General features: G+C 36.7%; 1 protein-coding gene across 1 annotated transcript; it reads right to left on the bottom strand.

The window, feature by feature from the left end:
- Window positions 1-76619: 76619 nt before the first annotated feature.
- KIF18A (kinesin family member 18A) lies at window positions 76620-143275 on the bottom strand. The gene is made up of 16 exons (XM_054586245.1): window positions 142951-143275; window positions 140360-140517; window positions 137665-137769; window positions 137109-137219; window positions 135435-135632; window positions 133378-133554; window positions 131897-131971; window positions 131571-131683; window positions 127123-127285; window positions 120326-120490; window positions 114116-114237; window positions 108353-108585; window positions 84985-85426; window positions 84205-84312; window positions 78867-78976; window positions 76620-76743 (listed from the first exon to the last, which is right to left on the bottom strand). Exons 1-16 carry the CDS (start codon window positions 143273-143275, stop codon window positions 76661-76663), a joined length of 2688 nt encoding a protein of 895 aa, XP_054442220.1. The 3' UTR covers window positions 76620-76660.
- Between the last annotated feature and the right edge of the window lie 904 nt (window positions 143276-144179).

Here is a 144179-nt window from a genome sequence, read left to right as displayed (position 1 = left end):
TTTCCCTTTAGTTTGCTAATGTAGAGAATAAAATTGATTTTCAAATGTTAAACCAAACTTGACTTTCTTAGGCAAACCCAGCTCCTATTTGCAGTTCCAGACCAGCCTGTGGTGCCTCAGGAGGGGAATCAACAACAGCTGATTGGAGCGTCTTCAGAAGTCTGGGCATCAGCTCTTGGGGTGGGGGTGGGTGGTAGGGAAGGGTGCATCTGAGACCCTGAAATATATAGGCCCTTCTCAGAGGTCTTTGGACCAACTACTCAGGGTCAATTCTCTGAACAGCTAATTTCTGATAATCCCACCTCCTCTTTTTCTCCTCACAACACTGGGGCTTCTGGTGCCCTCATAAAATCATGATTTCTCATTTGGAGATACATTGAAGATCGTTTAGTACAACCTTCCAGCCAATTCATGAATTCTTGCTACAGTGGTTCTATCAAAAGGTCACCCATCCTAGGTTTGAAATCACTGGGGACAGAAGCAGTATCCCTTGCTTCTTCAAAAAAAAAAAAAAAAAGAAGTTAAGAAAATGAAGCAGGTTAAGAAGAGATGATATATTATTGTTGAGGTTTTAGCTTTCCTGAGAAGTTCTAAAAAGGCCTAAAAAGCCATTATCCAGTTTAATCTATTTCAATGTGGGTTTCTTTCTTTCTTTCTTTTCTTTTCTTTTTTTTAAGCTGTATTCTATAAACTTCCATGGATGTAGTACCAGGATTCTGTAAGGTACTAATGGAAAATTATTTTTAGAATTTATTTTTATAGCACTCTAAAACAAGTAATATAGGTATATTTTGGGTGACTTCAGTGATCTAGTGCTTATAACAGAGCACTGCCATATGCTTTTAATGACTATGTTCACTTTGTGTTTACATTTATAGTCTACTTGAGAGACTATTATGAGTTAAGAACAAGGACATTGGATGTAGGATGCCTGGGTTGGAATTCCAGATCAGCAGCCCACTTTATGTCTGACTTTGGGCAAATTGCATGGCCATTGTGTGCCTCAGTTAATTACTCTTGTACAAAATAGAGATAACTGAAGTACCTCACTCATGGAATTGTTATGAAAATTCAATGAATTAATATATTTGAACAATGCCTGGCACATAGTATGTACTATACAAATGGAAATATCATTAGATGGTGTTAGCTTAGTTCTAGCTATTAACGGAAGAAGGCAGAATTAATATCTATCTTAATCATTATGTACCGAGTGTAGACTAAACAACATCACATCACATGTACAAAGGAATCATAATACTTTTAATAGATAAAATGGTAAGAGAATTGAGTAATCATATAGCACATAGTACTGTAGCATTCTGTAACACAGAGTGGCAACTTAGTTGCAGCAAAATAATATCATTTGTCCTATTAATGTTTATTTAAATCTTACTACATTCATAGTTTGCTTTTATTTAATTTTAAAATTGGTTTTCTATTTATAAGTCACAAGGACTGGAAGCAAATGTTTGGTTTTATGTTGTGCATATTTAAATAACATGCTACTGAAAATAATTTGTCCCTACTGGAGGTGCATGACGTAATTTTTTTCCTTTAGAGTAGGTCCACCCATGATTCATATTTGAGAATTACTGATATAGCAGGGCGACTTATTTCCCTAATAAAACACTATCCTTGTGATCGCTGTTAAAGTTGGCAACGCATAAGGCAAGCCACTTCTGTCCAAGGTCAGCTGCAAGGAAGGCAGAGGTGGCCATTTTGAAGCTCTTGAATCAGAGAGGCTCAGTCACCAGATTTAGGATCCACGATATGAAATTGGGAGATGCATTTAGAAGAGACTAAGTATCATCTATGATAGAAGAAGAGTAAAGAGCCAGAGGTGAATATTGTAACGCAGAATTAACAAATGTTTGAGTTTAGGAGCTGGGTACCACCCTCCTAACAATTCTTGTACACTGATGACTTTATTCTCCATCTTTCTATGAGGAGAATGGGGTTGAGGAAAGTTAATTTGCTTATGGTTACAGAGCAATAAAGTAACTTAGCCAGTGCATCCACCTGGGCTGTCTTGCTCCAAAGCTGATTATTTTGCACTATCACGTTGTCCCTGAAAGCCAAGGGCCAGCTTGAAATGAAGACTTATGACCAGAACTCCTGCCTAAGAATTCCAGAATCCAAGCATTTTTGGGAATGCAAGGCCAGAGGAAGCTCTCTAAATATTTCTAGGTTTCTGATCTGCAGAGGAAAGTAGTCTGCAGACTGGGCTATAGTGATGGTTAATGTTATGTGTCAACTTGACTGAGCTATGGGATATCCTGATAGCTGGTTAAACATGGCTCCTGGATGTGTCTCTGTGGGTATTCATTCCCAGAAGAGATTAGTGTTTGAATCAGTGGGTGGGTCCTCCCCAATGTGGGTGGGCTAAATCCTGCAGTCCATTGAGAATAGAACCAAAAGACAGAGAAAGATTGAATTAGCTGACTTCGCTGGGACATCCATTTTCTCCTTCCTTTAGAGATTCTGGTTCTCAAGCCTTCAGACCCAGACTGGAATCTACACCACCCTTTCTGGCTCTCCAGCCATCAAAGGATATTGCTGGCTTTTGAAGGTCTCCAGCATGCAGATGATGGGTCGTGGGACTTCTCAGCCTCCATAGTTGTGTGAACCAATATCTCATTTTAATAAATCTCTTCCTAGATATATATAGGCTCTATTTCTCTGGAGAACCTTGGCAGAAGCTAGGGAGGGCTGGCTCTCAGCATCCTGACAGTTCTAGCTGCAGCTCAAGCAGGGGCATTTCTACCGGAAGCTTCTTCCTTTCCTTAGCTCAAACATGTTATGGGAGAACCATGGGCCATTTATTTTCACAAGTGGGTTCATGACCTCAAATAGTTTCAGATCCAAATATGCCTGGGAAAAGTAGGCTTTCTCTTCCTCAGTTTACATGTCATCTTCTCTGGAGCTGAGGTGTCCATGTCCTACTGCTGGGAGAATCCTTTTCTCCCAAAACAGAGTGGATGCTGGAAAGAAGGCACACAGACCAGTGCCTCTCTCTCCCTCCATCCAAGGATTTGCATTTTGTTATTGTTGTTCTTCTCTACTAGAAAGCAACAGTTTAGGCTTCATGTCACTTCATTTTAAGTGTTCACTTGGTAAATTGGAGTTGAAACATCCCCAGGCCCTCAATTTTCAGCAAGCCCATCCCCAAGTACAAAGACCACTTTTGTGAAAATGTCGTTGGTTTTCCTCTGCTGCTGCTGCAGGGTCCTCTAGGGGCTTGCAGAGACCCTTGAGAGCCTGCTTCTACAGAGTCTAGGAGCCATGGGCTGCCTCGACTATGTAGGGTAAGGGGCACTTAATGTTTCTCCCACTGGCTTCCTCTGATTGTTAAGGTCAGATGTGGTTTTTGTGGAGCACAGCTAATATAAATGTGTTTAAGTTACTGATGCTTTAGAAAAGTCTCTTTTAGCTTCACAACTCATTTTAGTTAATGTCATGTAAATTATTAAAATTGTCGAGTTTAGCCCTGGCTGGTGTGGCTCAGTGGATTGAGCACCAGCCTGCCAACCAAAGGGCCACTGGTTCGATTCCCAGTCAGGGCACAAGCCTGGGTGTGGCCAGGTCTCCAATAGGAGGGAGTGCAAAATGCAACTGGACATTGATGTTTCTCTCCCTCTCTTTCTCCCTGTCTTCCCCTCTCTAAAAATAAACAAATAAAATCTTTAAAAAAATTGTCGAGTTTGGGAACTTTTTTTTTTAAATCAAGGTTTGGAAGGTTTGGAAGGAGTTTCCACAGACCAGCTTCTGGCAATATACATTCCCAACCTTATTTCTCCTCTACTTTCCACATATGTCTGGTGTTCAACCCCACAGGAAACATTCATAGCACCACGTGGCCTTTGGCCTTGGACCTAAATGTCATGACACTGGGTGAGTAAGTGCAGAAGGCAACAGAATTATTTTTGGAAGCTACTTGTACCCCAGAACGGCTAATCATAACTTTACAGGAAAGTGACCTTGATCCACATGAATACATACCATCAAGCCCAAGTTCATTATGTCCACAATTCAACTTCCCCTTAGGACCTTCAAAATGTCTACAGCCATACCAACACTACTCAACATGCACAGAGTGTGAGAGGCAGGATATTGTGGGGGAAAGAATGGTCTTAACTAGGTGCAACTAGTTAAGTGAAGCATTGCAAATATAAGATATACAACTTGAACAGGTTACTACCATTCTCCCCAGAGATTTAGAAGGGACTGATGCAAATGAGCTATAAAGCTTAAGCTTCATTCACTTCACAATGTGTTTCTACCTTGCATTTTAGGCGTTTAAAAGTCATACTCTTTCTGGACCTTTTTTTGGTGTGTGTTCATAGTGTCTTTAAGGTGCCAAAATATGTTTTGTTTTACTTTATTTCTATATTAGATGGCCTTCCAAGTTTGCTGAGAACGGCCATTAGTCATTTAATTATTATTTAAATAATTAATCCCTGCTGTGCTCTACCCTAATGCATATTACAGATTGTTGCCTGTGGGAGAAACAACCATTTGAAGAGTTCTGCACTTGTGACTTCCAATTTAGGGCTTAAATTTGGAACTAGCTTTGTTATTTCTGACCATGGTGTCTTAATATTTATGGTGCGTCTTTTCTGGTTGGTCAATAATTTAGACCTCACGAACCTTATTGCCAGCTGCTCAGGAGAGTAACTGCTCAAACCTTTAATGGCCTCTTAGGATTCCCCAAAGTGCATTTCATGTACAACACATTGCCTGTTTAGGCCTCCTAATCCCAGAGTCTCCAAATTTGGTGAAAATATGAGCATGTAGTGTCAGGTGATGCATTTACAAATAGACCAAAACACTCTTTTATTTATATGATTATAAGCTCTACATTATTTCCTACAGGATTTGAGGCACTTTATGGTTATAGACCTTTTTTAAAAAATGTTTTCTCTTACAAATAGAAGAAAAGCTAGAACAAAAAATAAAACTCAGAGGAGACAGAAACGTGGTGTAGGATGGTTGAAGGGTAGAATTTATATATAGAAAAGCAGAAATGCAAGCATGATGACCACATCTGGGTTAGTAAATCAACTCTGCGCTTCTTTGTGAAAAAAAGGAAAAGGGAACTCTGATAAGTTAAAAGGTACACACTGTTCAGCAGATCAAACCTTCGGTATGCTTTAGAAGTTCAGCTTTTCCTGGTTTTGAGATGGGGCCCAGGATATAGCTCATTCACTGTTTAAATCCTTTAGTGGTACTTGATACTTAGTAAACACTCATTAAATATTTGTTGGACAATGAATACATAGATGAGAGAAATCAATGCCTGCTTTCTCCGATAAGTTGAAATTATTTAGAGGCCCATTCTGTGCTTCATTCATCTTTATATCCCCCAAAATACTTACTACGGTTCATTCATTCAACAGGCATTGATTAAGGGTCAATTGTGTGCCAGGCAGTGTTCTAAGCTCCAGGAATATTGTAGTGAACAAAAATTCTAATGCAGGTGAACAAATAATAAATGAGATAATTTGTGTATATGTGTATATACATGAATATTTATATAGTATATTAGGTAGGAAGTGATCCTTCAATATAATGAGCACATTTGAATTTCTGTATGAATTCCAAATGAAACCCCACCCCCTCCCACCCCCCCACCCCCCAGAAAACCCTAGAGGGTCTTTAAACCAAGGCCTCACAATTGTGATGTAATGACTAAGAGTATGGAATGGCTTCACTGGAGGCCTTGGAATGGTCCCTGGATTTTGTGTCGTTTAATGATGGCTGGGGATGTGTTTTGAAAATTCTAAATCAGGAGGCTGTGGGGTAAGACGCCTTAGAGCCAGGAGCTCTTCTGGGCAACCCTAGCTGCAGATTGAATAGTGGGAGCCTGAACTGAGGCTATCTTTAGAAACAGGATCTCCTTGGGGCCCGTGTATAGCTTTGAGCCATTCTGCTTCCTACTAAGGGAACTCCCAGGATGGGGCCACCCTACCCAGACAAATGCCCATGGTCAAACACGGTCATTGGCCCCTGAAGAATGTTCTCTGTCCTCTCTTTTGGCTCTTCTTTGGCATACAGGGACTGTTCAGCATCCCCCTTATCTGCGGCGCCAGGAAGGCTACACAGCAGGAGGTGGTCGGGTGTGCACTGGAGCCTGCCTGACAGCCAGGGCCCGTTAACCTCCTCTTCCAGCTCCTTGTTTTACAAGCGGTCATTGCCACCTCGCTGCCCAGTCAGAAGCCAGTAGCAGCTTTATAGCCCTCTTACAGAAAATGGCTCAGCACTCAGGCATTTTCTGGTGTCCCAGGGTTCAAAGTGAAATTAATTTCCATTACCTCCCATAATAAATCACCTCACCCAACACGTGTATGAAATTCCATTCAGGAGACTCAGAAGTCATTCTAGGGCTCCACAGAAGAGTCTCCACACTTCAGCTTGCACTTAGTTAATTTCTCTGTTTGGGATAGAGTTGATGGGGCCCTGCAAACACCCAGGTTCCAAGAGAGCCAATGGGAGGGAAAAATAGCCCTAAAAAGACATAAACAAGAAACCAGCCTAAAGATGCTGGGTTTATGGAGAGAAGGGGGACTTCTCTCTTTCCTGGAACAGTTTTTGGTGGCTCCTTCCCCTCCCTCCATGCCCTTTCCCATCACAGGCACAGCTGCATAGAATCCGGTAACGTGGTAGGTACAACAGTGGACCCCTGTTTGACATCATAATCTCGATCTTTTTGGGAACATTGTGAAGCCTTTGTGGGAGTGTATGTGGCTAGTCATCCTGATTCTCAATCATTTTATAAAAGAAACTGCTGAACGATCCTAAGTGTGGCATACAGCTGGATAATGAAGAAAGAAAATAGCAAGGTACGGCGTCACTGAGACAAATCCCCGGAAGCTGGAAGGATGGTGAGCGTGACTCACACTTAGCAAATCATGTCTGAGGAATTTAAGCCAGGAAGCAAAGGGAGAGGGAAAAAGACAGGTCCAGAATCTTCCAGCTGGAAGGGATCTTACAGAGCGCTGACTCCGATCCCCAAAGTTAGAGATAGGGACAAAGAAAAACAGACAGGAAGTTATAATAGTAACCAGTACTGTTTACTGGGTCCCTATTGATCCTACAAGGTACTAATATGTAACATTTGCATCAGGCAAACTCCATGGAAACCATGTTTTTTTTTTAATTTTTTATTTTTAAGAAGAGGTTTAGATTTGTAGAAAAATTGAGAAGATATTACGGATAGTTCCATACACCCCACATGCAGTTTCTTTTATTTTTAACATTTGATGTTAGTAGGGTACATTTGTTATGATAAACAAATCAATAATGATGTATTGTTGTTAACTAAAATCCATATTCTATCAGGTTTCATTTTTGAGGACTTCTGATAGGGTATTTTTTTGGATGGATTTCTATAGAAATTTACCTCATCTTTTTTCTTATGATTAGACTGGAGTTGTAGTTTTTGTTAAGAAGTGAGATAGGTATTTTTATCCTCAATTGCAAATGAGAAAACATAGACTCTGTGGAATAAGGGGGATTACCCTGACTGATGTCACCAGAAGGTGATGGGGTCAGGTTTGGAACCCAGGGCTTCCTGAATCAAGAAACCAAGTTTTTGACCATCACACGGCTTTCCCTTAACCCAATGAGCTGGAAGCCCAAATGGGAGTTCAAATCTGAAACCAAACTGATGTTCTTTCACAGAGATGGATGGATGGATGGATGGATGGATGGATGGACGGACGGACGGACAGACGGACAGGCAATGGATGGATGGATGGGTGGACGATGGATGGAGTGATGGGGGATAGATAGGTGATAGACACTTTATAGTTACTTTCTTGATGACATAAGGAACACAGTCTCCATTTAAATAGGCACTATAAACAGGTAGGAAGTGACCATGCCTTGTAAAACTTCTAAAATAATTGCTAATGTTAGGTATAAAGCCTTCCATTTTTCTATGCTTATTTCATAAGTTATATTAATATAATTTTTTTGTAAATGCAAGCATCTATCACTCAATTTTTCTATGAACCTAAACCTGTTCCAAAAAAATAAAGTCTATTAAAAATGGAAGCATCTTACACATATTGTTCTGCAATTCTTTAAATACATTATATAACTTTGTGAATTTATACATTTTTAGCTTGATATCAAACTTTTTATACACTATTAATTAATTGGTGGCATAAAATGAACATCAAGTTCTCAATTTATTGCTGAGACTCTTTCAATTAATGTGGTAGATATAAAGCTTTGGCAGGCATGAGCATCTTCTGGACAGATTATTACAATGCATATTGTTAGACACCAAGGCTAGAGATTCTTATTCAAAAGGTCTGAAGTAGAACCCAGAAATTTAGATTTTTAAAATAAGCACAACTTCTTCCTCCATGGGATTATAAATAGGTGCAAGTGATTCTGAGACCACACTTTGTAAAAAAAAAAAAAAAATGTTTAATCTCCCTCTATATCTTGACAGTGTCATTTTTCCTTGGTTTGGAAAAAAATTCATTCTAATGTCCAAACTGCAGAAACTCCAATTGATTGGCTAGATTGAAATAAATCTGACTTTGAAAAATAAATGCTACTTGAGCTCTGAATGGACTTGCCTTAATGACTAGATTTACGCATATGTTGGGGACAGATAGAGATGAGTGCTTCACATATATTATGTCAGTATCCTCATATGTCTTCACATGCTCTGTCACATATCTGTCCCCAATAAACTCAGGGGTAAGAGAACCAGCTGTCTTGTGATATTCTATGGAGGAATCACTTGAGTCTCAGAGGGACTCAGGAGGTCACATAGGTTGCCCATGTAGAAGGACTTCATCCTTGGCTGACTTTGAGTTGTGTATCCACATCTGTTTACTTAAATGACTTGACAGGCTCAAGTAACATGCTTATAAGAGGAGAGGTGACCCAGTTCAGTGTTGCCAAGACTTTCACTGTTTGCAGAAGGCATTTTCCACATGGTGGGAAACCTATCTATTTGTTGCTCCAACCTTGCATCCAGTAGTGTTGTGGTTTGGGTGGAGGGATGCCCTTCCATCCAATTTGAGTATGAAAACAGTCCCAAGGGATTTCTTGGATTCTGACTGGCCCACATTGGATACATACTAATATCTACCTCCTACTTACATACTAAGATCTACCTCCTAGCCAAGGGAATGGGGAACTACAACTGGCCAGACCTGGGCGATGTGCCTAACAATGACACCGCATCAGAATCACAGGTAGAAGAGGAGATGCAGATCTTCAAAGGAAGGAGATGGGTGCTGGACACAGTTATTGAAATAAAGGGAAAGTTTACTCCTGCAATAAAAAAAAAAGTCCAGTTAGCTTATTCACCCAACCACTTTCCAAAGTAATTTTACTCTGGACATTTCTCCCCCTCACCCCTGCCCCCACTGCCATATGTAACTATCAATTCACTTAGAACTAGAGTTCCACAGAACTCACTGAAGGAAATGCTGTACCATTCAACTCATTAGCAAATTTTCCTTTATCAACAATTACTGATAAATGTCAGCCAAGTCATGTGATTACAATTTTTAATAGGCATAGGCTGAAATAGTAGTGTTTTATTGCGGGAAATAAGATTCCACAACTAGCATATCATATCAGAGCACTCTAACTCTATCAAACATCATGGCTCCTTTCTATAAACACTATTTTGTACCATTCTTTTTACTGTCTTAAACTGAAATTTATAGATAAAGTAGTGTATACATAAAATTTCAAAAAAGATCAATATTATGCTAGAAATGCAATAATAGGAATAAAAACATTTTAAAATAAATTAATATCTAAGACAATGTGTAAATGTTTAGCTACAACTATACTAAAACATGTACTAAAGAAATCAGACCTTTGCACTTACACATAGAATCTCTAGGAACGTGACAGCTACAAATGCAGAATGATAAGGAGGTGCAATATTGCTAATTCAATACCCTGAGTGGTGTTGCCATCAGTGATGTGATTTTTTTTCAGAGTGAACCACACAGAATAAAGGACAGTTTTCTCTATTTACATGATAGATGCTTTGCTGGAAAATTCAGTGCATATTTTGTGTTAATATGTAAATTTCAGTTCAATTCTTGAGCTCCAATAATTATAAATAGATTGTTTGATTTGCCTATATTTAAGCCTAGTAGGACATTCCACCATCATTCAGGAAAAGAAACAAATCTTCGCACACAGGACAGCCCACATAACATCCATGACTATTAGAATCCCTGGTTCCAGTCCACTAAAGGCCAATAGAGGTCCCCTCCACCAGGAATTTGACAAACAAAACACTCTCTTAAATTTTTCAAATGTCCCCCATGGCACAGAACTGCCCCCATTAAGAACCACTGAGATACAAGTTATCTTTGGGGTTGTAATCAAAGTTCTCAGATTTCAAAAACAAGACTGGAAATAGAAAATTCAGCATTCCAACAATGTTTCCCAAACTTTCATGAGGAGAGAAATGGATGAGGTATATGCCATTTTTCTTTTTCTATTTGGAAAACCAATTAACATATAGGTAAATCTAGTGCCCCATGGACAACATTAGCGCTCTGTTTTTCTCTACAAAATCCTGTTTTTTCCCCGGTGACATAGGAAAACAGAAAGAACAGGGCAGGAATCACTAAGTGTTGCTAAATTCCCACCCATAAGGCCTGGTACAAAGTATATTGCATTTCTTATCTCTTTAAATGAAGCTTATAAGGAAGACATAATTTTCCCTTTTGTGGTGAGGTTATGTAGGGTACTAGATCTGGTAAGCCAGCCTGATGCCAAACCTTGTACTTTTTTGTCTTGAAGCACAGCAGCAGGGCTAGCAGCATGAAACCAAGGGTGAGCGCAGGGTTCTAATCTTGAATCCATCACTTACTGCTGTGTGAAATTGGGTGGGTTGCTTAATTCCTCTGTGTCTCAGTTTACAAAGAGAGATGATAGTAGTACCGATTTTCAGAGGATCACTATGAGTATTATATGAGTTAAAACACTTACAAATGTGCCTGGTATATAGTAGTTTCATGATTATTGGCTATAATAATAGTCACCACTTCTTTTTCAGCTGCCTAAGGCAGTTTTGAAATTTCTTCCCCTGGGTCTAAGTTTATCTACAAAGGCCCACATTTCCTCCTTCATTTGGTATTATGCCTGTCATTACACTCATGGTATAGCATGAGCTAGGTATTTCATAGTTCTGATGCAGCCTCTGTCTTTCTCATCCCTGGACCCCACTTCAGTCTTTCATTAAAAGTGTGTGTGTGTGTGTGTGTGTGTGTGTGTGTGTGTGTGTGTACTTGCTCTAGAAAGATACATGTGTTTTCAGTTCTTCCTCCAACTTGCCGGGTGACCTTGGGGAAGTTACCTCAATTCCCCAGGCCTCACTGGTGCATTTGTAAGGCAGTGAACCCGAAGATGCCTTCAGGCATCATTCTTTCCTCTACCCCATCCCCACCTGGATGAAGGAGAATTCTGGAACTAGAGAAAAGGAGAATTTCCTTGTTAGAAGTTTTGGTGGGTTTTATTTATTCCACAGTGGGTTTTTTAGATGGCCTCAGCTACTCTCGGAAGTCAGTGTTTATCAGCCTATTAATTTTGAACCCCCGGCCACGAAGGTGACAGCTACAAATATGGAGATGCACCTGCTCCAAGGGGAATGCAGGCACTCTGACAGTCTGTGCGATTAACGCATTCAGTGATTATTGTCTTTTTTATGTGCGTTGCACTCTGCTTGTAACACGCACACATACACAAATGTGTCAGTCATTACAGCTGACATATGAGGAAAAACTCAGAGATCATCATCCCAATTTTGCAGATGAGAAAACTAAACCACAGGGAGGTTACACAGCTGTATGGGATCCCCAGGTCAGATTCAGGTCTGCTATCCCCTAGTCCAGTGATTTGCAACTGATGAGATGCTAGAATTGTAAAAGCATGTAATACCTGACTATTTAGTCAGGGCACTGACCGCTTTTCCCTTAGATTGTCAAATCAAAAAGTGATAACAGCCAATACAACAATAGTCATGCAGTGTGAATGAACCGAAATTATACCTATTTTTATCAGACTTGTAAAAAAATATATTTGTTGGTGTGCCGCAGAACTTTAGTAATTAGTCTGTGTGCCAGGAGATGAAAATGGTTGAAAATCATTGTCCTAGTCTGATGCTCTTTGTACCAGTGATAACAAGCACACGGAGAACTCCGCAATCAAATATATCTCAGATATATTACATCGCTCAGTCTTCACAATAGCCTTAGGAAATGGGTATTATCACCCCATCTTATAAACAAACTCAGAGCCTTACTAGACTTAAAATTCCCCTTGGGCAGAGACTACATCACCGCGTTTGTCGGTGAGCTCACCCGAGGTAACCTCCATTGAAACGGGCAGAGTTGAGGACCCATCCAGATCATTTCTCTGTTCCACACACACTCACAGAATCCCTGTGCTGAGACAGGAAGTCTCTTGCCGTGTGTGAGGTGGGCTCTGGGAAAGGGAGGGGCTGCTTTAGTGAGGAAGCGGAAGAGGAAGACCGGATTCCACTGATCATTAGTTATATGCATCAACTCCCCCAGAAATGATTCCCCTGGAGCTCCTGAAGGAATGGATTTACCTGGTTTTTATATTTTAATGTATGCATTAGTGAGAGGACATATACTCTTCCCTCTTGTTAAGATTTGGGGTTAGGGTGACATGTCAGGGATAACTTTTGGGGAAAAAGCAACACTAACATCGCATCTGAATTTCAAGATCCAGGCTGGATTGAAGATAATTTTTGACACTGGCCAGAGATGGGCCTTAGTTCAGACTGAATGCCATCATAGTGGCACCTCGCTTCTCAAACTTAACTTGTTCCAGAAGGCTGTTCAAGAAGTGATCTGTTCGAAAGCCGAATCATTTTTTTCCCATTAGAAATACACGTATCATCAGCATGAAAAGGTGGTTGGGTCAAGAACCGAAGTTTTGTTTGACATTTTTTTCTGTGAATAATTTGGTCAAGAAATGAATTGTTTGAGAACCAAAGTTTGACTGTAAACTTCAACAAACCCCACTTCAGGCACTGCCTTAAGCACTGAAGGAAGACCATCCCCACCTGCAGTCTATCTAACAGGGGAGATGGGTGGGAAAAATGGGAAGAGGCAGAGGCAGCACACATTGTGGGCTCTGGAGTCAGAGCTGTGGATGGAACCTCTGCTCCAGCCTTTACTGTATGACCTTGGGCAAATTTCTGAACAGTTATTTCACCTGTAAAGGTACGATATTAGCCTTACCATATATATTATTGTTGCAAAGATTAAATGATTTAACATATGTGAAGTATTTAGAACAGTCCATAACACAAGGTAAGTGCTACCATAAAACCACTATAAGACAGAGTGAGAAGTACAGTAACAGATAAATCCAAGGCTTTGAAGAGGAGATGGTGAATTCTTTCCAAGGCAGTGGGGATCAGGAATGGCTTCCTGGACTTGGGAAGATGACTAGGATTCTTTCCAGGAGATGGTAGAAGGAGGGCAGATGGGACACTTAGTAAGTACTTCCGTGATAAACAACTACCAACTATCGAGTACTTACCATATGCCTGCCCCATGCTAGTGCTTGACATGGGTTGTCTCATTTAATACTCTCACTAATTTAGGAAATTGGTGTTATTATTATGACCATTGGACAGATGAGGAAATAGACACCCAGAGAGGTTACACAGTCCACCAAAGCTCACAAGCCTAGTACGGGCAGAAGAAGGGCTTAATTGATGACGACTGATGTCAGAATAAACTTACGAAACAACCAAGTTATGATTTAGTGCTTCTCTGTCCCGCCACCAAGTACTGCAGGCAACTTTCCCCGTTTCAGCACTGGAGGCTTTAGAACCTGAGATCCAGCCATTGGTAGAGCATGCCCATCAGTCTGTCTCTATGTGCCCAGCTTGTTTCATTGGCTGACGACTACCATGCAGAGTGCTGGGGCAGGAGGGGACACCTGTTGAAGGGGGAGCTTTCACAGGCCAAGATGGGAGCCCTCCAGCTTTTCTCCCAGCCCCTGCTACCGGCACCACCCACCTTCCACCCTTCCTCTGAGCGACCCTGTGACGCCTGATGAAATTAAACCTGCCCCAACAGGAGCAAACTCTGGGCGTCTGGTTCTCTGGCACTTTTAGTCTAATTGCTGCCCAAAGAATATAATAGCTGCCTGACTATCTTTTCTGCAACACAGGCTCCTGAAGCCATTCAGCAAGGGCTGAACACCAATACACTCACCCTTCTGTCTGAGGGCTGAAATCCAATATCAGTCGGAGGGTCCTGGTTTACAACTTGGTTTTCATCTCAACAAGGTCCCTCAGTCTCAGGTTTACTGTCCAGTCACTAGACAGGAGCAATCTGTGACATCCCTCTAACCTCTCTCCTGCTTCTCACGTCCCAGGGCTGCTAAACTCAGGATAGGATCCCAGGATTACTTTTCAGGCTGAGAACAGGAGCTGCAAACTTCAGCTGAAACCCATTTTGCCGAGCGGCCACCTATTGACCCTGAAGAGGCAACTGGCTCAAATTGTACAGGGTTCAAGTCAGCAGACCAGGTGGAGGCTTTGGCAAATTAGTCAGACCTGTTGATGCAGTCAGCGGGCGTGGGGCCAACACTGGAACGTGCCCCCACGTGTCGCCTTGTCTTCTTCCAAGGTCAGGCATGGAGCCAAGAGAAACCCCGGCTCCTAATAACTGAATCTTAGGTGCCTCAGTGTTTTAATTATCTATTGCGGGGAAACCAAACAGGCCACTTCAAAACGTAGTGGCTTAAACCAAATGGAGGCTGGGACAGATGTCATCTGCACTATCCAAGATAACTCACTTCCGTGTCTGGCGCCTTGGCAGGCACAACTGGAACACTGAGCTCAGCTGGGACTCTAAGGCTGGTAGGCCCATCTCTCCATATAGCCTCAGGTTCTCACCCTTTCTGCACAGTTTCCATACAATCTCTTCAGCTGGTCGCTCAGCTTCTTAGGCAGTGGCCAGGGCTCCCCAAAGTAGAAACTGTTGGTCCTTCAGGCTTAGATGCAGAAATGGCAAAGTGTCATTTCTCCTGCATTCCACTGGTTAAAGTCATAGGGGGCCAACCTGTATTCAAGAAGGGATTTTACAACAGTGTGAATATTGGAGGAATAGCTTGGTGGAAGCCATCTCTAGAGAGTAGCTTCTACACTCAGCTATACATCTTGTTTACACTACAAACAAGAACAAACCTTGTTTCCGTAAGTAAGCATCCTTTCATCTTACAGAGCTACCATTTGTTTTGTACTTGCCATAGGTGAGGCCCTATGCTAAATGGGTTATATCATTGTCTCTTTTAGATTTACAAAACCAGAGAGAGCTAGGTACTAATACTACCACATTACAACTGAACAAAGGTTCAAAGAGGCTGAGTAAACTTTCCTAAATTAATCATCTGGTAAGCTAGGATTAAATAGAATATCTAAGTGCCTGCAAAAATCTGTTGTGTGTGTGTGTGTGTGTGTGTGTGTGTGTGTGTGTGTGTACACACACAGACAAAAGGCACAGCATTGTAACTTCTTGTCATTCTGCTACAATAAAAAGCCAGCCACACTTGGCCAAGCTGAGCCTGTGGGTATTTTGTCCAAGAGCCCAAGGATGTTGAGGGAAAATGTGGCTATATGCTCAGAAGCTCTGTGCTCCAGGCTGGTTGGCATCCCACCCTGGGGTTCCACCAGCCTCTGCTTGTATGCTTTAGAGGAGCTCGGGCCCTGGGCAGAGGGCCTTTGATTTTACTCCCCTCATTCTTGCTGCAGGGGACCTGGATCTAGGAACTCAGTGACCTGGTTCATTGCTCAGCTTTCTGTCTCAACCTTCAATCCCTTTGCCTGGCTTCCTCCTATTGGCTCTCCTGGAGGCTGAGGATATAATGGTAAACATGTGGATATACTCACACCCTAGTTAGTAAAGATGTAGTAACTGTAAAGAATGGGGAAAGTCCACATGCTATGGAGGGACATAGGATGAGCACATATTTACATTAATCAGCCAGGGTAACCCATGTTATGCTGTGGTCAAAAAATATGCAAATTTCATTGGCTTAAGACAGTAAGGGTTTGTTTCCTCACTCATGCTACAGGTCTACTGCAAGCTGACAAGGGAATTAAGCTAATGGAGCAACCAGCAATGACAGAGAAAATACAGCTCAGAAGGACCTTGAACTACCCATGAAATGCTATAGCTTGAAAGTGACATGTTTTCAGGTCATAATTTAGCCAAATCCATTCACAGCGCCACCTACCCAGAAGGAGGTGCCACATTTAGTGCTCCTATGTGCATGGGAAATGATATCTAAGCTGAGACCTAAAGGATGATTAGGACTGAGGTAGAGAGTAAAGTATGAGTATTCAGGCAGGATAAAGAGCAGGAACAAAAGCTTGGAGGCAAAAGAGAGAATACAATTTTGGAGGACATAACCTTGGAAGACGAAAGGTGGGGCAGGGTAGAAAAAAGGGATCTTTGGTCAACGCTCTAGGATTTAAAACATCATAGACATTTCTCATATGAAAAAGAAACCATACAATAAACTAGTTGATGATTTGTGTATTCATTCATTCACTGGTTCGTGTTGGATGCGTGCTCTTTCCAGTCATGTTTTAGCTCAAGGACTTTTAGTTGCTTTCCAGTATTCCTTTTATCATTTTGTCATGGTCACTGTGTGGGCAGATGGCCATGAATGTACTTTCTTAGCAATGCTTTCAGTGCTAACTCATTCACTTTCTTATGGTGCTTTGTCTAACAAGGAACTTTGGAAAGAAGTTTTAACCTTCATTTGTCATAAGGAATTCTTTGACTTCAAGAAGGTAGGAGAGAAGAATGTTGTTTCTGAGTGAGTGGACACTTCAAATATCTGCAAAACAGGCCTTATGCCATCTCGTATGCAGATGTGAGTAATGGAATCCATCTGAACAGGAACTTAACCAAGTTATACCTTTCTCTTTATCAGTGCGTGGGGCCAACCAAGTAGTTTCCATAGGCTTGCATCAGAAGAACTAAACATTCCAGAAAGCAGTATTTCACTAAAGGAGGTTAATGTATTTACTCACTGTTCTTTCAATTAATTATTAACTGAGCATGTACTATATACCAGAACAGGGAACTGAAGCTATAGGAGTGAACACAACAAAGTCTCTGTCCTCGTGGAGTTGACAGTCTAGTCAGAGAGACAGACAATGAAGAAGTGGATACATAATGCATCAGATAAGTGCTATGGATAAAAATTAAGTAGGGTAAGAAACACAAATGGTTAAGTAAGGTCTTAAGGCTGACGTGTGGGAGAACAGATAAGGAAAGGCAAAGAAAAAGAAAGAACAAAAAGCCTAGAGGCAGAATCACCCTTGGAATGCTCACAGAACCACAGAGAGGAAATGTGTCTAGAGAGATGTTAACAATGAGGAAGGAAGTCAGAAATGTTGTCTAAGCAATGGGAGAAGGAGACATTCTTCTCCTGAGGAGATAACGTCTCTCTCAATTGTAAAAATGTTTGCTTTCAGCCAGAGTGAAGGGGAAAGCATGTGAATGATTTTGAACAAAGGTTGGCATGATCTGATTTAGATTTTAGAAGGAATATAGTTGGGGCACCCAAGAATGAAAGACAAGAAATCTTTTTGGAGGCTCTTCTGGGTGAAAAATAATTGTAATTTGCCCTGGGTAGTAACAGTGGCTGTAATGGTGAGTGGTCAGATTCTGCTTATATTATGAAGGAAAAGCTGAAAGTATTTGACATTGATTAAACATGGGCTGTGAGGGAAGGGGTAGAGTGGAATATGGCCCTGAGGTTTCTACTCTGAACAAATGGAAGACTGGAGCTGTAGTTTACTGATATGGGAAGAGCTAAGAGCCCAATATTTGACATGTTTAAGTGTCCTGTTAGACATTCAAATCAAAATATCAGGTATATAACTAAACATGAGTATAGATGTCAGGGAAATGAACAAGCTGGAAATTTGTATGTAGCTGTGGGGAAAGCGCTGTCTAATCCACGAGGTGAGCTAGTTTCACACTTGGGTCCTTATAATGATCTTCACCAAACACTATAGGGAGAGTTTATGAGAAAGAAGCAGAATGTATAGGGAAAGGGAGTTCTCCAGTAGAGTTAAAAAGTAATTCTCATACTACAGCACTTGGAACTTCATAACAGTTATTTCAGGTAAATGAGTGAGAACTGGTATTCTCATGAGCTCAGAATTAACCCAAATATATTTTTTCTAACCTTAATCAAAGCCAACACAGCCCAGATCACACCATTTTATTCCATTCCACAATGAGTCAGGCACTATCAAGGTCTATACAAAGATGAAGGTTATGAATTTTGCTTCAAGGAACTGAGAACTAAGTAGCTATGCCTGGTCAAATATCCCACCTAGAGGTCATTTCCTGATCAGATCAGTTCCTAAGATGTTGCAAGGAGACTTTTTGAATGGGGTTTGTGGCCACAGATGGGCCCAGCAGTAAGAAAAGCTACAATTCTCCCACTGTATAACTGTAACATTTAAAACATCCAGCTACAAGGGCAAAGTTTAAAAAAGAAAATGTCATTTTTTAAATTCTAGAATGATCTCTATTGAAGTACAAGTGAATATTCCTATGCCAGAGGAAAATGTTTCTCTTTATGCTATTTAAAGAAATGAAGGTAACAGAGATACTATTAAATTAGCAAGAAGGAAACATCAGTGATGACATCTAGGGCCATTGAGGTTGTGGGAGTATTCAACCCATGTGTGTGGCAGAAAAGCAGCTCAGTACAATCCTTTGTAAGTACTACCACATTACATATTTTGGTAGACTGGATGATCTGTCCCAGTTCTTTACTCCTTCCCTTCACCCCTCCCTCTAAATATAGAGTGCATATCTCGTTCCTTGACTTTAGCCTCAGCCGTGTGTATTTGCTTGACTAATGAGGTTAGCAAGCATGATTCAAATGGGGACGTGAAATGCGCTTGTGTAGTTGGGTGTGACCTCTGATGCTTTTACCATCTTCATAAGCACATGCCTGGCTAACCTGTTACTGTTGGGGCCAGAATGAGAGATACATAGAGTCAGCCTAGTTGAACCCAAGTTAGATGTGCCAACTAGCAGATCCATGAGATTAAACGGTCATCGTGTTATGTCACTGGGCTTTGGAGTGTTTTTATACAACACCCTTGAAACACTAGCCAACTAGAACACATACCAAGTATCATTAGCAATGTTAATATTCTTCTATCCTCCAAATATGCTTTCAGAGCTTGTCCAGATAAATTCACATGTGGATCAGTCAGCATAGACTAGGTTATTCTGATGTAACACGTGAGGCTTAACTTGACAACAATGTATTTCTCACTCATTCAAATCAGATATGGGAAAACATTAATAATTTGTATCCAATGGCAGACATTTTGAGCAGGAGTCACATCTACCCCCAGCATACAGATGGAGCAGCAAGGGAGAAACAGGCAACTACCTGGATAGCCAGATGAGCAGAATAGCACTAATGATCAGAGGGCTATCAAATTTCAAATCTTTCTCATTTGGCATAGCAATTTCTCTTCTGTGTATTTAGCCTTTGAAAGTAATTTAACAGACTAATTTTTTAAACTTTGAATGAACAAGCTCTTTCTACTTTTACCTGTCATAGCAGAAGAACCAGAAACAACCTACTTATCTAACAATGGGGAATGCATAAGTAAATTAAGACACACACAGATCATAAAAGACATTTACAGCATAAGATTAGGGAAAAAAGAGAAATAACGTTTATGACAGGATGAATTTTAATTATGTAAAATATTTCTGTAAGTACAAATTTTAGAAGGAAATATGACATAAGAAAAACATAGGGTGGGGATTTATTAGTGTATTATTTTTGCTTTAAAGACCTTTTAAGCTTATTTTTATGTTATTAAAATAAAAATAAAATGACTCTCATTAAATATCCATCTGATGCTGATTATTTGGGAAGTAACTAGTTAGAAAATACATTTGCTATGGAATGCTAACCCCCTGGAGAAATGAGATAGTGTCTATTTAAACATCTTAAGGGTATCAGATGCTAAGGTGTAGTAACTTGCAATGAATACCTGTAATTTGATGAATTGGTAACCAAATCCATCAGCCTGAATCCAATCTTTTTTTTTTTTTTTTTATCATAAACTAGACTGAAAACAAAGAGCAAGATTTTAAGCTTCTAAACTATCAATTCAGGTGAAACAGGATTTAATCTTTGGTAAACCTTAAAACATAATCTTCACAAAAGGAAGATAGTTTGAGCCCAGAGAGAGGAGTGGCCAGGCTATCCAGCCAGGACACAGCCCTGGGGCTGGAGCCGGCAGACACACCGGCATTCTTACACATTGAACAATGCTCGGCTCTCCTCCCGGGCAGTGCGGCCCGGAGCCAAGGCGCGCGTCTCTGCCTCCCAGATGGCATATACACAAGCACATCGTTGATGTGGGTCAGGGTCAGAGTTTTGGAGACAATTTCAGAAAGACTCATTATCTCTGGACATAGCATCTCAAACTCCTAAAAAAAAAAAAAGTATAAAAAATTCAACATTCATTTTTGGAAAAGTAAATGAGAAATTCTCAACTGCTACGGTTCCAAGAGGTGTCTTGATTTCTTAGTACGTTTTTTCAAAATAAGTTTTTCATTCATTCACCATAAAGAAAGACATTGAGTGTCTATTTCTAGCTAGAAGCTGGAAATAAGGTAGAAAATAAGAAAGACCAAAGGTCTTGCCCCTGTGACGATTGCAGTCTCTTGGGGGACATATAGATCAGCTCTGCTTTTCCTTCAGAACCCGTTATGCTAGAACAAGATTGGAGGTAAACATCCAAAGTAAGACTCATATTGCTGTAATGAGTGATAATGAAACAATATACTAACTAACCCAAATGTATTCCCAGGTTCTAGCTCCTAGAAAAACATTTATTGCTTAGTCTCAAATACCCTAAGTACCAATGAATTATACCAACCCACTCTGTCTACGGGAAAGGCCATTCAAATGCTATAACATCAGGATTCTTCTGAACAACTGATCTTGTTTGAACTGAAGGAAGTTTTGAATCTAATATTTCCTCTTCCTAACATTTGTGCCAGAGACTGTAATGAATTCTTTTCCATGCATTATTTGGTTCAATTCTTACAACTATTCTCTCAGGTAACTATTTTTATCTCATTGTACCCAAAACAACTAAGGTTCAATAACAATAACAAAGAAGTTATTAAGGACTAATAACTTCTCCGAGGTGGGAAAATTGATACTGGTGAATTCAAAATTCAGATTCTGCCTCATGCAAAAGGCTGTGCTCTCCTCCACAACTTGCTGCTCATAGACTTTGTGGTCAAAAGAAGTGAGGGAACTTATTGGGTGAAGCGAAGAGCTTATTGGATAAATAATAGAAGGTGATTCTGAAAACAGTCATAACTTATAGGCATCATAGTGCTTATGCAGTTGGGTTGGCTGGGTGATTTCTGATTGTGCAGTGTGATACCGGAAGGAATGAGGCTTTGAAGTCAGGCTGACCTGCATCTGACTCCCGGCTCCTCCAGTTCCCATTGTTACCTGTGACTGTAGAGAAGTTACCTTATGTCACGGAGTACATTCCCCTTTATGCAAGGGTGATAATAATACTTAACCTCACGGGTTTTTTGTTTTTTGTTTTTTGGTGAGGATTAAGTGAAGTCATGGTTGTAAGGCAACTATTGCAGTCCTTGGTTTATAATAAGTTCTCAAATAATTAATTCATTTAGCAAATATCCTCCCTAATTCTCTTTTGCAAATCTGTCATTCAGGTAGGTTAGGTTCGAATAAGATTAACAAAGTGAAGTTTTTCTGTGGGGTCCACAAAGACATTTTCTTATAATAAACATCCCATTAACATGAGATTAACTCTCCAAGATTTTCTGTTTGTTTATTTGGTATTTCTTTTTGTTTACCAGATTGTGATCTGGATCTCAAATGAGGTGTTTATCTGAAATATCCCTTAGCAATATCTTGACATCCTTGTCCTTCCAACCCAAGAGCATGAAGAAGGCCAGCTTGTAAACCAATTCCGTGGGCCAGTTACCATGCCAAGGCCCCTGCACTCAGCCTCTCATCTCATCCTCTAACTAACACTAGAAGACAGGTTCCTTTAAGCAATGTTCACATATGAGAAGACCTCCCATGCTAATAAAGTAATGAAAGGGGAAACAGAAATACAGGCCAACTCCAGACCCGCCCTCTTTTGCATATCAACCACCTCCTCAGCATGTCTGGTATCACCAGCTCATGAGTTCTGTACACGGGATATTCTACATTTGCCCCTCCTGGGTCACCCTGTGCCCTCCACCATCAGCTCTATGCTCAGGGGTGCTGACCCCTGTATCATCAGGATCCCCCACATGCTGGCTTCAGGTTGGGTTTGGCCAGTGGGAGGTACTGCAGGAGGCCATGAGAAGTGGGCTGGAAGAGAAAACTGTGAGGTTGGAGTATTTACTCCCCTAGCCCCCATTCCATTGGACCCCGGATTGACAATAGCCATGTTTCTCTACCAAAGCGGTGGCTTTTATCCCAAGACCCTCCCCTGGGTTGACCTCCCTGTCCAAGTTCCACCCCATTTCCTGCTCCTTTGGACCTAGGGAAGGAAATGGCTTCTGGGGCCCAGGCTGTTACTAGAAGCAAGGCTCTTCCCTGTTCCTTGTTGGTTTCCCTTGTCCTATCCTAGCCTTTGTAATAATCCCTTCATTATAATTTCCTGAATTACCCTACTGGACCATCTGTTTTGTATGGGACTCTGACTGTTACAGCTTAAGTAATGGAACCTAAGAACTAGGTGTGCAAAGTTATTTCCTTTAAGACAATTAATTTATGTTGCGCAGACCAGCTCTAAATGGAGCCCTTCAGATACTCAGAGAAGGAAATCTCTTTAACTCTTCTCTTTATATCTCTCCCTGAAGATAGAATTTATCATCCAGTCTCTTCCAGAATTGCCAAGGAGACATAGTTATTTTATTTGTTCAGGACACTTCCACTCTAGGTTTGACATTTCTTCACTTGAAAGTTTGGAAAGTTCATTAAAGCCTGGGACCAGAACAGATGGTAACATTTTAATTTTAACTTAAATACAGTCCCTTTTGGTATTACTAATGACGCCTGATTGCTTTAAATTCATAGTAAAACAAAACCACTTTGACTTTATTTTAGAATGATGGAACAAATTAAAGTCACATACAGTTATTTCAAAAGATGCTACTAGAAGGAGAGACAAACAGAATTAACATGCAATGTATTACCATTAGTACCCCTAGTCAACCATCTTAATAATTAACATTGGTCTATTAATAAAGCCAATTAAAACCTCTTACATTCTTCTTCACTGACAAGAATAATGGTTTTAAAAGGCAACCCAGTTGGGTAAAGGATACGTTGTCCCCAGAAATAATGTACAAAAATTTCTCCATATTACAGAGGTATAATTCAGATCTCTCATTAGCTTTTGAGATGTTCATCAAGACACCTTCCCTGACTCCACCCCCTCCCCACTGCCAAGGCCCTAGTTCCACTGCATCCTAATTGGTCCCTCTGCCTCTTGTGTAGCTCCTCACCCATCCATCCTCCATGCTCCAACTAGAAAGTTCTTTCTACAAAGTGAGTCTGACCATGTTTCTTCCTGGAGTCAAACCTTTGGATGGCATCCCATGGTCTGCAGAATAAAGCAAACTCCTGAGAACTACAAACTAGCCTTGGCTACCTTTCTGGTTGTTCCTCCTCTCTTCCATTACCTCAGGGTCTAAGCTTCAGATAACCTTGGGTGCCCCATCCTGCTCTTCCCTGGGTGCAGCCTGTTCTGTCTCTCTCCCAAGGTCTCACCCAGGCTGTCCCTCTGCTTAGAAGGTTCATTCCTGTCACACACTGTAAGCTTCTTATGCTCAAGAGACCTAGTTAAATGTCACCCCGCTGGTTAAAGTTTTCCCTCGCTGACTCCTCTCAACGGCCTTCTACCACCTTTCATTTCCTTTTCAGAATTAAAAAAAAACAACTTCTAAACCTCTTGTTCTCAATTTGTTCAACATCACATCTTTGTTAGAATAGGGAAAGTCACCAATTATTATTTCTCTCTTATAATGCTATGCCCTTCTGAGTCAATGAATTCTAATTATATATTTAGAAAGGAAAGAATGTTTATCAAGCACCCACTGATGTACTAGGTGCATTATTCACATACATAGTTTGATTTAATCCTCACAACAGCATGAAACAGAGACACACTATTATCCCATTTTGTTGATAAGGAAACTGAGCCTCAAAACAGAGAAACATTGATCAAAGTTATTCAGCTGGTGGTGAGGAATCCAGAACCTATGTTCTTTCTGATTCACAATCTGTGCTTTTTCCATTACATCACCATTTTCTCATACAAATAATTGATTCACAAATTTTTAAGGCTCCCTCTTGTATGCAGAGCGTGGTACAGATTATAAAGTACTTTCACAAAATTGTCTTATTTGGTCACCAATAAACCTGTGAAGTAGATAAGGCAGGGTGAGGGCCTCACTTTATAGATCAGAAGGTCAGAGAGGGGAATGATTTGCCCAAGATCATTAAACCAAAAATTGGAGACACCAGCACTGGAACTTCTGTCTCCTAAGCCAGAGCTCTTCCTCTGGAACAACACTGTCTCCAGCACAGATATTATATTTTCTCCCTGGAAGGAAAGAAGAGTTAGGTCTGCAAAACAATTTGACTCTCTACAGAGGCTCCAAATGAACCTCCCACACATCTTGCTCTTTTGTTCTTTCTTAGCCACCCAAGGGTGCCACCTCTGCCCTAATGGGTCAGCTTAGCTAAGCTCTAAAACCAAGATTCCAGCATGGCAAGCCAGCAGCCAACTCTGACCTCAAATGTGGGATTTCATTTTTGGTTTCTGTCCTACACTGCATTTTTTAAAAAAATGTAATTAGTTCCTAACTTTTAAAAATCAAGTGTCTAGCATCTGTTGAAAAAAAAAAATGTTGATACTGCTGAAATCTCTGGCTCTGATGACGAGATGAGTCAAGCTCTCTCGATTTCCTCCTTTTATGTACCTGCTGGCCCTACTGGCTCCTGAGTTTCCAGCCCAGGTCTTATCTTTGAATACTCCCTGTTGACCGTTTTATGCTGCAAGAGGGCTTGCAGGGGCACCTACCACACATTTGCCTCCTCTAATTTTTTTCTCAAAGTTTAATTCAAGGCTCTGCTTTCCTGGAATGATTCCCTTCTCTTAAACCTTGAAGAGCATCCTCTATTACGAGAAGAAACGCTTTGCTCCTTCATACAGAAATAAAGATATCTAAGCACCCCCTACTCCTAGTCCCTTTATGAAACCTCATTCCTTCTGTGCTGCTGATTATCTTTCCTAATTCTCCAGAGGAAAGGGCATTAGTGAATGGGAAAGAATGGCTCATTGCAGGGGTTAAGAACTTACTTCAGTCTACCAGGTTTCTGTTCTTTGTCTCACCTTCCCTGGATTCTGAATGACACTGAAGAGACTGTACCTACCATAATGTAAATGACAAAAATATTCCTCATTAATTCCTTTGGGCCTCAGTTTCCTCACCTCTAATACCAGGGTGGTGGATTCTTTGCTCTCCAAAGGCCCTTCAAGATCTAATATTCTCTGATATTATGAGGAAACCATCTTTAATATAAATCCAATTTCTGTCTCAACAGTGTTTTAGTTCTGCGTTTATAATTAAAAATATGTCCCAATTTTCAGGTAGAAGAACAAACTAATGATCTCTCACAGTGTTTGGGCTACTCACAAAGCCAGGATACTTCCTGGCTATATATGAGGCCCCATGGATGAGTAAAAAGAGCCTTAAGCTAACGGCCAAGACAGTTGGCTATGCCACTCACCTGCCCCATTGATCCTGGGAAAGTCCCTTTCTTTCTCTAGGTCTTGATTTCCCCATTGTAGAATGAGAGCAATAGATTAATCAACACATCTGTGACTGTGGGTGTGACAAATACACATCTGTGAGCTCGAGTAGCTGTAGTAATGGAAAAATCACTGGACAGACATCAGGAGACCAGCATGCTATTAATCGGTCTGCTTCTCACTCTCTCGGTGACTCTGGGAAGTCACACACATACTCTGGGCCTTCCTACCTATTATCCTTTGTCACTTTTTGTGCCATGTGTGTTTTGGATCTGGCCAACATCATTTATTTTCATAACTACGTGGACTATAGGCACCTGAGTTGGCTACTTACCCAAGTTTCATTCATTCAACTAATATATACTTGAGTATCTCTTGAAGTGCCAAAATTTTCCTGGGAGTGGTTGTTATCAACAGAAGTATGCCACCCCCATGAAGCTGACTTTCTGGTGAAGCCTACAATGCTATCTTACATATTCAACAATGCGTCTGGTTACTGGTACAACTGATTTGCTGTGTCCCCTTTCTCCCTTCAATGCATTATGCTCATCCCTTTTCCTGGCTTCCACCCAGGGGTCACCAATGCCCTGACGTCCTTTCAGCTGTGTGCCCTGCTCCTACATCAGCCCTTCTTCAATCCTCACCCTACCACTCAAGCAGGCAATGAAAGTAAGCACACTTACAGGCATGGGCAACAGTGTGGTGATTGCTGAGGGAAGGGGCATCAAGGGGCAAAAGGGTGATGGAAAAAAATACAATAAAGATTAACTGAAAAAAAATAAAATTTAAAATTGTGGTAGATGCTAAAAAAAAAAAAAAGGTAAATGTGCACTACTGGATGGACTTTCAACCCAAAAGAATAGTATGAGCAAGGACTCTGAGCTCAAGAGAATGTGGATTGATGTTGCTGGGAAGCTACTCGAAGGCTATTGGACTCAGGCCTCAGCTTCCTCACCTGTATAATATGAATGACAATAGTACCTACCCTTTGGGGAGAGTGTTCAGGTTTGGTAAAACAATGCATGCACAGTACAGAACCGGGCCTGGCAGGTTTAAAATGTTCAGCACATGGTCCCTATTATGACCATGCTGAGGCCTGGAAAATGGCATTTGTGGCCAGGCTGATTGCAGAGATGCTCTGCAAAAGGAGAGGCCTTCCCACAACCCCCAAATTCATGCTAATTAGCCTGTGTTAAGGACAGCGCATACAGGACCTCAGTTCAAAATCACCTTCAGTGAGGCAGTGAGGGAATCAGCCACAAGATTGCAATTCGTCCCTCTGGCTGCTCAGTGTAGGGAGCAAAATCCTTGCCAGTTCCAGAGACAACACAGCATTCCTGCGGCACATGGTTTTGACTTCCAGTGCCAAACACGAGGCTCTTTACAAAGCCCTTGTTTTCCTGCAAGTGTGTTTGTCAGGGGCCTTGTTTTGCAGATAATGGATTTACAAAGAGGCCTGTTCTTCCTTTCTGGCACCTTGAAAGGAAAAAAAGAATCCCTGAATGGGAAGAAGGATCAAGTGGCCGCTTTGCATGCACAGTGTCTCTTGCCTACAGATCGTACCACCGCACTGCATAATTACACAGTGCCGGCACACAATTTCCTACAATTAGGCTAATTATATAAATACACTATGATTATCTGAAAGATAACGTTGAGTAACACACAAAGAGGAATAGATGGCCCTGAGGTAAACCTGGAGGGAATTGATGTGGATCAAGGAAGTTCCGTGGGATCCCCTCACCTTGCACTAGACCAGAGGCGCCAGCTTCAAGCTTCCCTGCTCAACCGCCCCTCCTCCCCACTCAGGAACAAGTCCTTTCACAGACTGCAGGGTAGTCGCCCTTCAGGTGACTCCAGTGTGTTTCCTTTACCACCTCTGTTTGTTAACACAACAAATTATAAAGGAAAATTGGGTTGGAAGCCATATCTAAATTCCAGGCCAACAGCCCAGCCACGCTGCTGACATTTAGAGGCAGGCTGTGGGTGCAGCGTATATTTCCACACATTACTGATGGGCTTGCCATTCTCAGATAGTCAGGCCAGAGCAATTAAGCAAAGGTTTACACTGGCATAAAAATTACCGCTGACTGACAGAGGGCCAACTCCAGAACCTCTGGCCTGCTCTGAATCCTGGCTGCCAACTCACAATTTGACAAATGCTTGTTGAGCTCTGGAGGAAAAAAGACAGCTTCATAAATACACACAAGTGAACATTTTCAGTTAATATTCATGCCGTCTGTCTCCTGGACTCTCCTGGATCAAGATTCTCAGCATTCATTCAACAAATAGTTATTGAATACTTTTTTTCTTTTTCCAAGCTCCAAATCTGATTTTGGAAGTAGAACAAGAAACCAAACAATCATGGTCCTTGGCCACCAAGAGTTTAGAGTCTAGCTTTGGGGAGAGAAGGGACATGTTCTGCTTTCAAGTGGACTTGCCCCTGCCGTGACTATGGAGGACTGCTTTATCATTTCCAATTGTTTGCTTCTCTCTCTCACACGCTGTTTGCCATGTGACTTGTAAGTTCCGCCCTTAGACATGGAGTTGCTTCCTTACTCACTTTTGAGGGGCTTGGCTATGTGATTTGTTTCGGCCCATGGAATTTGGGCCAAAGTAACAGAGAACCTGTAGCAATCTTTGTCCTCAAGAGACATCACATGCAACCACTCATCACTGCAACATCTGTTGTGAAAAGAACAAGTCCCATGTGCCCTTGTGGTCCCAGAAGAATGAGAATCATGCAGCGGATCTGAACTGAACCTACAACCAAACCCTACCCATGGAGCAGAACTGAGCTGGAACTTTCCGCCTGGAGCCAAGCCCAGCAAAGCCAGCTGACATCATCAGAGCCATCCAATTGACTCTCAGATGTCATAAATGAGAAATAAATACCAATGGCTGTATGCCATTGTGATTTTGTGGTGGTTCTGTTACATGGCATTTTTATGGCAATAGTGGATTAATACAAAAACTTCTTGATGTTTCTAATAAGGACTTTAGCACAGGATGTGCTTCACCTGAAAAGATGGTGAATAAAAAATTCTAGGAGGATAGCAAACTAAACTATTAGTAGTGCTTTTCTTTAGAAAGAGGTTTGGGGAAAGGGGTTTATCATGTGGGAGCATAAAAAAAGACAATTTGCTCTTTATTCTATCTTTGACTTTCTTTAAACTTCAGTAACAAGCATTTTGCAATTTTATTTATTTTTAAAAATATTTTATTTATTTATTTTTAAAAAGAGGGGAAGGGAGGGAGAAAGAGAGGGGAGAAATATCAATGTGTTGTTGTTTCTCATGTGACCCCAACTCGGGATCTGGCCTGCAACCCAGGTATGTGCCCTGACTGGGAATCAAACCAGCGACCCTTGGGTTCCCAGGCCGGCACTCAGTCCACTGAGCCACACTAGCCAGGGCACATTTTGCAATTTTAAAAGAAATATATATTTAAATGTTATTTTAAAAATCCAAAAAAAGGGAAAACTGAGGAGAAGAGAAGACAGATATTCATCAAACACTTAATGTTTTTTAGGCACTGTGTTATCATTTTATACACATTAGTTCATTTAATTTTTACAACAGCCCTACAAGGAAGACCATCTCTGTCATTTTTAAATTGACTTTATTGGGGTGACATTGGTTAATAAAATTATATAGGTTTCAGGGGTAGATTTCTATACTATATCAACTGCATTTTATACTGTGTGTTTACCACCCCCCAAAATCAAATCTCCTCCCATCACCATTTATCCTCACTATCTCTGTCCTAAAGATGAGGGAACTGCATTCAGAGTATTATGAATGCTTGCCCAAAGCCAAATATCTAGGACACTGGGAGGAAAACATTTGAATTCAAGTCTGCTAACCTCAAAATCACTCTTCTTTGGTTCATATTATATGGTTACATGCTGTCACAGATGAATCAACATTCACAGCCTCAGTTTCTTCATTTGCCAGAAAGAGAGGTTTAGACTTCATCATTTCCAATGTTCCTGATAGTCTACGATTCTATGAGTAAAAATTCCTATCATGCAATAAAGATTCTTTACTTTCAGGGGAATACAACCAAATTTTCTTTAAGTATAGTGCTCCCCTAGCTCACATAAGAGCTTATTATTTCCAGATCATTAACTGCTTGACATAGAGATTTGGCTGAGAAACTTGAAGCTCAAGTGTTAGAGGCCTCTGCCAATTGAAGATCAGTCAAATGTGGATAATGGCTTCTGTTACTCTAATGCAAGCCTACAGGAAAATGTGATTCAATTTATAAAAAGTCTATCAAATGCAGCTTTTCAGGAATTCATCTGTTGGGTACAACAAGGTACATCTGTGCTATATTATACAAATAAGTTCCACCTGGCAGACAGATGACAGTAAAGCTTAAAAAGGAAAAAAGAAAAGAAAAAACAAAGGCATTTTTAGAAAGTACTTTCATCTCATCTCACTCTATTTTAACTTGTTATGGTCTATCACACCCTCATTTCTAGGTAAAGCAGAGACATTTTTTGGCCAAGCAATGAATGAGGCACTTTTATGAACAGAGAGGAGTGGATGGGTCATAAGAAAATCCTTTCAAATGTCATTCCATAATATGAAAAATTGGGAAGGAGGGCAGAAATGGGAGGAAAAGCAGGAGCCCATTCTTTGTCCAACTGGATTTACTAATGATGAAATTCATAAAATGGTCATGGAAGCTGTGCAGTGTGAACCCCCAGAGGCTTGTTCTAGCTTCTTCTAAAATTGAAGGTCCTAGGAATGCCAAAGGAAAACAGGCCTTCAAAACTTGCAATCATTTGGGGGCATTAAGAAGATCAAGAAAGGTTATTTGGATGTCTGCCGTAGATGAACTTGAAGAATGCTTTCCAGGTCACTGTGCTCTAACACAGAGAATTCTTATAGTCAGACTCCTGCCTTCGGTGACATTTTAACTTTCAGCAGCAGATCGCCTTCCCCTCTCCCCATTGCCTGCTCATTTTTCCTTCGTCTCTGTGGCTTCACCCAAAACAATATCATCATTCTTATTTGGGCCTTTGTAAACCCACACACCTCCAGACTCAAAGGTTAGCTTCAAGAGCAAGGCATCAATTTCATTATGAATATCTGTCTAGACATAAAAGGAATCGCTCAACACTGCCTCCCATGATCCCCTGAGCATCTTGACAATAGCATACCAACACAAGAGAGACAGGCACGCATCCCTCCACCTGCCCTACCTCTGAGCTCTCACTAATCTCAATAGATTCTACTTTCAATAGAAGCAAATAGGAGATAGAGAGGCTTCTTGGTTGGAAGACATGAATAGTGATGTGTGGAGACACTGGTTGATTGGCCAAGCTTATTATTTTTTCTTCTAAAGGTGGGTGGCTTCCTGGTTTGGGGGAAGTACAAAATATTCAGCCTTATTACTCTGTTGGGTTTATTATCAAACTGAAAGGATCAGGAAGAAGATGTTGTTGATTAATTATTTCGTTCGCAAGTGGAAACTTTATGCAGAATTATTGGTCTGTTAGCAACAGGTGAAGTGTGAAATGCAACTTTCTTAGGAATTGTGTTAATTCATGATCGATCCCTTCTGTAAAATGGTGATATTGAACATAGACCACTTAGTGTTGATGAAGTCAGAGTGGAGTTGGTCTAGCATGTCAAGTTCTTTGCCTCAAGATGGAGGCTTGGCTAAGAGAATTGTCTGTTTAGGCTGTTATTTGAAATTTCCAGAGCAACTGATCAGTCTTCTAATACATATGCTATCAGAAACAGCTTCCTTAGAGCATATTCTTCCCATTTTATTTCCAAGAAGACTGAGGCAGCAATATAAGCACTCAAATTAAATTTCACATGCAATTTTAACAAAAGGAGCCTTCGAAAAAATACAAAATAACCAAATTAAATTTGCTCCCCTCAAAATGAGGTTGTTAGAAGGCCACACACATTCTATTCAGGCTTCCTTTGCTCCTTACCTTCCCCTATCACTTCAGAGAAAGCATTCACAATCACTTCAGTCACGTAGGAAAATTAATCTAAATACCTCAGAATTCTTTTCCTTTTTTAACAACAACAAAAAGGCATCTAGGTTGTTCTATAATTTACATAATATTTGATACCAAAAGATTTTTAATATTTTCAAATGTCAAATCCACCATCAAAGGATTAGTCCCAGCTATGAAGGGCATTGCCAAAAATTTTACAGACCTTTCAGGTAATCCCAAAGTTGTAAACAAGGCAATATTTTTGGACTATGCCTTTTTATGGAGGTGGCTACTTTGAGGAAGACTCCGCTCATTTGCACATACATTCAGGTGTTCATTTTGCTCAAAGTACATAGGGTTACAGTCTCAATGTATACTATGTAAATAGCACCCCTTGGGATTTTCTAACATATGGACTCTATGTATATCCTACTCTGTTTGGAAAAAAAAAATAGTACTGTGACTTAATACTGTGACTTGAGTTGCTCTCCTAGTCTTCATAGCAAACATCCTTTATAGGAGCCTTTTCACCAGTCGAAGTCAGAGTATCAGAGTATCAGAGCCTCAAAGGTTACAATATTGTTTAAGTATAGTTTTATCCCTTGGAATCATTGAGTGATATCCCTATTTTATAGCTAACTATTCTTTGTCATATTTATGAGCCTTTCAAAGAAATAGGAACTACCTTCTGGAAATGTTTAGGGATTGTGTATTTTCCTATCACACTGTAATTTTTATAGGACAAAAGTGGCAAGGTTAGAAACATTTGTATCTTGAAGTTGCTGAGATGGTCTGGGTTAATGTTAGTCAAAAGGATTGGAATTTAAGCCTCAGATGTGGTTGAGAACTTTACTGCTGGTATAATTTTCCTTTAATCTTTTTCATAAACCAAAAAAAAAAAAGAAAGTTAAGTGAGAGATTGGAAAAAAATGATAGAAACTCCTAAAAAATCCAAGAATAGGACTTGGTCATTGGCCCCACTTAAACGATTAGGTTTATAGGTCACATTAATCAATATTTGGTTTCATAGCAGATGTGGAGGAAGTGAAAAGTCTGGGTTCCAAAAGAACCCAAGTATACTGAAAGGTATCGTATTTCACACGCATGGAAAAAAATGGAGAGGAAAAAAAGATTTATGTGTATCTGAAAGCAATAAGGATGAAAAAACACAACTCAAGTCACCAAGATCACTGTTGAGAAACTAGATTTAAATGCTGCTCAAGTTTTCTTCATTAAATTTCAACATCAGAAAGCCATGAATAATGAGTATTAATTTTAATGCACCACAATGTGATCTGCTGTCCTGCCTTGTGGGGGACACTTTCAAATCACACATATCAGTATCTATGGACAAAGGCAGGCATTCTTTCACTCCCCTCCCTCTCTTTCTCCCCTTCTCAAAACTTTCAAAGTTTGGCCTCTGTATGTTTTGCAGAAGATCTTTATTATCTTCTGTTCATTCAACAAACATTTACTGAACTTTCTCAGCCCCTCTACTAGGTGTGACCTGAGAGAACATAAAGAAGAGTTTGACCATGGGAGCAAAGAAAACCCAGATGATGAAAAGCACTACACACACACACACACACACACACACACACGTGCGCACGCTGGCGCAGGATGGGTCTTGAACAAAGTTTGTAGCAAAATTGAATTTGGAGAGGGAGAACATTTGCTTCCTCACTGGTATCCACACAATGCAGGCAATTTCTAATGCCTACTCTGTGCTTGGTATGTGCCAGGCTCTGTGGAGAACATGACAAGAGCAAGATAGAGCCTTCAGTTCTTGCTAACTTTAAACACATCTTTTCAAGTTTTATGACACCCTTATGTCTAAGTCTCTTAAACCTATTGACTACACTCACCAAATTGCACAGCTGGATGCTAGGAGCCATGTCTGCCCATTTCCAGTCGGAGTGACTATGCAACACAATTACAGATATCCTACTAATAATTTGAATCAGTTGTTTACCAGTACAGTTATATTTTAAGGCCAGCATGTGACTGTTGCTGGCAGATTGGTGAGCAGAGGCAATCAGGAAATGAATGAAAGAAATCATTTATTAACATTGAAAATAACAAATTGTAAGGTGTTGAGTCCTGGGGTAAATAACATTTGGCTTCTGCAAATGACGGAATGGGAATTTTCCAAAGAAAGGACTTACCTGAAAGAATTTTCCAAAATTTGGTTTTGTTGTCATGGAAAAACACTAATTTTGAAGCAATTTTGTTGATTGCTGGAGGGGCCCTCAAGAAGACACATACTTGCTAAGAACTATAACATGAACTCTGTCACTCAAAATCATATTTTGAGTATATTCTGAAAATAAAAGAGAAAGAAAGAATAAAAAAGGAAAGGAAGTTTTTATCATGCACCCATCAAATGCCAGGTCTAGTAATAGATGTTTTCATAAACATCATGTACTTTTCATGTTACAAGAAACTTGTGAATTGGAATCACCACTTTACAAAGGGGAAAAAAAATCAGAGGCTCAGAGAGGCTGCATAACCCATCTGAGGTCACACAGCTATAAAGAGCAGAGCTTGTACCTGAAACCAGGATGCATGTCTTTCTATCCATCTGCAAGGCCACCATCATTCCCAGTGCTGTCCCTAATAAGGGGATTTATGTTAGGGAGTGAAGGCTTTTTGGGGGAATGCAGCTGTAAAAAATTTTTCAGATTAAACTTTTAAGAGATGCTTTTCATTTCATTCCTGAGGAGACTAAAAAATCACATACTAATTTCATCTGATAAATTATGTATTAATCATATTTTCTTTGAAATACATACAGGTCAAGAATATTGTTGAACATAAAAAAACATTTTGCTTTGATATTCTTCCTGCTTCCCTGTCCTTTCTTTTACCCCAGGACCCAGTACTGCCTTGGGAATGAACAGTGACCCAGGAAGTCAGTGGAGGGAGGAAAGTGGGTCTGGAAGTTGTTATTAACAGGGTCAAAGGATTTTATCACATGGAAATAATTAAATAAGTGACAACTTATGAGAAAGAATGTTATTGCTGTGTGATTTATAATGGCAAAATTTGGCAATATCCAAATGTCCAACAAAAGACATTAGGTAAATAAATGAAGCTCCTTTGAACAATCAAAACTTCAGTAGTTAGAAACAGTGGTGTGTTGAAAGGTGATGGATACCTGGCAGGTGGGGGGTTCATTATACTATCTTGTTCAGCGTGCATTTGAAATTCCCCACAATAAAAGCTCTTTTAGTAGGATTCTTGTGATACTTTATGTGGAAAAAGTCATAATTAAATGTAGTAGAAATTTCCATTGTTTATCTGCATCCAGTTTTCCTCCCCCTTTGAGTACATGTGGAAGGACTATATTTCCTTGCCCCATTGCAGGTGGGCAAGGCCATGTGGATGCTTAGTAGATGTCGGCAGAAGTAATGTGTGTCACTTTCAGGCTAGAGCACTTAATGGCTAACGAGTGACTCTCCAGCCCTGTCTATTCCCTACCTCTGTATCGTGACATTCTAAATGGTAAAACCATTGACCCCGAGTGAGGACAACATCAGGCAACTCCCTGACAAAGTAGAGTGGACATGTAGTACTAGCAGGAAATAAACTTTTGATGTCTAGAGCCACTGGGGTGTCTGCTGCCACAGCATTGCTTAACATATCCAACCTTCAAAACAAAACAATGTAATTTGACAAGAATACTCAGTTCATTTCCTTTCATTCTGTCAGGTTTTTGCGCAAATCTCATTTTCTGGGCAGCTTCTCCACGTAAGCTTATATTTAAAAAAAAAAAGAAAAAGGCAGAGCCCATAGGATTTGGTAGATCACCTAGTCTGGTTATGAATACAGGGTCCACAGAAGTGAAGTGATTGGACACAAAAATTCAGGGCCAGTTCCTAATACAGCTATTCTGCTTATTGTCTCTTTCCCTCGTTAGACTAGAAGCCTCATGAGGACAGGGAATTTTGCCTGCCTTTCCAGCTGTGATTCAGCCCTGTAAGTTGAAAGGCTAGATGGTAAGAGATAATAACAGTGTGTTTCTACACAAACCTGTCATCTTTGTATATTATCACATTTTGCCCTTATTCTAGCTTGGAAAAAGCTAAAGCCATGATTATTTAAAAACTGAAGCCAAGAAGAATGAAATGATTTTCCCTATATTAAAATCACACAGCTGAATCATAATACCTTGCAATTTATGGTGGTCTTTTTTTGTGCTGAGCACCTTCCATGTTTTATTTGCATTAACACTCACAACAACCTCACAAGATCCATTGGATTATTACTGCCCTATTACAGGTGAGAAAAGAGAGACAATGAAAGGCTAAGGAATTTAATTCAGTCATTCAGCTAACATTTGCTGAGTACCAGCTAACACCAGGCACTGCTCTGTGCACAAAGAACAAAGTACTAGAGATTAAGTCTCTTTCTTCCACATCTGAAGGGGACAGAGGAGGGCTGTTGAGATGTGTTAGAAGCGTCTGGTGCCCCCTCACAGCCTCTCAGCCATGCATCTGAGTTGAGCTGCTCCCTGGGGGCCTCTATCACTTGGTACTGATAGTGTGTGGCCTCAAATGTGCACCAACCATCTTTGTTTTCTATCCATGGAGCTATCTTAACCCACAGGAATTTCAGAATTAGGCAAAGAATTAACACCTGTGGGATCAAATGTCAACCAACAGAGGATGGAAGCTGATGGATAAAACTCCCAATACCCCCTAATTTAGGCAGGCAATGCTGGGAGGCAAAGGATCGGAACTTCAATGCACAATTATGTTAAGTGCTATCAAGAAGGCAGAGCAGGGTGAAGGGAGATAGTGATCCTGGGGTGGTGATGGTGAGGCTCTGTTTTTAGATTAGGTGCCCAGCGAGGACCTGTCTGAGGTGGTGGACAGGGAGCTGATGACAAGGAAGCAGTCCTGTGGGCTGGGGCTCAGGCTGAGTCTGGGGAAGAGTGTGTCAGGCAGGTAGAAGAACAGGTGCAAAGGCCCTTATGAGGAAACACACATGGGAGAATAATGTGTGAGGAAGTAGAAGATGAAGTCAGGGGCCAGAGCAAATTGAGTCTTGTTGGCTGGTCAGGAAAATTAGAAATTATTTCCATTGTAATGAGCAGCCATTGGAGAGATTCAAGTAAGAGAATGAAAGGACTTAATCAACTATTCTGGAGTCCAAAGCCAAGCTCCTAACCTTTGTATTAGTTAGAACATGGAATCATCTACTGTAACCACCAAACAGTATCAGACCACCTACAATGATGGAGGCATGCACTGCGTAACAACATTTAGGTCAATGGTGGACCACATATATGACGGTGGTCCTGAAAGATTATAATGGAACTAAATTTCCTATAAGAAATGGAAGGATGATATGTGCTTCAGGAACAACGGACAAACCCTATGTTCCTTTTTCTCTCGATCTTGATTTCTTATTCCTACTAACCCTCAGGCTAACTTTCACTCCCTTCTGACAGTCACTATGACAGTGATCTATGCCTTACCCAGTCAGTTCTCCTCGATATTTCCAATCAGCCCAGCCCACATCTCTGTTCATGGAGCAGCATTGGCAGCTTTGATGTACTATTTCTGACCTTATTGAAAGAACACAGGGAGAAGACTTGCGGGACAGTGTTTATAAAATCTCCAGCAGTGCCCAGTAATATCCTAGGCCTTTTCAGTCACTGACCCCTCACTCTCAACTCACCCAGAGCAACTTCCCGTCCTGAGAGTTCCAGGCACGGGATATACCCTATATAGGTGGATCAGTTTTATCTTTTATATTGTATTTTTACTTTGTTTTTCTATATTTAGAAATGTTTAGATATACAAATATTTATTATTGTGTAACAACGCCTACAGTATTGAGTACAACAACATGTTATAGAGTTTTATAGCCTAGGAACATTTATCAGAATGTATCCCCATTGTTAAGTGATACAGAGCTGTGGGAAAAACAATATTAATAAGACATGATCTATGTCCTCAAAAATAAAGCTGCAGAGGAGGGAGGACCAGACATTTATACAAAGAATTCTAATCAAAAGCAGAAGTAACTTAAAGCAGTAATAAGGTGTAAGTAGTCCATTATAGGGTACAGGGATGCCTGGTGGACCGTAGACCCCAGGGGGAGTATTTGAGTAGGCCTGAAGAATAAGAAAGATTTCTATAGACCAGAAAGCCAAGAGAGGGCATTGTAGCCCAAAACACAGATGTAGAGGGATGAATGAATATAGAATAATGAGCTGTCCAGTGGGCTGCGATATCACCCAGAGTGCACGGAGAGATGTAATATGATAAGAGGTTGGAATGATGGCTTGGGGTCAGATGGCAACAGTCTAAAATCCCTCATGAAAGTGTTTATTCTGCAGGTGTTGAGGAGCCATCTAGGCTTTGTGAGTTAGGAAATGGCTAGATCGGACTTTGGTTTTAGGGCAATTACTCTAGCAGTAAAGTCAACTGGGTAGCAAGATTCAGCTTAGAGGAAAATTATCCCCTTACCTACATTTGGGAAGGTCGGCCCCTGAGCTTGTCAACTGCTCCCTTTTCAAACTGATGGTTTCTTTCCTGAGCTTCCCAGAATGTCCTGGACTTCTTGGAATTTGATGACCTTCACTCCTGCAAACATGAATCATTCTTCATATTTACACTGGGCCTGGAGAAACTGGAGAGAACAAAGCGTCCTGCATAATGTTTGAGGAATTATGAGACCTCATGTATTTGTCACAGCCCTTGGGCCAAGATGTGGCCCTGGGCAACTTCTCCACTTAAGATCACATAAAGCGTAAGAACCTGTAGTATTTGGCAGATCATCTAGTCCAGTTATGAACACCAGGGCCCACGGGGGTCTAGGACACGAAGGTTCAGGGCCAGAGCTTGATATCATGCGCTTTCTCATCTGGTGCTTTACCCATCAGCAATAATCACGAAAAATCCATCTTACTCAGTATAATCTCATATTTATAGTAGTTTGAGCCCAGCTTTTAGGTTAGTGAGGGCCAAGAAATAATTGACAAGTATTGTTTGTAGTAGCTACCCCAAAATGCAATTAAATCTTTCATTTTTTCAGGCCTAATGGCATTTGATATTCATTAGCACATTTCCTGTCAAATTACAGAATTATAGAGTCTCACAGAGATTTTTTAAAGTGATCTGGTTCAATTATACAATCTTCAGAATTCTGTAATTTGACTTTGTGAAAGGCACAAGGCACAAGACAACTGATAGTTGTCTTGGGCTAAAGAATAATAAAATATATTAGTTATCAGTGATTCATTTGATAAAGGGAGTGTGTATGTCTAAACAGACCCAAAACTCAAGATGCAGATAGTCCAGTAAAATACCTGTATATTTTCTTAATTCTTTTCTCTACTGCCCTCAATGCCCTGCTATTGATTTGGCCTGTTTGGCAATTTTAGCACGTTATTCCTAGATGTCTTCAATAGCAGCAATCTGATTTCAGGAGGAAGTAAAAGGAACTCTTTAAGCCAGGCAGAGACACCTTCCAGCTTCCTTTCTTCTGTCCAAGGCTGCAACTCACCCAGCTCAAACATTTGTTGAAACTCGAGTTCTTGCTCAGTTGCTGTGTTTGTTGGAGAGACTGCCCCAGCCAGGGCCAGTAATCACCAACAGACAATACGGAGAGCCGTGACGGAGGCCTGGAAATAAATTGCCTCGGTTAAAAACACACCAAACCTTAGCCATAAATTGCCCTGATAGTAGCAACTAGAGAAAACCTGGTTCAAATAAAGACCTGCTTTCCCTGTACTGGAGTTTCACATTTTTCTGGGGCTAAACCCCTAGAGTGAGCCCATCGCCCTTGTCGCAGGCAGGCTTTTTGCTCTTCAAGTACCTTTTTACTTTTCAAGTACACATTGGCAGGAACAGTGCGTTCATGCCAAAGATAGAGCTAGCACTTGTCATAATAGTAATAAGCTTGGGCAAAAACACTTTCCTGTTTATAAGGCCTTTTCTCATTTACATATGTCCTCAGTGTAGAGAGTAGAAAATAAACTGCAGTTGCGAATGGGGTGTGATGAAGATATTTTCCACCTCCTTTCTCTCACGTAAGACCAAATTCTGATTTTGTAGTCCCAGCTCTACAGATCGTAAGTATTCCATGCACAAAACAGTTATGTACAAAGTGAGTTGGCCTAGAGCATTACAACATCACGGGTTCTGTAGCTCTAGAGACATGTTGTCCTGTACAGTAGCCACTGGCCAGCCACACCCGGCTACTGAGCCCTTGAAGTGGGCCCGTCTGGATTGAGATGTGCTGAAGTGTAAAATACACACTAGATTCTGAAGACTTAGTATAAAAGATTAAAATCTCTTTTTAAGAATTTTATATTAATTTTATATTGAAACAATATATTAGATGTATTGAATAAAAGATATTAACATTACTCTCACCTGTTTCTTTTTGTATTTTAAAATGTGGCTACTAGACTATTTACAGTTACATATGTGGCTGGAATTATATTTCTGTTAGACAGTGTTGATCCAAAGACCCATCTGAGGTTGAGCGTGTTTGAACGTCTCTAACCACTCTTTAATTGTGAAGCAGATATGCCTCTCTCCAAAATGACAGTGTTAGGAATCACTTTAAGAAAATCCAAGAAATAGATGGGATTTATCTAGAAAAATGTCTTACCGCTCCCTTTTTCCAGCCCCAGGGCCAAATGAAGAAGGCTGCCCTCAGGGGAGTGGGGGCGGAGTGGGGGGGGATAGTCTGCCGAGAAGAAAACGCTGCAGAAGAGATTTTAAAGACTCTTGTCTCCTGAAAAAAAAGTGAAGAAGATGTGGCAGCCATATATGATGAGCCCAGGACTGAGGCCCAGCTGGGCAGCAAGGCAGGCCAGCTCTGCGGTCACCAGGACTCCCTGGAACTACTTGCTGTTTAATTCATTTGACCCACCTATGAAACATGCAACCAGGAAAACTAGGAAAGAGACCCTCTCATCAGCTTTCTGCTGTGACAAGCGTCTCTGGCCAGCTCAGATGAGGTCATTCACAAAGCAGCCCTTGGCACTTGGTTCTGTTTAATTCCACGACACAATGGTTCTTCTTTCACAAAGTAGGCTTTCTGTTTCTATCCGTGCCCCAGTGAGACAAGGCCTTTTAAAACCTACGTCAGGTCGTGTCACCCTCTCTACTCAGGACCTTCCTGTGGCTCCTGTAGCCTCAGAAGAAAAACCAAAGCTCCAATAGTGACCTGTGAGCCACACATCACCTCCCTGACATCACCTCCTACTCCTCTCCTTAGCTCACTGAACTTCTGGCTGTGCCCCAGCTCTGACCTTTCCCTCTGAACCACGAGAACTTTCTCTCCTATATCTGCGTGTTAACTGCCTCATCTCCTCTAAGCTTTGCCCAGATTTCACTTTCACTGCAAGTCCTCCCTGACTACTCATTTAAAATTGCAATATGTTCTCTTCCATTTCCAATCTCCCTTACCTTTCTGTTTTTCTCCCTCAAAGCACCATTGTCTATGCAGTATAAACTATAAAACTTACTTATCCACCTAATTTTTTATTGTCTATCTCTTTCCACTCGAATATAAATATTACAAAGGTAGAATCTGTGTGTGTGTGTTTTCTTTATTGATGCATCTCAAGAAACTAGAACAGTGGTAGGTATTCAATAAATATTTTTTAATACAGAAAGGAAGTTATATAATGTTCATCATTCTTTTTATTCCTGTCATTACCTCTTCAGTCCAAACCCATGTCACCTGATGCTGAGAAGACCTCAGCAGTAGCCCAGCTTATCTCTTGGCATGGAGGCCTTTTCTGGTCCCATCTAACCTCACTCCTATTCCTTCCTTAACGGATCCACTAGATACCTGCCAGCAGCCAAAGTCGGTGAGAAGTATGAAAACCTTTGGCAGATGCTTAAGTACGAATAGTTTATGATGGAATTCACTAACAAGTCTCTGAGGTACAGCTCGTTCACTACAGAATATTTAGTTTGAAACGTGTAGGTAATGGAGAATCATTGAAACCTTTTAAGTAAGAGAGAGTTGTGATAAAAGGGGTGCTTGACTATTCATTCTTTTCGATTTTTCAAGGCAATTTTCTCAAATCAATTCACAGAGTCATAAAACAAACTAGTGGGCTCACATTATCTCTGACCTTGCAGGAATGCCTTCATTGAGTTACAATTTGATTGTCAACATGAAGCCCTTTAATCAAGAGCTGTGCAAGGATCATCGATCTGCACAGCTTCTCTGTGTCCTTGTTGAAGTTTCTTGTTTGGTCACTAATGAGCTAATCAAAGACCTATGTGATTGCTCCCACCTTAAAAGTAATTCAGTAGAAGAAAAAAAATTTTTTTCCCTTTTGCAAATGAATTTGATTTTCTTTTGTCAGGGAATGGCAACAATGAAATCTAATATATTTCTATTTTGTTTTAATTATCAGAGAAGCTTAGTTCAGGGCCCTATTGTGGTAGTTATAGGTAGTAAGTCAAACTACCTATATCTTGTAATTTTGGGGAATGAGGGATTAAGCTCTACTGCCTGGGGGAAGGTGTATCAAACAGCTTGTGGATATATGTTACAACAACACAGTAATTAATACATATTTGGGAGGGAGAACCATTTGGCTACTAAGCTTTGTTGTAACTCTAAATCAATTCCTTCCTACTTCGGGTAGATTTTCTAAACAATAAGGGTTTTTGTCCTCAGAATTCCTCACACAAAATGTATATATCAGCACATATCAATCTTTGTTTGCTATGACCCACCTGAAAGATGTATCCTCTTTTACATGATGTTCCAATGGCTACACTCAAAATATTTATGTTCTACCCAGACTTCTAGCTATCATTCCACTGCTGCCTCTCCCATTAGCAAAGCTGGTGAAGATATAGCTAATCTGGCCACTTCCTCTAATTTCAAAGTCAATCATGTGTGTCTGCATGCATTTTTGCATGTGTGTGTGTGTGTGTGTGTGTGTGTGTAGTACTCATTTTTTTTATCCTCACCCAAGGCGGAGAGAGGGAGGGAGAGAGGGAGACAAATATTAATGTGAGAGAGAAACATCGATCGGCTGCCTCCTGCACAAGCCCCAAGTGGGAACAAGCCTACCACCCAGGCATGCGCCCTGACTAGGAATCAAACCCATAATCTTTGGGTTTACAGAACAATGCTCTAACCAACTGAGTCACACCAGCCAGGGCTCAACTCTTGTGTTCTTAAGTGTAAGAATTGTCATGTATGTGGCAGTCATTAGACATGCTATCTCAGGCCTGCCAAATACAGCTCTGAGATACTGGGTAAGTCATTTTCTTTTCAAACCGCAGGTTCCTTAGCCCTCAGATAGGAATACTTATAGCTACTTATCCAGATTGTTGTGAGGATTAAATTGATGGATAGAGATAAAGCCCCAGAAAGAGTGCCCACCTCATAGAGGGTGCATATTTCCTGGTTTCCTCACCATGGCCAGCCACACGTACACCCACACACCTTCACCTATCTGTGTTTCCAAGCCTCTTCAAGAGCTATTGGTTTTCACACAGTAGTTTGTGGAGTCCTCCGGGACCACCTGACAAAAAATTATGGATGGTTCTTCAGATCTCTACCTCTGCATCCTCCAGAATAGTCTGCTTTGATCAACTTTTTAAAAGATTTTATTTATTTATTTTTAGAGGAGGGGGTGAGAAAGAGAGGGAAAGAAACACCGATTTCTGGTTGCCTCTCGTGTGCCATCTATGTGGGACCTGGCCTGCAACCCAAGCATGTACCCTGACTGGGAATTGAACCAACAACCCTTTGGTTCACAGGCTGGCACTCAATCCATGGAGCCACACCCACCATGGCTGATCAATTTTATATATTAATTTTAGCATGAGATTTTCTTTTGAAAAAATTGAGTGCTAGAACTTAACTTAAAAAAATTTATACCCTAAGTTTCTTCAGGGAAGAAGAAATTTATTATACTTTTATTGTCATCCCCCAGTGTAGAAAATGAGGTTGTGTATGCAGTTGGTGTTCAATAAATGTCTAATCAATGATGGAACAAAAAGCTCCCAGTGGCTCTCAGTTTTGTAACAGAGCATGGAGCATTTGTCCACCTATTTTGGTTATCCCAAACCACACATGCCTGCCCGAAGTTAGCCATCTGGTTTCCCTATGAAAGATCAACCTTATAAATTGCTTTTCTCAGAGACCCCATAAATATGGGGCTCTTGGCACTGATTAAAATATATTATTGACTTTCTGAGTATATTCTAAATGGAAAGAAGCTGTATGCTCCTGAAACATTTTGAGGGTTCATGAAAGTTCATAAAAATTTTTAAATTTTCCTGGAAAGTTGATTTTTAAGTTATCGCTGTCTGTCTGTCTTTGTCTCTCTCTCTCTCTCTCACACACACACATGCATACATACTCCTGCAAGTGCACTAAGATACACTCAAAAGCAAATCCAAAACTGCTAATAGTATTTATTTTTCAGTGGTGAGGCTATGCAAGGTTCTTGTTTTTTCCATTTTGCTTGTCTTAGTATTGTCATTTTTTAATAAAATGTAATAGAACATATTTAACTGAGGAAGTATATGAAAAAGAGGAGGGGGGTGAGTGAAAGAATTGAAAAGATAAAACATTAAAATCTGCATCCAAATTCTCCTACTGGCAGTTCTTGAAGTATTATTATCCGAAGCTCTCTGTGCTTTGGTATTGGTGATGCTGCAATTTGCAGCTTCTCAGCATCTCTGGCAGGCCGGCATGGTCTGTGGATGTCCAGAGCATGTTACAAGAGTTACAAAAGCCATCATCCAAAGATAGTCAAGCCTTTAATGAACGAGCTCCTGAAAATGAGCACACATGAGGCTTGATGATTTTGTGTATTATTTGGGCATTGCCATTAAAAAAAAAAAAAAAAGACAGTAGAGTCATAGAACTCCAGAGCAAAGATTCAGAAAGAGAACATCTATCCCATCCCTTATCCCAAGTCAACTGAAGTTCAGAGAGGGGACAAGGTTCACGAGACAACTCAGGACTTCCCGTGAGAGCTCAGTCTCCACTTTTTCTTGGTTTCTTTGCTCAATCATCACAGCTTGGTGTAATCAGTATTCTTCTTAGTTACTTTTTAGAAGATGTATTTTTACTACATTATCCAGGTAAATAAGACCAAAGGCAAAAATGTCTTGGAAATGAAGCTGCACCACATTTCTCCTGCCATGGCTGCTTTGCTTAATGACCTAAATGCACCATTACTTTGGTCAGGGTATTGATTTATCAAGGAAGAGGGTGTTATTGGAAAGGAGTGAGTCAGAACATCCACACAGGGAAATGTTGCTCTCAACACACTATGAGTGAGATGTTGTGAGGGTCGGGAGAGGGGAGTGAAGTGGAAGACAATGAGTTAGATAAAAACAGAAGACTTTTCCATGTTCAAGACACAGAAAAGGAAAATTACAGTCTCCAATTCTGCTCAGTTCACCCAGACTATTGAAAGTAGGCCAAAGCCAAGGGCCCCCTCTACGCGACATTGTCCTTTTGAAAGAAATCCCAGCCACACTCTTGACCAGTCTAGTCCTGGGCTGTGAGGCTTGCACTGATTTTGATTAAACCAAGGAGTAGCCTCGTTGCCCAAATTACGAAAAACTAGTGGCTTCAAATAACTGATATGTATTCTCTTACAATTTTGGAGGCAAACTCCAAAAGCAAGGCAACCTCCTTTGAATGCCTTTATAAGTGCAAGTTATTAGTGTGAATGGCTGTGAATTACCATTTCTGTTACCCTGGGTAAGTCGCCTGACTTTTCTAGACATGTGTTTGAGCATCTGAGACAGCTTTCTCAGAGTCTCAGACACACGTTTAATGAGTATATGAGATAAAGGTAGTGCAGTGCTGGCACATGGCTGTCATTCAGTACCTGGCAGCAGCTATTTTCAAGATGTGGCTGAGTGCATGCTGGTACCCTCTGCACAAAAAAGGGCGGCCACTGCATCCTTATTCTTGTCCTAATCAAATTACCCTTTGAGATTCAATGCTAATAACTCTCCCCATAATTGCCATAGCACACAACTGCGGCAATCAGAAAGCTTCACAACCACCCACTATTCACAAGCATAATATGAATAGTTCTATTCAATCACTTAGAGATGATTGAAGAGATTTATTCCTCATTTGCAACAAAGGCAGGGAGACAGAGAGACAGAAATATTAACAAAGCATAAAATGCAGTTTATATTTGTGTTTTTATTTTGACTCTGTGCTTAAAAGAGTTGTATGCTTTTAAATGAAACTTTTAAGATTGTAGATATTTCAAACAATGCTAAGTAAGAAATGTGTCCTTGATTGATAGGGCAATAAAATACCAGTTTTTCATTCTGAACTGAAATGAAAAAATAAAAATGCATTGCCCAGACCACCGTCCGCCCCCCACATTCTCCACCTCAACTTTGACGAGAATAGATTGTATTGGAAACATCTTGCCTTGGGAAGTACTAAAAGTTGTATTTAGTTTTTGAAATACAGAGTTTGCCTCGATCTCTTTTTGGGGAACTTGGGAAGCAATGTGCTGGCACCTTCCACATAGAGATGGGAGCATTAAGTGATCAGTGCTTGGTACCTCATTAGTCCCCAGTAAATGGTAGTTTTGAATTTCCTCATTTCATCCCCACATAGAATGCCCTATGCCCCATTCCTGGCCAGAAAAGACACACAGACTTCTCTCCCCATCTACACGGCACCACCAGCATTTTGCGGCCACATCGGTGTCTTTTATTTTGTTTTATAGACCTGGAAACCAGTACAGGGCTTTTCACCATGAACATACTCAGTAGAAGTTGGTTGAACTTAATTGACTTACCATACAGCATTTAATTTTAAGAATTAGATTGTGCTCAGAGCACAAACTCATTTGCACGTGTGTTTACATATGTTCATATCCCACCATATGCTACAAAGGATTTAAGAGTACTCAAACTATAATATAAATATTATTTCAAAGAAACTCAAGTTGCAGTTGTTGGTTATATAAAAGGCCAGAAAAAAAAAACTACTATGTATTTATGGGGTAATTTCTTCCTTGAACTTCCTTGAACTGGTTTCTCTCAGATGGCGGCACACGTTATATGATGGGTGAAAACAGGGAATCACAGCCTGAAATCAGGGGACCCAGATCAGCCATTAGAAGCTCAGTGTTCTCCAGGGCATGTTTAAAATGTTGTCCCTGGCCCTGGCCAATGTGGCTCAGTTGGTTGGAGCATTGGCCTGTAAGCCGAAGGATCCCAGGTTTGATTCCCAAAGTACATGCCTGGGGTGTGGGTTAGGTTCCCCGTTCGAGTGCATACGAAAGGCAGCTAATTGATGTTTTTCCATCCCAGTTATGTTTTTTTCAATCCTTCCCCCTCTCTCTAGGGTCAATAAACATGTCCTCAAGTAGGGATAAAAAAAAAAGTAAAATGTTGTCTCTGTTTTCTTTTAGATAATGTAACTTTCTGAACCGGCCTCTGTTGAACAGTCAGTGGATATGTCCCCATGCAGTCTCCACCTTCCAGAGCAATGCAGATGCATTTTTGCCAATAGGCTTCTTTCAGTAAATAGATTCCAGAAGGCAGTCTTCCCAGGCAGGGGCAGGGTGACGGGCACCACATGTCCTGTGGATGGATGCCGGCAGGGACAGGAGAGGACTGACGACTAGGCGTCCCTTCCAATACTGTGATACCCCATAAGTTTCCTCAGAGATGCAACCACCAAACTGGGTGATTTACCCTGTATTGACCAAAGTTAAGTTTCCTGCCACAAAGTCGAATTAAGTTCAGTTATAGGAAAGGTGCATTTCTGTGCTCCTGGGTTTATGAACTGATTTTGTTCTGTTTTATTTTATTTTTTAGACTCCTTAAGGTATTGTTTTAATCTTTACTATATTTTTTCCATTACCATTTAGTTCCTTTATACAGGTACATACATGTAGATAGGTATAAACCTTATTTTATTCTATTTTTAAAAGTGATATATGCTCTTTATAAAAATGTTGCCTGCCATGATTGTCATGATTTTCAGGGGGAAAAAAATCACCTCATATTTATATAGCCCTTTATTATTTAAAAGGTATTTTTTCAAATTTAATATCTCATTTAATCCTTATGACAACTTTGCTAGGTAGAAATCTAGCCCCATACTAGAGATGAGGAAACAGATTTACGAAACAAATGTAAAAAAAAATGTAAACAAATGTAAAAAAAAATGGAATCACTAGCTACAAATGGACAGAGCCAGAATCCAAACCCCAGTCTTCCAACTTCAGTGCTGCCTTTTTTTTTTCTCCCTCCTTCCTTCCCTTTCCTCCCTCTCTCCCTCCTTTCCCTCCCTCCCTCCCCTCCCTCCCTCCCTCCCTCCCTTCCCTGCCTCCCTCCCTCCCTTCCTTCCTTCCTTCCTTCCTTCCTTCCTTCCTTCCTTCCTTCCTTCCTTCCTGGCTCAGCTACTTTCTTCATTAGAGCTTTTTGTGAAACAGTTCCGTTTTACAGGGCAGCTTATTTCTATCTTAGTAAAATTAAGACAATAAAGAGGAAAGAGTCTTGGGACCAGTGAAAGGAATCCCAAACACTTTCCTTTTTTGCTCTGATACTCCCTAAATTTGAAGTTGAACTGATACCTACCAATTCTTTAGGATTTAGTCCCATGATATCATTCCTCTTCATTTTTTGCTTCCCACCCTTTGCCGTTTCTCCTTCTCAAGAGCCCATTTACTAAGGGATATGAGGTAATAAGAGGATTGATGAGAAGTTGAAAGACCACATCTGGGTCAATGAACAGAGATCAGGAGATACAGTTTTCCTAAATAGGAATTTTAAACTCATTTACATCCCCCGTCCAGGCGGAAACACCTCACGTTTCTCATTGGGACTCAGATGACACTTCATTCATTTTGTCAATCATACCCAGGATCCAGCAGAAGTAAGGCTTGCTTGAGTGTGGCTGGTAGGGTTTATGAATGTCTCCCATGAGATGGACAGCAGTTTGAACATTTCACCTAAAATGTCATGTGGTATACTTGAGTGTGATATTATGTTAAAGAATTACATACCGATGACTTTATAAGAAAAGATTATATAATAAAAAAGGGACATTATTTTTGCCAGACCCTATATAATATAACATTTATTTTATTTTATTTTTAATCTTCACCCAGAGATATATTTATTTATTTTAGAGAGAGGAGAGAGACAGAGAGAAACATTGACCACTTGCTTCCCATATGCCCCCTGATGGGGAATTGAACTTGCAACCTTTGGGTGTACAGGATGACACTCCAACCAAACAAGCCACCTGGCCAGGGCAATATAACATTTATTTATGAACACTTACTTTGTGCTAGGCACTGTTTTTATGCAGGGCATTTAAACATGAATAGGACATGAGCCCTGTGGCTGCATAGTTCATATTTAGCAGTTAAAAAGAAATAAAGATATATACATTATAGGGATGGTAATGGGGGTTGGCCATCTATACCACAGGCTTTCATTTGAATCAATGTCAACTATTTATTTTACCTTTGTGATCATGACCATCCTCTGTAGCATCAGAAGGGAGTTCATGTTGGCCTGAACAGGTGGAAAGGGCTTCAGCAAGAAGGTGCATTTGAACTGGGTCTTGCATTTTTCAGGCAACTGACAGCATCATGTATGACTTGCCTTTCTTGATGGCAAGCATCAAGTTAGGGTTCAAGTGTTGCTTTCTCCAGGGTCTTTGTTTATATGGTTAGTTAAGACCTGGCCTCCTGCTTTTGGAAGTGGATGTGGAATATGAAAGCAATTGTCAAGACACTTGCAATGAAATTTCCACCAATCAGTGAAAGAGCTGTACAATGAACTGCTAAATACCAAACATGGTTTAGCTGAGGGTCCTTAATTTCAGTGGCACTGACTGAGTATATTTGCTCAAAAACCTATTGCACAGTCTTCCTCTTTAATTCTAATTGGTTGGTATTAAATGGAGGATCGTATTTTTCATGTCAGGAAAGAATAAGAAGCAATGATTAGGTAAAATAAGTGGAGTAACCATCTATTATTATCAAGTCAGAGGGTACCATCTTCTGAACACTATGAGTGAGGTGTGCGCATAAACCCAGTCTCTCTGCTGTCATCACCTACAGGCTTTATTGCTTTCGCACACCTGAAGAGCAACGGTGTTTGCTCACAATCTCATATAATCCAGCAAGACTAACGCCTGACATTAGCCAGTGTTTACACAGAATCAATGCTACTCCAATGCTCTGGCACACCTATAGTTTGGCAGTGGAGTGGTCTAGCAACTGAGGCTACTGGCCTGCTTTTTATTTATTTTTTTTAAAGATGTTACTTATTTATTTTTAGACACAGGGGAAGGGAGGGAGAGAGAAAGAGAGGGAGAGATACATTGACTAGCTGCTTCCCAAACTTCCCCAAGTGGGGACCTGGCCCACAACACAGGCATGTGCCCTGACCTGGAATTAATCTTTTGGTTCACAGGCCATTGCTCAATCCACTGAGCCAAACCAGCCAGGGCTGGCCATGCTTTTCAATTTTCATAATAGACTCTTGGCCTTGTCATTTTCACAGATAGGACTAAAAATGGGTCAGCCTTCGGTCACCTGAAATTCCAGGTCCCAGGCACACACCAGAGTTTAAATTGACTGCAGCATAACTCCTATCAAAATCTTAGCTGAGAAAAATGGTATTCCCTGAAAAAGGTCTAAAAGGCATGTTCTCCCTCTAGGATCTAACTCCCAAGGTTCCCTATATAAGAAGCCCAAAATAGCATTCACAATTGTGCTCATCAATGTCTTTGACAACTAAGCCCCATTTTTTCCCTACTAAGCTCTCCCCTATAGTGAAGGGTTTATAAGATTGGAAACTATATTCCCCAGAACTTGCTAGCAGAGGACTAGTTTCCATCATAGAGCTAGCATGCTAAGTTGGAAGGAGGAAGAAAAGCCGAAGCCCTATTTTTGCCCCTCAGGCTGTGGCAGGGACTCGTGGGCTTTAAGACACAGGACATGTTATGGTGACCTCCAGGCATTTTGCTGTGAACCATACTTTGGTATTAGAGACACTGGTAGAAATTTCCTATGGTTCTTGCATCTCTGGATCCCTAAATGATAGAAACAAACACAAGTTAAAGCATTTGTTGTTCCTTCTTTTGGGGACACTCTTTCCTCGGGGGCCCACATAAGTTCACAGGCTCATTTCTTTAGGCTTCTGCTCAAATGTCTCTTATCAGTGAGGTCTTCCCTGACCACTCTCTATGAAGTTCAATGCCTCCCCCCGATGCTGCTCTGCATCCACACACTCTTTTTTATTCTTCTTCACAGTATGTATTCAATTGTTATTTTTTATTATGTGCTTATTTATCCATTGTTCTTCAATTGGAAAGTCAGCTCCAAGACAGCAGGGACTTGGTTTTGTTCACTGCTGTATTCTTAGCACCTGGAACAGTGCCCGGTACATTAAAGGTGCTCAATGAATATTTTTTTAAATGAATAAATAAGTATTGAATACATGAATATATAATAAAGTAAATAATTATTATTTCTGAGGATTATTATTATTATATATTATAGCTGTCTTCGTCTGGGCTTTTTAACAAAATACCACACACTGGGTAGCTTTTAAACAACAGAAACATATTGATCACAGTTCTGAAGATGGGAAGACAAGAAGACAGTGTGAGCATGGTCTCTTTCGGGTGAGGGCCTTTTTTTCTGGTTCATAGCCAGTGCCTTCTTGTTGTGTTCTCACACGGAGGAAGGGGCAAGGGATCTCTCTGAAGCCTCTTTTATAAGGCACTAATCCCATTCATAAGGGTTCTGCCTTCATGCCTTAGGCACCTTCCCAAACCCCTTCTTACCAGCACTACCACATCGGGCTTTAGGATTTCAGCATATAAATTTGGAGGGGCACAGACATTCATACTGTAGCATCCTCTCCGAGCCTTCACAAGAATTGTCCTTAACAGTCCATTCATGACAATGTACAACAAAGTAGTTACTACTACTACTACTGCTACTACTACTACTACTACCACTACTACCACTACTACTACTAGCTATCCTCTATGAGCAGTTCTATAAGCCAGCAATGTGGTAAGTGATGACATTTTTGTCCCATCAGATTCTCGCAACAACTCAACCATATAGGAGGTAACATGTATTATCTCCCAGCACCTCAGTCTTCTAAAGTCAGTATTTGGTTCAGGGATAGAAGTGACAGCATCAAAGGGAAGCCCATAATAATGGTTTGATGGCTGGAAGAGAGATTTCTCTCTTCTGAATAAGAAACAGGAGACATGTAGTGCAGGATAATGCAGCAGTCATTCTACTAACACCAGCAGTATCAGCTCAAGGATAAAGCCATTAGAGAGAGAGGGAAGAGGGCAAGAGCCTGGGCCCATGGTGACATCATGGTGCTGCTGGATCAAACCTTACCTGAAGCTAATACTACCTCTTTCAGTTATATAAACCAATAAATTCCCTAGATTGTTTAATTCAGCCTGAGGGGGTTTGTTGTTCTTTGCACTAACAAAGTAGCTGTGTAATGTTAAAGCAAATACGGACTCTGTCTCTCTGCCTCTTTTCCTCATCTGTTGACTGAGAATAATACTAGAACTTAGCTCTGGTTTTGTTGTGCAAATAAAAAGATAAGGTAGATAAAATACCAAGTACACAGAGTAAGAAATCTATATACATGTATATACTAATATTACTTCAAGACACACAATAAAAGAATGAGGACTATAATTACTTTAGGTCAGATAGGAGATGCCTGACCATATTTATTCCCATGGCAACTTTCAGATGCCTCTGTTACCACATACGTACTTTGATATTTTGTTTACTGTGAGCTTTTAGAATCTAGAAGGCAAGACAATGCTCTCATATTCTTTATACCCATCTCAGCGCCCAGCTTTGTTCCAAGCATCTGTCATGTGCTTGATAGAAGTTTGTTGAACTGAAGAACAAAGTTATGAGAAAAGATCCTAAAGAAAGAGAAAGATAGGCAAGCATGAAAAAAAGGTATACCTGATGAAATAGGTTTCAGGAGTGGCCCGCAGGGGTGGAGGCTGAGAGCACAGGTGGAGCCTTTTGGCTGGGGTAGGGGGGATGTTAATAACAAGTGGGATCTGAGTTGTGCTCCCAAAGGACTGTCATCACATTTCTTTTAACCTTAAGCACACAGCCAGGCACTACATATTTCTCAGTGATTATTACTAAGTTACCAAGACAAGGCCTGGGAAAGACATTTGTAACAGAAGGAAAAACCACAATGAACTTTCTTCCAAGAGCGCTGGGACCAGCATCTGTGTTTAGGTTCTAGATTAAACTGAATATGAATTCGAAAGAGAGAATTATAATTTTTTCAGGCAATATTAATCTCTACCAGATAATATTGTAGAATGGAACAGCTCCAACAGAGAAGTGAGTTGCTAAAGGTCTCCAGTTATATAAATAATAGTTGTAGTAAATATCTTGATATTCTTTACTGGTAATTTTAGAAATATTTCATTTTTTTCTTCATCAAAAGTTATGTTGAGGGTAACAAAGTATGTATTGTTACTTCCCTTTAAACATGGATTAGTCATGGATTAAATCATCTGGAGTAGACCAAGTTCAACGATACTATTGTTAATGCATTAAGAGGCAGCAATAATGTTCCAGGCACAGGGCTTGCCCTGGGGACACACAGATAAATGAGTCAGGAGCCCTCTCCTCATAGAAATTACATGTTTTATTACCCCAAACTCAGCTAATTGAAACTTGTCTGTAGTCAAGTTTAAGGAGAAAGAAGGCCAATAAGATGAGGTCATCCTGAGAGTTCTGCATTTTTTACAGCAGCAGGGCATCTCCTAGCGCCTAGTCCACACTGAGCCCAGTCTTGCACACAGCAGTGGAAGCTTCCCATTGCTGTAGAGGCCCAGGGTTCCGAAAGAACCCCCTCAGGCTGCACTAGTGACCACATGCCCCCCTCCCCCTTGGAGATTTGAAATGTGTGCATAAACAAAAAGCACAACAGAAACACCTGTGGGCCTCTCCTGGGAGTCAGGTGTCGGGAATGGCTCAGGAGTGACCTCAGCACCCTTGTTTCTGTCCACCGGAGGACGTGGTTCTGATTTGGACCCTGTGCAGGAAGTGACTTGTGTTGCCAGAAGGAATTTATCTTTTTTTCCAAGCTCTCACACAACTGCTCTCTGACTCCTCTCTATCCCCTCAATTGCCAAGGCTCCTGCAGATGAGAAAACTCCCAATGCGGAAGCAGAGCTGCAGCACGATGCCTGGCCAGCATGGAGGGAAGGAAGTGAAGTCTTCCAGGCTCTACATATGTGAATAAAAACTTAGGAATCAAAGATATACCTTAAGTACAAACGTGTGGGCAGATGCATTAGCAAAGCTCAAGTCTCGGTGGAAAGATCCTGGGAGAAGCGGCGCACATCACAGCGCCCGAGCTGCACGTGTGCCTGGAGAGCAGGCTTCCTGGTGGGCGATGAAGACTGTCCCAGGTAAAAACTGGTGATCGCCAACTTCCTGATATTTATAGAGCGTGTCATTCACTCCGCGTAGACTGTGCCGGGCGCTGTGCTAGTGCTCTCCGTGCTCAGTCATACTTAGTCCGACTTGATACAAGAAAACCCTTTTGTGAGCACTGCTGTTACTGTCTTGGTTGTACGGATCAAAGTAGTAAGACTCAAAGAAGTTCAGCAACTGCCCAACATTTCATGGCCAGAACTCAAATGCATGTCTGTCTAGCTGATTTTGCTTGTAACCACTGTGCTCTACTACTTCCTTAGCAGAGAGAAACAGGAAACAGATTGCAGAATCCTTTATGGATCTTTTATAATCTGTTGTGTGTATTTATAGTATGGTGTATGTAGCTGCAAGTCATACAATATGGTTTTTATTCCGTAGAGTGTATTCAGCCAATCACAACAAAGCCCCTGTCCTTTCATAAAATATAACTGCAAAACAATACCTACAACACTGCTGGAGATAAAAGACAAACATAAAAATTTCAGCGAGTAACTGGAAATCATAAAAACTGGGACATTTTTTATTTTTAAGAGGATCAACTAAAAATGGTAGAACTGAAAGATGCAATAATGAAAATTAAGGACCCAAAGGTTTGAATTAGCAGCAGTGAAAGAATGAAAAAAAGAGAGAGAGAAATGCTTAACTATACAGGCTTAGCATGTATTTAATTGGAGTCCCAGAAGGAGAAAAGAGGAAGAAAAGGCAAAGTTATCAATTTTTTGATGCTGAGATTGCCTGTGCATATGGATATCAAAAATGCAAGTGTGAAAACTTCCAGAAAGGGGTTAGTGGCTTGCAGAACCACCCCGGAGACAACAGTGGAGCGTTCTTTTCACAGGATAGTAGACAAATGGTTATGAGGAGACGGGAAAGGATTTCAATCAGATATGTTTAACAGTATTCTTTCAAAGAGAAATCGGTAGTAGGCTAGTTCTACATAATTTCAGAGCCAGGTTAAGAGCCCACCACTGATGGCGTTTAGTTCTTTGTGGAATCTTTGAGAAAATGCTATACAGCCAGTAGCTGATTTCAGAAGGCTTCTTTTTTTTTTTTACATTGGAAGTAAATTGTTTAATAATTTATATGCCTAAAAATGTCTATTTTTTTATTAAGAAGACTTCTTTACGGGAAGAAGTTTTAGGAATACCTGGGTAGGTATTCTATTTTTAAAAATATTTTCCTTGTTGGGTTTTGTGAGAGTTAACTTTATGTGTCAACTTGTCTAAACTACAGTGCCCAGATACTTGGTCAAACATTATTCTGGATGTTTCTGTGAGGGTAATTTGGATAAGATTTACATTTAAATGGGTGGTCTTGGAGTAAAGTAGATTGCCTACCATAATGTGAGTGGGCCTCATCCAATCCACTGAAGGTCTGAATAGGCCAAAAACCTTCAGGGAGCTAAGCGAGAAGGAATTCCCCAGCAGACCGCCTTTGGACTTGAACTATGACTCTGCAGACAGTGTCTTCAGAGTTAGAGCTTTCTAACAAAGTATTTCATTAATGGAGTTGAGCTATCTTTGCAAAGGTTAATTTCTTATCCAGTAAAACTTTCAGGAAGAGGCAGGAATACCACAGAAGGGATTCCAGCACCACATGAAAGGATAGATGAGAAACTCCTCACGTTCCTTCTTACTCTAAGGTTCTATTGTCAGTTTTCAACAATGAGTGTCAAAATCAAAAAGGCTTTAAATCAAAAACTTCTTTAAAACAGTTTTAAATCCCAAATTCAAATAACCACAGTACTCTAGTTCCTCAATCTGATTGAGGTTATACTGGGCAATTAGAGATAATAGTAGTTTTATCTGATTCCTCTTCAGAAAAATGAAACATTTCATTTATATATAAAAATGTAATTATTTTTTCTTTCTTCTATGAGTCGACAGACTTTGGAAAAAACCCTAGAACTTTAAATTAATTGAAGGAGTAAATTTACACAAGATTTATAAGTTGTCTAATGCACAGCTTAAGTTTCAATTCATCAGAAGAAGTGAATTTTTTTACTTTTAGTTAAAAACACCCTGTAAATAAGTACATTTAGAACTCTAGGTGGTTATTTAATAATCTTGATATTATATAGGAAAGTACAGTATGTTAACATGTGACTTTTTAAAATTTCACCAAATGATATTATTTTTTAAAAAGTCAATGTTTAGGGCTAAAATGAGAGCCTTGCCAAGAATGGCATAGCCACATACCCCTCTGTCTACACAGAGGGGAAGAATGGCATGCCTCTCTCAGGCTATGTGACTCACTCTCTATGTGGCCGATATAGAACACATGACCCAAGCCCCTCTGGAGAAGTCAGAACATATTTTAAAAGATAATTGTAAGCAAGAAATCACTTTTTTTTTATTGCTGTAAAAAGTATTCAATGTGCCATTTGTACGGCTTTAGAATTGTGTTTCTCTAGATTAAGCAGTTTGCTTCCCTCTGGGAAATGCCAAACATGAACCATAATAGGAACTATCATTGAATTCCTTGAACACAGGAAAACATAGGACCAGGTACTGTGTTAGAAGTTGGAACAGGGGTGAACAAAAGCAAATGATCTTGGATATCAAGTTTATATATAGTCTGGTGGTGATCCATATCACATGACTAAAATGTAATGGAATATGAAATACTGATTTATTCTTTTTAAGTGAAATAATTTCTTTCCTGTTTTTCACACTCCAGATAGAAACAGCTCACCCTGAAGAAATCCAAGCTTATTTATAAATAAGCCAAAGGGTTCTGCCCAACACTTATGGCTATAAAAACTTACCAGACTATAGGCTCTGATTTTAATTAAGTAAAATAAACATATGACATTTATGAACCTTAGGTATATAAAGTAATTTTATAATGCCAAATCTAAGGTTTCTATGTGTGATTGCCTCATAAATATTTACCATAGGTATTTTTGTACTCACCTTTTTGTTTACATCTAAGGTACAGGTAGTTTCATGTTTGCATCAATAATTTTTTTCATTTATTTTGACATTCCAACCAGTTATGAACGCTTCTTAATGTACGTGAAGAGGCTGATGGACCACTTCTCAAATAGACATGTTTGAATACAAAATGTGTATTAATGATACAAATGACTTCATCAATGTAAAAGCCTGGAGAATTGATTGTTTAGGAACACCACCCCTCACCCCAGCATTTTTCTTTCTAATGACACTTCTAATTGAAGAATACTTTAAGTCCAAGCCACTTGAATGCTGAGTTGTGCAATATTAGTTTACATTCCTTCTGGTGATACATACTATAATAGAATGCAGAATCTTGAATTTTAAATATGTTTCAGATCTAATAGATACACTTCAATGTATCATAAAACTATCCATAACTCAGGGTTTATATTGCAAATGTGTTCTATAGATAGCCTTTGTAATGGCCACTAAAAAATAAACATTTATAACTTTCACTGTACTAAGCATGCTTTTCTTATCCAAATGTTGAAAATTATTGGCATCCATTTGAAGAACTTGTTAAGCATCTAAAATTTTGAACCAGCAAGTATCTGGAATGTGCCTTGAAGCAACTTCTGTTTACAGACAAAGTCTGTAAGATATCCAAATACCACCATGATATGTTTACAGTTTATAAAGGAATTAAATATCAAGTCCTTTTGGATGTGTATTTCTAAATGAGCATTAAATGACTTGGGTAAAAAGGTAAAAAAAAATTTTTGATTTCTGGTGTATGCGAAATGAATGATTGCATTCATCTTCCCTTTGCAGCTTGCTTTTGGTTGGTAGCGACTTTCTCTAATGGTCATTAAGGTCATTGCTGGGAATTAGTTTACTTTTGTAAATGGATTTCACCTGGAAATGTCATTTCTATGCAATCAACTGTATCATCTTGGGCCTATGAGCAATAATGCTAAACTACTGACAGATGGAGAATTTTGAAATGAGTTCCAACTAATTCTGACAGCTATCACTTCCCACCAACCTTAGTTAAAAATTAACTTCCAATAGTGGGAAAGAAATATGATGAAACCTCCCCGATACCTACAAAAGATGTTTAATATCACGAATTGTTATTCATCATTTCTTTTTTTGGGAGGGAGAATGAGTCGATCTAGGGAGTTATCATGACTACTAAATTAAACCAGAAGTTCATTATACTATACCTCCTACAAAATTAAACTTACTGTCATGAGGAAGAAGTCTTCCAGGGAAAGTCATGGTCACAAGAATCATAAGCATTGCGTTGGTCAAAAGAAAGCATTAAAATTCATCTGCACAGAGTTTATCTAGTTTAATTAGTCCTCAAGGTTTTGTCTTAAATCTTCCCATGAAATTGGAGAGCAGCACCAATACGTTTCTGTTAAGAGTCAAGATCATCAAAGTATTTAAAGTATTGAAGAGAGTATCTCTGGTTGTCTGGGTACCACAAAGTGCTAATTAGGCTTTAAAACACAAAAAGGTAAGCCAGAGGGAAGCCTCTCTCATTATAGGCTTTGAAGGCAACATTACGGACTTTGGACCTTCAGTAGTATAAGTGCCCAATTGCTTGAATGATTTATTCTCTAGTAGAAAAGACTCAGGATGGCTTTATCAAATCAGCAGCCAAATAAATGACTTTGGCAGAAGCATTAGCTTGGAGTTAAACACTGAGTTTGGGAAAACCCGCAAGAAAGATGGCCAAGATACATAGGCCTATGATACTATAACTACTGATGGGTGTGCTACCTTTTCCCATCATGCATATCTCTTTTTGATACCTTTTATCCCCTGGCTTTGCTTCTCATGTGCCAGTGATGGCCAGGCAGAAAAATACAAGCTCTGTTGATTTCAGTTCTTGGATTTTTTTAAAAAGGAATATTAGGAAAAGAAGATGGAAGAATGTTTGTGAGGGAAAACTGGTGGAACTTTATAAGATAAATAGGTGAAGAACAGTAATATAAAAAAAGCATATTTTAATAATGTAAAAATGTAAAAAAATGTGGTGGCACTGGTCATTATAATAAAAGTGAATGTGTTTGAACTGGAAACTTGGGCACTGGTACTCAGAAAATGGAATCAAGTGGAATTAGGTAATGTCGCTATGTCCCCTGTGCACGGGGAATGATTTCATTCAGAAACTCAGAGGACCATGTTTGAAGTTTTGGTATATATTTTGGGGGAGAAGAAAATTTCCACTTTCCCCTTAGTTCCTCTGGCTGGTCAAATAATTTAAATGATGTAAGACAGATTAACAAGTGAAAATAACCAAATTTAATTCTGTATGGACATACAGGAGTTCCATAAAACCGTGGGGTCCAAGGGCAAGTTAGGCAATTTAATGCTACTGTGCTATCTTCGGCTAAGGAGAAAGGTGGGTAGTGGTTTGGTACTTCAAAGGGTAAGAAAGTAATTCTTATGGGGGTAGAAAAACAAACGTTTGGTAAACAAATGTTTGCTGGACCTTCTTTAGCAATGGAACACAGAGAGGACTTTGATCCAATGGGCCTTGCTAGCTCCCTCCTTGTCTATCACGCCTTATTCATGTTCGACTGTGGCTATCAGTGACAATAGTTCCCTTGCTGGAGCGAGTCCTATGACTTAAGCAGTTAGTGGAAAGGTCAAAGGTTCTTCCCAAGTATTTTGTTATAAAATAACCAGTTTAAACCCTGGTGGGTGTGGCTCAATGGATTGAGTGCCGGCCAGCAAAACAAAGGGTCGCAGGTTTGATTCCCAGTCAGGGCACATGCTTGGGGTTGTGGGTCAGGTCCCCAGTGGGATGGTGTGTGAGAGGCAACCACACATTGATATTTCTCTCCCTCTCTTTCTCCCTCCCTTCCTCTCTCTCTAAAAATAAATAAAATCTTTAAAAAAAAATAACCAGCTTAAAATAATCAATATCTCAAAGAAGCACATTTCGGAGTGGCAAACTCTGCTTCCCTTCTATATTTATATGGGGAAGGAGAAGGGGGGCTAGAATAAATATAAACTGATAAGTTTAAGTGAAAAGCCTGATATAATAAAAATTTTCAGTTTAATTATGAAAAAAACTTAAATGAGGCAGTATCTTTGAGAAGTCATATATGTAGTGCACCTAAGCATTTTATGTGGGGCAGTTTTGGAAAAACTGAATCCCTCACATCTCTTTTTGGGTTCAAAACCAACTGAGCAGACATGTGATTAGGATGGGAGTACTAACAGAGCATGAGCTTTTTCCTACTCCCCCAACCCAGTTTAGATCTTAGAATTCTTACCCAGCTAGCCCCATGAAGGAACATGGCTTACCAAATACTCTTTAGATGCATGAGCAAGAATGAAAATGTCAAGGCCATTGGGACTCTTGGTGTGTGTCCTGATGCTGGCAGTTTATTGTATGGAAATAAAAACTGAGAGAACATGGTCATTAAGAAGGCAAGCGAAGTTTTAAGAAAATGGAGAAACAGATCAAGCTGTCCATTAATTATAGAAGTAACACTCTACACTTTAACCAATGAACCCAGGAGAGCCATGTAGAACAATGGATGTTGTGATTTTACTATCCCAGATTAATCACTATGTTTGGGGAAGGAAAAAGAGGTATAGAAAGAAGCAGCTCTCTTTCCTTTCAGAGAGAGGCAATATTGAGTAATGTTTCTATTTTGTGGGCAAATCAAGGACTAGGTAATGATGGAGAAAATTTTCTCCCTACATTCTTCTTTTTCTGCTTGTATTATTCAAAACTCAGTTGCAATTGCCAGAAAATCAACTAAAAGTGCCTCAACACACAGAAACCTGTACATGAATGTTTTATTTGTAATGGCCAAAAAGTGGAAATAACCAAATGCCTTTCAAAAAGTGAATGGTTTAACAAATTATGGTATATCCACATCAGCAATAAAAAGGAATAAACTATTGATGCATGCATCAACTTGGATGAAGCTCAAGGACATTAAGTTGAATGAAAAAAAGCCAATCTCAAGATGTCATATATTATATGACTCCATTTATATATTTTCAAAATGATAAAATTATAAAGCTGGAGAAGAGATTAGTGATCGTCAAGAGTAGGGGATAGCAGGCGGATGGGTGGGGTCGACTATAAAGAAATAACTCGAGGGAAGTCTTTGTGGAGATAGTTCTGTATCTTTCAACAGCAGCGGTGGTTAGATGAAAATACATGTGCTAATATGGTGGAGGACTATACACACATATTGTACAAATTATCAATTTCCTGGTTTTGATATTGTACTATAGTTATGTCAGAAGAATTGGGGAAAACTGGCTGATAGGTACACAGGACCTCGCTATATTATTTTTTGCAACTTTGTGTGAACCTTTATCTCAAAATAAAAAGTAAAAAAACAGTGGCTCAAGTGAGAAAGGAAATGTCAGTTGTGTTGGTTTATGGAACTGGGTGGTCCAGGACTTAAGTCTGTCTAGTTTCAGGCAAATCTGTATGAAGCTCAAGTAATGTCACCAGGAGCTTTCATTGTCCTTTACTCGGTTCTGCTCACATGTGTTGACTTCATTCTGCAAACACTTTTCTCCATGAAGCTGGGGAACATGTCACAGATCTATGCTTACATGATCCCAATTTATAAACTAGGAAGGAGACAAATTCACCTCCATTCTTAAGAAAGAGAATTTTGTATTAGATGTCCTCTTGAAACTGACCATTGTTGCCAGGAAGATGGATGGAATACGCTAAGGGGTCATGATGGGCTGGGGCGTGTCATGAGATTGAATGGCTGAGAGGAATGAACAGGTAGACTTACCCAGAGAAGACAAAAGAAGCAGGAAGAAGAAGATACAACAACAGCAGTCGGGTGGTGATCTTTCAGACTTAGTTTTGAGTAGATTTGTGCTTTTACTTGACATGAAGTGTTCAGAAAAGCAATGCACTTGGAATGAAAGAATATTCTCAAGTAGCATTTCAACTGAGTAATAATTGGGGTGGGAGTTAAGACCCTACATTAATAATTGCTATGAGGAAGGACAGGAAAAAATAATTTAAAAAACATACTATGGTTCTGAAATAAACATATGAAGGGAAATGGGAAAAGGATGTGTGCAGAGTATGATGGTATTGAAAGGATTCCTAACATGGTGTATTTGAGAAGTAGCTTGCAGAGGGTAAGAATATTCTGCAGGGACAAGAAATGGAGCCGAGGACATAGTATCTTTGGCCAAAGTCCTAATCATAGAACTTTTTTCCTGTCATGTTACTAATCTTCTTAATTATACCAAGCAGACATTTTTCACCTTCCATCTGTTTGAAAGTATGAGAATGAATTTTTTTTAAAATTATGATTCCTGGCTTATTTTGTATGATACAGCATGCTTTAGGTACACACATCTATGTGGCAGAAATATCTCAGAACTAACCTTTCCTGATGGCTCTTAACTTGATGGACTAATCCCTATAGTGGCTGTTATGCAGAACTTGCCATTTGCAAGGCTTGAGTGGTTTGTTAAATGATGTTCACTCTGAGAAGTATGGACTATCTGTCAACTACTGCCTTTTGGGGGAAGTTACAGGAGAGGAAGAACTTAGTATTCTTATTACATATATATTTCAAAAACAAATGTCCTCTGCTGATTCCTGAAACACAGATTATATTTGTCTTAGTGTCTAAGTTGTGTCTTCAGACTTTGAAGTCTTAACACAAAAAGATTCAAATATAAACCAGTGATTTTATGAGACATCTTGAGTAGTTGCCAGCAAATTGCAGGCAAGTTGTGAATATGCAACAAGGAATGTGATATTGTAATTATAAAAGACATAAAATAGTCCTTGTAAAAAATCAATCCATAAGATTTGTAAATATTTTCAGTGATAAAACTTTTATTAATACTTTATTAATACATTTTTTAAAAAATTTATTTATTTTTAGAGAGGGGAACAGAGAGAGAAAGAGAGGGTGAGGAACATCAATGTGTGGTTACATTTCGCATGCCCCCTGCTGGGAACCTGGCCTGCAATCCAGGCATGTGCCCTAGACTGGGAATTGAACCAGCAACCCTTTGGTTCACAGGCTGGTGCTCAATCCACTGATCCACACCAGCCAGGGACTACTAATACAAATTTAAATGGCTTTTGATATAAACAATATGAGCTAAATATAATTTACTTATAATTATAAAATGCATTGAATGAATCTTTGCACAATTACCAAATCACAGGTGACCATGGGCATGGAATTTGTTTCCTATAGTAGATGCTTTTTGTATAGTTACCCATATGCATGGTATTAGCCTCACTGCAGGTGGAGGGGGTGTGTCGTACAGAGATGACTCTAACTCTTTATACAAACCTTAGTTCAAAATCCCAACTCTAGCAATTGTCCAACTGTGAGATCTGTGGCATATTAACTTTTCTAAGTCTTCTTTTTTGTTGTTAAGTTAAAATAAATAAATAAATATATACATACATGCATATATTTTATATTCTTTACTATACATATAGTAAAGAAACCATCATCTGACATACTCATGGCTAGGAGACTGGAATTCAAAATACTTTGCTTTAGAAAGGCAATATAATGTATATGAGAAGTCTGCACAGAAATTATCCAGCCTTGCACTATGATAGAGACATTTATTGAAGAAGATACAAGAAACACTGTACATAGGACAATGACACCTCAGTCCCCTTCAAAGTAGGCATCTTAGTACCTTACACATTTCTCCCAGGATCACTTCCACTGTTCAAAACATTCTGGAAAAGGCTTTGTTGGAGTCTCTATCAGCTGCCCCATCATATTTTCCTGAATCTCATCAACTGCCTGAAATCTCTTCCTTTTTAAAAGTAATTTTAGTTTTGGGAAAATCCAGAAGTCACAGGGCACCAAATCTGGGCTGTTGGGGGTGCTGAGTCACCTGCATGATTTGATGTTTCACCAAAAACTCTGCATGAGACATGATGCATGAGTAAGCGTGTTGTGGAGATGAAGCTGCCAATTACTAGTTGCCCATAGCTATCATCATTTTTGTAATATTGCATCTTTTGACCGACAAATAACATTGAGGTAGTATTCCTTATTAATTGTTTGGCTTTGAGGCATGTGCTTGTGATGGACAACACCTTAACAGTCAAAAAACACATTTAACATGGTCTAGATCTTGCTGCAACTTTGCTGCCCCTTCTTCGGGTGTGGAGAACCAATTTCCACTGGGACACTGGGCCTTTGTTTCCAGATCGTAGCAGTAGACCCACGATTCATCTCCAGTTACGAACTTCTTGAGGAAATCTGGTTCATTGGGAGGGGTTTGAATCAAGACATTAGAAATTGCAGCACGATATTCCTTCTGCTCTGGTAGCAGAAGCCACAGAATGAATTTTGCCATGACGTTTCATGCCAAGATCCTGCTTCAAAATCTTGGACACAGTAGTTTTTGGAATCCCCAGATTGCTTCCAGTTCTTGCACTGTCAGTTGCTGATCTTTGTTGACTGCAGCCTGTAAACGTTCAACATTCTCAGGTGTTCTGCTTGTTACAGGCAGAATGTGGATCACTTTCAACACATTCTCAACCGTCTTTGAAATGTTTAGACCACACTTTTATTTGTGTTGCACTCATTGCATCATTCCTGAAAGCCTGAATCATCTGAATAGTTTCCACAGAGAAACGTTTATGCTTAATGCAAAATTTGATGCAGATTTGTTGCTCTACTTGCTCAATCATTTTGCATATGATGGCCAAACAGTACACGTGCTCATTCAATGGCATCTACTCTACTCCCTGACTAGTACAGTGAAGTCATCATTGTTCATGTGTACATACCTTGGCTGCAAGGTCATATCGATGTCACACAAACTGTTTTTGTTATAGTAATTAATGATGGCTGGATTTTTTCCGGACAGACGTTGTATACTATTCTTTTTTTAAATTTAAACGTTATTGTATTTTTTCCCATTACCATTTAGTCCCTTTATACCCCTGTCCCCCAGGAATCACCACATTGTTGTCCCTGTCCATGGGTACTTTTACCTTTTTGCTCAATCCTTTCACCTGCTCACCTTCACTCCATTAGTCGTCTTCTTTAGTCTGTCCTCATGTCCCTTGTTAGTTCAGTTAATTAGATTCCACATGAGTGAAATTATATTGTATTTATAATTCACTGATTGGCTTATTTCACTTAGCATAATGTTCTCCAGGTCCATCTATACTCCTACAAAGGGTAAAATTTTCTTCCTTTTTTATGGTCAAATAGTATTCCATTGTATAAATGTCTCATAGTTGTTTTATCCACTTGTTAACTGATGGACATTTGGGCTGTTTCAATATCTTAGTGATTGTAAATAATGCTGCAATGAACATAGGGGCTCTTATGTTCTTTCAAGTTAGTGTTGTGGTTTCCTTTGGACATATTCCCAGAGTGGGATCACTGGGTCAAAAGTCAGACCCATTTTAAATTTTTTGAGATATCTTCATACTGTTTTCCACAGTGGCTGCTCCAATCTGCATTCCCACCAACAATGCAAAAAGGTTCCCCTTTCTCCACATCACCAGCACTTGTTTGGTGATTTATTAATGATAAGCATTCTGATAGGTGTGAGATGGTATTTCATTGTGGTTTTAATTTGCATTTCTCTGATGATTAGTGATGTTGAGCATCTTTTCATATGTCTGTTGGCCATCTGTATGTCCTCTTTGGAGAAGTGTCTATTCAGGCCCTTTGCCCACTTTTTTGATTGGGTTGTGTTTTGGTATTGAGTTTTGTAAGTACTTTATAAATTTTGGACATTAACCCCTTATCAGGTGTATTGGTGAATATGTTCTCCCATTCTGTGGGTTGTCTTTTTATTTTTTGATGATTTCCTTTGCTGTGCAAAACATTTTAGTTTGATGTAGTGCCATTTGTTTATTTTTTCTTTTGTTTCCCATACCCAGGAAGACATACCCAAAATAAATTTGCTTTAAGTGCTCTGGCTGGTGTGGCTCAGTGGATTGAGTGTTGGCCCGTGAACCAATGGGCTGTGGGTTAGATTCCCAGTCAGGAAACATGCCTGGGTTGCAGGCTATGTCCCCAGTAGAGGGCGTGTGAGAGGCAACCACACATTGACGTTTCTCTCCCTCTCTCCCTCCCTTCCCCTGTCTAAAAATAGCTAAATAAAACTTAAAAAAAAAAATTGCCATGAGCAATGTCCTAGATTTCACTGCCTATGTTTTCTTCTAGGATTTTTATGGTTTCAGGTCTAACATTTAAGTTTTTCCATTTTGAGTTTATTTTTTGCATGTGGTGTAAGAAAGCGGTCTAGTTTTATTTTTCTGCATGTATCTGTTCAGTTTTCCCAACACCATTTATTGAATAAACTACTTTCAGCTCATTGTATGTGCTTGCTTCCTCTGTCAAATATTAATTGACTATAAAGGTGTGGGTTTATTTCTGGGCTCTCTATTCTGTTTCATTGATCTATGCATCTGTTTTTTATGCCAGCACCATACCGTTTTGAATACTATCGCATTATAGTATAGTTTGATATTAGGGAGAGTGATTCCTCCAACTTTGTTCTTTCTCAGGATTGCTGTTACTATGCAGGGCCCTTTGTAGTTCCATATAAATTTTTGAAGTATTTGTTCTAGTTCTGTGAAATATGTCATTGAACTCTTGATAGGAATTGCATTGAATCTATACATCACTTTGGGTAGTATGGACATTTTAATGATGCTAATTATTCCTAGCCATAAACATGGTATTTGTATCTTCTTTCTTCAGTGTTTTATAATTTTCTGAGTACAGGTCTTTTACATCTTTGGTTAGGTTTATTCCTAGGTATTTTATTCTTTTTGTAACAATTATGAATGGGATAGTTTTCTTAATTTCCCTTTCTGTTAGTTCATTATTGGCATATAAAAATACAACTGATTTCTGGATATTAACTTTGTATCCTACTTTGCTGAATTAACTTATCAGCTCTAATAGTTTCTTGCTGGAATTTTTTGGGTTTCTTGATGTGCAGTATCACATCTGCAAATAATGAGTTTCACTTTTTCCCTTCCAATCAGATGATTTTTATTTCTTCTTCTTGTCTGATTGCTGTGGCTAGGACTTCCAGTACTATGTTGAATAAAAGAGGTCAAAGTGAATATCCCTGTCTTGTTCCTGATTTCAAGGGGAACACTTGTATTTTTTGCCCATTGAATACGATGCTGGCAGTGGGTTTGTCATATATGGCCTTTATCATGTTCAGGTATGTTCCCTCTAATCCCACATTTTGAGTTTTTATCATAAATGGGTGCTGGTTTTTATCAAATGTTTTTCTCTGCATCTATAGATATGACCATGTGGTTTTTATACTTCATTTTGTTTATGTGGTGAATCACATTTATTGATTAGCGAATGTTGTACAAACCTTGCATTCCTGGAATGAATCCGACTTGATCATGGTATGATCTTTTTGACGCATTGCTATATTTAGTTTATTAGAATTTGTGGATTTCAGTGTTTATGTTCATCAGGGATATTGGCCTTTAATTTTCTTTCTTTGTAGCATCTTTACCTGGTTTTGGAATTAGGATAATGCTGACCTCGTAAAATGAGTTTAGGAGCCTTCCCTCCTCTTGAATTTTATGAAATAGTTTGAGAAGGAGAGGTGTTAGTTCTTGGAATGTTAGGTAAAATTCACCTGTGAAGTCATCCAGTTAAGGGCTTTTGTTTGTTGGGGATTCTTTAAAAAGTTAATTAATTAATTTATTTACTTATTTATTTTTTTAATACATTTGTCTCCACCTACCCCCACTACTTTCCCCTGCCCCTCCCCACTCTCACTCTCCCTTCCCCACTTGGCTTTGTCCATGAGTCCTTGCTATATGTCCCTTGACTTGACCCTTCCCTTCCTTTTCCCCACCCACCCCTCCTTCCTTCCCTCTTGTCTCTGTTCGTTTCTTTTTTCTTTCAGTGGTGCCGGCCTAATTTTCCTTGCATCTTTGTTTTTTTGGTTAGGTTCCACTTATAGATGAGATCATATGGTATTTGTCTTTCACCCCCTGGCTTATTTCGCTTAGCATAATGTTCTCTAGTTCCATTCATGCGTGTCAGAAGGGTATTTTTTCTTTCTGCTGCGTAGTATTCCATTGTGTAAATGTACCATACTTTTTGATCCAATCATCTACTGGGCATTTAGGTTGCTTCCAATGCTTGGTTATTGTAAATTGTGCTGCCATGAACACACGGGTGCATAGGTTCTTTTGAATTGGCGTTTCAGGATTCTTAAGGTATAGTCTCAGCAGAATCACTTGATCAAAAGGCAGTTCCATTTTCAGCTTTTTGAGGAAATTCCACACTGCTTTCCACAATGGCTGCACCAGTCTGCGTTCCCACCAACAGTGGACTAGTGTTCCCTTTTCTCCACAGCCTCGCCAGCACCTGTTGTTTGTGGATCTGTTTATGATGGCCATTCTGACTGGTGTGATGTGGTAACTCATTGTGGTTTTAATCTGCATTTCTCTGATGGCTAGTGATGCCGAGCATCCTTTCAAATGTCTCTTGGCCCTCTGTATCTCTTCCTTGGAAAAGTGTCTGCACAGGTCCTTTGCCCATTTTTTGATTGGGTCGTTTGTCTTCTTGGGGTAGAGTCGAGTGAGTTCTTTATATATCTTGGAGATCAAACCTCTATCTGATGTATCATTAGCAAATATATTTTCCCATATGGTTAGTTACCTTTTCATTTTGCTAATGTTTTCTTTAGCCATGCAGAAGCTTCTTATTTTGATGAGGTCCCACTCGTTTATTTTTTCCTTTATGTCCCTTGCTTTAAGAGACATATTGGTGAAAATATTGCTGCGTGGGATATCTGAGGGTTTCCTGCCAATATTCTCCTCTAGGACTTTTATGGTGTTGTGACTTATATTTAAGTATTTTATCCATTTTGAGTTTATTTTTGTGCATGGTGTCAGCTGATCATCCAATTTCACATTTTTGCATGTAGCCATCCAGCTCTCCCAACACCATTTGTTGAAGAGGCTATTTTTACTCCACTTTATGCTTCTGACCCCTTTGTCAAATAAGAGTTGTCCATATAGACCTGGGCTTTCTATTCTGTTCCACTGGTCTATGGGTCTGTTCTTGTGCCAGTACCAGATTGTTTTGAGTATAGTGGCTTTGTAGTATAGTTTGATGTCCGGTATTGTGATCCTTTGAATTGTTTTGTCAGTTTTGCGTCTTGATTTTCGGGTCTCCAGTTCGAGTATGTTATCTTTTATTTGAAATGTTTTTTCTTTTTTGTCTGATGCTATGAACTTCTGTTTGTTCGGATTCATTTTCATTTGTTTCCGTCTCATTATTGACCCTTCATTGTTTAATAGTGTGTCCATGAGTTTGTAAGTTGTGAGGTTTCTCCTTGATTATTTCGTCCTTGAAATGCTGGTATTTTTTGAATTTCTGGGTCTTCATGTTCTTTGAAAAAGTTATGCACATGAAAGAATGTGTATTTTGCTTCTTTGGGATGTAAGGTTCTATATATGTCAGTTAAGTCCATTTGATTTAATGCATCACTCATCTCCACAATATCCTTGTTGTTGTTTTGTTTGGAAGATCTGTCCATTTTTGACAGTGGGTTATTAAAATCGCCTACTCAGTGTGTTGCTGTCTATATCTTTTTGAAGTTGTCCGAGAAAAATATGTTTTCCTTATATATTTGGGTGCTCCTATGTTGGGTGCATATAAGTTTACAATGTTTATGTCTTCTTGATGGATTCTTCCTTGAAGTATTATAAAGTGTCCCTCTGGGTCTCTTTTTATGGCCTTTGTCTTGAAATCTATTTTGTCTGATATAAGTATTGCAACCCCTGCTTTCTTTTCTTGCCCATTTGCTTGGGATATTTTTTTCCATCCCTTCACTTTCAATCTGTGTAGGTCCTTTGTTCTGAGGTGGGTCTCTTGTAGGCAGCATATGTGTGGGTTATATTTTCTTATCCATTCAGCTATCCTGTGTCTTTTGCACTGGGGCATTTAGTCCATTTACATTGAGAGTTAATATTGATAAAAACTTATTCATTTTTTCCCTCTTTGTACCTGTGTTTTTCTCTTTCTGACTCTTTCTTCATCTTCTTAAACCAGTCCCTTCAGTATATCTTGTAGTGCTGGTTTGGTGGAGACATATTCTTTTAGCCTTCTTTTGTCTGGAAAACTCCTTATTTCTCCTTCTATTTTAATTGAGAGGCTTGCTGGGTAGAGCAGCCTTGGTTGTAGGCCCTTGCTTTTCATTACTTGGAATATCTCTTGTCATTCCCTTCTGACTTGTAGTGTTTCAGTTGAGAAGTCAGCTGCTAGCTGTATCAGGGCTCCCTTGTATGTTACTACCTGTTTTTCCCTTGCTGCCTTTAGGATTCTTTCTTTGTCTTTGATATTTGCCATTTTAATGATGATGTGTCTTCGAGTGGACCTCATTGGGTTCCTCTTGAATACGGCCCTCTGTGCTTCCTGGACCTGTGAGACCTTTTCTCTCCTCAAATTGGGAAAATTTTCCATCACTACTTTTTCAAAGGGCTTCTCTATCCCTTGCTTCTCTCCTTCTCCTTCTGGTATCTCTATTATGTGGATATTACAGCGTTTCATGTTGTCCTGCATTTCCCTAAATGACTCTTCATTCTTTTTGAGTCTTTTTTACATTTCTTGTTCTTTCTGGGAGTTTTTCTACCTTGTCCTCCAGCTCACTGATTCGATCCTCTGCTTCATCTAGTCTGATTTTGATTCCTTCTACTGTGTTCTTCAATTCAGAAATGGTATTATTCATTTCTTTTTGTGTCCTCTTGTTTCTATGTCCTTTTCCAGGTTGATATAGTTTGCCATAAGATCCTGATAGTTTCCCTGTAGTTTCTATTATAATGTTAAGTATAATAGTTCTCTTTGAGCTGGCTGAGCTCATTGAGCTTCCTTAAAGCCATTGTTTTGAATTCAATATCTGGTAGTTCACTTGCCTCTATTTCATTTAGCTCTCTCTGTGGGGATTCCTCCTTTCTCCTCATTTGGGAGAGCTTCTTTGTCTTTCCATTATTTGTGAAAGTCTTTTTTTTCTTTCTTGCTTCTGCTTCAATTGATCCGTCTTGATTTCCTGACATTGTGGATTTAACTTCTATGGTAGATGGTGAGTCTTTTTATTTGTTTATTTTTTCTTTTCTTTTCTTTCTGAGTCTTCCTCTGATGATGTCAGTTGTTGACCCTGTCTGACCTTGGGCCATTTGAGCCTTCCAGGAATCTACTGTCTGTGTCTGTCTCCCGCAACTGGCAATCTGGTCACTCTGTCCTCATCTGTCAGGCTTAGGCACCACAGGGCAGAGCAGTGCCTCCTGATGGTGGGACCATCTTGTCCTTATAGGCTACTGTCACTCAGGGTAGTGGTCTGCCTGAGCAAGATGGAGAACATGGACTGGGGAAGGAGTCAGCACCGGGATCTCCCCCAGCTACTCCCTTAGTTCTCTCCCCAATGCCTCTGCCTCCAGTCTCTCCTCGAGTCTCTAGGCATTGCTGTGTCCCCTTTGGCTGGGGCTCTTTTATCTCTGCAGGCAGCTCTACACTCAGCACCAAGGCCAGCACACAACTCCTGTCCAGCTGGACTGTCCTGAGGGCAGGGCTATTATTACCTTCCCACTGCTGATTCTTTGGGGCGTGGTCTGCCTGTGCAAAATGGAGACTATGGAATGTGGAAGGAGTCAGCTCTGGGACTCCCTGGTTACTCCTTCAGTTCTTTCCCCAATGTCTCTATCTACAGTCTCCCCTCAAAGGTCTCTAGGCAGCTCTGTGTCCCCTTTGGCCAGAGATCCTCTATTTCTTCAGGCCATTCTGCACTCAGCACCCCAGCCCACATGCACAAGCCCTGGGCGGAGCATGCAGAAGTCAGGTTTATTGATTCCCTTATGCCTGAGTGAGATGGTCACTGCAGAGTGGGAGGTGAGTTATCACAGGGGCTCTCCTGGCCACTGTCTCAGTTCTCTTCACAGTTTTCCTCACCAATCTTTCCTCAGGCACCAGCCCACTCTGCTGCCGCTTCTACCCAGAGATCATGGAGGGCCGCTGCCACTGCAAATTTTTGCATTGGCCCTTTAAAAGTCTCTTTGCATCTCCAGCCACCTGTCTCTGGCAGAGAGCGCCCCTAAGCTTTTTGGGGTTGCATTTTGTCTGTGCATTTTCCTGGTTTCAGCTGCTGTAGTCTAGGGGTCCCTGTTTATGGTTCAGACCATGTTCTTCTGAGGGGGATCCAAGTGGCTGTTTCAATGTTCTTCTGGTGCTGGTGCCCATGGGTGCCAAGCCTACCCTCCCAAACTTCCACCGCACTTCTCACCCATTAGATGTGTGAAAGTTGATTCCGCTGTCTGTCCGTGGCTCCAAGGCTCCTCTCACTCTATCCTTCTGTTGTTTTCCAGGTGATCTCCCCGCTATTTAGTCACAATTCCAGTTTGGTCCTGGGAGGAGGTCAGCGTGACTCCCATTTACTCCTCTGCCATAGTCATGACAGGGGGGGATTTTTTTATTTAATTATTGTTTCTATTTCACTAGGTGTAATATGTCTTTTCAAATTATCTGAATCTTCCTGACTTAGTTTTGGAAGATTGTTTTTCTAGGACTTCATACATTTCGTCCATGTTGTCTAATTTGTTGGCGTATAGTTGTTATTTGCTTACAACTCTTTTTATTTCTTTGGTGTCAGTTATTTATTTCTGCTCTTAAATTTCTGATTTTACTTATTTGGGTCCTCTTTATTTCTTGATAAATGTGATTATAGCTTTGCCAATCTTGTTCAAATCATTTCAAAGACCCAGCCCTTTGATTCATTGATCTTTTTCTCAATGTTTAGACTCTATTTCATTTATTTCTGCTCTGATCTTATTTCCTTCCTTCTATTAACTTTGGGCTTTGTTCTACTTTATCCAGTTCCTTTAAGTATAATGTTAGAATGTTTATTTGAGCTTTCTCTTGTTTTTTGACATAGACCTGTAATGCCATGAATTTCCCTCTTAGGATTGCTTTCCCAGTGTCCCACACATTTTGGACTGTTGTATCCTCATTTTCATTTGGTCTTCTTTTGATTTCTTCCTTTATCTTGTTGCTGACCCATTCATTTTTTAATTGCATGTTATTTAGCTTCCATGTCTTTGCATGTTTTTCAGTGTTCTTGTGATTAATTATTAGTTTCATAGCATTGTGGTCAGAGAAGGTGCTTGATATGACATAAACCTTCTTAAATTTATTGAGATTTGTTTTGTGTCTTAACATGGGGTCTATTGTAGAAAATGTTTCATGAGCACTTCAAGTATGTATAATCTACTGCTTTGGGGTGAAATGATCTAAATATCAATTAAATCTATTTGATCTAGTGTGTTGTTTAAGGCCACTATCTCCTTGTTGATTCTGTGACTGAAAGATCTCTTCATTGAAGTCAATGGGGTGTTAAAATTCTTGAATAACTGTATTTCTGTTGATGTCTCCCTTTATGTCCATCAAGATTTGTTTCAAATATTTAGGTGCTCCTATATTGGGTGCATAAATATTTACTAGGGTTATATCCTGTTGTATTGTTCCCTTTATTATATGTAGTGTATCTTCCTATCGCCTTGGTTGTAAAGTATATTTCGTCAGATATAAGTACTACTATGACAGCTTAAATATCTTTTTCCATTCTTTTACGTTTAGTCTGTGTGTATCTTTTGATCACAGATGAGTCTCCAGGAGGCAGCATATATACGGGTCTTGTTTTCTTATCTATTCAGCTACCCCCTGTCTTTTGGTTAGAGCATTTAAGCCATTTATATTTAAGGTGATTATCGATAGATATGTATTTAGTGCCATTTTATTGTTAGACTATTTTTTTCTTTCTCTTTTTGTTCTTGTTAAAGAAAGTCCCTTAACATTTGGTACAGTACTAGTTTGTTGTTAGTAAACTCCTTTAGCTTTTTCTTGTCTGCAAAGCTCCGTATTTCTCTTTCAATTTTAAATGATAGCCTTGCTGGGTAAAGTAGCCTTGGTAGTAGGTGATTGCTTTTCATCACCTTGAAAATTTCATGCCACACCCTTCTGGCCTGAAATGTTTCTGTTGAGAAATCAGATGACAGTCTAATTGGTGCTCCCATGTATGTGACTACCTGCTTTTTCTCTTGCAGCTTTTAGGACCCTCTCCTTGTCTTTAAGCCTTGTTATTTTAATTATGTCTCGGTGTAGACCTCTTTGGGTCTAGCTTGTTAGGGACTCTCTGAGCTTCCTGGACTGCTGTGTCTTTTTCCTTCATCGGATTAGGGAAGCTTTTGCTCATTATTTCTTCAAATAGGTTTTCTTTTTTTAACTTTATTTTTTTAATTTATTTTATTTTTTCAAATAGGTTTTCAATCCTCTTGCTCACTCTCTTCTTGTGTTCCCATGCTGTGGATGTTGTTATGCTTTATGTTGTTCAAAATGTTTCTTAAGCTCTTGTTTTTTAAAATTCTTTTTTCTTTTTGCATTTCTGCCAGGGTGTGTTTTTCTATCTTGTCTTCCAAATCACCAATTCAGTCCTCCGCTTCATCTAACTTACTGCTTATTCCTTCCAGTGTATTCTTTACTTCAGATATTGCATTCTTCATTTCTCATGGGTCCTTTTTTATGGTTTCTATGTCTTTTTCTCATACTGTTGAGTATCCTTATAATCATTACTCTAAACTCTATTTTGACAAATTGCTTGCCTCAATTTTATGTAGTTCTTTTTTTCTGGAGAATTCTCTTGTTTAATTGGAATCTGTCTTACTACTTTGGCAGTTTCTTTGTATTTTCAGCCTTTGCTGTTAAACTAATCAATGATATACCCTGTAGCTGTAATGAGTAGCCTGGTTTAGGCTCCACAGGGTGGGGCACAGTAATTCCTGTGGATGGCGCTATTGCTTCCCCTCAGGCTGATGACACTTGGAGAGGAATGCTTTGCCTGAGGTGGCTCCTGTAGTATGGGGAATGGCTCAGCACAGGGATCCCAGTGGCTGTTCCTTCAGTTCTCTCCCCAGAGCCTCTAACCTGACTCTCCTCAAGAATCTCTAGTCCTCTCGGTCACCCCTCTGCTGGAGATCAGGGTAAGCAGCTACAAATGAAATTTTATACTTGGCCCTTTAAGAGGATCTTTGTCTTCAGCCATCTCTCCATGGCAGGTAGAAACCCTGCTACTTTTCAAAGCTGGATGTTATCTGGGTTTCTTTCTGGCTCTGGTGCTGTAGGCTGGGGAGTCCAGCTTGTCGTTTATACCCCGTGTTTCTCATGAGGTGGTTACCTGGCTGCTGAAATATCCCTCTGGAACTTCAGCTGCCCCTGGGAGCCCAGCCCACTGTCCTTCATTTCCTCTGCACTCTTACCAGTTTCGTTGTGGTGAGTGGTTCCTTTTGTCTGTCCATGGTTATAAGGCTTCTCTCCAGCTAGTGTTCAGTTGGTTATTCCTCATACACTGTCCTCATATATTGCTACCAGTGGGGTCTAGGGCAACACTTCATAGTCAAACATTACCATTTCTGTAGTAAAATCTATGAATGTTGCCTTGATGGGACAGCTCCTAGGCCACATAAAATTGTAAGTGCATATAACCCAATATTTATTGTACTCAGAAGATAAACACACCAATCAAGGCAGCTGAACATGGATATATAATTAAGCTGTAGCTCTATGTACTTCCTATAGCAAAAGAAAAAATTAAAATGTTTTCTTATTAAGGAAACTATGGATTATTTTCAGACTTTGTTCTAATGCTACATATCTAGATCTGATATGAAAAATCTACAAAATCCACATTTTATATAAAATAGTTTGAAGTGTGTAAGGCGTAGTAACGAGACACAAAAGCATATATCATAAAAATCTATGACTTTAATATACTAAGTATCATGGAACAATATTAGTTTTTTATTCATGAAGACTATTTAAATATTATTTACAACAACTTTAAGGGAACATATATGTACATTTGGACATCAAAGTATTTTTGGAAAGAAAAGTTACATATATGATTAAAATAATGTAAGACTAAAGACATCCTGGGCCATAATTTTATCACTTCTGAATTCTCCTTATTTAAAAAAAAAATACAGTAGGGATAATTCAGCTCACTATTGTTTTCTAAAATATCCTAATCAACCTGTTGTAGAGTAACAAAAATGACCTACCACCCTGCTGACGTAGGGATTTTAAAAGGTAGCAAATATTTTAGAAATTTAAAACAAACTTCTCTGTTAAGAATTTTTATTTGCTTAGAATACAGAACAAAAGTGAAAGAATTTCATTTTTCGCTTGCTGAAGCTATTATGGGAAACTTAGTTTTAAGATGGTCTTCTTTAAAATTTTTAAATAAATTTCTGTAAGGTCACTGGTAACAAATCCTTTTAAAAGCAGAGTTGTCCACATAATTTCTCTTGATTTTGAAGTGACTTATCTTAGGTTTCCTTTTGAAATACTTCTTCCAAACTTTCTGACTATGTTTGGCCTTACTTTATGGATGCTTCTTTTATATTCTAGAGAAGAAAAGAGAAAATTGATCAATACGTTGAAAGCATCATTAAAAAAAATTTCACCATTCCTTCTACTTTTAGAAATCCATTTCTCCATGTTTCAGAGAGAAGTTGTAGCATATGCATGTGAGCCCACACTCACCTGCAGTTTAACTTTTGTTCTTTTTGAACTTAAGACTGATTCTATAAGCATTGTTCCATTTCCTGTTTGCATTATGAATTTTTCTCATTCTTTGGATTATTTTCCTAGGGCTTCTTAAACTTCCATATTTTTCCAACTTAGAAGTATCATTTGAATCTAGTACTTCCTAAAGTGCTGATCCTGATCCCATAGCCTTTTTATCGCCTTTCAAATGTGAGCTACCTCTGCCCAGTCTTGTGGTACTTCAACAGCCTAAACAGTGATTCTCTGCTCAACGGAGTGTCACAACAGGTGCCAATCGACCTTCTTAGGGATGAGTCTAATCTCTTAGCCATTTTCTTGGTCACCTTAAGTTTTAGTTTTAGGGGCACATACTCTCTTGACACTCTTATTTCTCAAACTGCACAGTTAACAGTAGTTACCTTCTTTTCCACTTATGTTCCTTTGTTTTTATTTGTACAATATTAGAGAACAAATATTAGTTGAACAAATATTAGAGAACAAATATTAGTTGACTAAGGAAAGCCAGTCCCAGTTCTTTTACTTTTCCAGTAATTCCTGATGTGTATTCAGGTCTCAGCTGGATATCCTAATGTATCCAAATTATTATCTTCCCTAAATTAATCTCTTCCTAAGTGCTACCTTATCCTTTAACACATCATCTTTTAACTTAGCTTTACCTCTTCTTTCCTCTTTGGCAAGCACTGTAGTTTAATATCATCTCCTACTTTTTTTTCCATTCATCTCTTTTACACATGAGATATCTGATGCATTTTACACTAATATTAGAAAATAAGCATATTAGAAAACCAAATTTTTTTTATTTAGAATTATAAACTTATTATGTTGCAGAATTGACTTCTTAAATAATTTTTTCAGGAGACCCATGGGGCAGTACATATTTATACTAACTGCATATACACATTGTTAAGCATTATTAAATATGGCATGTTAAACCAAAATCATAGTAAACTTTACTTTCCAGGACTTATGTTGAGTATTAAATTTGCACAAAACAATTTCCATTGAACTTAAGTAAACAACTGCCACTGGCTACAAGAAGTAAGGATTTATCAGTACAGTTTTGCAAAGCCATTGAGAAATTTTGTATTACTGTAATGAAAGAGCACTGACAGAAAAAGAAGTAATAGTTTTCACGTTTTCTTATAAACACTCATGTTCTCATGAAACCCGTATAAATTCCAAAGGCTAGAATTTTAAGTTCCTTTAGAGATCAAACAAAAATTTTAGTAACTCCTGTGTTCATTACAGAACCTAGCACATAGTGATTGTGTAGTAAATAAGTACTTCTTGAAGGAAGTCTTAGGAACTAGGTGCCAAAGAAACAGAAGTTGGGACACCAACGCCTAGAAACTGATTGGCACTATATACCTCTACTTTCACTGAAGATGTGGTTGTGTTGACAGGAACTCATGTCAGCCCTGATATGTAACTGAGAGTAGTCACCCCCAATAGCATCTTTCTTAACTTGCTAATGGAGAGTTACAATGTGATTATAGCTACGTAGAGAATGGAGCCTGGCTATAATTATACAAATGAGTCAGAGGCCAGATTACGAAAAACAATAGGCTAATGAAAAAATTGAAAGTAGATATAGTTTATTGGCAAAATATATTTAAACACTAACCTATTAAAGAATACACTTAGTGAATTATTTCAATTATTAGTTAAATTATTTACCAAGTCTTCTGCCATATGAACCAGTATAGACAACAAAAGGGGCACAGAACATAGAGTTAGGAGATGTGGTTCCTCTGTGAAGTATCTGTCTGGTATTAGGTAGTGTTTTCTATTTTGTGTCCTAAGTTTTCTTATGTGTAACGTGGATAATCAAACTTACCATGTAATAAAGTTGATGTATAGATAAAAGGAGATTCTTATGAAAACACTATAAAAATGTAAAGTACTACACCTGTGTTAGGTTATCATGTTATTAAATATCAAAGTAAGAGCTCAGACATACCCACTGCTGCTCCATTTTCTTGTGAGTGTTTATCACTTGAATTATCTTGTCGAACACGTTTGGCAAATCCAGAATTTTCCTCAGCAGTTGACAAAGTATTTGATGTAGAACTTGAGAGGAAGATTTTTATTTTAGTTAAGCACATTTTATAGATCTAAGTTCTAATACACAATCTTACATGCAATAAAGACTAAAGAAAAAGTAAAATACTAAAATACTGAGTTGTTATATCCCACTGGAGTAACTGGAGGTACTAAATAAATTTCCCAGAGAAATTTAGCTCTGTATGAATGTTTTTTCAAAATCAGAGATTTGACTGTAGGTATATGCAACAATTCTGTTTAACAGGACATTTCCAAATGTAGTGATAAGGAGTACACTGCAATAGGTGAAAAACTAGGCTCACACTACAAATTTGGAGCAGGAACCCTAATCTGGGTAATATAAACAATGTGAGACTGTTGGGAAATCTTGCTTTTAACTCAAAACACTGTAACAGCCTGAGAGTCTCTCTGATTATGGCTATTATAGAAACTGAAATGAAAAAGAATGACCTATTTTCATTTGTTTAATCTTCAAAAAGCTGTATCAATTTCATGTTATTAATGGGTGAAAATTTTAACTCGATTTGAATTGACACTATAAACGTCTATTATGGCTTCTTATTACAGGACATACAAATAAGTAAGGTACAACCAACTCCAGTCTTGAAAACTTATATAATGGATATATGGTAGAGAGGGGCAAAATATAACACAAATACATAAAATAAAACAAGGCAAAGTAAAAAACAGTGCCACAGGTTTTCAAGCTCCAAGAAGCTGTAGGTTCCTGAGTTTAGAAGAAGGAACACAAAATATTTTGTGAATGAGATGAGTTTTGACCTGGGCCTGGAAAAAGAGCAATCCAAACCTTTGAAACCTAAAAGAGGATCAAGTTTTAATAAAAAATTAGCTAATTCGAATAAGACAATTTTAGGGAATTTCTGGCTCATAAAGATATATGCCATTTTACAAGTTGCTACTAATTTGATAGTCAGATTAACAATCGGAGGCTTCCCTTTTATTGAAATAACTTGCTCTTCTGGAAATCCTAACCATGTGGTAAACTGATGTGGGTGTATGTTTATGAAACAGGGAGAAGATGGTTAGTTGTATGCTCATTTAAAGCAGTCAGAAATGGCAATTTTAACAGGAGAGAAAAATAGGCATGAGCAGACTGAATGCTGGGAAAAATAACCCAACCGGTGTACCTCATTGTTCTATAGCTTTTATGAGAGATGATTATAATGCTCTTAATAGTGATTTTGCCTATTCCACTCAAGAATGCAAATGATATTTACCAAAAATGGTTACAAAAAAGTACTAGTTTTATGAAAGTAAGCAAATTTAGTTGTAGAAATTCTCTATTCCTAAAGGTTGTTAAATAAACTAGGTTACTATAATTCTCTAAAAAGATATTAAACAGCTTTTTCTGATAATATGCATATAAGTTGTGAAAAGTTCTTTGTTTTTGGTCATTTGGTGATTTTATTTCAAGTATAAAGGTCAATATTATTGGTTCATTTTGATAGTGTTTTTCCTTATAATTTATCTTATAATTGTCTTTATTATTTCATGGTATGATTCTTCACTGCGGTGTTAGAATCTTTGTTTTTACTCACAGATTTTTACTTGAAAAATTAAGGTTTTGAATAAATCTATCTGAATAAAACTCATATTTCTAGGAATGAAATCAAAGCCTAATAAAAATAAGTTATATATTTATGCATAAGTAAAATACACTAAAACATTTTTAGGATTAGATAAAATAGTCCATGGATAAAAATGTTTAACATTTACGTTATATATTTGTTAGATTATAAAATTAAAAAAGAAAACCCTAAAATTGGTATGATTCCAAATTTAAATTATGTTAGAAATTATATTGAGAAGAAATCTAAAGACTCTTCTAGTTGTGTGCCTAATATACTTCCTTAACTGTTAATAAAAGTTAGGATTTAACTTTTTGTTCCCTTACACAGGAAGAATGCCACTGCTTAATAGGCATAGTTCTTCTCATTTCTTTCGATTGAGATAATTTTTAGTTGAAATCATTAGATACCTTTCAAAATAAACCAAAAATGTTTGGCGAAGTGTGAAACTCTTTCTGGATGCTAAGAAAGATTGTGAAACAAACAAACAAACAAACTCAATCATATAAACAAAAAGCAACAAAACCCCAAAACTCTGATTAGTTAAGACAGTCTGCTACAGGCCCTGGACGTGTAGCTTGGTTAGAGCATTGTCCCTGTCTGCCAAGGCTGTGGGTCTGATCCCTGGTCAGGGCACATACAAGAATCAACCAATGAATGTATTAATAAGTAGAATAACAAAGAGATGTTTTTCACTCTCCCCTCTTCCTCTGTCTCTTTAAAAATCAAATTTAAAAGGTCTGCTACACTGATATTGAATAAATTGAAATAATTGAAAATCTAATATTCTTAATTTAGCTAATAACTAAAAAAAATACAGATTGGTAGGTTTTTTGAATATCTAGTGCTTTTGGACTGTAATATATCTTCTTCAGAGAGAAAAACTGATACAAAAGAAATAAAAAACTATATACATGGAGCCTTCTCTTCTTCACTTTAAAAAACAATATTAGAATATAAACACACTTAAACATGTACATAAAGCTGTTAAGTGGAAAATACCAGACTTTATTACTTTCAAGCTCATATAGATTTAATTGGGAAAGGAAGATTTTTTAAAACGTAATTATGTACATTTCTACCACTAATCTCTTTTAACCATAGTTAATGGCAGGATCTAATTATTGGTACCAGAGGGAATGTAATAGAGCAATTAATAGGCTATGAAAAATCTTACTTTCTTTATATGTCCTTTAATATTATTTCACAATATTAGTTGTTCATGTGAAAGCCTTTTAACTCATCTAAAACCACTACAAATAGACATTTATATACCCGGACATTTGACTTTGATAATGACTACGTTTCCACTTAAAAATTATTATTAGCTATAAGCTTTTGCTCTATCTTAGTTAACACAACAGAGAATACTACCAGTGGAGAATCAAAAGAGTCACCAACATTAATTAATTGAAAGAATTACACAACAGACACAATGAAAATTAGTGATGAGATGAGTGACACAGATGATGGTGACTGATTCCCACACAGGAGTCAGACAAACTGCACAATTCAAATTTGTGCCACAGCAAAATATAAAATTTTAAATGTCATGAGTAGTCAAAGATATTCAGGAAAAAAATCAGTCCATACATATTTAACGTACATATTCCAAAGTTCTGCTGTATTTTGGTTGGAGGGGAAAGGACAGATGCTAAATGCACCCGTGAGATGACACTCTATGTGGCACAAATAAACAGGCTATTTGTAAATTTGTTTATACTAGCTCAGATGAGACAGGGCCATGGTGGAAAACGAGCAATTTAAAGAGAGTTCTCTCAAGATCTTACATTACACTCTTTCCCCCATAATCACATGTCAAAAATAAAGGGGGTGGGGAGTAAGTCAGATCCATTTTACAATGTAATCCACTGTATCTTGTCATTGCATTTAATGTCGGGGGGATACAAAGACTTCATATCATATAACAGTGTATTTATGATTTTTCTGTTTCCTTTGATTTTTAGCTATTTTATTGCTATGTACCTAGGTGTATTTCTCTTTATATTACTGTTGCTTGTGGTTTGCAGTGCCTCTTGAATCTTTTTTGAGTTTTAGGAAATTATTAGCCAGTATCCTCACAAATATTGGTTTACCCCATTCTTTTTCTCATTTCTTTCTGGGAGTAAAAATATCTATGTGTCCTGTATTTCTTTTAATTGTGCCCCATATTTTTCACTGTGCTTCTTATTTCTCTTTCAGTTTTCTCCATATTTTCTTTTTTATCCTTTTGTACATGGGTTTGGATATTTTCCTATCCACCTATCTTCCAGTTCACTAAACTGTCTTCTGTGCTTAATCTGTTAAGATAATTTACTGAGTTCCTAATTTCAGTAAATTCTATTACTTCAGTTCTAGAATATACATTTGATTCATTTTAACAGAATCTAGTTCTTTGGGAAATTATCATCTATTTTGTTCAATTTTTTGTTAATCACAGTTAAAAGTTTTAAAGTCCTTATTTGATAATCTCAATACCTGCATCACTTATGGATTACTCCTTCTCTTATTTGTTTTTTTCTCTCTCGATTTTTACTCATTTGGTCCTGTCTCCTGGCATACTTCGTAATTTTTACTTAAGTACTAAACACAGTGTAAGAAAAACTGTAGAGGTTCTGGATGGTATATTCTCCCAGAGATGATTTTCTTCTGGCAAGCAGAGAGAATAGAGATAGATTGCCTTGACCTATAAAGGAATTGAGTTGATTTAGGGTCTGTTTCAGGCTTTCAAGAACTGATCTATTTCCAGTTTGCCCTGCTCCTGAACCATAGGCCTCGGGGGTCTCACAGAAAATCCTGGATGTTTAACAGGGCCCTTTCTCCGTGATCCCTGAACAAGAATTTTTGTGTCCCAGCCCCACGAGCGTGGCCCAGTTCTGCTTAAGATGTTAGCTTTGTAGCAGCAAACTCCAGCTTGGGTTCTTGAACTCTTATTCCACAGAGGTTAGAACCTGGCAAATAAGTATCTGGGGGGCAAAAAGCTACACAGAATGATTTTGTTTCTTTAGCTCAGTGAGGCTGCTGATAAGCTCGGGGCTTTCATTTTATGCTTGGTCTTTATACATGAGGCCATGGATTGACAAGTGCTCAAAGGAAAAAAAAAAGCAGACAAGGTCTGGCTCTCTAACAGCTTGTTTTCCTTTTTTCCCTGGGATCTGAGACCTTCAAATCCTGGCTGCCTTGGTTGTTCTCCAGTGCCTTCAAGCAGCTATAGGGTCATAGGTGGAAGCCTCTTCACTCAATACATTTTAGTCATATATCAAAATCCATGAAAATAATGTAATTTTAAGACTGAATAAATATCATTAATGTCTAAAAACAAAAATACCAAATGAAAAAAATTATCACCAATGGAAAAGTTAAAATTAAGTGACATTTTTAAAGCCCAGAAGACTTTTAAATTTATTTTGAATAATATGAAATATGGAATACTGTATACAAATGTCAAGTAAAATAATTGGGCTTTATCGAGATCTCTCTTTGATAATATAAATCCAGTGTCACATTCAGAGCAATTTATTATACGTATGCTTAAACATGAATTGACAACTTAATGATAAGAAATAAAAATGAACAGTAGGAAACAAAGCATAACAATGATATTATGCAAGTATAAAGACTGAACTAGGTTCTGCTTAATCGCACCTTGTTAACTTCCGTTTCCTTTTGGCAGCAGCCGTCATTGCCATGTAGGATGGGACCATGCTTTGCACAGGCAGGAGATGTTTAGTGGTGAAGGAGGAAGGGGCAAACCTGTATATTAAACAATAAAAAGTAAAAAGCAAGTTTGATTTGTACTATCGAGAGAGGCCATGCACTTACATGATGGGAATACCATTTCATATTAATAGATAAAGAAAATATTATACAGTACTGTAAACCTTCCCTTGCTTTACTCTGGAATTTCGTTTTCTCCTATTTAAACTATAGATACCGAGTTGTTATGAAGAGATTTCTGCATTCCCAACAGCATAAAAAGGTGAAGGTATTGTTCTTCCCATATTTAGATTAGTTGTGATAATACAGATGAAATGAGAAGAGTATGTCTGCTTGGATGACATCCAGTCAGCCATACCTTAGACATATGACCACTTCAGAGTAAGTTGAAGTTTGTCATCACTTCAAGTCTAAACATTAACAGAAACTGTGAAATTTTCTTTATTGAGGATATTAGTGAATAATAATCAACATGGTAGTTTTCCAATAATGGCTTGTAGCATCTGACCTTAGTATGAAGAACAAACTAAATATATCTTAAGGTCTTTTCCAGCCTAACGAAGGTCAATCAAACTAAGATATCAAATTGATGACTTTAAAATTGATCTAAAAATACACTTCAAATACAGCTAAAGAAGAAAAAAAAAGTGAATAGTTTAAAGGCTGCAAAAAAAAAAAGAAGAACTGACAAATACTTTTTTCCCATACCTTTGTACAACATTATTGTTTGGTACTGATTGCTGCTCAGGTAATTTACTGTTCAATCTCTTGGTTTCTTCACATATAGTAAATGTAGAGTCCAAATCCTCCTGTCTATATTCTTTTTTCCTGCAGACAGGAATATCTACTTCACACGACATTTTCAGAGAAGTGTCACTGTTTATATTTGAGCTGATGGCCTGAAAACTCAGAGTATTAGATGATGGTTTTAATAAGGTCACTGTAGATGGATTTGGCAAAGTTTTTCTACAGTCTTCCGGGGTATACACAATAGGTTGAAGTTCCTTGCTGAAAGAGTCATTGAGCTGCACACTTTCAGACAGTGCAGACTTTTGGGTATGCTTTGCTTTCAAGGGAGAGGGCATTAGTTTTCTTCGAGTTCTTTTCGGTGAAGGAATGTTAAGCAGATTAGGTTCACTTGAAGATGTGCCTGTTTGACAAGATTAAAAAGAAGTTCAATAATGTCTAAATAGTTTTTATTTAAATTTATCACGGTGACATTGGTTAATAACATTATCTAGGTCTCAAGTGTATATTTCTATGATACATGATCTATATATTGTATTGTGCAAATAGTTTTCCAATAGCCCTATCAGTTAAAAAAAACACCACCAATTATAAAGTACATTTTCTGCCAAACGATAAAAATTTAAAAGAAAATAAGCTGGAAAGAAAAATAAATCATTTATTGTTAATAACTTTATAAAGAGTCTATGAAGAAAATAAATAAATGGCTAAAATCAATATTAATTTATAGATATAGCTATCTGGAGATATTGAATAATCATGAAAAAAAAATTCCAATTAATTCTAATGAAATTTACAAGCAATTTTCAGCTTCCATGTTTGATTTAGGTTTAAGATAAAAAATGTCAACATTTGTGGGCACAGAGATCTGTAACTTGTTCTATTGTAAAATATCACCAATTTATTACTAATTGAGTGGACATCTATTCTAAAGTAACAACAATGGCAATAACCAATAAAATTCCAAGGGAAATGAGAGAACTACATCTGTTAATATGCCATATATAGTTAATTAGCATTCTGGTGGATTGATTTGTTTCTTGTATCATACATAATTCACAAGCTTGCAAAAATTAGATTAATATCAAAGCTAAATAAACCTAATTTGAAGAATTCAGAATACTCTTACTTGACCATTATCTCTCTATAAAAGCAAGTCTCCCAAATGTGAAGTCACCAAGCTTAATAAACTTCTCTTAGCTACAACTTCTGCAGCTTTTCAAAGTGATTTCCCTACTACTTCTCCAGCATCTGTTACCTTCTTCTTCTTCAATTCAGTAAACGTATATGTTTCCCTAGGGATATGTAATTGACTTTCTAGTTTTCTTATTCTACACTCTTATTTCTAATTATCCTCTTGCCACTGCTTTCTCAGTCACACGGGTCCCAAATAACCAGAATTTTTAAACTTTTTCCTTGTATTTCCCAATATCCACCAATCCTACCTCTCACACTTTCCTGGCTAAAACATAATTCTGACTGTGCCATTCTTGTAATTAAATACTTATAGTAGTAACATTCAAACAGGAACATAATATCCAAAGATTTTTAGTACAAGATTTCTTGTTTGTTGGTTCCAAATTAAAGAGACAAATTATTTTGTTTGAACTTAAGTGTGAATTCCCACCATACTAAAGGTCATAATACTTCCCAAGCACCATTTTTTAATGCCCAAAGTAGTGACTTGGTTACACACATGACAATAAACTTGATCTGCTCCAATGTGCTTATCTTTTATTTCTTAATTTACTATTTTCTGCTCTACTTATTTCATTCTGGTGAACTTCATGGTACGTGACACAACATTAAGTTTGGAATATTTTGTCTGGAAAGAAACTATCAATATAATGTGTATTTCTGCCCCTGTTTTCAAATCATGCAGTAAATTTCCCAATTGATTTTATATGTGCTTTATGATATATTAAAAACAATGAAAGCTGAATAAAGTAAGTGTTATATATTTCAATAAAGCAATTCGAACTTTCAACCAAGTTAGAAAGTACACTTATAGCAATCACCAACAGTACATGCATTATTCCTAAGTTAGTTGACAGTAGGCTCTGCTACGGCTAGGTTGACAATTACCCTCTAGGAAATACAATTTAAAAACAGGAAGAAAAAATATGATCCCTGTTCTACTAAGAAATTTTACTTTTCTGAGAACTAGATAAATGAGATCCAGATCTTAAAATAATTTTCCACTCCCTTTAACATGACATTTGTCAAATTTTCCATTACCAGATATTTTTATACTAATGCTGCAGTATAAAGACAGTTACTTTTCTCCACTGTGCTGCTACCACCAATTTGGTGGCTATTAATAGCTGGAAGATTAACTTCTTTTCCCATGAGAGGCAGCAGGGGTATATAGAGGATAGAAAACTATATCAAGGATAGAGAACTGAATTGGGAGTCAGGAGACTTGGATTCTATTTCTGGCTTCACCAACAACTCACTGAGTGACCTTGGGCAACTCATTTAAGCAGTGTGGGCATTAGCCCCCGCCCCCCCGCCCCCCCGCGGCAAGAAAAAGGATATACTACCTTTTTATGTATAGGGCATTTTCTAGGATTAGTTAGTATCTATAAAAGACTTAGTGTTCAAAGAAAGGCTCTAGAAATATAAATATTCTTTAACTGTTAGCATTACTACTTCACAGGGGAAAGTTGTAACTGACTTTCCCATATGCCATCAATATTTAACTCATAGTTAAAACTAAAAGACTTTATTTAAAACAATGTCTCACTTTCAGTTTATCAGAGATCGAGTTTATCAAGGCTGATGATAAACCGGAATATAAACCAAAGCAGGCACATGTAAGTGTTATTTAACTTAGAACACAAAGAAACATGAAATCTCAAGGGATAAGTATTATCCAGAGTCACTATTTTTCTTTCACATATCTAGACAGGGATAATCTCTGGAGTGGCACTGGGCACACTTCCACGAGGGGAGATCATTTCCCCTACTGCCTGTAGAGAGCATGAATGTAGGGGGGCAGGCGGCGGGGGAAGTCTTCTATGAGACACTGAAGAATTATCTACCTGTTCTCGGAGATAACGTAAACATACAACAAATCCGAATTCTGCTATGGTCAAACTGAGTAACAACTGTCGGTGAGAACAACTGTAACAGTACAATGATCTATCTTTAACTATAATTCTGGTTTCCCAGCAGGACATGATAACTTAAAAGAGAAACATGGAGATGGGGTACTTAATGTGGATTCTTATACTCTTGTTTTACTGGGTCTGGAAGAAAAAAATGTTATAGGTATATAGCATATGCAAAATAAAAATCTAGATGGTTCCTTTCTTCTTATTGCCTCAATTATTTAATACAGAGAAAATAATAAGAGAACGGAAAATACATAGTCAATTCAGAATGACTTAGGCTGACTAGTTGCTAAGAAAGAATCAGGAGATAACCAGAGCAAAAATAAGATTTAAAGATTTAAGTAAAAACTGAACAGTAAATCCATGGTGATCATGGAAATAAAAATACACTAAACAACTGATATTTCACCTTTAATATGATTTGCAAAACATAAAAAATATCTTTCTCCTCTATCTAGGTAGGTAATGGAGTACTTTAAGTGCGTATGGCAAGCTGGAGAGTGTTGGGCACTATATATTTTACTGTATATTTTAACAGGTTATAATAACCATTGAATATGCTAGCTCTAGGTCTATAAAAGAGATATGCTGTACTTTTCCATTAGAGGATATACAGTAACTTTCCAGAAGAGCAGGCTGGGGCCAGTTGTAGTTTCCTCTGATTCAGCCTGGGAAAATACTATCTAACAAGATTCTGTAATTCTTGAGTCTATAGAGTGGAAATGATAAAGAAGGAACCTGGAGGCTGACCATAACTCTTTTAAAAAGCCCCCATAAAATAAGAAATCATGTAGTTATGGCTTTCGGAACAAGGGAGGCCAACAGATAATACTAGGCTATGAAATTCCTCAGCAATATGTATGCTTTGCAGGAAGGGATAAAAATTAAAAATGAACGTTATAAGGTAGGCTCTTATTAATTGGAATAGAAAAGACTGGCAGCCACTTGGAAAGACGGTGTCCATCTAAGGAACCAGCTCCCCACATCATATATTTGAGAATGTACAGGAGGTGGTTGGTAGCAATGTGTCCGATGGTCTGAAAAATTTTGCTCTTTCCAGAACACCTTTTGGACCTTTAATTCTCCAGAACATTGTAGATTTACTACTTTTCTACTGCCCCCAAATGGCTATGACTCAGGGATGTGAGTGTGACTTGTTGAAATTTATGTCCAAATAATAACAATAACCATAAATGTTAAGACATTTAAAAGAAGTCACTACTACTATTTACAATCCAGAATCAATGTTTATTTTATTTATGAAAGAAAAAAAGTTGTAGTCAGCTATGGCATGAGAGAAACAATCTAAGAGCACTGAATCTACATTAAAAAAAAAAATCAATGTTTATTCATCTACCTTAAGTACCGGCCATGTTTCCGACCTTTTGTAGGTATTGAGAAGACAGCAGAAAATTAGACAGTTAAGAACTTACATTTTGTGAGAGGAGAAGACAGAGAAAGAAATTCTCTTAATAAAGTAAGATAATTATGACAAATGAGTTGAAAAGACAATAAAACAGTGAAATGGAACAGAAAGTGATGGGAGATAGGAAAGGTGTTAATTATAATGACCATGGAAGGTGATTCTAAGGGACAGGGTATGTGATCTAAGATTTGAATGGCTATGAAGGAGCCAGCCCTACAAAGATCTGGGAAAGAGGTGGAGGAAATAGGGTTAAATAACTTTGCTGAGCTCAAGAAAAAGAGAGAAGACAGCAAGTTAGAGGGAAAGTAGAAATGAGGAGCGGCCATGTTGTGTTAGGATCTATGAACAAGCTAAGGGTTTAGATTTATTTCAAGTGCAATGGGTTATCTGTAGAGGATTTTAAGGATGACTATAATGTGATCTCATTTACGTTTTTAAAAAAGATTCCTTTGCTTATTGTGTGGGGAAAGGAATATGAATGGGCAAGAGAGAAAACAGGAAAATCAGTAACAAGGCTATTGCTATAAGTTCGGTCAAGAAATGATGAGCTTGGATTAGAGTGGCAGCAGCAGTGATGGAGAGGTGGAAAGGGTGTTTTAATCAAGTAATGAGTTATAAACTATACAAAGTAAATCCAGAACATCTCCAATGACATATACATATGTGATTAGCTGCCTGACAATCAGGAACAAAGATAAGATGGAAGTTCACGCAAAGGAGTAGTATATATGATTTTATACAACTTCATAAAAATTGACCACTTTCCACGAAGCCATGAACCATTCCCACAGGTATAATTACAGAAGAGTTCAAAAGGCTTTAAAAGTCATTCCCTTAAACTTGGCATTCTCTTGTTACTGCCAATCCTTCTCCCCACCCTCACTCAACAGGATGAGGCCTCGTTCACTATGGAAGAGCTCTAATCTTTGTAAATGCAGGTGTCTCGGAATCTGCTTTCTTCTCTCTCTAGTTTGGATGCTCATGTATCTGAGGCAGCAGGCACCCTTTGGGGTTTGAGAATATAATTTCTTATTTGGAGATGACAGTGTCATTACCATGCTGGGATAGAAAAGGAAACAAGAGTGGGGCTAAGTAGAAAATGGTCCCAGAACAAGGGTGGCAGAGAGAAGTAAATGAGAGTGGACTTTGCCTCCTAGGAGGTTGTGCAAAGGACAATGTGGGGGGAAGATTTCAATGAACAGGATGATGTGGAAAGAGCATCTCCTCTTAGGGGAGGCATTCTACATTCTCTGCAAATTCATCCCTAGACATCCTCACACAGCTGAAACAGATTTATCTCCCATTCCAGACAGACACACTATGACTTCATACACAAGAACTGATTGCTCCACTTCTCAAACCATGTTAATGATTGCATTCAATTCCTCAAAAAGGAATCAATGTCACACACACACACACATACAGTCCAGCACAAATAACATCTTTTTATTACAAAATCATAAGCATGTAATTCTGTAACATAACAATATCACACTCAGGAACACCACATGACATTTTAGGTGAAATGTTCAAATTGAAACTATAAATTATTACACCTATATTATTACCCTACCAACCACACTCAAGCAGGTGTTACTTCTGCTGGACCCTGTATATATATAATGAAGCCTGAAAATGCAAAATATTGTCCTGTAATGCATGTTTGGATCAACTACTATGTGATATACATAATACTAGGCCCTTTTCTTTTTGATAGGGAAGATAGAAAGGCACTGAATACTTGAAGAATTTCTCACTAGAAGAACTAGTACTTGGTTGGTTTCACCTTATTTGTCTTTTTTTCAAATATCCATAGTACAAGAAGACATACGAAGGTAAACTATGAAAAAGACAACCAGGTAACCTGAGTAGAGAAATTTAGCTCCCCTTCAAAATTCCCTTTAAAATAACCATATAGGAGAAAACTGGCCCTTGTGTTGGTAATAAAGGAAGAGTATCATTTGCACACCGGACAACGTGATAAAGGATATTGCGTACCTAGATCTGGAATAAAAATTTCACTGGATTACAAGAGTTCTTAAAAATTTAAAATGCCCATCAGTAAATGAGTGGATCAAAAAACTGTGGTACATTTACACAATGGAATACTACACAGCAGAAAGAAAGGAGCTCCTACCCTTCATGACAGCACGGATGGAACTGGAGAGCACTATGCTAAGTGAAGTAAGCCAGGGGGTGGAAGACAAATACCATATGATCTCATCTATAAGTGGATCCTAATCAACAAAACAAATAAGCAAAATAGAACCAGAAACTTGGAAATAAAGAACAAACTGACAGTGACGGGGCGGGGGAGGGGGGAAGGGGGAAGTCATGGGGGAATGAAGGGGTAGGAGCAGCAAAGGAACACAAATAGAGGACTCACGGGCATGGACAAGGTGGTGGGGCGGGTTTGACTGCTGGCAGGGGCAACAGGGCTAGAATGAGCGAAGGGGAAAAAGGCAGGACAACCATAATTTTTAACAATAATTTTTTAAAAATTAATTAGAGAGAGAGAGAGAGAGAGAGAAACTTCTAATAAACTATTTGGTTATTCTAAGGCAAAAAAAAGCATGATGGAAAAAAATGAAAATAAAGGTTGTAAGATAAAACTGAGGACATCTCCCAGAAAGAACAAACAAGAGATCATGGAAGACAGAAAATAGAGCTAGAGGATATTCATAAGTGTTTTAAAGAACAGATAGAGTGGAAGAAGAGTATGTATAGAGATATATGTCTGTATGCATGTGTATGTATGTACATGTATTTGCATAAATACATATATGAAAATTTCTCACAGTGAAAAGATAAGGTTTCCAGAAATGTCCACAAGCTGTTAATAAGTTTAAAAAAGGCCAACACCAAGGCATATCATTGTTACATTTCAGAGTACCAAGGATAGAGAAAGATCCCAAAATCTTCCTGGGAGAGAGTCACATGCATATTAAATCTTATATGAAGAACAAAAATAGCATAACAGTTAATAGCAACACTCAAATGTATAAGTTAATGAAGTAGTATCTTCTCGGTACTTAGAAAAATTATTTCCAACTTAGAATTCTATACCTGGACAAATAATCAGAAAATAAAGGATACTGTCTGTCATACATGCATTGTCTCAAACAAGTTTTACTTCCTATGTAAACTCCTTCAATTCTCCAGAGCCAACTGGAGGATACATTTCTGTATAATAAGGGAGAATAGGAAAAAAATGTAAACGCTATATACAGAAATCTTAAAGCTATACAGGAAAGGGAATTTGATACTTCTTAGCTCAATAGGGAACAATATTTACTTGAATACACTCTAGGGATTTATTTAAATAAATAGGTGAAATACTGTTTTGGCAAGATAGGGTAAGAGAGGAAATGTACATATAATTTAAAGGAATTAAATCATTATCTTCCAAAGGACAAAAATAAGTAGATAATATATAAAATTGGAAAAGCACAAAGAAGAATCAGCAGTATATATTTGAAATTCAGAAATTAAGAGAAAAAAATCAGAAGAAACAATCAAAAGGGGACAAAGAATTGGGAATGAGTAACAACAGGATAAGGAATACCTCCATAAATATTACAATACTTGGTAGCTTTCTAAATTATATACAGGCATTACTTTTAAAAATATATATATAAATTGAATTTTTTAAAATCCTCACCCAAGGATGTGTTTATGAATTTAGAGAGAGAGAGAGGAAGGTGGGTGGGTGGGAGAGAGACATTGATTGGTTGCTTTCGGTACATGCCCTGAACCAGCAATCTAGGTTATGTGCCCTGCCTGGAATCAAAACCTCAACCTTTATGTTTACCTATTTTCAAATTAACCAGAATATATATAGCTCTATAGAACAGTTTGGGATCTACCTGGAGATAAACTGTTCAGTGAAAAGTAACTTTGGCATTACTTACAAAGATCTCAGTTATCCTGAAATTCAAGATATTTTTTAGGCTTATAAATACCTCACATAGTTGAGGGAACACAGTGATGAATTAATAATTTTATGTATCCGATTGCCATTTTAGGTCAAAAAGCTGTTCTCTTAAAAATGACAATTTAGAAAAAATGTACATATGATTCTAGAAACTTAATAAACTTTCAGTTTAGTTAAAAAGGTAGGCAGCTCAAGTTATGTGATCAAATAATGTAACTTTTAAAATGATTATGTGCTACAATTCAAGCCAGGATTTTGGAAGTCATCAAAGATATAGAGGAAACTCTGCTAAACCCTACAGTAAATTTTGTTTAATGAACCCAATCTTAGTCTTTGTAATACTCATCCATTAATAGTTTAGGAAACATCTTAAAATATTTATATGATGCTTTAAGGCATCTTATATACAACTGAAAATGTGCATTTCAGAATAAAGTGGTTAGTGTTCTATTCATCTGTTCCTGCATTATGGCTAGAGATTCCTGCTTCAAAAAGTTTTGTTTACTGTAAGTCCATAGAGAGACTTAAAAAGGAAGTCAGACAAAAACATTTTGTTGAGACTGCCAAGTTTTAAAGCCTTTCAAAAGACTTTCAAGTATTAAGACCACTTTTAAAATGAACTCTAAATGCAAGCACGAAAGGTGTGGATCAGATAGAAGAAAAAAATATAATTTTCATCAGTAACAATCCAAATTCTAACACAATTTTCCCCAGATTACAATGTAAGTACATTAACATTTGTGTACTTTGTAAGGAATAAAATGTACCATATTAATAATATAAACATTAATATAAGCTTAAAATAAAAACAAAAACAGTGGAAATCAAAATGAAATTAGAATTAATTTGCCTGGTCCACTAAATTACATTTGCTAAGTGATTAAAACAAATTATTACTGACATTTGATATTGGTTAAGTGGTTAATGAAATAAACAAAGTTTGTCACACTTGCCATCTCTTCCCTTAAAATTTCTGAATTTTTAAGGAATATGATAAACTAATGGCAATGTAATAAAAGTAATGCATTGGATATTTTGGCTTTGTTACTGAAACATAGTAGTCTCATTAACTAAGAAGTATGTGAAGGGACATTAGATAAATTGACTGCTTGTACCTCAAGAGAAATCTCTAGAAATGTATTTATTGGCTGTATTGTTCTTTAAGCTACATTAAGTTCACCTGTGAGCATAATCTACTTTACTTATTTCTATCTTTCAAATACTTCATTTCTCCAAGAAGTCTACTCCACAGATTTAGGTAGGGGCTTTGAAAAAGTAGGTAGGAAAATAACATCCAGTAGATGTTATTTTACATCTATTTTTCTAAAAGTAGTTTTAAGAGATATTAGTATAGTCTTATTTTTATTTATTATAGGAATTTTTCTTAAGCTTTGGGATTAAATGGTATATAGAGTAATATAAGTATATATGTATTATTACATTACATATAATATATGCCACTTCTTACACAATCCTGCTAAATTATATGTTATATAATATCCTGACACATTAGCAAATCAGGAAGAGTAAAACAATGGTGTAAATGAGCTAACTTTTCATGTCTGAGAATGAGAAATCGGTAACATCTAAACATAGATGACTCAGAAAATTGCTGCCTAAGAAATATTAGGTAAAAAAGAGATGGTTATTATGTCATCCAGCATCTATTTCATTAGAAAATAGAAAAAACAAAGTGGTTTTATATCTATTTTCCTAAAGAAAGTTTTAAGAAATGTCAATATATTTTTATTTTTAAATGATTCTTTTAATTATTAAAAGAAATGACCTTAAATCCAATTATTGATAAGGCACATCCAAATTATGTTAAATCAAATGCCTGTTGTAAAGAAAAAAATAAATTAAAAAAAATAAAACTTACACATCAGTGTTTCCTAGTAGCAAAAAATGAAAGGCCCAAGTACAGTAATATAAACCCTCACCTACTTTAACATGACACTGCAATATTCAAGGAATCATGCAGTTTAGAAATCTATATATTTTTACTGAATGCCCACTTTAAAATGGTGGTCCTAATTTCTGATTAATTAAAGACCACCAGGAAAGTCAAAGAACCGGAATTTAGTACTAGATGAACTTATCATTTAAACTTTCTTATTTTATAATTTGTTGCTCACAGCAAGAAATGACACACTCAAAGTCATAATATCAATCATATTTGTTGTTGACAGAACTGAAGTCTCTTGACAGTTTACCAAGGGGAAGATAGATAAAGAAACCGAGTAATAGAAAATAATAACATAATTATATTGAAGGCTTAAAAATATAGTTTCCTTCACAGACTCAAAAATATGAACAGAAGGCAATGTGCCAGTTCACTACCCCAAAACTGAGATGCTCTTTTCTGTTACTAGAAAGAGAACATCAATGTGCATAGAACATAGATAGCCTCATAATTTAAACTGGATGATATAAAATTAACCACCATGAAAGAAAAGAAAAAAATGTACCATATATGCAAAGGTTTTAGATCCTTCTTGTGTGTGTGTGTGTGTGTGTGTGTGTGTGTGTATGTGTATGTATGTATGTATCTGTCTATGTGTGCATATGGTCAGATACATATCAATCTGGAAAGAATTCATACAAAATAAATTTTTAAAAGCCCCAAAACTAAAGCAAAGGAAATGAATAGGTTAATTTATTCAGAATGAGCTACAACTGAACAAAAGTACACAAAAAACTGTTCACTATCATTACACACTTACATGATTATAGACTGTACATTTATTAAATGCTTTAAACTTCTATATACCCCTTGATCTAGTTATTCCACTTTTTAAGGGTTAGCCTAAGGAAATAACTAGACAAGTTTCAAAATACACACAGACATACGCACATACGCAATTTTAGTGGAGTGTTGCTTATAAGAGAGATAAAGTGAGAAAAGCCTAAATGTTAATTAGTAGGGAATTAGGTAAATACATAGTTATTAAAAATGACTTAAACTCATATTTGATAGAAAAATCTGTGTACAAAAGTGGTTCAGTGAAAAAAAGTTGGTTATAAACTATATACATGACATCTCAAATTTTTGTTAAAAAAAATCAAATTATATATGTATGCTTAGCCCAAAAAATTGTCCAATAAGCTATTAAAACAGAATATTAATAGAAATGAGAGCTTATTTCTTTTGATATGACTTTTTTCCAAACTACAATAAATGAAAATTCACTGTTAATAACAAGGTTAAAACATTAGTGAAAGGAGTAATAAATTTAATAAAATTACTGAAAAAATGTTTCCATCTGTCAATAAAGTTATAGCTTGTTGTGAAAAAGGTGTAATAACTGCTGTAACACTGGTTAAAAAAACTGGAGATGCGAAAGAGTATCTATGTGGACAAAGGACAGAAGACTCATTAAAAGGGAGGCTTCATAAAAAAGGTAGTATCTGAATTGGATTATCCATGAGGGTAAGGATTTTTAGTAGGTTAGTAGGTGGGATGGAGCTATAGGAAGCAGCACCCAAGCATGAAAGAAAAACCTGAAAACTAGAGAGGCGAGATATAGAAAGCACCTGTAAGAGAAGGTGGGGACACCCAGTGCCATGGAGAAGTCAGCCTGCATCTTGCTGACCGACTGGGAAGGCCTTTGAAGGCTCTCCTCAAGTAAAGGGTCTGCACTTTATTAGGGAGATCATTTTAGTGTGAAATATAGATTTTAAAGGACAGAGATGAGAAATTAAAACTAGTGTAGATATCACTGTAATTACTCATTTTTACATCACGTTTTCTGAATATGTTTTAAAGTAAATTAAATTAAGAAACATCATTCTATTCTGTCTCTCTCAGTTTTAAGTAAACCTTTAAAATGCAAGCACTAACAGACAATTTCATGTGGTTTCTTAGGTAGGCTGGGTCTATATTTATTTTGTAGCAGATTGAAATACTCAACAGATGGTTCTTTAAAATGAAGAGACTGGATAATTTGATCACAAATAAGTTAAAAATCCCTCTCTTCAATAAATGGGCAGGCCTTCTGGGGTCATCTTTTGATGCCCCATATCATGTGTCCTGACTGATTTTTACCCAGAGGACTAATTTATCAAAAGCGTAAGACTGCAAACCTTGAAAGATTTACAGAACTGTATGTTCATGTAACAAGCAGAATGCAGCATTTAGCAAACATGAGTCACAGGCTGCAAAGTAGGGTTCATGACAGGGAGACATTGATGAATGGGATTAGATCTCATTGAGGTTTGGTACAAAATGATGGCAAGGGTTTTCCTTCTGCTAGCACTCACGTTAATGCATGCGTGAGAAGGTATTTTGGGAAACTATGCTAAATTAAAATTAGTTGGCAAAGTTCTAAAGTGAAATCAAATATTAATATATGCATTTTAATAAACACTTCTGGGCTCTACAAATGATTGATACAATTACTGTACTAATCATAAATCTGGATTCTTTTTAACAGCCTTGTGACTCATGGCATTCATAGTTGTAAATGACACAGGTAAATAAATTTTAACTATTTAAAAGAAATGTAACATTAAGCTACTACTGAATTAACCAAATACATTTTATAATGCATTCATAAGAAACTATTGTGGTTACTGTAGTATTAATGTCCATACAGATAACATCAGTTATTTACTAGTATTACAGAGAAAATACATTTTTCCCATGTAGTATTAAGAATTGTCACAGTTCTTTAAATTAATACAGCACTCTGAGCAATACATCAACCATAACTTTCTAACTCCTGTCTCTGTGGGAAATAGCAGGCACCGTGTTTTCCTCTCAATCTCATTATCCTAGTATTCATGCTTATTTAACATGTAAAAAAGACAATGCAAAGAACCCTTTAATTTATAGTACCATCTGCACTTGCAGATGAATAACTGAACACAGCCTTGTGTATAAAACTAGGGTTCAGATCAAATGTATTTAGATCTACAAGCATGATGACTGCCGTTATTGGTAATGATTAAATTTTACCATAAAGAAAAGGAAGATTAGGTTTATATAAACATTTTGCTAATTCATAATTAGAATAGAGGCTTCCTATTTTTAAAATGAAACTTCCTTCTACTCAATTTTAGGGGAAATCTAAACTTACATTAAATTCTATATTCAATCAGAATATCTGTGCTATAGTCATACTAGTATCTTTTCTTTGATTGTACTTTAAGATAAAACCACTGTCATGGGGTGCAAAATTTAGGAAAAGGAAAGGTTAGAGACAGAAATATTACTAAATGTGAGTTTCCAGATGGATAATGAGGAAATCTTGACTTTTCATTTAATGTCAGGAATTTTATCAGTTCCATAAATAAGCCTTGCTGCCAGCACCCCATCCTGCATGGCACTCAGTGAGTGCACTTGCTGTTTTCCAGACCCAAAATAGGTACATGTTTTACTCCAAGTCAACAGACATGGAGTTTGTAGGCGAAGATTTCAAGTCAAATATCTATTCCCAAATCAAGTACTGTCATTGGTAAAATATTAAAATTAACAAAATCTAAAAAGTTAGTTTCAACTTAAGAAGTAATACAGGCTTATTAATATAAGAAAGTAAAAATAGTCCATATAACAAAAAGATAAAATATTATATCTAGGGATATCCTTAATGACAAAGGTATAACACACATGTGAAGAAAATTTAAAACTCTACTGAGCGACCTACAGGGAGATATGCATATAGAGAGACAAATTATTCTAGAGTGAGGAGATCTGATACAAAAAAGATGTGAAGGCAAAATTAGTTTACTCATTTTTTAAAAAGATTTTATTTCCATGGAATTGAATAAAAAGTATTGAAAGACTGATTTCTTGGTAAGGGACAGCCAAGAACATTTAAAAACAAAGAATAACAGAGGGAGTTTAGCACTGTTATATATAAAAAATTATAAATTATCAGTTATTTAAATAATAACTACTGTCTCTAGGATAGACAAACAGGCAAAAGAACAGAAGCCCAATGAACAGAATTATATATGACTACTTACTACATGTGAAACAAAGGTGCCATAAAGATGGATTGTCAATAGATTATACAAGAATGACAGGCTCTTTGGAAAAAATTGAGATCCTTGCCTGTTATATTAAAATAAATTTGAAGAACATAAAAGTGAAAAAAAAAACTTACAGATGAGAAGGCCTTTCCCATAATTCTAAAGGCAGAGAAAGAAAAAAAAAAATGAAGCTATTCTATTACATTAAAGTTTTAAAATGGAACTCTGAAACAAAGTCAAGAGTAAATGATAAACTTGAAGAATACATTTGTAACATGCATCTTACAGGAAAGAGTTAATATCCCTGATGCTCTCATCCAGCCCTATGGCTTTAAATATCATCTAAATGTTAACAACTCTCAAATTTATATTTCCATTTAGACTGCTCCCCTGAACTCCAGATTCTTATATTCAACTGCTTACATGATGTCTCCACCTGGATGTATTTTAGACAAAATTAAAGTGCCTCAAAAGGAACTCCTGATCGCCTACCACCTGCACCTTATCAACTTGTTCCACCCGAAGTCTTCCCCATCTCTTTTAAGATGGCTTGATTCAGTTGCTAAGTTAAAAAATCTTAGAGTCATCCCTGACCTTTCTTTCTCTCACATCCCAAATCCAATTTGTCACAAAATTTTGCTGGCTCTACCTTCAAAATATATTAGAATCTGACCACTTGTCATCACTCCCACTGCTACCGACCTGGTCTGAGCCATCACCATCTTTTATCTGGGGTTGTTGCAGTGTCCTCCTAACTGCTTCCGTCCTTGCCATTCTACAATCTATTCTCAACACAGTAGCCAGAGGGATGTTTTTAAAACATGGTCTCCTCAGATCATGTTACAGTCCCCGTTTTGTTCAGAGTAAAAGCCTAAGTCCTTATAATGACCTACAAGGCTCTAAGTGGGCTTCCTTCCCTGTCTCCCTATGATCTCATCACTGTCTACTCTTCTCCTTTATACAGTTACATGTCTTTCTTGCCATTCCATAAACATGCAAAGCAAACACCTGTGTCAGAGATTTTGCAGTGCTTATCCTTTCTGCCTGAAAATGACTCTTCTCCCAGATATGCACATGGCTAACTCTGTGAATGCCTTCAAATTTTTATCAGAGAAGCCTTCTCTGACCACACTACTTAAATGAGCAACCTCTCCCCATCCTACTCCTGAACTCCTTTTATTGCTTCTCTATAGCATGCACTGCCTTCTAAGTTTTGTTTAATTTACATATATTTATTGTCTTTCTCCCTGCACCAGAATGTAAGCTACATAGGGTGAGGAAGTTTTTCTTGAACTTTCATGTATCCATAGCATCAGATAGGTGCTAGGCACATAGTAAAAGTTAAATTTTGTGGAATGAATGAATAAATATCCATATTTTACTTAGGCTCTTATAAATAAATAACAATTTTTACAAAAGATGATTATGCCAGAAAAATGTTCAAATGATGGTTAGGCCATTCACAGAAAAGAAAATAGATCCTTATATAAGTGGAAAAAAATAAATTACATTGAACTATATTAGTAAACAAAGTAAAAATGAAAAAAGGTAATATTTATGACTATTAAACTGGCAAAGAATCAGTGAGTAATTAGCAAGGACAAACAAAGGGAAAAAGACCCTCAGATTTAGTAAGATTTAATAGATACATCAACCAAGGTTTGGGTTTTGTTTGAAAATTGATATAAAAAAAATGTAACAAGAAATCATTTATGAGACAATGAGGGAAATTTGAATACTGATTAGATATTTGATGACATTAGGTATGAAGAGGGCATTGTGTTTCCTTTTAGAGAAACAAAGATGCAAATGGAAGAATAGATATGGTATCTGATATTTCCTTCAGAAGACTCCAGTGTACCTGTGTATGGGGTGGAGGAAAGCAGATATCGTTCTTAAGACTAGCCATTAAATGACTCTTCAAGTTGGATGATGAGTGCTCATTAATAGTATTCTTTGGACTTTTATGTGTGTTTGAAATGATTTCCTAAGAATTAAAAATCAAAAATATTTTAACACCAAAAGCGGGTCAGGCTTAAAAAAAAGCTTATTTTCCTATACTACTGATAGGAGTTAGAAGCTGGTATAATCACATGAGGAAAGGGGTGTAGCTTGGAAATGTTATGTTACAAACATTTTTTAAAAATGTGCTTATTTCTTGAGCCAGAAATTCTACTTCCAAAAATTTGTCATGGGACTAACCAGATATGCATGCCAGTATAATCATACATATTTCCTTAATTACTTACAGTAGTAAAAATTTATTAACTAACCTAAATTCCTAATAGGTACAGACTAAGTTAATTATGGTTATTTTCACAAGACATTTAAAAATATAGTGTGTATTTTAAGAACAAAGAACTCAGTTGAGCCTGTAAATACCCTCTAAAAGACCCTAAAGGACCAGGAAAAAATCCAAATCCCACAGCATTTAGTATTTTTGAAATTTAACAACAAAACCACCTGACATTACCTGTTTATAAGAATATTGAAAAAAGTCGGTGATACATGTGTAAGCTTACCACGAATAGGACGTCTCTGACTCATGTTTTAAATCACTTGAATTCTATTTAAATTTGTTACAATTGTCATATATAGTATAATGTAAACAACATATATTATCTAGGTATTGCCTCATGTCTTCAGAAATGGAAATGTAAATTTTACCACTTATACTTTTTTAAATGAAGTACTTCAATATTCTTAGATTAGGAAAAATAAATATTTATAAATGGCCTCACTTTATACCTCCTCCCTGTTATTCACCTTTGACTCTACTCATAATGTGTACAACTGAGAAAATTCACAGATTAGACAAGACATACTAAGTAAATAATCTATGAATCATCTGAATAAAATATTAAAACAACAAAGAAGAAACAATAAAACAAAACCCACCTTCTGATACATTTTCAAAAGAAAATATATTTATATAATGTAATATTTTAACTGTCTTTCCTTTTGAAAATACCATGAAAAGGAATTAACAGCCAAATAAATATTTTGTTTTACTGCCGACAGGTATAGTCTATACAATTACATTGTAAGTGAAATATGGATTTTTAAATAAGGAATAATGACTATCATGTAACAGGTGGTCAATATTTCTCAATCTTGGTGTTAAAACCCTATTTCCTCGCCAACATCTTGAATACATTATGCAAAAAAAAAAAAATCAAGGCCCAAAGGTATGAAAGATTCTGAAAAAAATCTTAAGTTTCTTTCCAAAGATCTCAATTAGGTCCGTTCTAATGCTTTATAAAAGAAAAATTATATACATCCAACTTCACTGTCATCTTAATGTAAAAACATAATATTAGGAACTTAATAGAGACCTAGGTAATTCAGACAAACCCTCTCTACTAAAGGCAACTAAAATACCTGGAAAAAAATATAAAAAACATATGCTTGAAGGCACAGGAAAGCTAACAGAATTGTGAAGAATTACAGGCAAGTACCAGGAGGTAGTTGGGGGCTATTTCCTGGCGTGGTTGTTTGCTGATGCTGGAGGAGCTGGCACAAATGCTTGGTAACACTGCTGAGAGCTCTCTGGGTCTGGGGCGCTGGAGCTGGAATGTGGGACCCACAGAGAGTTGTTCTGAACCTTGCTTTGAGTTGGTACCCTGAACACTAAACTCTAGAGGACAAATCAAGGGTAGGCAGGCCCTCTCAGAAGCAGCAGTTCAGTTTGAAATGCTCTCAATCTCTAAAGCTGAACTGAAGTCAGTTGGGATTGCTGATGCCATCAGGAGCCTGGAAGAAGCAAATGTATTCCTCAGAAGACTCAAAGTATTTCTATAAACAATTCTGCAAATACATGTCGGAAAAACAAAAATTAGCACACATTCAAGGAAATAAAACCACGTGAACAAAAGCCAACAGAAAGAGAGAACAGACAGAAGGTGCAGACTTCTGACTTCTTAGACACAGACTTTAAATGAAATTAAGAACTTAATGGTTTTAAGAACCATATGATTCTGCTGAAAAGCGAACTATAAAATATCTGAAAAGAAATTTCTAGTGAGAGAAAAAACAATGAAAAGCAGGAGAAAGTAAAAGGCACAGAAAAGACCATGAGAAGTTATTATGCAATAAAATTGGAGTTCCAGAGGTAGAGGAGACAGTGAAAGTGCAGAGATACTGTATTTGTCATGTATAATGCACACCCATGACTTTGGCCCAAACTCTCAGGAAAAACTTTCATTTTAATTTTTTAATGCAATTATTTATTTATTTATAGACACCTTTCTTTGTATTATAAAGGAATTTTGGAATTTATTTTTGAACTTATTATGGTACCAGAAATTACAAAACACAAGAACAGATAAGGTATTTCAGGTAATACCCATGTATAATGCATATCCTATTTTCCCTAAAAAATTTGGGCAAAAAAGTACAGATTATACATGGTGAAATACAGTAATATTTGAGGATATAATGGTCAAGAATTTTAGAAAACTAATGAGAGATAATCCAGCCACAAATTCAGAAAGTTCTATGAACCCAAGTAAAACGAGTAGAAATAAAATTACATAGGCACAATACAGCAAAACTACTAAAACATCCCCCAAAAAGAAAAATATTTTAGGAAGCCAGAAGTCAGATTTCATTCAAGGAAGCAATGCTTAGAATGAAAGCTGACTTCAACAGCAACAAAAGCCAGAAAATAATGTTTTTAAGTGCTAAAAGAAAAGAACACTAAACTGAAATTCTATACCCAGCAAAACAGTCAAGAAAAGTAAAATAAATATATCTTCAGATGCATAAAAATTAAGAAAATTCATCACCAGCATAACCACTGTAAAGGAAATGCAAAATGTTCTTTGTAGCAAAGAAAGTTGTCTTGGATGAAGACACAGAAATGTTAAAAATAAACAGAACAAAAAAAGTAAATATGAACATTGTATAAACAATAAAAATACAATAGGTTTCTATAGGTTTAATATGTAAAGAAAAATGAAGTACATTTTAACAATAGTATCTATGTCAAAGAAGTGTTAAAAGATGTTAGAGAATTTTAAGCTGCTAGCACTGTCTGAGAAGAAGGTGGAAGTATCAAAAAGTTACTTTGATAAACAGCCTTTGATAAAGAAAGGATACATATCAACCAAAGAGTAATTAATAAAAGAATATAAAGAGTGTAGCACTTCCAGTCTCATAGGGGTGAAAAAAAATGGGCCATTAAATACTACTCCATCATTTCAAAAGACAGTTCAAAAGAAACTTAGGCAGAATTAGAAAGCAAATCACAAGATGGTAGATCTAAATCCAAGTATCAATAAACTCATCAGGTACATCAACTAAAATATAAAGATCGACAGAAAAAGCAAAATCCAGTTTTGTGCTGTTTATAAGAGGCACATTTGGAATAAATACACACAAAAGTTTACTGTGAAAGAATTGGAAAAAAGACCATGCAAACACTAAACAAAAGAAAAGTGGCATAGCTGCTATATTAATATTAAAGAAAAGTAAATGTAAAAGTAAAAAAAAAAACAAATACCAGAAGGGTAACCTTATAATAAAAGGATGTAAGAATTCTAATTCTGAAATATACAGATGTAAAAATATTTCAATAAAAGAAAGCAAAAATTGGCAGAGCTAAACAGGGTAATGTGTGAGAGGCAGAACACCTTTTCCCTCTAAAAGATGCTCAGGGCCTAGACCCTGAAACCTGTGAATACATTACACTGCATAGCAAAAATGGTTTTGCAGATGTAATTAATGTTACGGAATTTTATCTTATTCTTTTAGTATAAAACAAGTCCTTTAATTTTTCAAGTGTTTTAAAAAGCAATTTTATACTTAAGCCTTGAAGATAAGCACAAAATTTACGAGTTTACTTTTTTTAACCCAAACTCAAGCACCCACTCGGAAGTGTTCTAGGTCCAATAAAAGGAATTCTTAACTTTAGAAACATGATTTTTGCCTTTTCCAGAATTTTAAAATAGGGAGATTATCCCAGATCAGTGATTTTTAACTGGTGTGCTGCAAGAATTTTCAAAACATGCAATACCTGGCTATTTAGTCAGCGGCACTGACCTTTCTATTTAGTCAGGGGCACTGACCGCTTTTCCCTTAGATTGTCAAATAAAAAAGTGACAACAGCCAACACAATAATAGCCGGGTGTGAATGAATCAAAATTAAACCTATTTTTTTTTGGTTAGATCGACAAAAAATATATTTCTGGGTGTGCTGCAGAATTATAGTAATTAGTTAATATGTGCCATCATGTGAAAACGGCTGAAAATTGCTGTGTTACACTATCCTTTGGGCTCAACCTAATCATTATGAGCGCTTAAAGGCAGAGAACTTTCTTTAATGGTAGGCAGTAGACACGAAGCAGAGGGAAGGTCAAAGAGATTCAGAGTAGGAAAATGATTTGACCTGCCTTTGCTGGCTAGGAGATGAAGTGAGGAAGAAGGTCATGTGCCAGGAAAAGTGAGTGACCTCTAGAAACTTATAATGACCCCTGGCTACCAGCCAATAAGAAAACATGGATCTCAGCCAAGCAGCCGCATAGAGCTGACTTCTGCTAACTACCAGAATGAGCTTAGAAGCACATTCTCTGATAGAACCTCCAAATAAGAAACTGAGTGGGCTCACGCTTTGCTTTTGGCCTTGGGACACTCTAAGCAGATTAACCAGTTGAACCTGCTGGGCTTCTGGCCTACTGAACTCAAGAGATAAAGTTGATGTTATTTATGATGTTGTTTATGTTAATTTGTTAGGGCAGCTATAGAAAACTGATACAAAAGTAAAAATCCACAGTAATAGAGGGAATTTTTAATAGGTCTTCTCAGAATATGATAGAAGATAAATTAAAACATAAGTCAGTAAGAACAAGATTTGAAGAACAAAAACAATTTGAAATGACTTATATAGAATACTGTAACTAAACCGTACGAAATATATATTCCTTAAATGCATACTTGAAACATTTACATAAGCTAATTATATGCTGGGCATAAAGCAAGTATATACAAACTTTAAAGGATTAAAATCATACAAAGTAACTTCTCCAAATACAGTCCAATTAAGCTATAAATTGATAACCCCCAAATAGGCTGGAACAAAAACAGTAACATAAACCTAGTGAAAATAAATAAAGGATATAATGAAAATAAGAGCAGATACAATGAAATAGAAAACAAAATTCACAATAAAACAGAAAACAAACATCCAAGAGGAAAAAAAAAACAAAGCAAATATTTGAGGGGCAGTTCTGGCAGGAAAGGATAACTGAAGTAAATAAAATCAAATGCACAAATCTACAGAGATGTGCCTCATCCCTTCTTAAAATCTATTAACATAATACTAGTGATAGAAAAACAATAACAGTTGCCAACAGGAGAAAACAGGTAACTTTTGGAAGCTGAAAAGCAGATGGATCAAATTAATGGGAAAACCAGAAAAGAAAAATCAGGATCCCAGCTATTATATATGTGAGAACTGCTTTTCCCTAATCTGTGAACTCAGAAAAAAAGACTGGGGAAAAGACTACGAGGGGATTACAAACGATAATTAGCAGACCAACTACTCAGATTTACTCTGGTGTTGTATTATGGGCTAAAACGCTAAACAAAGTGGCGACCCCCTAGCATCAGCACTGGAAACAAAAGTAAAGCAGGGTCTTGGGAAGATCCCGACTTGTAGAAAGAAAGAAGTTTGGAGATGAGAGACTGGAGCATGAAGGCAGTTGTAACCACAAGCAAAGCACTGAGGCACTCCAAACAAACAAACAAAACCCAAAACCAAACTAGGAAACAAAAAAATGCCACTACCTGCAATAAGCAAAAGATACATCAGACAAGATGAAATAACCCCACTAGTAATGTGAGAGTTGCAAATTTAAAAAAAGAATATAGACAATAGTCTAGTGTTGCTGTTATTATTCTGGGTTAAGGTAAAGAAAAAACACACCTACATTTGGTACAAGAAAATTGTGAGTCTGACAGGTTCCTTCTTAAAAAAAAAATAGTTGTCCTGATTAGTTGCTGACTCAGCAAATAAGTTTTTAGGAATCCGGTGCACACTTACAAAGCTGAATATACAGATACGCTCTCTGATGCACCATTCACCAAAACAACACCGACTGAGTAAATTACGGTACATCTATTCTCTGGATTGCCACAACTGTTAAAAAATATAAGATAGATTCTTCATGTATGTACTCTAAAATGTTCATAGTAAACTAAGCACAAAACAAAGGTTTATTTATGTGCTAGCATTCATATGAAACCTAATAAAAAGCTAGAGTTAGATGATCTAATATAAATTCATTCTCTCTCTCTCTGCTAACATAACCAAACCATTAATAGCATTTATCTCCCAGATAGGACACATGATTGAGGTTCTGGGGAAAGTCAAAGAGGGCATTCTACTTCCACATGTACTTCTACGTTGTCTGAATTTTTTTAAACCAAGAGTAGATGCTAGTTCTGCAATTAAAATGTTCCATGCATGCTTATGAGATAAGATATCAAGTGATCTGTCCATAGAAAAACAGTAAATTCCACACTGTTAAATCTTAAGAACAACTTATTATGTATTAAAGAATGTAATATTCTTAATTATAATCTTCAGTCCTTAACAGATATTAGATTTTAAAGGAGGAAGTAAAATTAGCCCATCAAAAACGGGGAAAATAGATTAAAGGTTTTATTGCTAGAGACATTTAGGGCATCAAACATACTTATTCTTAGACATGTGAAAGATACTGGTTAATTGAAAAGATTCTGAAGCTAATCTCCCCATTAATTCTCACAAAATAGCCAAACCTATTAAAAAATTAACTGTTATGTAGATTGATATATAAACGAGGCTGCCACATTTTAGAAAAGTTATTATTTACTTAACAAAATAAAAGCTGTACTTACGAGGAGTAGTGTGAACTGGCGCAAGCTGTGGAAAGGTCATAAGCAGAGAAACCCCTGGCAGGGTATTCTGCTTGGTATGTTCAGTAGTTTGGTCAGCCCAAACAACCACTTTTTTCCTCTCTACCAAATGTTCAATTTCTCTGAAGTCAGACTCAAAAGCAGCATTTGACAGGCCAGTTTCTTTTAATGCACAGTACTGTTTTCTCAGGGTTGGAAGTAAAGCATTCAATACCCTATATAGACAAGGTGATCATAAAGGAGAGAGAAATGCTCAATTTGAAATACATTATTATAATTCTATATAATCTCCAAAGTATTATCAGATCATTCAAATAATCCCTGTAAATATACTCCTTTTAGAATATTTCAACCAACTACATCAACATATTCTCAACACATTAAGTATAAACTGGAAAGCATCTTGGATAGGAATCGCAAGCACTAGGCTGTATGCGCAGCTAGTCGTTTTCACTTGCTTCTGTGATCATGGATAAGGCACAACTGAGGTTTCTCCTCTACCACATGGCAATCAGTTGGACAGCCACTAATTATAACAGGAGACTGTTTTGAGAACTGAATGAGTTAAATACTTACAAAGCTTTCTGTTGAGCATAATGTGATTTTCAAACCAAATATACTGTTATTGTTAATAAATACCGTGAGATTAAAATAAAAATTAATATACTATATCAAATGATAAGACTCATTTTAGGTATATAACATTAAAAAATACCAAGAAAAAAACCAAAACTCAATTTCCCTTTCAGTTAGTGCTCCATGAGCTAAAGCAATAGCTTTCAAAGCTATTCCAAGGGGGTTCAAGGAGAAAAGTTGTGGACAAGAATGGTGATTATGGGGAATCAATGGGATACTAGATTCTTGGCTCTGATTCAAAATCTCCCCTATAGTTAGTTATTCATCAGAGCAGCACTGCAAGCATCTTTTTATGTATTAGACCTCCACGTAAGTGTTCACTGAAGAAATGCCACAACTAAATAGCTATAAATTTATACACTCAATCAATGGTTCCTAACTTGTAAATCAAGAGATGTCGTCAAGCAACATGAGTAATCTTGAAATGATTCAGTCCTCATGTTCCAGTTGACTTATCACATCTAAGAGAACAGAACCATTTGAAGTATAAATAGGTCAATGGGAAAAGAATAGGCATGGATTTTAACACAAGGAAATAATGACTTTATTACTTAGGAGTCTTTTATTTATATTTATATTTAGGTAGTAGTATAAATAAATAGTCAGTGACGCTTTCATTTTGGTGAGGATGGAGAGTACTTTAAGCCAAGCAGGTAATTTAAGAAAAAGCCATTAATCACAGTCAGTAAAAACAATTATTTATTGAATACCTATACTAACCAGGTACTGTGCAGGGAAGAGTTAACTGCTATCCTTAAAAAGATTTGCTAGAAAGGTTGGCCCTTAGCTGGTATCTTGAACCTTGGATTTTCATAGGGTTCTCATCATTTATTCCCCTCCCCCCTGGTTACTGTCAGTTTGTTTATTCTTTATTTCAATGTCTCTGGTTATATTTTGCTTGCTTGTTTGTTTTGTTGATTAGGTTCCACTTATAGGTGAGATCATATGGTATTTGTCTTTCGCCATCTGGCTTATTTCACTTAGCATAATGCTCTCCAGTTCCATATATGCTGTCGTGAAGGGTAGGAGCTCCTTCTTTCCTTCTGCTGTATAGTATTCCATTGTGTAAATGTACCCTAGTTTTTTGATCCTCTCATTTACCGATGGGAACTTTTTTTTGGTTCAATATGTGTATATATCGTGAAATGATCACCACAGTAAGTCTAGTTAACATCCATTACCACAAGTAGTTACAGAATATTTTTCTCTTTGGGATGAGAACTTTTAAGATCTCTTTTAGCAACTTTAAAATATGTAATATACTAATATTAACTAAGGTCATCATTCTGTATATGATATCCCCATGACTTACTTATTTTATAACTAACTCTGTGCCCTTTGACTCCCTTCACTTATTTCAGTCATGCCCCACCCTCAGCCACTGGCAATCAGAATTTGTACTCTTCATTAGTGATTTTTTTTTTTTAAGACTCCATATATAAGTGAGATCTATGGTATTTTTCTTTCCCTGTCTGACATACTACACTTAGAATAATGTCCTCAAGGTCCATGCATATTTTTGCAAATGACAGAACTTCCTTCATTTTTATGGCTGAATAATATTCCATAAACACCTTTTCCTTATCCATTCATCCCTTGATGGATACTTAGGTTGTTTCCACATCCTGGCTATTTTATTATGCTGCAATAAATATGTGGTGTGCACATATCCTTTTTAAAAAAAAGAAGTGGAATTGCAGGATTATACTTTAATTTTATTTTTAAATTTTTGAGGAACCTCAATAATGTTTTCAATAGTGATTGTACTAATTTACATTCAAACCAACAGGGTACAAGGGATTGCTCTTCTTCACATCCTTGACAATACTCTTTTGTCTTTTTGACAATAGCTGTTTTAACATGTGTGAATTGGTATCTTATTTTGGTTTTAATTTGCATTTCCCTGGTGATTAGTGATGTTGGCCATGTTCTTTGGAAAAAATGTCTATTTAGATAATTTTTAAATCAGATTGTTTTGCAATTGAGTTGTATGAGTTTTTTAAAATATATTTTGAATATGATTTGTAAATATTTCTCCCATTCAGTAGGTTGGCTTTTCATTTTGTTGCTTGTTTGCTTTTGCTAAGTGAAAGCTTTTTAATTTGATGTAGTCTCACTTGTTTACTTTTTTTTAAATTGGCGTTGCTTTTGTTGTCAAATCTAAAAAAATCATCACCAAGTCCAATGTCAAGTCCTTACTACCTATGTTTTCTTCTAGTTTTATTGTTTCAGGTGTTAGGTTGATGACTTTAATCCATTTTGAGTTGTTTTTTGTCTACGGTATAAGATAGTGGTCCAGTTTTATTCTTTTGCAAGTGGCTGTCCTCCACTTTTCCCAACATCAATTTATTGAAGAGACTGTCCTTTTCCTATTACATTCTTCTTTGTCATAAATTACTTGACCATATATGTCCGGGTTCACTTCTGGGCTCTCTATTCCATTGACCTATGTGCCTGTGTTTGTGCCAATACCATACTGTTTTGTTATAGCTTTGTTACATAGTTTTAAATAAGGGACCATAATGCTTACAGTTTAGCTCTTCCTCAAGATTGCTTTGGCTATTCAGGGTTTTTGGTGGTTCCATATAGATTTTAGAACTGTTTTTCTATTTCTGTGAAAAATGACAGTAAAATTTTGATTAGGACTGCACTGAATCTGCAGATTGGTTTGGGTAGTGTGAACACTTTATCAATATTAATTCTTCTAATCTATGAACAAGGATAGTTTTCTATTTATTTGTGTCTTCCTCAATTTCTTTCATTAATTAATGCCTTATAGTTTCAGTGCACAGGTCTTTCACTTGTTTCATTAAATTTATTTTTAGGTATTCTATTCTTTTTAATGCAATTGTAAATAAAATTGTCTTAATTTATTTTTGATAGTTTATTGTTAGTCTATTGAAACACAAATGGCTCTCTGGTTCTATTTTGCTTGCTTGTTTGTTTGTTTTATTGATTAGGTTCCACTTTTAGGTGAGATTTTATGATATTTGTCTTTCTCCACCTGGCTTATTTCACTTAGCAGAGTACTCTCCAGTTCCATCCATGATGTTGTGAAAGGTAGGACTTTCTTCTTTCTTTCAGCTGAGTAGTATTCCATTGCGTAAATATACCACAGTTTTTTAATCCATTCATTTACTGATGGGCACTTAGGCTTCTTCCAGTGCTTGACTATTGTTATTCCACTTTTGATTTCTTCCTTGATCCACATATTTTTAAATTTTCATTTTCTGCTTGTACTTGATTTCTACTTTCATACCACTGTGGTCAGAAAAGTATCTGATCTGATTTCAATCTTCTTAAATTTGTTAAGACTTGTTTTGTTGGATAACTAATGATCTATCCTGGGAAATTTTCCACTTGCACTTGAGAAGAATGTGTATTATGCTGCTTTTAGATGAAACGCTCTGTATATATCTGTTAAGTCCATCTGCTCTAATGTGTCAGTTAAGGCTGATGTTTCTTTATTGATTTTCTGTCTGGATAACTTATCCATTGACATAAGTGGGGTATTAAAGTCTCCTTCATGGTATTGCTGTCTATTTTTCCCTTTAAGAATGCCAATATTTGCTTTATGTATTTAGGTGCTCCTATGTTGGGGGCATAATATTTACAAGTGGTATAACCTCTCGCTGGATTAATCCCTTTATAATTGTGTAATGCCATTCTCTAACTCTCAATACAGTCTTTATTTTAAAGTCATTTTAAATTCTTCTTTAGCTTTTCCCTGGAAAATTATCTCTCTAATTCTGGATGATAACTCTGCTGGGTAAAGTATTCTTGGTTGAAATTTTTTTTTCTTTTAGTATTTTATATATTAAAATCTGCTTTTGCCCCTAGTCTACAAAGTCCTGCTAAGATAGTTCATCCCTTCCATTATTTTTATGTCATTTAATCCTTTCAAATTTCTTATAAGTACTATAATCTCTTTTAACATAGAAGAAAACCAAAGCTTAGTGGGCTTAATTTATGACAGGTTATCTTGCTAATATAAACCAGTATTCTAAAACCAACTCCAAAACTCATACTCTTTCTATTATGATGTACTGACTGTTTGTAAAGCTTTGGTTCACCAAATTTTTAAGTAAGAATTAGAAATCTTTTCCATTTTGAGACAAAAAATTATTTTGAATGTATTAATCTTTGTCTTAAACAGCAAATATAGTATGGTTAAAATAAATTAATGTTCCTTTTATAACTTTAGGTCTTGCAGGTGATTTAAGTGCTAGTTAATAAATATTCAATGCCTGCTTAAGGTATAGATATAGACGGTATGGGAGATTAGGTAGAGCATTTTTATTCACTGGATCCATCAAAGTTTTCCTTTCTCTTTTCTTCTTTCAAAAAATTACTACCTTACTATGAGTTCCTTTAATCAAAAGCATGAAAAATTAATTACCACATATTTGAGAACACTACTAGAACACCAGTAAAATTTCAGACTGGCAGAAAGCCCTAAGGGAAATAAATTTCTCATTTTTCCTGAGCATGAAAGTGACACTTAAGGAGTTGATCAACATATCCAAGGTAACAAAAATAAAGATTGTTATACTTTTTTGCTACTATGTTACTATAGACTCAAGAGATGTTACTACTGAGGTAGTAGAGAGAGCATGAAAGAGTTACTATACCATCACATAAAAATTGGACACGATATAAAATGCATACATTTTTAGTAACTTCATTTTACTGATAGCACAATATCATTTTGGATATAAATGCTTAACAACTGCTACTTAAATGTTCAGTTGGTATTAATTAGTGAGTGCTCCTAAGAGGGGAAATGATAGCTTCAACAGGTAGAGATATATTCCTTTTCATAATATAGGTATCTTTGGAGTTTTGCATTACATGGCATATGTTACATAAAATAACTAATTTAAAAAATGCTTTCATAACTCTAAGTACTATAAAAAGCTAGTTGGTGGAGAAGAATCACATCTTTTATATTTTCTCAATGTTCTCTATCGGTATGCTTTCTGATGCTGGCAGACCTTAAAAACAATGTATCCCATACCAGATAAAACTTGGAAAAATGAACTTCTATGCTTCAGGTTCCTGAGATTTACAGCATTAAAATTTGTAGAATAGGTAAATACATGTACTTACGCCTCAGTTTGCCTGTGTTGCTGTTCTTGAAGACAAGCTAGATCCTTCATATGTTTAATTTGTGCTTTCAAATCATTGTTCTGGAGGTACAAATGGTGACAATGAAGATCTTTATTGAGTTCCTAGGGAAAACAATGTAAACTATCAGATTCCTTTGAGAATGTAAAAACTAAATCAATTTTAATAAAACGTTTTATATTGATGTCAATAGACTTAATTTTTTTTACATATGCAACAATATGCTCGGAAACACTTTGAAAAATGAGTGTTCTGGCACAGGCGTCTATAACTTACAAGTGAGATGAGTTTCAAGCTTCCTCAGAAACAGAAGGTCAGAAACTCTAACAAATTTTATTATGGGGACAGTTTCTTGGTCTATCCAACTTGTTCGTAATAGTGTGAAAATACATGAATATGACCAGTTTTTGCTTAAATGTCACATCTTTATGGAGGCTTTTCTTGAGCTTTACATTTAATGATGGACACTCTCTGTCCCCATTAGTCTCTGTCATAGTATTGATTAGTAACTTTATATAGTTCCTGTCAGTGCTAGACCTAAGGTTCACTGTAAGAACAGGGGCTGTGCCAGACTAGTGCAGTGTTATTACCCCAGTTTACATTGTGTGGAGTTGCATGTAATCACAATGTCTTGCTTGAACTCAATCTTGTTATAAGCTTCATCCTATAGCAAAAGTGTACAAAAGCCTTTTGTAGGCTCTCATTTCCCTAATCCTTATGTGTGTAGGCCCAAGTGCTATCTAATCGACCACGTAAAATTACTTATCTTTCCTCAAACTTACTAAAACTTGAGTATGAAATATATCAGCGAAGTGGTTACACTGAAACACTGGTAGTAATGCAACAGCATTCTCAAAATCTTTAACTGGGAAAATTTCAGTCAATATTTTGAAAGGAAGTGAGGGGCTGAGACAGTAGTCTGGTAAAGCAAGGGAGCCATGCCTGAAAACACCTTCCGGAGGACGATTCCCAAATCCATTTTAGATTTTCAGTGTTCCTCCCAACCTGCAGTTGACTATTAATTCTCTAAAAGCTTAAAAGCCCCTCCTTCCACCTTTTTTAATACTTCCCATGCCCAGTGGTAGGCACCATGACAGGAAAACAATGTCAATCTTTGTATCCTAGATATATTAAAGTTAGGGCTTACTTACATGACTCATATAATTCTACTTCAAAAAATACAACAAGTATTTTAGAGAAAACTCTCTCTAGGAGTCAGTATATATAATATGGTTAGAGTGCTGGTCTGTATCAGGTACTTTTAGAGATAGTTTCAGCCATCACACTAGTGCAATGTTAATCCAAGAAAAAGGTCCTTATGGAGATTAATTTATTTGACTAAAATTGAGAGCCTGGATATATGATCTCTTTAGTGTTTTCCAGTTAGAAAATAAATTCAATGATCCTAACTGTATTTATTTGCCAAATATCCCATCTTTTCTCTTAAAAAAAAATCCCTTCTTTACCCGCTTTGTCTGTTAACCTTACTCCTTGTTTTGAATGGCTCTTCTTTTAAAAAGGCAAGCCTTGATTGTGTATTAGTCAATAATGGGCCTTGGCTAGCTTGCCATCTTTGTAAAACCAAGTTTACAATTTGAGTCTTTCCTTGTCTTCATACTAATGATTAAAACAGCATGGCCTATTCTGAGAACTACAAGTACGTTAGTAATGGCTGAAGTGAAAAATATAATGAGGTGATATATAAAACTTGAGAGGTATTCAGGTGTCATGCTAGGCCTGGGAAATCATAATAGAGAGATTATATTAGGGAGAAAGCACTGAACAGTGATATGATCAGAGTTACATTTTAGAAAGCTCATTTTAGTTGCAGTAGAGAGAATGAATTACAGTGTAATATGAATGAAGGCAGAAAGACCAAATGTAGCAGTCCACTAATGGAAGCGGGGGGGGGGGGGAGGGTAGAAGTTGCAGGGGGAGGGTCCTAATTTAGGGTAGTGGCAGAGGGAGAGAGAAATGGATAGATTTGAGAGAGTAAGAGGCAGATAATGCAGGAGGGTACAGAATAAAAGAGCACCAATTTGAAAGTCACAGTGCTAGGTCTGTCCAGAGTTGTATGACTACGGATAAGTCCTTTTAAAGACTGGTATCTCCATTTCCTTATGTATAAAATAATAGCTTATAAAGAGATAATTACTTTAGCTATAAAAATAGCCACAGGAAAATGAACTTAGAGTGGAATTAGGGTGGCAAAAATGGAAACAGTTCAATTTTTTTCAAATTATAATCATGCATTAAAACACAAGGACTTAAAAATCAATTTTAGGTTCATACTCAGGTATGGAAAAGTTCTGCTTAAAAGAGTTGTAGAAAACAGAATAATGGAAACATTCAAGTTGACTATATTAAAAAATTAAATTTACTGAAAATAACCCAAACAATATCAACTCAAAAAATGCTAAGTAGTCCAAAAGACAAAAACAAATTAGCAATAATAATAATAATGCTAAAAGGAATAATACTAAGCCATTTTTTAAAAATTGGGAATTTATGATAAATATGGGAAAGCAAAGGCAAATTAAAACTAGTGAACTTACACAATTGTTTATTTTCCTCTTATAAGTTCTTAAGTATTTCTCTAGTTGAGGTTGAGTCATAAATTAGAATGTCGATTATACAAATGTATTAAGTTAATAGGAGTATAATATAAATTAATTAAAACTATTATAAAAATTAGTGAAAATACTCTAGTAATAACATTTAAAAACTATATATTAATTTTTTAAATGAATGTTAACATCACTTGAATTATAGACTTAAAAATGGTTAAGAAGGTAAATTTTATTATATTTTAACAAATGCAAAAAAAATTTTAGACCCTTCATCAGAAAGTTTTTTTCACTAGATGAGCTAAATATTCTATTAAGACATCATGACCCTAAGTAATAGTCATAAACAAAACTAAAGAATCTAATATTTATTTTAAATTAAGGTAAAAAATTTATCTCTACCAAAATACTTATAATTTTATGTCATTTAGACAACAACTGTCTTGAGAATAAGACTGTTTTAGATATATATGGTGTCTAACAAATGAGTGAAACTTATTATAAATAAGTAAAACAGAACAAAAGCTACTATAAACATTCAACATCTGTTAACTTCTCAAGATAATCAGCTCTTGTACACTGAATGAGAAACACTCGTTTGGCCAGGAATACCAGCTGTTGTCTCTGAAAACCTTTTATCCAGAACATGGCTGGGTGCTCTGATGCAGACTGTTGCATTCTGTGATGAGCCTCTACAGTTTCAGATGCCTCACACCTAGCATGGCATTTCAAAAGTTATATTTTCTAACCTAGAAAGTTCCTATTATAGTTTATTGATTAACCATTTTTTTTTGCTTACTCATTTTAGCTCATATAAGTATGTCCATTGTATCACCTTAGAGATGAGCATAGCATTTTTTAAAAATGTGTTTTTGTTCTTCTAGAGTAAATATTATTAATGTTATATCAAAGAAAAAATGACTTTAAAAAAAAAACAAAATTGTATGAATGTGACCTCCCAATCTCCCATCGGAGAGAAGATCAATATTGCTCTATGATCAGAATCTCTAAGGCATCTATGACCCAAAAAGTCAGAATTTCTATTTTGGAAGAAAAGTGGAAAATGGATTTCATAATGCACCCAACTCTGTTGTGATCCTTTAGCGAACTTTTTTTTGGCTACTATGTTATTGTTACTTAGAATATTACTTAACTATTATTTATTAACCGTACAGTATGTGTTAAGTGGTACTAGGCCTTTGCATACAGTATTTCACTTAATTTCATAATGCCTTAAATATATTTTAAAGATGAAAGATTAAGACAACAAAGTTAAACAACTTGTTCAAATTCACAAAATTAGTGTTAAAGCCAGTATTCAGCACAACTATCATGTATCAGAATTACTAACCACTTCAACTCCAAAGTCTATCCTCTTTCCAATATTTACATTCTCTCTGTAGGGAATATTTTCAAGTGCTTTATCAATTAAGTTATACTATAAAATATTATTAAAGTATATGCTGAACTACATTTAATTCCTAATTCACTAAACTGACTAGCTGGTATGCTGTCAGCAGGACATTTTGAAGACTTCTAGAATTACTGAGGTATAGATTAGGTTGTTGGCTGGCCCTCAGTGAATCTCCACACTAAGGAACTATTCAGTCTCTATTTGTCTTTGCCTTTCTTCTTAAGAAATGGTGACTTCTCCTTGCTGCTCCTTTCTTTGTCATCATTAACTACTCTTGCTAGTCTCTCCAGTTTGAGCTTTAATGCTTAAAAAAAAAAAAAAAAAAAAAGCAAGCAAGCCATTTACAACTATTGCTATCTAATCAGGGGAACCATTTTCCTGGTCATGATGAACTAGCTAATATCTCTGAATTATAGCAGAAAAATTGATATCTTTGAATATTAATGATCACTAGCTTCATCCATTTGTTACTGAATATTTTATGCTGTATTTCATTGTATTCATTTTCAGTCTAGTGCTTTTCTAGAAATATGAAGATTCTAGGATTAGATACTAATTAGCTGATACAAAATATAGAATTTCAGAAGAGCAACATCAAGGTAAAGTTGCTCCTCCTTTAAAAAAGAAAAGAATGAGAAGTTCTTTTAAAGTATTAGGTAGCTGAATCAAAATTAGTTACTTTATTTGCTGGCTGTTCATTCCATATTTGCTTACCCTCCCTTTTTTTTGATTAAGAGAGAACTCTAATTTTGTTTTTGTTAATAATGTGTCTAGCAAAAACACTCACCTCTCCAGATACCCTTGTAGTTAGGCATAGCCATATGACAATTCTAGCTAATAAGGATAAGTCTGCCAGGAATTACTGAAAAAGATTTTCCTCTCACAATATAGATATCCCTCATGCTTCCTCTTTTTCCTCTTCTTCTGGGCTAAGTCTGAATTGAGACTAAAGATGGAATAGTGATGCTGCAACTATGAAATGACAAGTACAATGATGACAATGATGACATTTTGGAGGTACTGTATTAAGAAGGAACTACATATTCCACCCTGGCCAGGTGGCTCAGTTGGTTGGAGCATCATTCCATGCACCAAAACACTGCAGGTTCTAGTCCTGGTCAGGGCACATACATAGGTTGTGGGTTTGATCCCTCAGTGGGAGCGTGTATAAAAGGCAACAGATTAATGTCTCTCTTGCGCATTGATTTTTCTCTCTCTCTAAAATCAATAAATATATCCTTGGGTGAGGATTAAAAAAAAAATGAACTGCACATTCTCAAGACTTACTGTTAAGGGACCAAATATAGCCCTAACTTTAAAACACTAAAGTCAGGTTTCTTTAACCATATGGCTGAACACAGTTTTAACCAGATTCATCCATTAACCATCAATACCCATGACTACTTCTTATAAATATAATCTTTTGCCACTCCAGGTGAAAATATCTTCAGTTTAGTACATACACACACATGCATACAGCTGTCAAATCAGCTTTCTTTAGCCATATATAAGCAAATGGCGACCAGTTCTAAAATTCTTTTTGCACAAAATATCAAGTATTAAAACAAACTAAAATTACCTAGAAAATTATTCTTCAAGTACAGTTTGAAAAAAAATTACTTTATGCTAAATCAAGAGTTACCTCATAAAAAAAGCAATTGCTTACGAATAACAACAATTAAAAGTAACTTAACTCTTCTTAATGTACAAAAAGGCAAATCTATTTCGCAGGTAATTAGTAAGGCAGGAGGTATATTCAATTAAAGAACAGTGAAGTTAGTCAATTAAATCTCAGAGAAGTGGAGCAATTGTCTTCTGAAAGATATTTACTTAAGAAGAAAGACGAGTTCAAAGAGCTCAGTTCTTACAAGATAAATCTGAGTATACAGGCATATTTTGTTTTATTGTGCTTCGCAGATTCTGTGTTTTCACCAACATCAAGGCAATACTCTCCATCAGCAAAAAGATTATGACTAAGATCATGGCTAGCATTTTTTAGCAACAAAGTACTTTTATATAAACGTAAAAACATTTTTTTTTTTCTATAACACTATTGCACACAACAGAGTACGGTACAGTGTTAACATAATTTTTATGTGCGCTGGGAAAAATTCGTGTGACTTGCTTTATAGAGCTATTCTCTTTATCATGGTGGTCTAGAAATGAACCCACAATTTTCTCTGAGGTATGCCTGTACAAACATGTCTGTACCTCTGGAATATGACCATTTTGACCTAAGAGTCTCATTTCGGTTTCAACACGATGGAGCCAATTAGTATTCTCATCAAATCGCTTCAATTCCTCCTCTTTTTTCTTCTGTAGGTAGCAACGACGGGTTTTCAACATTGCAAGTCTATGGTCTCGTTTGCAAGTGGCCTGAAAAACAATGCATTTCAGTCAACCTTATTCTTAGGATATCTGACGCATGTGTTATTAGTAAAGTAGTATTTTCTCATAAGTGTGCACTTGTAGTTTATTAAGTAAGGCTATACTTTCATACTTAAAGCTATTTCCTCTTTGAAATCTTACAATATTACTGCTCGCAGGAAAACAAAAATTGAGTTGTGAGTCATTGTTTATAAAATTACATGGTGAGAGTTTATGGCTTTAAGAAACACACTGGCCAAGTTGAATACTTTAATTTGTGTGTGTGTTAAAATGTGTTCCCTTAAATGTTTCATTTGAAAAGTCCATACGTGGTCTTGTAAGTCCCATGATTTCCTTCTTCTGTATGCTCTTGTCTTCCCTCCAATTTGAAAGGTGGAAAGAAATAGTGTTTTACTGCTCTGATTTTGCCTGTAGAGGCTTAAGGTTGGTTGGTGTAAATGACAGAAAATAGAGCTTATATCAGAGTGGTCATAAATATCTGATCTTGCCTGATGAATAACAGGTATTCTACATATTTTCAGTGCTTTACCCAGTCCTCACTCGGGATCAAAATTGGCCTTTTGATTTCTTACCCCAAGGGTCTTGCATACTATCCTAGGGACTGGCGGCCAGAGCAGCTTGACCTGTCCAGGCTATTTGCCAAAAAGACACTGACCTCTATAATCATCAAATATGATGGCTGGAACCGAGACAATAGATCCCATGGATTAAAACATGCTCCTGCAGCTGATTTTGGAAGTAGGAAACTACATGGGGGGTGGGGGAGTAAAGACAACAGGAACTACATTTCAACATGGTCAAAGACCTTACTCTCTTTAGGAGATAAATTCTTCCTTAGTATTTTTTTAAAAGCATGTATTGACATTTTAGGGAGAAGCCACGCATCAAAGAGATTTGCAAAAATGTGAAAGAACATTACGTTTCTCACTGCCTCTTTTTCTTTGTTTATAAAATACAATCAGTTATTTTTCATTACAGTGTTACTTATGTTATCATGCAATGGATTAATCAATTATTTTTAAAATAATACATAATTAAAAATAATCATTATTTTTAAAATAATGTATTTTTATACATCTGAGTTTAAATTTCTAATATGGAAATATTGGTAGATGGAATACACATAAACAAAAGCTCTTTGAGGTCCTAAATTATTTCTTTAAAGCAGAAAGGGGTCCTGAAAGGCTGAAAAGTTTGGAACCACTTCTGTAACAGAAAGTAGGATATATGGCTTCTTGACTTTCTTCTGCTTAGCATCAGGTCTGAAAGCTTAGGCAAGTCAATTTCAGTTAGTATTCAGTTACTTCATCTGAAAAAATGAACACAAGTACTGTACATGTCCGAAAAAAGGCAGTTCAGTCAAATTGTCTTTACATTGCTTTAACAATTATAAATATTGTAGTATTCTTAGAAATCAGGGCAGAAAATGATCTGTGCATCTGATGGCAGTCAATATTTAATAACAAAAAACCCTAAACATACTAAAAAGTATGTTTTGAGTTTTTACTTCTATTGTTCATCAAATGTATCCCTTATGATGGTTCTCTATGTAGATATTTTCCATTAGGGTACTCCTATTGAATCACTGTTCTGAAATAAAGGAATGTTTGGGAATCAATTCTAAAATATGCATCTTAAACCCTGATGTTAATGTAAAATATTTCCCATTAAGGTTTCAAAGAGCTTTACATATTTTATTAACAAAATCCTCAAAATACCATAGAAGGTCTTGAGTATAAACATAAAATTCTAAAATTTAGGTGTTACTACTGCTTTGTGCAAAAGGACCACTAATAAGGTGAACTCATTATTTCACTAAAATATATATGCATATTATCTCTACAAAGCTATAAAATTACCCAGGAGCTTCACGTTAATACTAATCTCGGAGTCCCTACTCCAGAACCACTTATAGTTGAAACAATGTCAGGAGATTCTTTTAGCACTTCTGATAATAATCCTCCTTTGGAGAGAGTCCAAGAAAGATATAAAAGTTCTTACCTTAGCAAGCAGTTTAGTAAGACTAAATGTTGACACTTCTGTGTGTAAAAAATAAACAAAAACACACACACACAAAGAAACACATGCAACCCCCACCCCTCCAACTGAGCCTCTAGATATCTTCCCATGTTTTTAAATAGTTTAAATACAACCAATAAACTCAAGAGGTTTTATCTCCATTGCTTACCTAGGCTCATAAGAATACCTATAAGCAACATGTAGATTGAAGTAACCAAAAATAAGAAATCATAAGACAGATGGGTTGAAGAAAACATTACCAAGCAGAAGAATCAAGATGAAAACTGAAAAAAATTATACAAACAAGCCAAACCTATTCTGTTACTATGTCTTAATTGTTGTAAGCATTTACATTCAATATTCAATGGTGTAAGTAAAAGAGTAAAACAACTTTAAATTAGTCTGGGCTTAAACGGACCAAATTTATTAATTGTACTAAATAATATTCAAATGTTTAAAAAGTGACAGTCTGATTCTAAGCTCTATTAATGTGCTATTCCTTTACTTCAAAAACTGGCTTTTGAGTACAAAAATAGATTGTAAAATTCCTGGCAACCAAAATTTCCACAATCTGGCCCCCTAGTCTTTCTTCCCAACTGACTGTCAGTAACTCTCAATGTGGCAAATAGGTTTTATATCAGGTGCCATCTCCAATCCATCCATAGTGGTCAGCTCTGGCAACTTAAGATATAGAAAGAAAGAGTATGGCAATCAGTCAATGGTATTTGCTATGGGTAAGGGATTGGGAATTGACAGGAAGCTGTCAGCATAGTTATATACTTCCATACACACTGTCCCATAAATATACTGTGCTCTGGTCAAACTGTTATCCTACCTAGAATATATTATTTCTATTTGTTTTTTCTCCTATTAATATTTTCATGTAAGGCCCAATATAAATCTCATTTCTCCACCAGGAAGTCTTTCTTAACCACCACAATTGGAAGCCACTGTTTTCTTCTTGGATAACTACAGCATTTAGAGTATTTAAAGTACAGTAGAATAATTTAAGAGGACAGACTTTGGGGCCATATAGACAGTGTTTAATATTGGTTCAGCCACATTAATTAGGCGTATAACTCAGAAAACTTACTTGAATTCCTGGTGCCTTTGTTGCTCACAAACAGTGATAACACAGGAACTACCTCAAAGACTTATAAAAATTACTAAACAAACCATGCCATGGCAAGGACTCTGAAAAGCACTTAGTACATTGTCTGGTATATGGTGCTCAATAATATTAGCTGTTTTTTATTAATGCACTATTACTACTTAGATGACATTTAGTGCCTTATTTTTATATTATTTTATTGCTTCAACTAACTTATAAATAATTTAAGGGCATACAATGTCTCATACTTTTCTTTACCTATATATTGTGTCCAGTATAATGCTTTGCCTATAAACAAGTGTTCAATACAACCTGTCGTTAAAAATTAAGATACTAAGTCAGTATCAGCTTCCCATGATTGAATTTGCCTTTCCCTCCCGCCCCCAAGAAACAAATCAGATAATTACATCTTCAGATAACTGACATTTATGTAATGGATACCTATATAAAATTGAAAAGAATTATTATCCCTGCTAAAAATTAATCTATTAGTGCAAATAATTGAGATAAATACATAATATAGCACTATTTCAGAATTCTATTTAGTAAGCATCTGAAAGGGGTTCACAATGAACTGATATATTAATTCTATGAGATATTCTGTTATTTGGACACCATTAAGGTTATCAAAAATGCTGGCATTTTGCAGTTCAAGAAAGTTAAAATACATAATATAGTGAGAAATCTCAAAGATATAAATTCAGTTTTATTTTGCCTTTAAAGGATGTGAACATTTTAAATACAGCTTGAAAAACAAAATTAATTTCCTGTATTCAATACATTATTACTGAGTACACAAAAACAGCACTGTGCTGTACAGCTGTAGATCTTTGGGGCATAACTGTCTTGCGTAAGTGAAACTCTGTACCCTTTGTACCCTGGTTTCGCTTTCCTCACAGCATCTGGCAACCACCATTCCACTCTCTACCTGGTTTGACTATTTTAGATTTGTTCATACAAATGGTATCAGGCGGACTATGTCCTTCTGTGTCTGGCTTATTTCTCTTAACAGGTCCTCCGGGTTCATCTATGCTGTAACAAATGGCAGGATTTTCTTCTATTTTTATTTTTTTTTAAAGCTGAATGATAGTCTACTGTTGTGTACTTAAAAATTACTACGAGGGTAGACCTTATGTTGTTGTTATTAAAATAACAGTAGTAAGTATAAAGAGGATGGGAGGAAACTTCAATAGGTGAGGCGCAGGCTTATGGCACAGACTGTGGTGATGGCTTCTTTACTAATCTTTATGTCCAAACCCGTCAAGTTGTATACATTAAATACAATTTTGCTGAATGTCTGTCATACCTAAATAAAGTAGTTTATTGAAACTGGTGTTTTCAATAAAATAAGCAATAATAAATGTATCCTCAGTAAATAAACTACTAATTTTGATAATATAGTTTAAGAGCCGATAAACTGGTATCAATGAAACACTGATAAATAATTCATGATTAGTTTAGTATGTCACATCTTTCCAATTTCACAGGCTGAGAAAAAAACTGAAAGCCTATTTTTTTAAGGCATTTTTTAAAATCTGACCAGTTTCAGACATTTAAAAACAGGTAAAAAATTTTATATATAATTGTTACCCCTGGGAAGGTGGAAAAAGAAGAAAACACATGTGGGGTGGTGGTCAGAGAGAACTTGCAGTTGTAAGGGAAAGCTTTTTTAATAAATAACATATGAAATGTATATCATGCATTTCCTGTGTAATTACATAAATGCATAAAAAATTAACCTTATCATCACTGAATACAAAAACTGAGGAAAATAATTATCCAATATTTTTAAAATGTTTATTTTTCTAATGTTTGGTGATCTGGCTTTGTACACGTTCAGGTATACAATTTTATTTTTATCATGCTTTGAGCTCATGCTTCTTGCATTTATATCTCACTAGTCCTAAAAAATTCAAAACTTTAAATTGTTCATATTATAGTTTCCCCTTTCGCACTAATACATCTATTAGAGAAATTCACGATTTTTCGGTCTTTCATGTAAAATTTTGTTCACATTTGCTACCTTTTTACATCATGATCTCCTCAGACCTCCCAGTTCCTTAATTCCCTCTCCAGCTATATTTAACAGGTAACAGGCACAGGGATAAGAGCACAGGCTCTGGCCTCAGCTTTCTTAAGTTCAGATCAAAGCTCTGGCACCTATGAGCTCTGTGACCCTTGGGCCCAGAAAAAAATGAATTCTTTGTGCCGTTTCCTCACCTTAAGTATGAGGATAATAATATTACATATTTCATGGATTTTTTCAGAATTAAGTGAGTTAATATATTCAGAGTGCTTAAAACATTTCCTAGTGTTTATAAGGCAAATTTTTCAATTTCAGTAAATAGATCTTTAGTTCTTGGACATTTTATTTGTTTTCTCTTTAGATATGGATGTTCTTTTTATCTTGACTCATTTATCGTTAATTCTTTTTCAATGATTTTATACATTTTTACAGTTTTTATCAGATTGTTCTATTATCTGAAGTTCTAGGTATTCTGCTATATTTGCTAAATCTACGGATTTGCTTATGTAAACTGTTCCATGTGTTTGGATTTTGGGGCAGTAAGTTCTCACTGGTGGTATGAGTTGAGGGTCTATTTCACTAGGCTCATTTTGTATTGCTTCTGTCTAGTTCCACATAGACTATCACTGGTCTGATTCCATTTTCCACATTAATTTCTTACCTCAGAAATTTGTTAAACAAAATATGTGAAATGGTAAAAATTTAAATCTCAAATCTTGTGAAAATACCATATATCTATAGTGAAAGTCTTCCAGTGAGATTTTTTCCCCTTATTCCAGGCTCGGTTACTTGTCTTCCTCCCAGTGCTAGCTGTTAAGATCTTTTTTCCTGGTGTACTCCCTATATACGGGGTGCAGGCCTCTGAGGTTCCAAGCTTTAAGTGGGGGCTATCATTTTTAACTCACTGTCTCCCTTGGGTCTGTTATCTCAGCAGCGGTGTACATCAAGAACGGAGAGTAAAAATGGTTTGTGTGTGTGCACAGGGAGGGCAGGGCATGCCTACATTAAACAATAAAACCGACTAAAAGTTGCTCTGCTTTATTCAGCACTATGCAATGGCAAGCCTAGCAGTGTCAGTGATAAAATATTCTTCCCTGGGAAAAAAGTCTGCCGTTGGTCTGAGTGGTACCCTGTAGCCTGGATCTGGGGAAGACTGCTCCCGCTGTCCCAGCCGCAGTACTCAACTCTCCTTGAGTGCTAGCTTCACTCATGTTAAGCCTTTTATCAGCTCGCACAGAAGCAAGGTGCCACGGACGTTCTTTCTTCTACAATTAACTATATCTTTAAAACAAGGTTTCCTACATTTCCTCTAGAACTTCCAGGTGGTTGTAGAGAATGGGTGATTAAGGAACACTGCCTCGCAAATTTTTAGATCTGGAAGTTCCCATGTTTTTGAGAGGGTATGGGAGTGGGGAGGGGGAAATAAATGGTGATGGAAAAAAATAAAATAGAGTTGTTAAATACCTTTTCCACTTTGTCTTCAGAACACATCATTTCTATTTGTCTGTGGCACTGCTGTTGGTAGAATGACTTAAGCTCATTTTCTTTCAGTAACATTTCCAACTTCAGATATTCTAGCCTAATTTCTTCTCGATTCTGGAACAAGCAATTCAGAATTTCTTGAAATCTATAAAAAATAAAATACTTTATATAGTCTCACTAATTCTGTGATAGGTAACAGAGATTATTTAATGAAAGGCATAAACAGAAGATACAGCACTCAGAATGGGACTCAGTGATAAACAGCAAATTGGTTAAAGTGACTGTTAAATTGCAAAATTGTTTGGAAAAAGTTATTAACTATTTTTACTACACTGGTTCTCTCTCCTTCAAGAAAGATCATATTAAAAATATATGTATTATAACATCTCTGTTATTAGTCAGTCATATACTGTATTTTGCTTAGCAAAAATAAAATATTTGTAGGAAGTAAGTGATAATCTGGAGCCGTACTACCCCAATTCACAAGGCCCCCAAAGCAACACAGTATTGTGTGTGATTCTGGTGTTTGCTCACCGTAAAGAAATAAGCAGTGCATGGCATGATCATATGGAGCCTCCAGTGCCCCGTAGGGAAGGCGAGAGAGCCAGTTTTTCGCTTTAGAATTTGTTAGAGTGAAAACACACCATAAGGTAGGTACCCCCTACAGCCTGGCTAAGAGTCAGTGACACTGGCCATGATCCAAAATATCCAAGTTTGCAATGCGGTACGCCTGGAAAAGCCACTCTAGTGCGTTTCCTCAAAAGGGCAGCATAGATTTAGAGATTCAAAGTTGGGGAGTTTGACTCATATCCCCTCCAAATGCATAAAGACCTCAATCTGAAAAACACCTCTGAAAGCCCTAGAATGACCCTGCAATCCCACATCTGTTAGGTCAACAGAGCATTTGTCATAGCAATATCGTAATTTTATAAAAACATATTTACACTTTTAAGCCATAGATCAGTTCTGAGCTGTAGCAACAGTATAAACAGTAGAGTCACATACAAGCAAAATCCTCAAGGAAAAATTAACTGTGAAGCCTTTAAATAAAACTGTAACAAAGTACATGCCCTTAAAAAATAAATGTTCTTTGGCTAAATTTTAGATATATTTGTAGGGATCTGTGGTAAAAACACTGCCAATTTACGTCAGTAGTTCTTAATGAAACTCCATTGGGAATGAATATAAACCACAATACATCGACTTTACTGCAATTTTGTCAAACTGATAAATATTTCATAGAAAGTATGTACGGACATTGCAATTTCATTGTATTATATTACAACAATGCTAATGCCAGTAAATAAACTGGTAAGTTATCTTTAGGTTAAAGCCAAAGATAATTTCTTAGTTTTTCTTTAACATTTTATTCAAGGACATAGTTAAATATTTGTTAGTTTTGGATTTTGGTGATGCAGACTTATTTCAATTACTGGTGTTTAGTGATCAGGATGAAGGAAAGGGAATTAGTATCAAAGAATGCTGAAGTGCTCCTTTATAAAAAGAAAACACCCAACATTTTAAAACAGAAAGTTCTAAGGGACTGACAAATAACTATTTTTTAGTCATTTAAAACATTTAAGTAGCCAGAAAACAAAAATCTTTGTTAATTATTTAAGATGATATATGATGAATATTAAACTCTATACAATTTTCTTGTTACAGACACAAGTAAAGCTTTATAATTACTCTGCATAAAGTACAATTGTATTTTCTTTTTGAATATTGTATTTCCAAATAGTTTTGATAGATGTTAGATACTGCATTTCTTCCCTTTATCTGTTTAAACTTCCTAAACATGTTATTTATAAAGACACTGCAAATTCATGGCATTAAAAAAATTCTATGTAACACAGTGTGATCAATATGATGAAAAGTATTTCATTTGTTTCAGGAGATAGTTACTTTTAAGGGAAAATGACAAAGGCTATAGGGTATATCATTCTATCATTACCTTCTTTTATACAAGTGAATTATTTAACATGCTGCGTGACTTAAAACTCAAAAGTTTTTATTGTTAGTCAAGTAGGGTCAAATGTGAAAAATACCAAAATAAATGCATATTTCAAAGCTTAGGCCATCGCTCTCCTGAATCATTTTACCAGAAGGAAAGGTTCAACAACAGGAAGCATCGTCAGCCGTAGAAGTCTACTAATTTGTAAGGTGTTAATTGGTAACCAGATATGGTTAGGCAGCGCTAAGCAATTACATGTAAGCAATGACTCCAAATCTGAGCAGCTGGCAACTTAATTTTCAAGTAACTCGCACCAACAAAGAGGTGACTGGTTGCATGAAGGCCAGTCCCACATCTGGCTTACAAATAAAATAATGGCCGAACTACTAATAATACAGCAATTGAAAGTTTTCTTCGATTAAGACAATGAATAATGAGGAATCACTTTTACTTATTTTTTTTTTAAGACACTATAAAATTAGTGGGATATATCAAAAAACCTAAGACTAATAAAATTTTAGTAACTAAAATTTAAAAAGTAATTGTTACTAGTAAGACTAGTAACAATTTTATTTTGACAATGGGTTGTTATGGCCATTAACAGAAAATAATTTAAACACTTAAGAAAATCTCCACTATAAACAAAGCTCTTATACTATAATAATATATGTTACTTTTCCAATACATTATTATATTATGTGTACTTCAAATCTATATGACCTTATTAACCAATGTCACCCCAATAAGTTTAATAAAAAAGTAAAATATCTAAATTTAAAAAGATTTTTTTATATATATATGTTAACTATATTAATATGAAAAACTGACTCATTGTCATTAATAGAAATAACTTTAATTCCCATGATATTTGTGAAATAGCATAGTACGGGAGCAAAAGGATTAATATTCAAACGAGATGACTTTTATAGTTCTTACTCTTATCTGTCAAATTTCAAAGGGTTGTTGTAATGATCAGATAAAATTAATACGGCCCTAAAATTCATTACAGACTATGAAGAGGAAGAAAAAAATTTTTTTTTTCAAGTCAAGGATATTTTATGTAAACTCAATATACAAATCCAATTTATAAAAGGTGTTGTACCTGAAACTAAAATGAGGTCACTGCTGACCAGTCTTAGGTACTCTGGAGTTCCAAAACGGGGTCAATAACCAATGGTTTAAGTTGTGATTAGTTTCTCATACTAATGATAACAGAAAATTGGCTCTAGGAAATGTCACTTAAGTTTTACTTTAATCAAAGTTGAACAGATTTCTTTACTACAGGGCCTCACAGAGCCTTCGATATGCTGATGTACTTTGGAAATCTTTTAGATTCTTTAGCAAGTAATATATAAACGTGTTTGATACAGGAATTCCCTAGTCTTTTAGAACTCCTCAAGATTCCTAGCCTTTGACCCATCTAGACCAGGGGCCCCCCACCCCCGGGCCACAGACCAGTACCCCCTGGGCCTGCTGGGAGCCCACAGCAGGAGGTCAGCTTAAATGTAACCACCTGAATCGTCCCAAAAGCCTCCTCCCCGACACCCCCACCGTCTGTGGAAAAAATTGTCTCCCACGAAACTGGTCAAAAAGGTTGGGGACCACTGAACTAGACAATTCGGAAAGCTGTCGTAATTGTTTAGGGAAAAAGTACTTTTGAGTAAGGTATATTAACAGCTCTTTTTTCTTTTAAATTTACCTGCTAAGAAGCTTTGTGTGAACCTACAAAAATTCTGCATTAATTTATATCATTGAGAGATATTCTTTTAAACAATTAACCACTTAGATTCATTAAGTGGATTATTATGATTTATATACATATATAGCTAAATGTATACATAATGTATACAAATAATGACAATGCCAAACATTACTGCTGGACTGTGTCCTCTGAAATTCATGTTGAAACCTAACACTCAAGGTGATTAGGAGGTGGGGCCTTTGGGAGGTGGTTAGTTCAGGAGGGCAGAGAGCCTATGGATGAGATTACTGCTCTTACAAAAATGCTCTAGACGTCTCCCTCTTTTTCAGCCATTTGAGGATTCAAGAAGTCTACAACCTAAAAGAAGGCCAGCACCCAACCATGCTGGTACCCTGATCTTCAACTTCTAGACTTCAAAATATTTTTTTTTATAAGCCATCTAATAGTCTGTGGTATTTTGTTATAGTGGCTTCAATGGACTAAGATACCTGAGAAAACCAATAAGAAAACCACTAAAAACTAATTTGGTAACTGACATAATTGGGTTTACTATCTCCATATTATACCCAAGGCCTGGTTCTCATTATCTGTATAATCACAACTAAAATTAATTGGTCACTCAACTTGTACCATATAAAGACCAATCAGTGACTTCCAGAATTCAGTTGAGAATTTATATAAAGACATACTTACACAACAATTAATATCAAAATATTTGACAAAATTCCAAAACAATAAAAAAACCTCAAAATGATATCTTAATGTCAATTTTACCTTTCAATTTCTTTTTTCTGAGGGTTTAAAATCATTAACTCTGTTTTGTTATTTTCTTCAGTAAAGGCCTTCTGTTCTTCATAGGCTTTTAGTTTTTCTTTTAACATTAAAATCTAGTAGAGAGAAACAATAGTTAAAATACAAAACAAATTACTTGTCTCTATTAAACATGGCCACAGAAAATATTAGCTATGAAAAATAACTGAACAAGCCAGATTTCAACTGTAGCAGAAACACAGGTCAAATTTTTAGACAATTAAGATCACAGAGTCCCATAAATGAGGAACTGAAGGAAATTAGCATAACAATGTAAAGAGCTGTCATACCTCTTTCTTCTGCTCATTACAGATCTTTACATACTGAGTTATATGATTGTCAAGGTGAAGAACATTGCTCTTCAACTGTTAAAAGATAGAAATTATGATTGCATATAGAGAAAGAAATAAATCACAATAACGTAGTTATATATACGAGCAAAATGGCATCATACACTCATAATTCAGTTCATGAATTCAGAATCTGTGGAAAATATAATCACGAGACAAACATGATCAATTATGCTCATGTTTAAAACCTATGACAAGAGGGTATGTTGAGCACATTAATAATGTAAATGAAATGATAAATTGCCTTACTATCTGAGAAAAAGTATTTTTAAGAACTTTCATGGCATTCATTCTCAATATAATAAAAATTTCCCATTTTCTTTTTCCTCTGACTTTTAGGAAATTCAGAGATAATTTTAAGATCCAGCCATTTGTAAGTTCAACTAGTGTTCAATGAATTATTACATTTTATACCTTATAAAATAATATGGGCCCCTTGGCAGCTATTAAATAGTGGAGAGGACATTAAACATAAAAGTCCCAATACCTGATTTAGAGGTCCCTCACCTCTCAGTTAAATAACTTAGAATTCAGGACTTATAACTCTGAGCATGGGCTTCCTCAACTGTGGAGCTAAAGATGCCTTTGATGATGGGTTGGTGTGAGAATCATGTCAAAAACCTTTGTTTGCTCATATTCTACAATCTTTAGCAACTAATTATATAAATAGTATATAAACACTTCCCTAAGGAAGACAATAACATGCTTATGTTCTTTCAATGGGAATAGCAGAAGGGAAAGCGGGAGAGATTATCATACCAGTGGAACTGTAGGTCTTCTCAAATCCTTAGATCCCGTGATTTTAAATACACATCATGTCTAACATATATTTTTTAATTACTCCAAATTATTTGCAAAAAAGTGCTGATAAAATCAATTGTTCTATTGCTGGAGCTAGAGACTGATTACATCAATATCATAAATGCAGAAATAAATGATTTTTAGAAAGCTATTTACTTTATAAACTGAAGCTGATACTGTATCTATTTTACAGATGAGGTAACTGCATTTTAGAGAAATTAGCTAACATGTCCAAGGTTGTCAGGCAGAAAGTGTAGGTGGTAGGCTAACGCAGAGTATCATCCTCGGCTGCCACAAATGTATTAAATAAAACCTTGACCATTATTTCAGGATGCCATCAAAATATCATGAGCCACAATGTGGAAAACGTTGGAAAGAAAGGCACTAAAGAGCCCTAGCTCCCAAAAGACTAAATAATAGTATCTATTATACGTATAATCAAATTGCTTAATGGTTTACTTAATCTAAGTTAATGTTCAATTAATCCTAACCGTAAAGATATTTCTAACATGGTTTCCTAACTCATTAGTAGAAATACAACTCTAAATTAATATTGTTAGAATTATAAAAATAATATGCACCTAATACTCTTACAACAAAGGCAGAGTAAATACACTTACAGAGGATTTAATGTCCTTTGCACGGTTAGCATACTTGAGAGTGTTATATGTGTCATCGTAGCTCATAGAGGAAGGACTAATAGCAGCTATCATTATAGTTTGACAGTTGCCTCCAAGAGAATCCTTTAACAAGCGAGTGAGCTTACTATTTCTGTAAGGAATATGCTGATTTTTTCTCTGGAAAAAAACAAAAAAAGAATTCTTATGTCATTTTCCACATTTAAATGCAAACCTGCTACCACTTTGCTTTAAGAATTCAAGTGTTGCCCAACTTTGCCCAGACTTATGATATAAATGTGGATCTAAGTGGTAATAAGTCTTACAGTACTATTTAGTGAATATATAAAACAATTCCATTTAAAGATTATACTCTAACTGAAATAGAAACTTTAGATAATAATAAAATATCAGTATTGGTTCATTAGTTGTAATAAGTGGACCAAGATAATGTGAGATATTAACAGGGCAAACTGAGTGGGGATATATTAAACAAGATTTTTCTGTACATATTAGCAGCTTTCCTGTACCTAAAACTATTAAAAAACAAAATGTCTATTTAGAAGGTCTCCCTTCATTTTTTAAAAAAGAAATTAAAATACAAATTAGTAATACATGTCTTAAAATATACTTAGAGGAATACTAAGAATTCTGCATGGCATAGAGCTGCTTCCCTCTAACCATCTAAAATGGACACATGAAAAAATTATAATTACAATTTTACAGATACTTCAGCTGAAAGCACAACACAGTTCTAAGAGCGCTTAATTTTTCTACGTTTTCTTTTACTTAAAAGATAATAGTTCGGACTTGAACAAATTTTCCAAGATGTACACTGCTATATAAAAAACAGAGCATTAAAACATTAAGATAAAAGCAAGGTTATATTATCCAATTTAAATCTTTCATATTACAGAAGAGGAAAATTGAGCTAAGTAAAAACTGAAATGACTTGCCTCAGGTCACACAGTTGGTAATTCAGAGTTAGAAATGAGCCCTAGGTCTCCCAACTCCCAGTAGTACTATGCTTTCTATCACAGCAGCCTGTCCCACACTGTGGAAAGTATACTGCTGGTACTTGAAATGATTTTACATGTACAAGACATGCGTTAAACACTGACTCATAAATGCCTCTATTGAAGAGAATTACTAAAAATTAAATTGGTATAAAAATGCTATAAATACCTTAAGTTTAGAAAATCAGTCTATACCATGCTGTCTGCTTACATGTTTGAAATTTTAACTTAGAATATAAATCATCTTGCTTTTGTAATCTTCCTGTGATTTCAGTAATTCGTCTATTTTAAAAAAGGACCTCATATAATTTTATAATACCTTATACTAAACCAAATGCAATATTTTAAAAAGTTTAGCAGTAAATTTTTTAAGCTTTTAAGCCTGCTTTGAACTTAAATGACTGGGCTTTAATTTAAAAAAGTCACTTTTTTACAATACAGAAATTGTCAAATATGCTGTCTTCTAGTAAGAACTTCTGGCATACAGTAGATGTAAAATAGTATTTTAAATGCCCCACAGGCATCTAGTAAACATTATCCTATTAGGTAATTTAATTACATTTTGCATCTTAAATCTCACTTCCTCTCTAAGAAAAGTCAACAATCTTTAATATTAAACCCAATTTTACAGTATATAAACTACTAACCAGAACAGATTTAGTTTTTCCAAAATGTCTTTTGTGTCTTCATGCCAATTCAATTGTTATGCTTGTTATGTACTGATCATTTAATGCTAATTTTAAAAATCAAGTTCAAAATAAGTAATGAGAAAGTACCATAAAATACTAATTACTAATCTGATATTCAATACTTTTCACTCAACAAATTCTGGTCATAAAACTAGAAATTAAAAAAAATATAGAACCATAGCTTTATTTGATATACTAGCCTCTCTGAGATCTTCTCTCTGTTTATAAAAATTATTAATATACTCTTCAAATTTAATAATAGACCCTTACAATGAAATCACATTAAATAGTATCTTTCTAGAAATTATACATCCTTCAATAGTTCAAAATATTTAAACAAACATACGGTATCTACCTTTGTGTCTGCTAAGGCATTGATGACATTCCCAAGAGCGAGAAGTGATCGATTAATATTTGTGCCTTCTATAAACCGGGTCCCTTTAGCACTGGTAGTACTGGCTCTCTCAGACCCTGCCAGGTCAATGAGTGACATCTTGGCAATTCGGACATTTTGATCAATACTTGCTGTTTTGTCTTGCTGTCGCAAATAAATCTTTTTGAAATTATAGAAGAGGAAAAATGAGAAGATTTAATGAAATTAAAAGGGAAACATATATTTTATTTTTTAAAAAAGCATGAAATCAAGATTATTCTCATTTTAAAAACAAACCAAACAAGGTATAATCTGACTTGGCTGATATCCAAGAGTACCAGAAGTAATTACCAGAGTTGAGAAGAACTGGAAAATAAAATGTGTACCAGAAGGCAAATAAGTCCTGGCTGAACTGAAGGTCCAAATAACTACCATTTGTATTCTTGTAACCCTTGAATCAGAGCATGGAATTATCAGAGGTAGAGGTCATTTAGAAATAATGTTTTTAAGACAAAACCAAAGGCAGTGGTCAGAATGCTTTGCATTATCTGTAGAGACTGTACCCAAAGGAAAGCTAAATTTGAATGTTGACCCAAATCAAAGAGTAAATAAATTGTTGAGCATAATTATAATAAAAAAATGAAACATATAAAAAGTGGTATAATAAAGAAAACTGGTCATGTTCATTTGCCCATTAGAATAAAGCATAACTTATTCAGCTACATTAAGCTACTTTGTCATTTAACTAAAATAAATCTGGTGCAAACTTAAAAGAGATGGGGAAAGTTAGCTATTACTCCATTACAAAATCTCTGCTAAATTTTCTTACAAAACTGGGTCTAAGAGATTTTTGAAAACTCTGTATCACAGAGACACATTTCTCTCAAGACTGATAATGGAAGAGTCAGTCATAAGAATACAAAAGATTAATACAACTATGTGGGCTGAAGGCTTTCTTAATGACTTGATTGCCTCAAATATTAATTCCTTCAACTATAACAATTTCTATAAAATGAGTGCTACATAGCATAATCCAGAGTAAAGCTACATAAGCATTTGGTTTTAATAGAACTAAAAACTGTAAAAGATAGTATCTAACCTATGCTTTAACTCTTTTTAGAATTGTATTCCTAAAAAGTACTGCATCAACTGAATCTCACATCCTTAAGGAATGCACCTACTTTACACTGTCACTATGGTGAAATTTTTATGTTTTTTTTTTATGTTGTTATTTTTATTGTTGACACTATTACAGATGTGAATTGGTATCTCTTCAATTCACTGGTTCTGTAACTCTAGATCTATAAAGAGAAAGTTTGCTCTGAATATAAGATTATGTTTTGGAAATATTAAATATTTTCACTAACTTAAAGAAAGAAAACACATACACCCACAAAAACCCATCCTTCAACACTTCCATTTTTTTTAATCCTCTATCTTTAAACAGGTAAAAATTTACATTTCTTATTTACATCATTTCAATTCTAAATATTTTTGATAGAATCTTCTCAAAGCTGCAAAGTAAAGGGAGAGCTGGGAAGTAAAGTAGTTCACAGATAAAGAAATTTTTTTGTGTGTGAGAAACATACCATGCATAAATTTGGCTTCATTTATTTTAAATTCAACTTTAAGAGAGAGAGTCTAGAGGCCTGTTACCTGGAAAACGGCATGAGAACGAGAAGATGTAGCATTCATATCAGTAGGATGTTGTGTCCTGTTTTTGTTCCCATTATCCAATAACTGTAAAATTTCCTCTGAGGACTTGGGCTAGAGAAACATTTAAAAAATATGTAAAAATTAGCCACCTGTCTTTAAACTTTTAAATAAACTTTCAACAGGCAAGAAGACTTTTAAAGGTAAAATAAAAGGTAAGAAAATGCTTTCTATAATTTAAATCCCATTAAATATAGGCTGTGTATCATTTGTTTAGTACTTCTGTATTACATGAGGAATAAAAGATAAAATCTTATCATCTGAGGGGACGAAATATAAATGTATTAAGCAGAATAATACATGATATTAAATGTTCAAGTGTAATTTTAAAAGACAAGCTCATTTAATTATTTCAAGGAAAACAAAATAAGGTGAAAGACTGATTATTTTAACTTTGTACTTCATTATTTTTCTTATTTCTCAAGCACAATGAAAAATAAATAAATGGCTAAACAATCACACTTGCTATTTAAACAAGGGGAAAAGTTTATAATCGTACCTGATGTAAAGTCAATCCCTGAACAACCACCCCCTTTTGGGCATCTTCCCGGACAGCAAGTGGCCCTGAATTGACTAAGAGGTCACGAATCTGTTCATTATATACCTTAAAATTAAAAAAAAAAAAAAAAAGACAAAAAGAAAATACTGCTTTAGCACTGATATTAAAGCAATAGTGATAATATGACATACAGGTATACACTGGTGATTTAAGTTGATATTAGAATTTTATCTTACTGACAAATAGCAGTTAATTTAGTTCATCTCTTCCTTCTATCTCATGTTGCCATTACCTGATTTTCTACCATCTGAGAAAACAGGAGTTTAATTACCTAGGTTTGAAATTGAAATTTAAAGATGGACTCATTATAGCCTCACCCCATTATTCCTAACTTGATGATTTCAGTGAAACAGAAACAAGATAGCTGGAATTGCCATTTTTTATTTCCTGGAAATATACAGGACACACTTTCTTGGGAAATTCTAGTGGATCTGAAACATAAGTTATGTGGAGGTGGCATGGTTCTCACTGGAGAAGATAGTTTTTATTTTATAATGCCCAAGTAGTCCAAACTTCTTGAATTTTACAGTTCAAAAGTTAAGAAAAATCATACTCAAGAATGGATGGTTATTTATTTCATTTATCCTTCAATTACATTTTTTTTTACATGTAATTCTTAATGACAAATTCCATAATGATGAAGGAACTAATAGGTCCCAAGAGGTTAAGTAATTTGTCCATGGTCATGAAGGTAACAGCAGAGCAAGACCTGGAAGCCAAATGTCCTAACTCTGCTGCATGGAATTAAATACACATCTATATTTTATGTCTCTGGCAATTTTTTTTAAAAAGCAATTCCTGTAAGTAATGCAGAGGAATAGTACTATTGCCTTAATTTTATGAATTTACTAAAGGTATGAAGTTTTCTGCTTGTTAACCAAATGACTAGAGCTGGTATTTCCACATTCTAATTCATAGCCCATAGTGATAATTCATTGCTAGCAAAATATTTTACAACAAATGATAATCATTGTGTTGGGGGGAGGTCCAGGTATGTCTATTTTTAAAAACTCCTAGCCAATTCTGGTACATAACCCAAGTAGAGAACCATTAGATTGGACATTGCCATAACAGTGATAAAATAAAGGTAGACTAAAAGAAAAATAATTAAAAACATTATAAAAATAACCAAACTTCAAAATTCTAAAAGCTATGAAGGGATGTAAGGAAGGAATAATGAATAATATGGCCATGCTTTTTTCCCTAAATATGTTCAGAACAATTATTTTCAATAATTTACTATAGAAAATGAGTTTAGTTCTTTTATCTTCAAGTTCTATAGACTTAAGAAGAAAAATTTTTAGCAACATACATAATCTTAATGGATTTTTGAAATGTCAAGAAACTCTCTCAGTAGGAACCTAACTACAAGATATCAATAAAAGAGCTGTGACTAGTAGAATTTTTTCTGACACCACAAATGAATAGGCAGTAAAATCAGAGATTTATGTTTCTGCACTGGTTTCTGAAACACTATCTGATTGCAAAGTTAGAATGCCTGCCACTTAGTTATGATTTGTTGAATGTCAGCTATTATTAAGAGGGTAGGAGGCCTCCAAGAAAGATGGGGTGTGTCAAAAGGGCCCAAGAGACAGCATGAAAGAGTCTCAAGTCTGGCACAATTTCAACATACAAACAAATAGTTACACTGAAAGGGATTATAATCTATTGAGTAATGTTAAGAATCCATGAATCCACGCTGATACAATAAAGGAAAGAGAAGGTCTTCCTTATAGTAGACAGCCAATGAATAAATGTAGAAGAAATTACGGAATTTAAAAACCATTATCATCTACCACCACAGTAATTGATTCTAGCATGAATCATCAGTGGATGATAATACCAACAGATGAAAGTTTGACTAAGAGGATATTTATATTTTCTCCTTACAGGGTATTTATTAATTATAAAAGGTATCGTAGTATCTTGACAGTGAAGAAACTTTGCAGACACCAGCATAATGAAACTGATCAAAGTGAACATAGCCAGTAACAGGACCACTAACCACAAAGTCACTTCTGTATTATTTCTGCCAGCCCACATCTAATTGTGACGAACCCAAACTAAGGGTGTCTTCACAATGACATACAGGAAAATAAATCCAGATTAAAGAGACTGAACAGATATGACTACTGAATGCAACTAAGGATCTTAGATTTTTGTTTTCAATAAAGGGTATTACTATAATCACTAGCAAACCCTCATTAAGGTCTATTGATTAGATAATAGTGTATCATTGTTAATTTCCTGATTTTTGATAATTATTCAGTGGTTATTTAAGAAAATTTCCTACTGTTATAAGTCTGTAACTTAAGCAGTTTAAAAAAAAAATACAAACACATACAGAGAGAAAGCAAAGGTAGTAAATTGTTAACATATGGTGAATCTGGGTGAAGGGTATCTGGATGTTCGTTGTGCCAATCTTGCTAGTTTTCTGTATGTCAGAAATTATGCAAAATAAAATACTGAACAGAAAAACAAATAAGATGCATCACAGGTACTTAAGACCAAAAATTTTAATGATATTATATATTTATGAAAAAATTCCTGTATGATAAAAATTATGAATGGACCATGGAACTTAAAGATTTCTCAATACTACTGATTAATCTAAAGAATGACATAGCCAACTTACCTCCAGATAAGAAACTGCAGTGCTACATACTTTCTCTTCTTTAATCTCATCCATGGATTTGTAAAGTTCTAATAAGGTTAGATACATCACTCCAGGTTCGGTAGCTGATCCTAGCATCGTGTGGGTCTTCCCAGCTCCAGTGGCACCATATGCAAGTACTGGGTTTTTATGAAAAGGGATCAAAGCTCTTTGTTATGACATAAACCCCTACTACAGCTACTGTCTAGTGGGTAGTTCCACTGGATATGCCGAACAGTAACTTTAAACCCAACAGACCCAAAATTAATTTATAGCATTATCTTTAAAACCTGCTAACGTTAGCATAAGCCTCCTCTAACTCTTATATTCTCTATTCTGATGAATGGAAGCATCATTCTCCCATCTGATCCTGCCCCCCAACACCTGCTCCCATTCTTCTACGGCAACCTTACAAATCGCAATCAACTATCAGTCTCTCTATTAGTTTCAGTCTTCTTTAATCCAACCTCTAGAATCTGTTGTTACTTTTATGAAAAATAAAATCTGAATATGTTAACCTTTTTAATAGTTCCACAGTCCTAAATGAGAAAGCTCAAATTCCTTGCCTTGGAATATTATTAGGCATTCTAAGAGAGGGTGTCTGGTTATCTCTCTAGCCTATTTCTTCCGTGCTGTGGTGTAGGTACACCAGATTATTTGAAGTTCTCTGCATGTGCTGTTCCCTTTCTATTCCACTGCCTTTGTCCTGGAAAGTCTCTCCATTTATTCCAACTAGAAAACTTGCAACTGTTCTAAATATTCAACACAGATGTTACTTTCCCGTGCCTTCCCTGACAGTCTTAGGCAGAAACACATACTCCCTCAGTTGAGCCCTCACCATATGCCACACAACCTTCTATTCTAGCACATATCACACTGTATTTCCAACTGTGACCTCCACAAAGACGAGGTCGTGCATCCTATGCACCTAGTAAATCACAAAGCAGGTACTCAATACAAGTGTGTTGGGTGAGTGAATTCTAGAGAGAAGACATTTATAAAATTCCTTTTAAATTTAAAGCAAACAAAAATGTTGTTTTAGGCAAATTACTCTGTTTTTCAGATTCCATCCAGTAACACATAAAAGTAATGTGTGTTTTTTCAAATGCAAAAAAAAAAAAAAAAAAAAAAAAAAGGCCACATATGGCAAATACCCATCACAATAGCCAGTTAAGGCAGTAATTCCTCATTTTACTGGTGGTGAGAACGTTAACAAACTTCACAAACACTTTTCAGTAGAATGAATTAAACTGATGTATGTTTCACTTTGTTCTATTTTATGTAAGCCCATAGTATATTAAGAAGTCTTAAGACAACTGGATAAGAATATAAAGTAAGTCCAAAAGCAACCAAAGATTCAGTACTACTTTGGTAGATTTTTTTCATTTCAATTTTTCAAAAAAATTAAAAAAATCTCTAGAGACATTAAGGAGGTTCATCAATGAGGAAAATAATATATGCTTAAAAAATAGAAACATAGCAGTTATAATCAATAAACCACACTTCATTCTTATTTGACCAAGAGGGTAAATCTTTTTTAGTAAAACTGAATGAGTCAGTGAAAACCAATGAAACATATTACAGGTTTGAGCTGTCTTTAAAAAAATTGTCATAAATTGCGGTAATTCCAAAAATAGTATGTGTATTAATAATTGTGTTAAGTGCCTTATAAGCACTGGGATAACTGGCCTTTTGGATATATCTCTTTCTAGGAAATCAACATGGCCATTTTGAAAGGCAAATTACTATAGGTCTATTTAGAGCACTAGACATGCTTTTTGGGCTGAAGATATGCTAAAAGAGTACTTGATATCCAATTAATGAGGGCTTTTAACATTTTTATTTCAAGATATTGTGAAGTGATTTCACTCATATGTGGAATCTAAGGAACAAACTGAACTAACAAGCAAATACAGACAGACTCATAGATGGAGAGCAGACTGACAGTTCTTGGGGTGAAGGTTGAGGAGTGGAGGGTTTAAGCAAAAAAAGCAAAGAACTTATGGACAAGACAGCAGTGTGGTGACTGCAGAGGGGAGATGAGTGGGTGGAGATAGAAGAGGGTATGGGGGTAAAAAGCAATAGGAAAAATACAATAAAAATAAAAAAAATTATTAAATATTCCCCCCTGCCAAAAAAAAAAAAAAAAAAAGATATTGTAAAGAAAAATGGTGGTATAAAGAAAATGCCAAGTGTTCAAAACTGTTTGACTATTCCACAGGGGTAGAGAGTTGTATGGGTAAATACTGGAACTACTTATAAATACAGCTTGTGAGAAATCTGGCATCAGTTACAAGAAACATGTGGTTTAACGAAAAGAAATTGAAAGGATGATTATCGATAGGGACTACAGCAAGACCATTAAAGACAAAGTTTCACAAATGATATGTTATACATGATGACCGAATTTTGAATAAAGTTTACATTTATGGTGAAGTCTACAGAACTTAAGAATTTTTAGCAAACGTGTAACTTAAAATTGATTATATCAAGAAGAAAAGGCCAAGTAGAAGTCCTTTTTAATATAAAATTAAAATCGAACAGGAAAATTAAACCCCAGCTGAAATAATTACCTGTGCAGTTATATCCATTTAAAAAACTCCGAAGAATTGGCTTAGTAGTATGTTCAAAAACTTCCAGTTGTGTTGAAGTTTCATCAAAAACAGCATCAAACACAAATTTAAGATCCTTATTTGGTCTCTTTGTAATATCTCGATTTGCAGTTTTCCTTCCATGGAAAAAACCAATTTCTTGTTGTTTGGGATCAAAAACTAGAATATGCTGATCCACAACATGGGCTACTTTATGAAATCCAGCTGCCTTTTCCTTTGTGTTTTCAGGACGCACGCGGACAACTACTTTCATGTGGTGACACAGGTCATCCTCAGTGACAGACATTGTTGATTATCTTGATTCCTTTGTTTATATGAATGCCTAAATAATTCTCTAAAATTAAAAAGAAAAAAAGTATTAATATTAGTTCTACATGTATGTAAAATGACTGGTATGTAGCATTCATTTAAAAAAGGTGTTAATTTTGTTCCACTAACCCGGTAAATGTTTCTGGAAATGCATATACAGTTGACTGTTAAACAACATGGGTTTGTCCTGTGTGGGTCCACTTTCATGCAGGTTTTTAAAACTAAATACCGTAAATGGATTTTCTCTTATGATTTTCTTAACATTTTTTCTTTATCTTCATGGTAAGAATATAGCATATGATACATACAAAGTATGTCAATTGACTGTTTATGTTATTGGTAAGGCTTCCAGTCAACAGCAGACTATTAGTAAAGTTCTGGAGTCAGAAGTTATGTATGCAAAGTAAGCCACAGAAAAAGTCAAGAACCATATGATTTCACTCATTCGTGAGATAAAAGACTGAAAGAAACAAATGAACAAACAAGAAAAACAAACAAAAACTCACAGACACAGACAACAGTATGGTGGTTACTAAAGGCGAAGGCGAAGGGGTGGAGGGTAATATAGGGTAAAGGGGGTTAAATATACAGTTGCAGAAGATCTGACTTTGGGTGGCCGGCACACAATACTATATATATATATAGATGATGTACCATAGAATTGTACCCTTGAAACCTATATAATCTTATTAAACAATGTTGCCCCAATAAATTTAAAAAGAAAAAAGTTATACGCAAATTTGAATGGCATGTGTAGGTGGGAGAGTGTCCCAGCCTCTACTTTGTTCAAAGATCAATTGTATGTCTGTGTGTGCGCGCGCGCGCGCAAGTACACGTTTGTTTACTTGTTTATTTTACTCCTTGGTTCAAAATCTTCCAGT

The sequence above is a fragment of the Pteronotus mesoamericanus genome, unplaced genomic scaffold (genome assembly GCF_021234165.1).
Source record: "Pteronotus mesoamericanus isolate MK-2021 breed Mesoamerican mustached bat unplaced genomic scaffold, CSHL_Meso_final contig_90, whole genome shotgun sequence".
Lineage (NCBI taxonomy): Eukaryota > Metazoa > Chordata > Mammalia > Chiroptera > Mormoopidae > Pteronotus > Pteronotus mesoamericanus.
Note: the sequence above shows the minus strand (reverse complement) of the source record. Positions and strands in the feature narration are given on the sequence as shown.

Excerpts from the sequence above, each read along its gene's own strand:
- KIF18A (XM_054586245.1), bottom strand. The coding sequence starts at position 143,275 with ATGTCTGTCACTGAGGATGACCTGTGTCACCACATGAAAGTAGTTGTC. Across the intron at positions 131,972-133,377 it reads CAAAGGACATTAAATCCTCT|TTGAAGAGCAATGTTCTTCA; the intron begins GTAAGTGTATTT and ends ATCTTTTAACAG. Across the intron at positions 76,744-78,866 it reads AGAAAATGGAGCAGCAGTGG|AATATAAAAGAAGCATCCAT; the intron begins GTATGTCTGAGC and ends TTTCTTCTCTAG.